At 42.7% G+C, this 144,179-nt stretch overlaps 1 protein-coding gene and 2 pseudogenes across 1 annotated transcript; all 3 read left to right on the top strand.

Moving 5' to 3' along the window:
* Window positions 1-41,946: 41,946 nt before the first annotated feature.
* On the top strand, window positions 41,947-68,148 carry LOC134378214 (programmed cell death protein 7-like; annotated as a pseudogene).
* Window positions 64,452-91,483, top strand: LOC134378213 (TLE family member 5-like). Its single transcript, XM_063097200.1, is given in 3 exon segments — window positions 64,452-64,698; window positions 70,996-71,912; window positions 91,204-91,483. Coding segments are annotated over 2 exon segments (1,161 nt in total). The 3' UTR covers window positions 71,910-71,912; window positions 91,204-91,483.
* On the top strand, window positions 83,792-85,667 carry LOC134378212 (ras association domain-containing protein 3-like; annotated as a pseudogene).
* Window positions 91,484-144,179: the final 52,696 nt, after the last annotated feature.

Genomic DNA, 144,179 nt, shown 5'->3' with positions numbered 1-144,179 from the left:
ATGTGTAATTTCTTTAGTTTTTAGTCAAAGGCGTTTTTTTCCCCTCAGAGACTGCATCTTGCATTTGTGTCTGCTGAAATTTCTGTCATTCTAAATGTGATATGGGACCTTCTGCAAAGAAGTGATTATACAAGTACATGCACACCTGGGACAATAGCTTGCTTGAGTAACATAATGGACAGTGACGTGCAGCGAATCAGCAGTAAGAGGGCGTTCTTTACTGTACCGAGGGAAACAAGGATGTGTACCTTTTACACTGACCCCTTGTTCCTTTATCTTTAAACGTTTACTTTCGTATTATTTGAACTCAGCTGGCTAGTAGTCGAATAAGGCCCTGATACTTGCTTCTTTCTCTTTCCCTCCAAAAAGAAAAATCCCCACAGATTTGCTTTGTGTGTTTTATGCTTCTGGATATTGGCTTCATTTTATAGATCTCAAAATCCATGTGCTGTGGATTGAATTACATCCTCCAAATGTATTAGAAACTTAATCCCCACTGTGCCAGTGTTAAGGGGGTGGGAAATCTTATTATGGCTGTTGAAAGATAGGGCCTTGAAGAGGTGATGAAATTGTGAGGACTATGCCCTAGTAAACAGCTTAATCCATTGATGGTTAAATGGTGGTCATGGGACATGGTTCTGAGGACTTTAGAAGGAGAGTGCATGAAGAGCTCTCTCTCTATCTCTTCTCACAATGTGATACTGTGAGTCGCTGAAGTCCCCACCAAAGAAGGCCCTCACCAGATATGTTCCCTGGACTTTGAGCTTCCCAGTCTCTGAAACAGTAAGCAATAAATATCATTTCTTTACAAATTACCCAGTTTCAGATATTTATGTTATAAGCAAAAAAAAAAAAAATTGACGAATACACCATGTACCTAATTTAATTTCACTTGAAAATCACTAAGTTAAGTCCTTGCTTGAATACTGAAGTGCAACCTAGACAAGTTAATACTCTGAGTCTTGACTGATGAGGTAATCAGACCCTCATAATCAACAGAACTTCATGCCATGTGTTCAAACAATTAAGAAGCTTAGGGCTTGCTGGTTATCTCACTTGGTTAGAGTGTGGTGATAACACCGAGGTCGAGAGTTCAGATCTCCCTACCAGCCAGCCACCAAAAATAAATTAAACATTAAAAATTAAAAGCTTAGCCAACAATGAGATGTTTAACATTGAATCTTCCAGAATAAGTACTGTAATCCCCATAGATCAGAAATGGTGTCTACAAGCACAGCAGGCCCTTAAAGTTGGTTATTAGTTCTCCTTTGAAATGGCTTTTAAAGTTTGGGAACTTAATACTACGAGGTGTCCCTGCCCCTCCCTTGCTGAGGAACCGAGATGAGAGATCACCTGTCCCCATCCTGGGTATCAGGAAGTTCCTCCTCCTTGCTGACCCAAGTCAATTTTTGGAAGAGATCTTACATTGTACTCATAAGAAAAACTTCAGTGGAGGGACATTCTACAAAATAACTGACCAATACTCCTCAAAATGTCAAGGTCGAAATCAAGGGAAGTCTGAGAAATGGCCACAGCCAAGAGGAGCTTAAGACATGATGACTGGTGGAGATTCAATTCCCCCACGCCCCGCAAACACATTGAAGCTTAATCCCCACTGTAACTGTTGAGCATGGGAAATCTTATTACGGCCATTAAAAGGTAAGTTTCTGAAGAGGTGATTCGATTGTGAGGACTGTACCCTCATGAATGGATTCATCCATTCTTGGAATAATGGGAGTGGTTCTAGGCGTTTTAAAAGGAGAGCACATGAGAAGCTATCTCTCTCTCTCTCTCTCTGTTCCACCATTTTCTGCCATCTGAGACCCCCCCATGTTGCTGTAAAGCCACCATAGAAAACTCTCACCAGATGTGTTCCCTGGACTTTGGACTTCCCAGCCTCTAAAACTGTAAGCAATAAATTTTGTTTTCTTATAAATTACCTAGTTCCAGATATTTTGTTATAAGCATCAGAAATGAACTAATACAATGAATAAAGGTAATATGGTATCCTGGATGAGATTCTGGAGCAGAGAAAGGAGATCAGGTAAAAATGAAGGAAATCTTGGGCCGAGCCCGTGGCGCACTTGGTAGAGTGCTGCGCTGGGAGCGCGGCGACGCTCCCGCCGCGGGTTCGGATCCTATATAAGACTGACCGGTGCACTCACTGGCTGAGTGCCGGTCACAAAAAAAAACGACAAAAAAAAAAAAAAAAAAAAATGAAGGAAATCTGAACAAACTACAAGTATATGGACTGCATTTAATAGTAATACATCAATATTGGCTCATTGTGACAAACGTACCATACCAAGGTAGGATGTTTAAAGTAGGGGAAAAGTGTGGGGTATACAGGAACTTTCTATGCTATCTTTGCAACTTTTCTACGAATCTGAAGTTGATCTAAAATAAAAAGTTTATTGAAAAAGAAGAAAGCCTGCCATTCTCATGATTTGAAAAACTGGTTGTTGTCATCTCTGGTGTCTGACTGATAAGATTATCTTTCTTCCTTTGTGCACTGGTCTTTATAAGTGAAAAAGTATTGTTTTTATTTATCATTTGTTTTTTAATACTTTTGATTTTTAATTGAGTTCGTGATCTACTTTTCCTACAACTCAGTTTCTCCATCTATGAAACTGAAGTGATATTAGACGAATATATGGAAAGACCCCCTAGACAACAATGAAAAAGCAATCCTATGTTTGGAGACATTAATTTGTAAGACTGAGTTCCTACCACCACACCCCAAACATCCCCAACAGTGATATGCAAATTGGCTGCCCCTAGTCTTCATATGAAAGTCAAAACTGACCTGTCTCTGAATCCTTCCTTCATGATGCCTCATTAATTTCATTTTTTTCCAAAAAAATAACTTCCCTAACATACTGGCAATTTGAGTCTTCCACACAATGTTGATATTTTATGAGACAGGCTAACAGAAACTTTTACAGAACCCTGTCAGGGTATCATCAGCTCATCTCCAAGCACATAACTTTTCATCTTTGATGTTGTCAGAAAAGGTGAATGGAAAGATCCATCAAGTGATGATGAGAAAAAAAAAAGCAGAAAATGTCACACTCGAACTAGGAATCCTTAAATAGGGTCTATTGTTTTTCTGCCGTGATAAAGCTTTACATGTGGGCTTATCTTCCATAAAAGAGGAGACAAGCATCCAATTAATCAATGACACAAATGAAAAATCATGCTGTTTATCATTTATTTCACTAGGCAACTATTTCTAGCATTGTTTATTTTAGCACTGCCAGCACATGTTGACAAAAATTAGAATAATAAAGGTAAGATCTTTAGGGGACATAAAACCTATTTTTATCCTGAGGAAGTAAAGTGACTACCTGTAACGGTTCCAAGGTAGAGTCATGTGGGGGTGTGTGTGCGTATAATAAAGTAAACAACAGTTATGATACAGTCAGAAATCTATGAATTAACCTGGGATAACACACTAGAAAAATACAGAGAGCTCTGCACTTGCAAGCTTTTGCTTTTAGAGATGTTTATAATAAAGTAGACTGAAACATATACAAATGTCAGGAGGAATTAGCACCTGTTCCATCTAAAAGTTGTCACTATTTTACTCTCCAGCATCTAAACACTTTCCTGCATTTGAGAAATTCCCACCTTACAAGTTTCAGACAGAGGTAAAGCCCACCTTCCACCACCCAAGCTGAAATTACCAGAGACTCACTGTCACGGCCTCATTTGCAGTTAACAACCTAGGCCCTGTGGGACAGACCCAGAAACAAGGGAAGCGGATGAGCAGGGACAGCAGGAATCGCCTCCAGCAGCAGCTGTGTCAGCAACCCCCAGTGGTAAGGGGCTGCAGGGGCACAGTGCCACAATGGCACGTCCTGCTTGGTACACAGCTGTAAAAGTCAACGTATGGGTGCCAGTGGCAGTGTCCTCACCACACCAACACTGTGGTATGCTTCTGGATGTCTAGGATCCAGATGAACTGGGCTATGTAATTTCAGCGGGGATACCAGAATCCAGCCCTCCTGGTATTTCTGTGAGTTACCCAGTGTGCTCTCAATGAATTTCTTTTCTGTTTAAATCAAGGTGGTGGACTGGTTTATTTTTCTTGCAACAGCATCTTAACTGATAGGGAAATGGCTGCAAGTAATAAGCCCTCTGAGAAATAGAGAGGAATTTGAGATTGATTACCCACCTGGCTGGCATAAAAGGCAATGATAATCTAGCTAGCACTGGAAAATTGGGGTGGGGTTTGGGGGCAGGGACTCCAGCCCTCTCAGGACCGGCAGAGGTGAAACAGTTCATTTCATTATTTCTCTGCAGCCATCTGGAATGAAGTGCCCATCGCGTCGTTACTGCCATAGAGCAGGGCTTCATGTTTAGCAATATCCCTGAACTCTGCCCACTGGATGCCAATAGTACCCCTCACACACACACAGTTATGACAACCAATAATGCCCCCAGACATTGCCAAATGTCCCCTGCAGGGCAAAATTATCCCCACTTGAGCACCACTGCCATCAAGAGCATGAAGAAACTGATGAATTGAAGGACTTTGGAATGGGCAGCTTAATAAAAGAGAATGATAGTCCCTAATTCTTAGCCAAAAGGATGAAGAGAAAACCAGGGGCTCCGTATGACTTTACCAAAGGCTCCTTTATCTCTCACAGCTACCAGGCACCGAGAGCCAAAGGCCAATCTCAAACTTGAATCTTTCTCCTAACCAAGCGGGGCCAGTGCTACTCAAAGAGCTGCAAAGAGGACTTACTGCCCCAGCTGCCAGGGCAGCGCCTGCAGACAGTCTTGAGCTGTCCACCCTCTTTGGGATTGCCTCAGCTGAAGAGCGTTGCTCTGCCCAAGGTCATATCCCTTCAAGGGGAAGTCCATATCCAATGACTGATGACACAGGGTATGGATACCTGGTCCCCTCACTGCAACCAGCTTCTGAACTCTTTGTGGGTTCCCCTGAGGCCTGATTGAGACCACATTGCAGCCAGAGGTGAGCTCGTAGGTGGGCTCCCCAGAGGAAAGGGGAAGGCCCTGATTTACAGCATTTGCCAATTTGCATGTGCCCTAGTTCCAGCATACCACATGTCATAGCTCAACTTGTCCCTCAGTTGCTTTCTTCCCTTCTCTTCTACAGGTGGTCATCCCAAGAGCGCCCCCAGATAAGACTTCTGCTCTCTAGTCATTGTCTGTTTCAGAGTCTGATTCCAAGGGAATCCAACCTGCAACACATGGTGCCTGTATTTGTCCGTTTCTGTTGTTTATAACAAAATATCTGAAACTGGGTGATTTATAAAGAAAATTAAATTGATTGCTTATAGTTTTGGAGCCTGGGAAGTCCAAAATCCAGGGAACACATCTGGCGAGGGTCATGGTGGTGGCAACAGTGACCCAGGGGTCTCACATAGCCAAAATGGAGAAGCAGAGAGAGAGACTCTCACATGCTCTACTTTAAAGCCCTCAGAACCATGCCACTGACCACCATTATTAATCCATTCACTATTATTAATCCAATCTAATCACCTCTTCAAGGCCCCGTCTTTCCATTACCATAGTAGTATTTTCCACCCTCAACAGTTACAATGGGGATTTAAGCTTCAATGAGGTTGGGGGGCATCCAGTCCACAGCATTCTACCCCCCAAAACTCATGTCCTTTCACATACAAATACATTCACTTCTTCCCCAAAATCTTTACTTGTTTCAACTCAAAAGTTCAAAGTTCAAAGTCCCATCCATGAAATCAAAGCAAGTTATCTACTTCCAAAACACAATGGTGGGACAAACACAGGGTACATACTCCCATTTGAAAAGGGAGAAATAGGCCAAAAGAAAGGCGTAACAGGTCCTAAGCAAGTCTGAAACCCAGCAGGGTAGGCATTAAATCTCAAAGCTGGCGAATCATGTACCTTGACTCCATGTTTGATGTGCTCTGTATGCTGGTGCGGAGGTGGGTCCCCAAGTCCTCGGACAGCTCCACTCCTATGGCTTTCCTGGTCTCAGGTGATGCTTTAGCTCTCGCAGGCTGGTGTTGCACTCTGGTAGCTCCACAGGTCTGGGGTCTCCATGGCAGTCCCGTTCTCACAGCTCCACTAGGCATGGCACTGATGGGTTTTTTCTGCTGCTACTCCGCCTCCACATTTCCACCTGGAATTTCTCTAGCAAAGGCTGTCTGCAGTGATTCTGCCCCTGTGACAGATCTCCTCCTAGGTCCCCAGCCTCTTCTACACATTATTTGAAACCAGGCTAGAGACTCCCAAGCCTCCACAGCTCCTGCATTCTGCAAGCCTGCAGACCTAACACTACTTGGACACCACCAAGGTTTCCAGCTTGTATCTTTCAAAGCTGCAGGTGCAGCCACACCTGGGAGTCAAGCAGCCAAAGCAGCTGGGATGTTGGTGCTCGAGGCAGCTTCCCAAGGTGGCCCTGGACAGCGATCCCATGGAGGGAACCTCAGGCCTGTTCCCCAAGACCATTCTGTCTCCCTAGGTCTCTGGGCCTGAAATGGAACAGTTGGCCCCTGAGGCTTCTGCAATGCCTTCAGGGCCATTTCCCCTTCTCTTGATAATCCCTTTCCTATGTACTAATCTCCTTAGCACCACTGCATTTTCCTCCTAAAAATGCTCTCTTCCTCTTTACCACATGGCCAGGCTGCAAATTTTCCAAATCTTTACACTCTGCTTCCCTTTTAAATTCTGGCTTTATATCACACCTTTGCTTCCATAACTCAGCATAGGCTGTTGCAAGTAGCCATGTAGCTTCCTGAATGTTTTGCTGCTTAGAAATTTCTTCTGCCAAATGCTCTGGTTCACAACTCTTAAGTTCCACATTCCATAAAGCTTTTGGGAATGAAGAGAATGCAACCAGGTTCCTTGCCAGTTCACAGCAAGGGTGATCTCTGCCCCAGTTTCCAAAAAACTCCTTATTTCTGAGACCTCCTTACAATGGTCTTTACAGTCCATATTTCTATCAGCATTCTGGTTGTCACCATTTAACCAGTCTCTAAAAAATTCCAAACTTTCCCTGGTTTTCTTGTCTTCTAACCTTTCACTAGCATCTAGGCTTTTCTAGCCTGTTCCTCCAAATTCTTCCAGCCTCTCCTCAAAACCCAGTTCCAAAGCCACTTCCATATTTTCAAGTATTTGTTATAAGCAACACCCCAACTCTCAGTACCAATTTTCTGTATTAGTTCGATTCTGTTGCTTATAACCAAATATCTGAAACTGGGCAATTTATACAGAAAATTGCTTACAGTTTTGGAGCCTGGGAAGTCCAAAGTCCAGGGAACACATCTGGTGAGGTTCTCGGTGGTGGGGACAGTGACCCAGGTGTTTCACATGGTGGAAATGGCAGAGCAGAGAGAGAAAGACTCTCACATGCTCTCCTTTTAAAGCCCTCAGAACCACGCCCCTGACCACCATTATTAATCCTTTCACTATAGCATGTTCCTACAATCTAATCACCTGTACAAGGCCCTGCCTTTCAATTACCATAATAGGATTCCCCACCCTCAACAGTTACAGTGGGGATTTAAGCTTTAATGAGTTTGGTGGGGGCATCCAATCTACAGCAATGCCTCAGGAGAGTAGTGGATCCCTGGCAGGGAGGATAAGCTCCCATTACCGAGAGAAAAGAGAGAACACTGTTGAAATCACAAAGAGGGCTGACCGATTAGCTCAATTGGTTAGAGCACAGCATTGTAACAACAAGGTCAAGGGTTTAGATCCCTGTACCATCCAGATGCCAAAAGAAAAACATATCATGAAGAGCCTTGTTCATCAAATTCATAAAGTTTTCTGGAATTTATCTTTTAGGCAATGAGGAGACAGTGAAGGGTTTTAAACAGGGCACTAACAAGAACAAATGTACATTTTAGGAAGGTTGTTCTGGAGGAGAACACAGAATAAACCACAGTGGCAAGAGTGTTGTAATAGTCCAGCTGGGACAGTGACAGTGGAGCTGGTGGGGAAAGCCTGCAATAAATTGGGAGGATTTGATGACTACTTAGATATGAGGTTTGGGGAAGGAGAAAGAAGAGTCAAAAGGTAACATAAGTACTAGTTTGAAAGACTGGTCAGATTAGTTCTTGACAGAGAATTTCGAAGGAGGATAAATTTCTAACATGTTAAATTTAAGAGATACTCATATGGACCATCAAGGTGGAGATATTCAGCAAGAGTATGTGTGTATTTATATACGAATGTGCATATATATATATACACACACACACACATATATACATATACACACACACACACACACACACACACACACATATATATACATATATATACACACACACACATTTACATATATATAAATGTATATATGTCACATCATATTGTATTACTTATATTCATACCCTGGCTGGTTGCAAAGCAAGGCTATATACATACATACATACAACAGAATAAAAAAATGAACAAGTGAAAAATTGAGGTGGAGGAAGTTAAGACAGAGATGAGTTTCCTACACGAGAGGCAGACCTTAAACAACAGCTACAGATGGGCCACCAGAACTGTCCTGGACTTCCTAGTGGCAAAGCAGAGGGAAACTATGTGATTCTTATTGTTATGGGTTTTTTTTTTTTTTTTTTTTTTAAAGATGACCGGTAAGGGGATCTTAACCCTTGACTTGGTGTTGTCAGCACCACGCTCAGCCAGTGAGCGAACCGGCCATCCGTATATGGGATCCGAACCCGGGGCCTTGGTGTTATCAGCACCGCACTCTCCCGAGTGAGCCATGGGCCGGCCCGTCATGGGTTCTTTCTAATTTGGTCTTGAGGTCTCTCTGTCAAGAGAGGCCAGAGTGGCCATAAGTCAAGACCACCACTGTGCAGAAGAGTCCTACAGGAGGTGGGAGGGAGCAGAGTTAGGTTCTAGTGAGTCAGTCAGGTGAGACACTTGAGGAGGTAAAACCAAAATGCATGAAGCTGAGGAAATTATTATGACTTACAGACTCAGGCAGGTTAGGAACGCCGACAAGAGCCAGTGAGAAGTCTGGAGGCAGGAGGGAGCTCAACCAGCACATGGGGAGCAAGAGAGCACTTGTGGGACTGTACCTTTATGAAGAGCCATGGTGTCTCCCTTAGGCTTTTCCGACGGGGGTAATGGATAGGCTGATTTAAAGAAAACACATGCAAAAGTGGGAACTTATTTGCATGACTGGTGTTGACCATTAGGTTTTATCATAGGTATCTGTGGGGTGTGTTGGGTTTTAGGTGAGTGGGAGGAGGAACAAAGGGCTATAATGTAAATAAACTCAGAGGAAGGGGAAGTTTTAACTAGGCTAAAGGTGATGGGTACTGCTGGGTTTCAAGCAACTTATGTCAGGCCTAAAAATGAATGCTTAGGCAGCAACTATATTAAATTTATAACAGAACACAATCAGGCACATGGTTCATTGAGACTTTAAAGGAGAGTTGGACTTCATGGAATCACCCATTCTCAGGTACTGGGATCTGAGGGGAAACATCTTTCAGGGCTAACCAGCAGTTGGATATAGAGAAAAGGATGCTTAGAAGAGAGGCCGAGGGTAGAGATGGAGATGTGGGAGCCATAGGTGTGGGTGGTGGCGATGATCACAGGCACAAGGAGAGTGTGTAACAGGAGAAGAAAAAGGACCAAAGATGAACCCTGGGGAACACTGGCATTTAAGAGGAAAGCTGGAGAACCAAGGAAAGAGAAAGAGCAAGGAAAATTAAGCTGCCCAAGGCATTGCAGCCATCAGAATTGCAGATATACCATTTGGGAGTACTTGCAAGTGTATGGTGTAATTCCATTGCCTACGTCAATGACAGGAGAAACCACAGTCTTGAAATATACCAATAATAGCCTTCAAATGCTTGTGTGGGGGGAAGAAAAACTCAGCAATCTCATCTGTCTTCTCAAAAACACAGATAAGGGCCACTCTCACTAAACATAACCCAAAATGCAAAGGAATATTAGGTTATATTATTTACATCATGGTTATTATGACATGAATAAAGTAATGTAACTGGCAGTCACAGGAAGTCTATACAAGACATTAATAATAGTTTCTATCTTAACTCTAATTTTAAGGTAAAAATTACATTTTAAGTTCACTTCAGGAATGACTGAGTCTTCCGAAAAGATAACATTTTTGAAGAATAAGCTTCTCCTACCATTCTGTCTTAAGAGTATACAAGTTTTGTTCAGTGTTTTTATTTGCCTTGCAAATAAATTCCTCTCTCTATCCTACCACAGCAAAAGAACCACTAGGTTTTTCTATGGATTAACTGATACATGAAATCAGGTCATCTCTGCCCTGAAGAAATGTGAGACCTGCCTGCTGTCTGAGGAAGGCCTGAGAGAAGCAGCTCAAGCCAGAGGTCACTGCAGGCGCTGCTTTCCTTAAGGGGTGGGGATGAGGTGCCCTACCCTGAAACACAGAGAAATCATGTAGGTTGAAAGGAGAGACTCTCCCTAATCCAAATAGTTTCCGACAAACCTTCAACCAATGGAGATGTCATGGGGGAAAATACACTATTTTACATCAGATTTAAAAGGAAATAGAAAATAGGAATAGGCTGTGCATCTTGTATGTGAAAGGGATAAACAGATATAAAGCAGGCAACCACATGAAAAGCCCATGGAAGAGGACTGGGTGATTAATTCACTACAAACAGGCTGGGACAGAATGATTTATCTCCATCTCAGAATGGAAACCTACGATGCAGAAAATGAGGTTAAAATGAAAAATGTAGGGATTCTGACACACAACAGAATAATGGATAACCTATGTTTTTTTAAGAAGGGACATAAATTAAAATGAAGAACCAACATTCTTCTCATAAAGAATCCAAAGATCTACCAATAGGTCTTGGTGAGTAAGCAGAGTTAGTATATAATACTTCCTTAAAGGACTTGGAATTTTTCTCTAGCACAAGACAAGCCATAGATCTAGAATAAAATGACCCATTGAATTTCTTAGTAAGATGATGATGCTTCACTAGGAACAAAGAAAATTTTACAATGAGAGCCAGGGCAGGGAATGGAAACCACCTAGATTTTTCTCTGTGCTAGATGCAGAGGAATACTTTAGGGTTCCAAGGGAAATAGTTGCACTTGGATGATGAGTCACTACAGAGATTAAATAAAAACAAACTGGAACCAAACTTGCTATTTGATAATATTCTAACAACATTATTAATAATCAAAATTTAAAAATCACTTACTAGGTGCCAGACAGGGTGGTAGGTATGTATTTCTTTTCTACAGATGAAGAAACAGGCTGAATAGACAGTAACAAAGACAACTGTCAGAGAACAAGATTAACACCCGGGTCAGACTTCTGATGGCCTAACGAGAAGAGCACATGATCCCACAGTATTAGTCAGGGGAAAGCAGTGTTTTCCTGCACTTACAACGATAAGTAGCTCTGTTTTTCCTATTCCCATTTCTCAAGATCAAGGCCCTGAGCTTTCTGGAAGAAGTCATTAAACAACTGCAATTTCACTATGTTAACACTTTTTGTTAGCACAAACTTTTTTTTTTTTTAACCAATAGCAGCATCAGGTAGGTATTTTATTTCTTCACTTAAATAAATTTTGTGACTTTTTATATTTCATTTCAGAATTTTTTGTAATTAAAATTTTTTTGAAGTATGGGAGTACTTCATAAAGTTCATGGAAAAATAAAATTGAAATATGATGCGAATCCTTCCACGAACTTTTTGAAGTACCCTCGTCCATACACAGAAAGTGCACACATAAAAAGCGTACAGTTTAATGAATTTTCACAAAATGAACACACCTGTGTAATAAGCGTGCAGATACAGAAATAGAACATGACCAGATCTCTGGAAGCTCCCTTGTACCCATTCCCTGTCACTAACCTTCTCGTAAGGGTAACAATCATTTTAACTTCTGACACAATAAATTAGCTGTGTCTGTTTTTGAACTTCATATAAATGGAATTACAAATTTAGGTACATATTATTGTATTGAGCATCTCTCATTCAACATTATATTTATGAGAGTCATTCATATCACTGTTTTTTTTTTAATTTTTGAAGAAAAAATGCTGCTATGAATACTTCTATGTGGCCTTTTGGTGAAATGTAGGGTCATTTTGCAACCACTCAGATTTATTGGCTGTATTTTTGAGGACTTTGAATGGAACGCAAAAATATATCATCTCTCTCTTTTCAGTATGTATTCCTCGTATGTTACGTACCCAGACAATGTATCTTGTGTAGTTCGGAGCGCACATGTGTAAGATTTTATCTAGGGTATCAGTCTAGGAGTGGAATTACGAATATGTTGCACACTCTGATCGACAATGTAGTAGGAAGATTTTAATCATTAATTCAATTTCTTTAGGACTGGTCATGTATTTTGTTTATTTTTTAATGTTTTGTTAAGTTATAGACAAATTCCTCGAAAATTATAACATAACAAGACTGGCCATAATTGATAGAACTGGGTGATAGGTACAGGGTTCATTATGTCATTCTCTTCTCTTCTGTGTACATTTGAAAATTTTCAAAACAGATTTTTCCTTTAGTTTCCAGGGATAAGAACCACAACTTATATTTATTTTATAAATATTCTTTTGATCTACTAAATATTTAATTTAAAAAATTAAAAAGGGAATTCAGAATTGTCAATACAAACTTGATACGACTTTTTAGATAATTTGGTTACTTTCCATTCATGTTTCAGGGGAAACATCAAAGTACTTCAAAGAGTTCATAGATTCAGATTATTTTTTAACTCCATTTTTCCACGAACTTTTTGAAGTACTCTCTTACATGGTAGTTTTATATTTGAAGACACTTCAAGTAGATATGAAGAAAAAAATATTTACACTAATTGCTAAAACATCATATAGTAAAGAATTTTAATTGTATGAAAAACATCAGAATCTTCCATCTTCTTGCCAAGACCAAATCCTTAGGTACATTTGTCCAACCTCAGCCTCTTCCTAAAATAGATACAGCATTAACAGTAATTCCCTAGACAATTTCCTGTCTCAATTCTCCTGCTACACACCCACTAGAATGCATGTCACTCCTTTCAGAACAGGGACCTCACTGTAATTATCTCTGTATTCATGATCCTAGCAGAGTATCTGGCCCATGGTTCACGCTTAAGAAATAGAAGGGTTACAGAGGAATGGAAATCATCAAGTCGAAGTTATACCTGTTCCCCAATGTTCATCGCAGCACTCTTTACAATAGCCAAGAGCTGGAACCAGCCCAAATGTCCATCATCAGATGAGTGGACACGGAAAATGGAATACTACTCAGCTATAAAAACGAATGAAATACTGCCATTTGCAACAACATGGATGGACCTCGAGAGAATTATATTAAGTGAAACAAGTCAGGCACAGAAAGAAAAATACCACATGTTCTCACTTATTGGTGGGAGCTAAAAATTAATATATAAATTCACACACACACACACACACACACACACACACACACACACACACACACACACACAAAACTGGGCGGGGAAGAAGATATAACAACCACAATTACTTGAAGTTGATACCACAAGCAAACAGAAAGGACATTGTTGGGGGGGAGGGGGGGAGGGAAAAGGGAGGGAGGTTTTGGTGATGGGGAGCAATAATCAGCCACAATGTATATCGACAAAATAAAATTAAAAAAAAAAAAAAGAAATAGAAGGGTTATTACATGTTGCAGTTCACCAGCTCATGCCTCCTTCACTGGCTATGGTGAGGCTTAAAAGGAGATGATGAAAGCAAAAGCCTTGTACATTGAATGTCTAATTGTACTTGATTCTCTGCCCTAGGTAGAGAGCAGACAATTCTCATCTTTCGAAAGAAGCTTCTTTGAGTGGAGGAGGAGGCTCCTTCCCTCACCCAGGCCACCACCACGTGCAATGGAGAGTGTAGTGCTCTTTTACCTGCTCATAATCCTGCTGACTGGGCCAATTGCTGAGCTAGGACTGGGTCTGGAGTACACAGACCCCTCAAGCCCATTCACAGACTGGGTCACAAACCCTTCACCTGCCAGGCTGGGTCATTAGACCCCTCACACGCAGGTCTATGAGCTAGGTAACCGGCAAAAAGCTCCTTGGAGCCCTAGGTTCGAGAGCATGGCTGCACACAGGGCAGACGCCTAAGGCAGCCAACGCCAGCCAAGGTAGCAGCGCAGTGCATGTGCACCAACTCCACCCACATACAACTTGTTTACAAAGAATGCACCACACCACCCCCAACCAGACCCAAGGCAAGGGGCCTGATCAAACTATTCTATTTTCCCAACAATCCACCACTTTAGGGTCCCTTGCCATACAATCTAGGTGTTCAGAATCTTCCACAATGTTCCTTTAGCGAGGATAAATGACCCTTACATTTACATAACCTGTTGTCCATTCAGTATGCCTTAAGGCTTATAGTTCTGTCCTTTAGCCGCACATGTCTGGTTAGTAGTCACCACTGGTGTGATCCTCCATGAGAATCCTGCAGTCATGCTGATGGGCAGTTCAATGCATATTCAGTAGGTGATCACACCAGTGTATGTATGTACCCAGTCGACTCTGGTGCAGTGCCTACAACCAGAACACTGTGGGCAAAAAGACAGGGTTATTGGTACCAATAGGGGAAGTTCTCGTCCCTCTGGTAAGATACATGCCAGTTTGCCATCCTGAGAAAAGATGGTTGCAGGAATAGGTATCTTACCTGGCTTATGATACCATACTTTATCTGCTAACACTGTGGGATCTGTAGATTCTACATGTAACAGTATAGGGGAACTCATAATTGGCCATAATGATAATACAAATATGCCCTTTGGAATAGAGCGCTTATCTGTTCCAGGCCAAGTTACCTTTATTCGAGAAGGCCAGGTACTTGTCACCCAAGGTGAAACTTGTAAGCCTTCCTCTAATCCTTTTCCCCAAGGCCCTATTAGACCTACCCAGCATATATGGGGGGCTTCTGTTCTCCAAGACCATTTCCATTGTACTGTTTGTCCCTGTTGCAAACAGGTTGGGGCCAGTAAGAGAATATTTCCATTCTTGCCATATCCTGGCTTCAAAAGTGTATCTTTAGTAGTGACTTGCAGTTGTATAGGTGCTATAGCCCTGTGCAACAGAGCTTCCACTGGACAGGGTCTGCCCTTGTGGGGTCTCTTATTTAGAATTCTGTCAGCCATAACCACCGTGTCCACCCCTTCAGGGGTGGGGGTTGGGCAGATAGCCTTAGTCCCTTTTTTAAAAGGCCATTGTACTGTTCAACCATTCCTGCTGCCTGGGAATGATATGGCACATGTAACTTCCACTGAACAGACAGCTGGGTGGCCCACCTCTGAACCCCATGTCCAGGAAAGTGGGTTCCATTATCACTCTCTATGACTACAGGCCGACCATACATAGCCGTAAGGCTATTCAACGCCTTCACAGTGTTCACCTGGTCTAGGGCCTTACAAGGCCCTACAAACAAAAGACCAGTAGCTGTATCAACAGCTGTGAAGATGTATCTGAAATTCTCTGACCTTGGCAGTGGTCCAACAAAGTCCACTTGCCATCAAGTCAGAGGCACCCTTCCTCGAGTTATTTGCCCATGTGTACGGGGCACCCACTGGAGGTGTGGACTCTCTTGAGCACACACTGGACAAGCATGACAGGCATTCACTACATCTTCCCATTTTACAGACAAGGCCCATCCTTGAGCTGCCATCCACATGGTTTTGCTGCCAGCATGCTGCATTCTTCAGTGTAACCACTGGGCTGCATCAGTAGCTGGGGCTGTCTCCAGCGATCTTACCTTAGCCAAGGCATCGGCTTCATCATTTCCTGTGACATGGAAAAGAGTTATTTCTTTCTCATGTCCCAATTCCCATTCTCTTGCCACATGGCTTGTGCCCACAGGGGTTGGTGGTCTAACACCGCTGATACCTCCAAGTAGAGATCCAAAGGGTTAAACCTTTGTACACAGCCCAGCTGTCAGTACAGATGGTTAATGGCCCAGGCTGATTTTTTATCACCATCCATATTGCTCTCAGTTCAGCCCATTGACTGCTTTGCCCTGTGCCATTTTCATACCACATGGTACCTGTTAAAGGCTGGACAGCAACAGCTGTCCACAATGCTGAAGGACCCATGCTAGAGCCATCTGTATACCAAGCTCGCTCTGTGATAGGTTCCTGTCCCTCATGGAAAGGTGTAGCTTCCACCTCCATGGTTAACAGTTGTGTCAAAGTTTCCTCCACAACCTCTACTGGGCCTAGCACAACTTGCAATTCTTTGGACAGAGGCCTCATTGACACAGTGCTCTTTTCTTCTATATAGGCTCCCCATTTAGACAAAGCAGGAGTCTGAGCAACACCCGTTTTAGGATTGGTTGCCCACGTGCGCAGCCAACCTGTTATGGGGTATGTCATCCTTACTAGGACTTTGGCAGTTCCTGTGAGAGCTTCAGTGGCTATCAAGGCAGAATACACAGCTGCTAGCTGCTTTTCTATTAGGGTATAATGCACTTCGGCGCCCTTCCAGAGCTGAGACCAGAATCCTGCAGGTGTGCGGAATCGGTCCTGTCTCTGCCACAAACCGCATCCTAACCCTCTTGGGTGATATTTACATCTAACTCAAAAGGTTTAGTGGGACCCGCCACTTGTAAAGCCTGTACTTGCTGTATTGCCCTTTTTGTAGCCCGATAAGCTTGTTCTACTTCCTCAGTCCAGTCCCAGAGGGCTCCTTTCTTTGTTAATGCATACAGTGGGTGTGCCATTTGGGCCATATGGGGTACAAAAGTTCTCCAATACCCCAAAAGTCCCAAATATGTCTATAGCTAAGCTACAGTTGTGGGTCAAGGGTATGCCTGTATCTTCTCTATAATAGCTTCTGTGATGACCCTCATCTTACCCGACCAGACCACTCCTAGGAATTTGACTGACAGCCCAGGTCCTTGCACTTTGGCTGTGTTCACGGCCCACCCACATTGTTCCAAATGACTTAACAGCATTGGAGCTGCCTGGGTTAAATCTGCAAGAGAATCAGAGGTTAGTAACACATCATTGGTGTAGCAAAACATTATAACCTTGCTGGGCCTAGTCCACTTGGCTAGGTCCCCAGCCACCAAACCATGACAGATGGTTGGGCTATGCAGATAAGCTTGGGGCAATACTTGAAAGGTCCACTGTCTTCCTTCCCAGGTGAAGGCGAACTGATCTTGGCTATTAGACAAGATTGGAATAGAGAAAAAAGCATTTGCAAGGCCCAATAAATAATGATAATTTCCCAGCTGAGTCATCAGCTGATCCATCAAGTCGTGAACTGAAGGCACAGCTGCATGCAAAGGAGGCACTACTTTGTTCAGTTCTCGATAATCTACAGTCATTCTCCATGTACCATCAGGCTTTTTCACTGGCCATATTGGAGCATTAAATGGGCTATGAGCCGGACGAATAATGCAACTTTCTCTAATTCCAATATGGTGGCACTTATGTCTGCATGTCCTCCTGGTAGGCAATACCACTTTATATTAACTACATGTCTTGGCTTGGGTAACACCGTGGGTTATGTTTAGCATATCCTCATAACACAGGCTTTACTGTACGTATTCGCAGCCAAAACACTCCAACTGTTCTTTGTAGGTGCAAACCATAAAGTACATCCACACCCAAGATATATTCAGCTATGGGGGATATATATACACAGTCTATAAGGCGGCAATCTTCCTATGCCCAATGGCCATGACACAGCTTTGACCTCCGTAGTATGTCCTCCATAGCCATCTACACGAACTGTGGCCCCTGGAAGCTTATCTGGATTGTCATAAATCAGGCTACATTCTGCGCCTGTGTCCACCAATGCCAAAACACACTGCACATTTGTTCTCAACCAATATATCGCCAATTCAACATGAGGCCTCCAGTTCTCACCTGCCCCCCAAAGATGAATACTTTAGCCTGCTCCCTAATCGAAATGGAACAGTTCATCTGCCTCCTCAGGAGCAACCAAAACATCTTTTAAATCTATTGAGCGTAACTTGCTACCTGTTTCTGGACATTTAGTAAAACGCTGTTCAGGGTGCAATTGCTGCCACAAGGCAAACAGGACCGCATTTGGCTGCTGGTTAATTTTCTTGCTATCAACCCCTAGTGTAAGCAAGTCAAGCCACATCTTCTTACGGCTAGTCTTGCTTGCTCCCTTTGGGATAAAATCCTGAGCATTCCTTGGGGGTTTGGTCTTAGCCACCTTCCAGACCCCTTTTGCTTGTCTGCTGTCCTCTACTTAACCCAAGCCGGCTTTCATGGTCATTACCTCCTGGATAGGACGACCAATGTATGGGGCCAGTATGGCCATCAGTGACCCAAAGGATGTTGATGGGGCATTTTGCAGCACTATGTCTCTCACGCTGCCTGTAAAGTTTTCATCGTCCAGGCCACGAGTGTTCACATTAAACATGGACTGCTGCATCCCCAGCTCCTGAATTATTTGGACCAACTCAGCATACGTTCGCCATTTACTAATGATCTTGGGCAGTTCTCCAGCATTTGCCCTCACGGTTCGGGCAGCTGCATTCACCCAGTCCCTCAAGGAGTGATGACCTCGCCCTTGTGCATACCTGTGACTATTCCTCAGCCAATGCCTCAGGGATGGGTGCATAGTAATGGATGCCAACTTCTCCACCTCCTCACCAGGGCACAACACACTATCCACCCCTAGGTCCCACAGCCGCAACAGCCAAGCAGCAGGGTCTCCCATGTTTCTGCTGAACTGTCTTCCCAAGTCAACCAGTTCAGCCTGGGTAGACCAGACACAGGTGGTGAACTGGGTCACCTGCGGATCACCCACCGCTTGTCCGTCTGGTCCCATAGGCTGCTCATGTTTCAATTTCTCATGCACAATAGGTCATGCCTGGAGATGCATGGTTTCCCCAAGTCACTACTGGGTTTGTCGTCTTCCCTGGTGTGAGAGGCGGGAGTGGCCAGTCGCTGCATGGCATCCTCCAGGATAACCACCCTTGCTTCCAACAACTCTGCTTTCTGCCACGAATCTCCATCAGTTTGCAGTATAGTTAGCAGTATCCAGGCTCCGGTCAGCAGAAAAGTGGCCACCGGGCACCACATGCTCAAGGACAGCCACATTTCCTCCCCCTCTCAAGGGGTTTTTCATTGTAGTACCTGGTCTATTCTGCCTTGCAATACAGTGAGCAGCAACCAGATCCTGGTTAACAGGAAGAAGGCTACAGGGCAGAGCATATTCAAAAGTAGCCACATTTCCTCCTTCTTCCAAGGGCTTTCAGGTCCTGTACCTGCTCAGAACCCTGCCGACTATGCCAGCTGTAGTGCTCTTTTACCTGCCCATAATCCTGCCTGCTGGGTCAACTGTCGAGCTAGGGCTGGGTCTAGAGTTCACAGACCCCTCAAGCTCATTCACAGACTGGGTCACAAACCCTTCACACGCCAGGCTGGGTCATTAGACCCCTCTCACACACATTACATATTAATGTGTTTATGAATGACAAAGAATAGGTTTATATTTATCCAGGGAAAAACTAATTTATAAGTAGTATTTTTTTTCTTTCCAAATCCTTAGCAATTAATCAGGCATAAGTGATATACTGAAATGCCTGTACTTATCACAGAAAGCTATCACAATCTTATGGGTTTAATTATAAAGACATAAGTTACACAAAACAAAAAAATCAGTATGTTTCATTAAATTATCAAATAATCAGTAAGAGTCATCCTTTTATTAAATTATTCTATGAAAAAAGATTTTATTAGCACTTCGACCTTTTAATTCCTTACCATATTGACATCATTGCACATATTAATGGTGAATATTTAATATATGTCAATACCACCTGCTATATCTGTAGCTTAAAAAAACTGTTGTAATACCTTAGTTCCACAAACATGTTGATGAATACTAATACTTAATAGTCAAGCATTTCTTTTCTCATTAGATTTCTTTGGTTGCACAGACTCTTTGGTATTGGCTGACAGTACACATTTACATGAAAATTACAAGAACTTTTTTTTTTAATTGTGTCTTGTGTTTGTGATCAAAGAGGAGGGTAGCATAGTGTAGTAAAAGTATAGAACTAGATGCAAAAGAACACAGGCTCAATTCCTGGCTCTGGCATTTAATGTCTCTGGGCCTCAGTTCCCTGAAATCAGGGGTAATGTGTCCTCTCATCACCAGGGGACACATTAATGGTTCCTGCAGCAACCAGACAGCCAACATAAACGAGAAAAGCGTGGTATTAAAAAAGCCACCTGGACTGTGCAGGCCCCATCCAAGGGGGCAGTTTCCTTAGCCCCAGCTGACTGTGGTAGGCCCAGTGTTGTCAGATTGTCTGATTTTTCAAGAGAAGCTGGAAACCCAGATTTTATGGGAACTCCCCTGATTTTAAACACTGGTAGCTCACCAACATTTTTACAAACACTGTTAAGAGCCAATGCTGAGCAGGCAAAACTTCAGAGACCAGATAGCTAAGGGCAATGTTAGATCAAACGAATCTGCATTAAATTTACATCTGCACATTTACATCCTTTTATATTTAGCTTTCTCTTTTTCTGAGCAAAAGTTCTTCATCAGGAATTACTTCCTCCCACAGCACAAGTAGGATCTTTATCTTAAACTTCCTCTCTTATTTGACCAAGTATTGGTCAAGAATGGTCCACTAGTTCTTGAGTTTCTGTAAGTTGCCAAGATTTTACTTAAACTTGAAAATAAGGACAAAGAACAGAAAACAAAGCTAAGATCCCACAACAAACAGAGATTCCAAACAGAGAGTTTGGATATTAAATTTCCTTTTATAACAGAGGAAACAAGGCACTATCTATCATTTATGCACTGTGGCTTCCAAAACAATTATAATGTAATATGTTTTTGTAACTTGAATTTTAACATCACTCCTCCCCCATCCTGAATGGAGGAAGAAATACAATAAGTAATAACAAACACCATCTGTTGGGCAGCACTCAATGTCAGAACCTGCACCAAGGACTCTGTGTCATGTCATAGCTACAAGGATAGTGGGAGCAGGAAGGAGGGGTAGTTATTATCCCACTTTTCAGGCAAGGAAACCTCTTTAAAAAAGACTCAGCCAAGTTAGAATGAAAGAATCTTCATTCCTGACCTATTGTTGCTTAAATCATGCCACATTTTCATTTATAAATCAGTTACATTTTAATCATTTCGAAAATCACCATGAACGCAGAAGAAAACACAGAAATTAAAACACAGAGAAGATAATTGATATGGAAGACAGAGACAGGACAATGGTAGAATAATAGATGTCTCTGAAGTAGAGAATTACAAAATGCAAAAGAAAAATCATTCATAATAATAAAAAGAAATCATCCCAAAATTAAGAACAGATTTTCCAACAGAAAGAATGTACTAAGTTCCATGAAAAATAGGTACAAAACTTAACTATGATATAACCTGGCTGAGTTACTAAACTTCAATAACAGAAAGAATACTTTAGGACTCCAAGCTGAAAAAGCAAGTCAATTGCACAGGGGGAACTTTAGAGGCCTTCTGACTTCTCAATAGCCGCATTAGTTGCCAGAGCTAAGGGGGCAAGGGCTACATAATTCCGAGGCAAGGAAACTGTGGCTCAAAAATGTTACAATCAACCACATGGGAATTTGAGTATAGGAATAAAAGATGGACATTTCAAAAATAAAAAGACACAGGAAATGAGCCCTTTTTGAAAGCAAACAAATACATGGTGACAAAACCTAGCCAATCAAGAGATCAATTGAAATCCAAAAGTTGATACTTGAGATGCCATGGCAAAAGAACCAGTGGTCAGCAGTAATTCTAGAAGACTAAATAATACCTGAAGTGAGGTTTAAAAAATGCAGTGCAAATGTTGTAGATCCTCACAACATGAAAACATAAACATATGAAAAAAATTGGGATATGACTAGAGGTAAAACTTTAGGAAGTATGGCATAAAAGTGCCAGTGCTTCACCTTTTATAACAAGGAGCCACCGTCTAAACCAATATATGTTTTAAAAATCTGATCTTGAGACATATTTAGAATTTTTTCTCTTAATTTGGGAGACTGTTTTGGGACCTGTTATTTCTCAGGATAAAGAAACCCTGATGTCAAGTTCAGCAATCTCTTCACTTTGACTACAGGTTTTTTTTCTTTTCCTGTTAGAATACCATTAAGTTCTTATTTTAAAAAGGAAAAAAAAAAAAAAACAAAAAACAAAAAACCCCCAGTATCTCTGGCATTATCCTGTTAAAAGAAAAACTTTAGACAAATTAAATTTAAAAGAGTTTATGTGAGCAAAGAACAGTTCATGAATGAGGCAGCACGCAAAACCAGAAGAGGTTCGCAGAACTCTGCCCAGCAGTATGAGCAGCAAATTTCATAAGCTGAACACAAAAGCAATGAAGAGCAATCACTTGAGCGGCTACAGCTAGTGGCTGCCTTATCTGGGCATGCTGCCTGTGACTGGCTGAAGCTCAGCGTTTGTGATTGGCTGAAACCTGGCTATTTGTTACAAAAAATATATGCCTAGGCTAAGTTCTGGTTGATGTACAAAGTTAGACTGAAGCTTGTGACGCAGGAACTCAAAATAGGGAGACAGCCTCAGGTTAATGATTTCCTTCTTATTCAATTTAACAACATTATTATTATTTTTGGCAGCTGGCCAGTATGGGTATCTGAACTCTTGACCTTGGTGTCACAACACCATGCTCTACCCAACTGAGCTAACCAGCCAGCCCGAAGCAATCCTATTTTTTATAAAAAGTATTTCTGTCTTTCTGTAAATATATCCTATTTGTGTAAATTCATAGAAAGACACACGGAATAATTTTCATTTAATGTTAAAGATGAGCATTTCTGGATGGTGGGAGACTATTTTTACTTTTTTCGCTTTGTATATCTGCTTCGTTTGCATTCTTTTTAATGATATTAGAAAACTATAATTTTATATTTCAAAATTTTTAAATATAAAACTTTCAAAGAATATATTTAAAATTCATGAATCCAACAACCAGAATTAACAAATATCAACCCTGCCATACTTTCTTTAGATATTTCAAAATAAAGAAAAAGTCCACAAAAGAAATGAAAATCACCATGGATTGTTCTCCAGCATTATTCTCTGCCCACCCACTCCTTATATATAATTTCTGTTTATCCACATAAATATTTGCCTACCAAAAAACACAATTTAATATGAAATGCTGGATTAGAAATGTCTTTTATAATTTTTTTTTTCAGATTCGCACTTAGAATTTTTTTCTGGTGAATAATTTTAAACATAAAAGTAGAGAAAATAGTATACAATAAATCTTCAAATACCCATTACCCAAATTCAACAATTATCAAGATTTTGCCACACAGAATTTTTGAAATTAAAAGCAAAGCCTGTTATCTACTGTTGAGTCTGTAATTTGTTCAGTCAATAGAAAAACACTTTCCTAGGAAGACAGGGAAAGATGAAGTATGCTCTTACTATGTGCAGACACCAGGTCTTACGTACAGTGACCCATTTAGGAGATTTAGCAACTCTGCAACCTAAACACTGTTATCATTACTGTACAGAGTGGAAAATGAGGCTGAGAGAGAGAGAGATTCTTCTGTAAGCTTAGCCAGCTTGTTCTTCTAGTATTACCCCACAACCCCTTCCTTGGATCCCACCCTGGCCGATTTCACAGTGTGTGAGAGCCACTGGAGGTCATTATTCTGTTACAGAACAGAAAATGAGAAGATCTCCTTTAGTTTTCTGTGAATTAATCCCTGAATTCTGAGTTGGAGGAGGACCCAGCATTGCCATAAGTCATTTAAGTCAGCAACTTTTGATTATTTATTTAATTTAAAAAATATCTGCCGTAACTTTCACTTTAAGACATTTTCCTATAACTACATAGATAAAAGGAAGAAACATTTCCCCCTCTTCCTTTAAAAAAACCGAATTAATGATTCAATATACAGTACTCTTCTATTAATTGGAGGTAAATTTGTACTCTCTATTGCTCATAATCCTAGATGAGCAATGACCATAATTACAAAAAACAATCTCAATTGCAATTTGCAGGCATATTTTCCAAAATAATTCTGAGCATTTTCCAAAGCGGTTTTGAAATTTCTTGCCTGCATGTTGCTTATGTGCTGTTATACTCATATATCGTAGCAAATGCTTCATAACATTCTCCATCTTTCCTGGAGACTGTTTCAAGATAAGCAGGCATGAATGTTCTAGTGTCAGTCTTGTGGTAAGAAGTATGGGGATTTTGGTTTCCCATGACACATTTCTATTTAACAGCACAGAATGCAATCATTTAGAAGCACAGGAAGCACAGTGATTCAGCTATTTTGAGAGACTAATATGATTAAAGAAATTCAACTATCAAATGTCTCCCGTTTAAGTGTATAAAATTTTTAGAAAAGATAATATCTTATTCTAGATTTCAATTAATATTTGTATCCCAAACTGCTAAAGACACAGATTTTTCAGGGCAAGAAAGAACCTCAGAGATCATATGGGATCTGAGATCGGCCAGATGTCTTCGTTTTGCAAATGTGGAAACTGAGTTTCAATTTTTGTTTATACTTCTTGTTCCATATAGTTCTTATTTGGTTTTCTAACGCCACAAAGAACAATACCAAGTTACTGTACTCTCACAGGAGGGATATTTTCATGCAACGGTCCCTAGAATTAAATATAAGAGAAAAAATAGCCACTAAACAGTATGACCAGGCAGCAATAATTTTTAAAGGCTGCCATAAAACTCAATTGCAGTTTGCAAGCTTGCAAATTCAAAATACCTCAGTGCCGGAGTTAGAGTGAAGAGTCAGGAATCAAGAAAGTTTTTAGTAAATCCAATTATGTTCAAAAGTGGGCTTCTAATTCTACTTTTCCAGTTATTATTTACAGACAGAAGTGCCCACTTTTTGCAACTGTCAAAACAATTTTTTGCCTTAGTCCTCCTACTATATTTTGATTTTCGCCTTTAATCTTTTCCTAAAACATAGATCCTCAAAACTGTGCCACTGTAACTGACCTTGATAATGAGGTAATTTAGTGGTTTGCAAATTTCTTCGGCGAGGGGGGCAAGGGGATCCCCAGATAATACAGGTCGGAGCGACCTTGGGTAAGGCAGCTTTTTCGTGCCCCCGACTCAGTGTGAAAACCGCGGCCAGGCTCTTTGCTACAGACGGCGGGAAAGGACTTCCCCAAGGTGAAAGCCAAGGCTGTCAGGGCCCCTCGGACCGACTTTTCTCCCTCGCTAGTCTAGCCTGGTCTTCTTTGTACTCCAGGGTACCTGGGGCAAGAGTGGGGCCTGTGGGAGCAGCTCTGCGAGGGAGACCCGCCTGGAAGCCGGGACGGCAGGCGACTCGCGCTCCCCAGGGGCGGGCCCGGGCACAAGCCGCGCCTGCAAAGTTGCCCGAAGCGGCCGCGAGGTGCGAGGCTGCGGACGGCTCCAGAAGGCGGCGGCCGCGGCGCCCCCGTCTCCCCGCCTTACCTTTCCTTCTCGGTCCCGCGCCGAGCTCCGGACTTGCGCCCGCAGAAGTTTCCCAGCCGAGCACGACAGTCCCGGCTGACCGGCGCGAAGCCCCCGGCGCCCGCCCCGCGCCCGGGCGCAGCGTGACCGCAGCCGGCTCCGGAGCGGCGCGGCGGCGCGGGCGGGGGCCGGGCACGGGCGCGCGCAGTGGGGCGGGCGGGGGCGGCGGCCGCGCCTCGGCTGGGGCAACCCTAGCCCCCTGGGCACAGGCGGTGCGGACACCCGCGTGCTGGACTACCGAGAATCCTAGCCCCGCGGCGTGCCAAAGTTTCCAAAGACGTGTGTCACCAAGTGTCCGCTGCGCACGGTTGTAAAATGAACCGAGTATCGCTACGACGCTAGGCAGACAGCGATGGAGCTGAATACTGGACCGGAAAGCAAGTGTAGGGACTGCCCTCTCACCCTGCTCCACACACGCCAGACACACCATGAAAAGACCAAGGGTCGGGGCAGATGAGGGTGTCCGGGTGTACAGGACAGAGAAGGTCACCATCTTTAGTCAAACCAGTGAACATGTCAAAAAGCGCCTGGGTGAAAAGGGCGTAGACAACCATAAAAGGGGAAAAAAGTTCAAACCAGTAATGAGTGAATTTAAAGCAATTAATCAAGAGCGTTTTTTTATTTCTGTGAAATTAGCAAAGTTTTGTTTTCGTGACCAAACCATGTGGTGGTTGGAAAAGTACACAGCTTGTTCAAGGATACCGTCTATTTCCTTCTTGCTCACTTTCATTTTATACAACTATGTTGGTAACAGTGATTCCGGGGACAAATATTTATTGAGTAAACAGTGTCTCTTTTGAGCACCAGAATAACCACTATGCAATTAATATAGATGGTAAAATGAGTTGATCCTGGAACTGCGTCAAAACTGTTTATATTCCTGTATCTCATAAACGACTAGAATCACTTGACTCCCAGGCCTTGGCTCTTACTCTTCATTCTAAGGATTTGCTTAAGTGTTGGAAATCCAGTTTGAACGGGATCTAGTTCATAGTATACATACATACATACGTACATACATACATACATATACATACATACATACATACATACATACATACATACATACGTACATACAGGTGGTAGTAGAAAGTATTCAAATGAGAGCTTTGAAGGCCAAAGTGGAAAAGGGTTCTATGTGAAAACGGTGGAGCAGAGAGAGTGAGAGAAAGACACACTCTCCTCTTCTTTTGAAGCCCTCAGAACCACACCCCTGACCACCATTTTTAATCCATTCACTACTGCGTGGTCCTACAATCCAATCACCTTTTCAAGGCTCCACCTTTCAATTACCATAATAGGACTTCCCATCCTCTTAACAATTACAGTGGGGGCTAAGTTTCTAATACATAAAACTTGAAGGATGCAATTCAAGTTTCATTGAGTTTTGGGGGGACATAATTCAATCCACTACATTCCACCCCTGGCCCCCAAAACTCATGTCTTTTCACATGTAATACTTTCATTTCATCCCCAAAGTCTTAACTTGTTTCAATTGAAAAGTCCAAAGTTCAAATTCCCATCTGTGAAGTCAATACAAGTTATCTACTTCCAAGATACAATACTGGGACAAACAAAGGGTACATATTCCCGTTCCAAAAGCAAGAAATAGGCCTAAAGAAAGGTGTAACAAGTCCCATACAAGTCCGAAACCCAGCAGGGCAGGCATTAAACCTGAAAGCTGGCAAATCAGGTACCTTGATCCATGTTCGACCTCCTCTGCACGCTGGTGTGGGGGTTGGGTCCACAAGTCCTTGGGCAGCTCTGCTCCTATGGCTTTCCTGGTTGCAGGCCACACTTCAGCTCTCCCAGGCCAGTGTTCCACTCTGGTAGCTCCACAGATCTGGGGTCTTCATTTCGGTCCCGCTCTCACGGCTCCACTAGGCATGGCGCTGATGGGGTTTTCTCTGCTGCAACTCTGACCCCATGTTTCTGTTCAGCATTGCTCTAGGGAAGGCTGTCTGCAGTGACTCCGTCCCATTGACAGATCTCTTCCTGGACCCCCGGACTTTTCCATATATCCTTTGAGATCGGGGTGGAGGCTCCCAAGGCTTCAGAGCTGTGGCATTCTGCCAGCCTGAAAACCTAACACCAAATGGACGCCGCAAAGGCTGCAGGCTTGTATCTTCCAAAGCTGCACGTCCAGCCACACTCTGGGCCAGTTTAGCCCCATGACTACATTACATTGGAAACCTCTTGCAAGCAGAGTCTCTAGAGACTGTCTTGTTTGGCTTGATGAAGTAAGTGGCATGCCAGGGAACCCTATGTGGTAAAGAACCGTGGGTGGCTTTAGGAGTTGAAAGTCAGCCTCCAGCCAACAGTCAGCCAGCAAGAAGTCAGAGTCCTTGGTCCCACAAACCCAAGAAAGTAAATTCTGTCAACACTCTAAGTGACCTTGGCAGTAGATTCTTCCCCAGTCAAGCATCCAGATGAGACACAGATCAGACAACACCTTAATTTCAGCTTTGTGAAACCCTAAGCAGAAGACCTGAGTTAATCCATCCCTGGTTTGGGACCCACCCCAAAATTGTGAGAGTGTACATGGAGTGCAAGCCCTTCTTTGACAAATTTTGTGTTTCATATGGCTGCCCTGTTGCATTTCTGTTTTTCTTACTTCTTCACATTCATTTCCCTGCCTTGATTATGGCAGAGTCTCCGTGAGACAAACAAAACAAAACAAAACAAAACAAAACTCTGTTGACATAGAGCCCCACAGATCAGCCACAGCTCTAGGGCTCCCGGGGCCTCCAGTGGCATTTCTGCTTCAAAGACCGTGTGTCTGAGATGCACAGCCCTCCTCCTTTCAGGTCCTTTGGGATAGTCTCTTGACTAAATCTACTGTGGCTGGATGCACAGCAATGTGAGGAGTATTTATGGTGAAGAACTAAGAGCAAGTTAAGTGCTAAACCATGTTTCAATGAATCCATATCTTGTACAGCTTTAATTTGAGGCTTCCAGGGTCAAGGAGGCTTCCTTCCCCTTGACATCAACTTGTTCCTTCTTGAGCCTCAACTTTGGGGTGTATGGACTTGTCTGCTAATTGTTCCCACTTCCAGATATGAATACAGCCGGGCTTGCTCAACCCCTGGCCCCTTCTTCCTTCCTTCCTTCTTTCTGTGCTTCTTTCATTTTTTTAAATTCTTGAATAATTCTCCCTAGTTCTCTTTCTGTATATCCTTCATTTTCTTTTTATTATTATACATTTTTAATTATACAAGTGATACATGAATATAATGTCATATACTAATGTATATTGTGTGGCATCAAAGTACATTTGAACTGTCTTTTTCAAACAACAAAATAGCTTAGAGTTTTTTCTCTTTTTACATATGCAGTATATATAAAATCATTCTTTTAAACAACTGTATAATATTATCATATTATTCATATATCACAATGTATCCATCCCCTTAGATATTTAGGTTGTTTCCAATATTTTGAAATAGCGAACAAATACTGTGTGAATGACTCCTTGGGCACACATGTGATGATTTCCGTAAAATATACACCCAGAAGTAGAGCTCTGAGTATGTCCACTTTCATTTTATTTGCTACTGGCAAATTGTTCTCCAAAGTGGCTGTGGCCGTTTCCACTCTTACCAGCTATGCAGGAGAGCGCTGCTTCCTGTATTCTCTTTTCTGCACATCCCCCACTGATGATATTACCCAACTTTAAAATTTTTGCTTTTGTATTTCTTTTCCCTTCTCTTTTTTTCTCCTTCTCCTCCTCCTCCCTGTCTCTCTCTTCTGCCTTCTCTCATTTCTCTGACTCTAATTCTCTCTCAGTTTCTTTTGCTCTTTTGTCTCTTCATCCTTTTCTGCTTTTTTAATTTATAATTTTTTAAATTAAAATTTTTAATTTATGATTTAATTTGTGACCCAATTTGTTACTTAATGAAGGTCATGAAAATGCCTGTGTCAGCAAATGCACATTTACAAAATAATTGCAATGGCTGCAGAGTGTTCTCTCACTGTCCTGCCATGCTTTTTAAAAATTGAGGTATGCTTTGGATTGAATGTCCCCCCAAAAAACTTAGTCCCCACTATGACAGTGTAAAGAGGGTGGGAAATCCTATTACAGTAATGGAAAGGTGGGGCCTTGAAGAGGTGATTAGATTGTGTGGCCATGCCATAGTGAGTGGACTAATAATGGTGGTCAGGGGCGTGGTTTGGAGGGCTTTAAAAGGAGAGCACACAAAGAGTCTCTCTCTATCTGCTCTGCTATTTTCTGCCATGTAAGACATCTGGGTCACTGTTCCCACTACCAAGACCCTCAGCAGATGTGTTCCCTGGACTTTGGACTTCCCAGCCTCTGAAACTGTAAACAATGAATTTCATTTTTTTGTAAAGTACCCAGTTCCAGACATTTTGTTATAAACAACAGAAATGGACTAATACAAGGTAAAATGCCCATAACATAAAATTAACCATCTTAATATACAATTAATACAATTTAGTGGCATTTAGTACTTCACAGTGTTGTGCAAACAACACACCTATCTATGTCCAAGACATTTTATCCCCCCAAAAGAAAACCCCATATCCATAAAGCCTTCACTTCCCAGTCCTCACTCTCCCAGTCCCTGGCAACCACTAATCTGCTTTCTGTCTTTGGATACTTCATATAAATGGAGTCATAAAATATGTGACATTGTGTGTCTTTTTATTTTACTTAGCATAATGTTTGTGAGGTTAATCCAGCACATAGGAACTTCATTCCTTTTTATAGCTAAATAATATTCCATTGGATGGATATGCCACAATTTATTAAACTTTTGCCCTATTAATGAATATTTGGGTATTTCTGCCTTTTGGCTCTTGTGAATAGTGCTGCCATGAACATTTGTGTATAAGCTTTTGTTTGAATACCAGTTTTCAATTCTTTTGTGTATATACCTAGGAGAGAAATATCTGAGTTGTATGGTAATTCTATGTTTAATTTTTTGAGGAACTGCCAAGCTGTTTTCTGTAACAGCTGTGCCATTTTTAATTCCTACCATCTGTGTATGAGGGTTTCTATTTCTCCACATTCTTGACAACACTTGTTATTTTCCATTTTTAAAAAATCATAGCTATCCTAGAGGGTACAAGGTGGTATCTCATTGTTTCTGTGATGTGCATCTCTGTAATGAATAATGATGTTGAACGTCTTTCCATGCGCTTGTTGTGCATTTGCATATCTTCTTTGAAGAAATGTGCATTTGAGTCTTTTGCCAATTTTTCAATTGAGTTCCTTGTCTTTTTGTTGTTAAGTTATAAGAGTTCTTGATGTATTTTGGATATCAGATGACCTCTATCAGATATATGATTTTCAAATATTTTTTCATTCTGCAAGTTGTCTTTCTGTTTTCTTGATCGTGTCCTTTGATGCACAACAGTTTTTAATTTTGCCAAAGTCTAATGTATCTATTTTTTCTTTTATTGTTTGTGCTTTTGGGGTCCTATCTAAGAATTCATTGCCAAATTCAAGGTCATGAAGATTTACTCCTATGTTTTCTTCTAAGAGTATTAGAAGTTTAGGTTATTGATTTATTTTGAGGGGTTTTTTTGTTGTTGTTGTTGGTTTTTTTTGTATATACTGTGGGGTAGAGATCCAACTTCATTCTTTTGCACGTAGATATCCGGTTGTCCAGAACTATTTGTTGAAGAGTCTAGCTTTTCCCCATTGAATGATCTTGGCATTTATTGAAATCAATTGACCCCAGATGTATGGGTATGTTTCTGGACACTCAATTCTATTCCATATATTGACCTATACATCTATATTTATGCCAGTACCATATTGTTTTGATTCCTAGTGTTTTGTTTTGTTTTTTTCTGGTAAGTTTTGAAATTAGGAATTGTAAGTCTTCCAACTTTGTTTTTCCTTTTTCAATATTGTTTTGGCTATTTGGCATCCACTATGAATTTTATGATCATCTTTTCCATTTCTGCAAAGAAAGGACATTCAGATTTTTTTAAAGAAATGAAATTTATTTCTTACAGTGTTGGAGGCTAGGATCTCCAAGGTCCAGGAGGCACATCTGGTGAGGGACTTCTTCCCAGTGGGGACTCTGCAGAGTTCTGTGGTTACATGAGGTATCACATGGCAAGGAGAGAGAAGAGCACTTTGCCATTGGGATTTTGATAGGGATTACAATGAATCTGTACATCACTTTGGGTAGTATTGCCATCTTAACAGTATTAAGTATTCCAATACATGAACATGGGATGTATTTTGGGATGTATTTCCATTTATTGAAGTTTTCTTTAAGTTCCTTCTGCGATGTTTTATAGTTTTCAGTGTACAAACCTTATACTTCCTTAGTTAAATTTCTTTCTCTCTCTTTTTTTTTTTTTTGCTTTTGCTTTCACTCCCCATTATCCTCTTCCTTCTTTTTTTTGCAGGGGGGGGGGTCTCTGAAGCTGAACAATTCTCCCATTTGAAAATGAAGCCCATTATACAGCTTTAGAGCAAAGTAATTTTAGAGCAGTCAAGACTCTATCTAATTACTCTTCCTGCAGTCTTGCTCATAGAAAGCCTTTGAGTTTCTCTTTTCTATGCACATGTTAGAGTCAAGGCTGTTAGTGTTGCTTCCAGAACTGAAGTTACAATTTTGTTTTTACATAGGTGGGAGCCCAGCAGGCCTTAGGACAGCAGGACCTGAGCTGGGGACTTGGTCAGGGGAATGGGAAACTTGAGATGTAGTCCAGCAGACACACCCACTTGACTAGATCTCCATTAGCACTCAGGAAAAACCTTGGTCGTTTCTATTTGCTTTCCCAAAGCTTTTTGAGTCTTCTCCAATTGAACATACTCCTGGAATCAATCCCTTGAGAGATTTGAGAGCTCCTAGCTTTTAGGTAAAAGTCATATCTTATGAAACTGCACTTTTATCCACCCAGAAACCCTTAGTCTCTGCATTTAACAACAGCAATATTTGATTGGAGAAAACTGGTAGATCTCTAAGGCATTCAAGATTTTTATGAGTTTAGTGTACACGGATATTTTGGGAACCTCTCATTGGTTTAAAATTTCACCGCTTCTGAACATCCCTCTTCTTGAGATATTTCCTGAAAGATGAACCATAAACTTCAGACTGACCCACCAAGGCCCAGGCAATTTTTTAAGTTTCATTCCTCATCCTGAGATATATTCTTATGTAGTACAGGAGACAAAAGATTTAGTTAAAATAGAATATTGAATTTTTTTGAAACAATACCTGAATTTTTACATCATCAGAAGCATAACATCATTTTCTTTACATAAATTTTATTCTAAACAACAGGACCTAAATTCAAGAATTTCAGTATGTAGTTCAACAATAGTTACTTCTCAAAATGGTAAATAAAACTGATTGATACAAAAATCATAGTTAGATCCAGAAAATATTGTTATGGAACTGAGTAAAAAAAATAAACACTGATCTATGAAAAAATAAATAAGAACTGAGTTTAAAATACTCCTGTTTTACCTGATCAAATTAAATTGTAAAGTAAATTGAAGTAGGGAAAATTACAATTCTCAATATATGAAATAGACTACAAATGAAGAATAAACAATTGTGAAGAAATTTGTTTAAATGTTCACTTACCAAATGGTACAATTAAAATATACAAATATTATGCAAGGACACAATTAAACTCTTTTTATATAATATTGTAAACATTCAAAAAGAATATTCTTTTGTGCATCCTGTAAAGAGAGTGTTGTCACATAAGTAACTATAACTTAAACACTCTCCCAGAAAATTAGATAGAAAGCTAATTACTGTCTAACAACTATTTCTCTAACTTATGTCAAAGAGATTCTTGGAAAATATTTGAAGGCCACAGTTTAAAGCCCAAGTCAGCATTTGAGAAGAAGCCTAGCTCTGCTGCATGGCAAAAACCCAACCACAGCCAGTCTCTGAGCCCTCCAAAGCAATGACTGGGGTGAAACTGCCACTTAACGGGACCTGGGAAGAGCTGGGTCTTTCTTGCCTTAGTCCACGGTAGGCGACAGAGACTAGACTGGCCCATTTCTGTCTGTGCTCCTCAAATCTCTGCATCTGATGCAAATTTATTCATTCAATGAGTATCGATAAAGTACCACCATGTGCCATGTGCTGTTCTGGGCATAGCAGCTCAGTACAGCTCTACGGACCATCATCATGGCATGACAATGCTTTGAGCTTGGCAGCTCATTGCCAAACTCCAATTCCAAGGAAAATACCATCAGGAAAGAAAGCAGATTAGCCTCTAAATAGATTCTGCCTATCTCTCAAATTTTAAAACCTGATTTCTGAGTGACTTGATATAGCTGCTTTAACATGTGGAAATAGTGAATGGGACATGTCTCATTTTCTATCTTATAGGTAATAGCTGGAATTGAGACAAGATGCAAAGAGTAATAAATATTAGGCAAAGGTGTCTCCCAATAGTAAGCCCTCTATTAGGACCTGTAGCTAAGATTTTAATTGAGAAAGCACATTTTAAATTTCAGTAGCCTTAATGGATTTTTAAATCAAAAATTATCTGTGAGTTTTAAATGGAAGAATTAATGCTCAGAGTGAGAGAAATGGAAAGTCGTCTATGGCTATACTACCCTGACTGCACTTGATGTCATCTGAGAAATGGAAATTTGCTGAAAAATAGAAATACAAACCAACTGCAGTGAAGACAAAAACAAGATAGGATTCCTCTGTAAAAACTTTCATATTTTTGTTGATTATTTTTCCATATTTTACTACATTCCAAACACAATTCTATTAAGAAATTGTAGTTGAAAACCTTTTTATTTAAACTTGCTGGCCTTTTTTCATTATACCTTTCATAAATGCTGGTAGAATGTCTATATCAGCATCATCTTTAGCAGCTGCAAGACTAAAAATTGCAGAACTAAAAAGAACAGTAGAACTTACAGAAAGTTATCAAAACATAGTGTGGCTGAAGCGCAAACTAAACAGTTATGAGATTAGGCTGCTGATTCTACCACTGGCCTCATGGTTAAGTGGGGTAGGCCGTTGTTGAATTTCCAGATTAGCAGAGCTCAGAGGGGACTTACGAATCTAGAGGCTTATCATTCATGGCAATTTTCATTAGTTCTTCAATATTAACCACACCTTTGAGGCTACAATTAGCATGATAAGATGATTTAGGTGTTAAGTATCATTCAATTTTTAGCTTTTTTTTCCCCCTTAAAAGTGCCACATTGGATTGGACCTGCAGGAAGCATCAAACATTTCTGTCTAGGTTTGCTGTCATTATGTGAGGTGATGCTAATTAGGCCCTTGGCACAGTGTTTGGCACAGAAGCTCTATCATCACTATTGTTGTTACTGTTATCCATACGATGGACTATTACATATGTGAATTTTGTAAGGAAAAAATACATATAGTAAATATACGATCTTCTTTGATGTTAGAAGTGATGTTTATCTTATTTTTATTCCTTTCTGTTATTGCCTTTTTTATATTGAACTATATTGTATGTATAATTAGAAAAAAGCAATTAAAAAGGCAAAGAACTCTTTAGAAAGAACAAGGTCACAAAAAGGATCCTAACTTTATTGTGGACCAGACACAATCTGAATAATTGGTCCCCCTCACAGGCCCATTTATATAGAGGAGATGGGCTGCTCAGGTGGCCGTATGTAGGTAGCGCCAGCCATCAGGAGCATCGGACAGCCTTTCCCTGGATCACACCAACCCACTGACTGGGGTCACTAAGTACTCTCTGTGCACTTTCTCCAGGGAAGGAAGCTACATCTGGACACTTGGCACAAGTGTGATGTAGGACTCTCCGTGATGTCCTTGGAGCCCTGCATGGGAAACTGAGATGTAAAGCGGGCGCCTTTGGAGTTGTCTGGCCAGCAACAGTGTCTGTAGAACGGTCACTATTCCTGTGAACTGCTTCTCTGGTCTCATTACCTCACCATTAGATAGGAGGATGACAGTACTGTCTGCTCTCCTTTTACAGAGGCATTCCAGGAACCAGCTGAGTGGCGTCTGATCCCTCTCTCTTTGTGACATTTGTCAGTGGTGTCCAGGGGTGGATTCCTAGAATTGTAAGATGGAAAGTTGTCTCAGGAGGCCACCCATCCGGCCCCATCTTTAAGGAGGACTGCAACCAAGGAACAAAGACGGTCAGGGCTGATTCCTTCTCAGCTTCCCTGCATAACTCATTATGGCTCTAAAACCCGGCAGTCAGTAATGTCCTTTCTATCCCTCTGTAAATCTTTTTGCTCTTAAATAGAATCCCTCCTGGGACTTCTTTCAAACTGGTTCCTTAGTCTTCTCTGGTGTCTCCAATTTCTTAGTATTCACTTGAAGTTGAGGAGTTCTAAACTCAACATTTCCTCTGACAGATTCTAAGCAGTCTTGAGTAGAGTAAAAGACAATTTGTATCCTTCAGTGCTATATAACAGTAATTCCAGGCAACATTGGGAATTCCAAAAAATTCCCAATGTTGTGAGGGAAAATTGGAACCTCAGTGTAGTGAATTGAATTATGTCCTCCCCAAACTCACTGGAGCTTGAATTGTGTCCCCCAAGTTTTATGTGTTAGAAACTTAGCCCCCACTGTGACTGTTAAGAGGGTGGGAAATCCTATTATGGTAATTGAAAGGTGAAGCCTTGAAGAGGTGATTGGATTGTAGGACCGTGCAGGAGTGAATGGATTATAAATGGTGGGCAGGGGAGTGGTTCTGAGGATTTTAAAAAAGAGGAGAGTCTGTCTTGCTGTCTCTCTGCTGTCTCTGCTTCCACCATCTTGTAATGTGAGACCCCTGGGTCACTGTAGCCACCACCAGGTGGACTCTGGTCTTCCCACCCTTGGAAACAGTAAGCAATAAATTTAGTTTTCTTTTTAAATCACCCAGTTCAGTGTACTTTGTTATAAGCAACAAAAACGGACTAATACACTCAGTGTCCCAGAAAAGTGACATCAGAATCCTACTCCATAGTTCGCCTGCTGGTGACCACTGGCAAGTGGTTTACTTTGCTTTGTCTCAGTCCTTCACAGGTGAAAAAGGAATAATAATAATAATAATAATACTTCATAAGGTCATTGTGAGGAGTAGATGAGATGGTACATATAAAGTACTTGATCTATGTTGTACATATTTTTCATACAAAATGTCCTTAAATACAAGCCAATCACTTCATCAAGTGTTCAATGGAAGAAATGAGATCTGTTCCAAAGCTGGAGAATAAAAGTGGCTAGAGTGGACTTACTGTAAAACAGAACTGTACTCTACTCTAAGGGATTTTCAAGGGTAATTTAACTGTCTTTAGTTTTTGCCTTAAATGCTAACTTTAGAGCCTCGCTCCATGATAAGCTCTGACTTCCCTAGGTAAGAGTTTGTCTTACAATTTTATAGTTCTCAGCAGTTTTCAAAGCAGTTTCTATAACCTATTTTTTAAGTTTAGTGATTTTGGAACCATTGCCCCAAGGATAAATAATATTTATAGACCTCAGGGAGAAAGAACTTGATTTAGAAATATCTTCTTTAATCCCCAGAAATCCCTATGAGATAGAAAAAACAAAACAAAACAAAAACTTATATATGAGCAGTGTGTTTGAAGTGGTCAATGCATGAGATAAAAGGTACATCCTTATATTTTTAGGACAAAGTAAAAAACATGTTGCAAATGAGGCAAGTTTCCTTAGATCTAATAACAAATAAATGAAGGAAAAAACCCAAACCTTAGGAAGTTTCCCTTTTATCCATCAAGGTAAATAAAAGGTTACAACTGCTTGTAACAGGCCAGGCACTATCTAAGTAGGATACATGTATTATGGCATTTAACCCTCGTACAAACTTGAAAGCAGGTGTTGCTTCCTCCTTTTCTACTTAAGGAAGCTCAGGCATAGACAGATTAATCGTCCCAGGGCACATGTGGCAGAGCTGGATCTCAACTCAGGTGGCGGGCTCCAAGAGACCACATCCTTTGCTTCCGTACCACGTTGCTTCTTTAGAGTGTTGCTGGTTGGGAACTTGTAGCGCAGCCCTGTGTTTATCCCTAACTTGGGAAGAAGTACAGCGCAGTAGTTAAATGCACATCTTCTTTTTCTTTTTGGTACCTAAATGATTCATCTTTTAATCCTGGCTTCACCACTTAATAGAGAATCAGTGAGGAGCCATTGATGACCTTCTCTGCCCCCTCCATCTCAAACTCTGTCTTATAAAGAAACTGAGGTCTAAAGGAGTAAGATATTTAAAATAGAAATAATGTTATGTACCCAAACACTGAGTTGTTTTGCCACCTTCTGAGTCAGCTTGCTATCATCAAATTGTAATGCATTCAGAAAGCTTTCTGTGCATCAGCTCTATTAGATGCACCAAGAGGTTTTTTTAGTATTAATATAACCTACTAAGAATACATGAATAAGGCAGTGAATTATGGAGAAAATTAGTTTTTAATACTTTGAATTAGCACTAATTTAAATAAGATAAATTCTCACTATTTCCTCTGATTCAGTGCATAATCTTTATTATTGTCTAAAGTATTACTTTTTATATCCATTTAACAGTTAAGTAGCTAGTAGGAATAGCTACCATCTGCTGAGCACTTACTTTGTGTTAGGAACTTTACTTAAACTATCTCAATTCAGCTTTTCAGTGAGGTTGGCTGATGGGAAATTGGGGAATAAAGCAGTCTCCAGCACCTGGCTTTGGCTCCCACTATAACCTCAAGTGATGGAGGTAGTGTTAAAACTTTGAATCATTCTGATGCCCCCGTGTGTGGATTTACACAGTCCTCTTCTGATTCCAGAAGTGTAACAACAAGCCTATGTTTATAGCTTCTGGCCTGCTACATTGCAACTTTAAAAGTCAGTATTTCTCCAATAGCTATTTTGCTACAAAATTTGCATAATTGTTGATTCCCCTGAGTGCCCTCTATCCCAGGTGAATCTCTAGTCTGGCAGATTCCATATTCTGATCCTCAGTAAAAAAATCTTCAAACTGGAAAAACAAGAGGCTTATTTATGACTCCTTCAAAATCTATTATCCAGAAAGGAAAAAAAAAAAATAAATAAATCAACAGAGTTCTTCAAATGTGGGCAAAACATTAGCCCTGATTTACTCAACCTCTGAGATATTTCATGGTAGCTAGGGTAAAAATTCTTGGCTCTGTTAATCACATTTGGATGAAACATCACGTTTTATAGAAATCATCTCCACATTGTTGTTTTGTTTCTGGCACGTTAATACAACTAATTCATCAGCAGAATGAGCAAGCCATTCTTGCAACAGAGCCAGGATTCCTTTGATGAAACAGAGCCACCACAAGCTGTTCTCCAGAATTCAGAAGGGTGTATCAGCCTGTGCGATGTGCCTTTTGCTTTTGAATTCAATTGGCCACTGATAAGATTGTAACTGATGTTTAACACAATAGGAAACAAAGTTACAGGATGTCAGTTCCAGGTTCTTACTGGTTTATCTTTCAAGTATGCTTTCTCTAAATATATAAACAATACACACATGCACACACACACACCATTTCATCCCATATGAATTTCTTCATTGTATGACCTTCTGTTCACTAACCAAAATGGGTGCTTGATAGAAGAAAACACAAATGAACCAAACTATCATGGAAATGGGAACCAAAGAAACTGATCTTAGTTGAGCAGCTCTGACTTCCTCCCCATCTCAGAGACACAGACACAAATGGGTCGGATCTGGTTGCCATGTGTGTAGACAGCCAGTAGCAATTCTCTGCCAGCACTGAGATGATACAGGAGACCTAGGGAGTAGAACCTGGTGGAAAGGGGTGGTAAGAGAGGTTTTTCCTCCCTCCAAGTTTTCAAGAAACTCCAATTCCCTATTGAGCAAAGAAAACAGAGCTTGTCAAGTGTCTGTAGTGCTATGACACATTCCCTATAAAACATATCCAATGGTTAAGTAAATTTTATGAAGTACATGTGGTGCATGTTTTCCCTGATGAATTGGGATTATTGGCTTAATAAGTATATTGACCTTTGGGACTAAGGGTGTGGGAGGTCCTCTCTGGAAGCTAAATAACATTTCTGAGCTATAAGGACGTATTATTGGCTCCTATGGACTAAGGTTGACTAAATTGTGCACTTGTGTTCTGGGAGGGTTGGAAAAACTTGGCCAGAGTCATAACAAGAGGATTTGAGAAATGGAGCTGTCAGAAAAGAAGTGGACCTAAGGACTTAAATATACTCAAATGTGAAATGGTCCTTTAACTAAGCCTGGGTGTGAAACTCTAGAATTAATCTATTTTATACCACATAGAAAAATAAATATATATCAGACAAAGAAGTCATAAAAATCCATCTGAACAGCTCAAAATAGTGTATGTAAAATAGCTCTTCATTGTGGCTTTTTAAAAAAATCCACCTGGTATGGTGGTTATTGATTTATTCTAAAAACCTCTGTTGTTTCTGCACAGAGAAATCAGTTTAAATGACAAACTGACATGTTGAATGTCAGTCTCAAATTTAACTGAAATAATTCCATACCCCTGTGAAATATAAAAATTCATATTTTGTCTTGCTTATGGAAGGGCAAAAGGAGTAGAAATAGAAACTAATCTCTCAAACTCCTCTTACCTTGTCCAGAGCAGAGGGAGGAGGGAAGTTGAGATTTGTAGTATTTCCAGTTAGTGTTTGAACTGCTTCAGGAGATACCTTAAATTGTGTGAGGCCACAGAGAATAATCCCCATTCTTTTGTGCCTTTTAGTTATGATGCAGTGCCTGCCCACGTGCTCCCACCATGTTCCTCTTGAATTAACTGAAGTGACTGAGTTTATGCGAAAATATCCTCTGAGTAACATGTTGCTGCAGACACAGACATGGCATGAGTGGCAGCTGGCCAGGGCTTTTCATGTGCCCCTTTGACTTTAGCCTCTCCACTCCATCCTGGGTACAACTGACTAGCCTCAAGGGATGAAACAGGAACATAGCAGAGAGCCTCTCTGTTGGGAAAATAGAATAGTTTAATCAGGTCCCCTCACCTTGAGTCTGGTTGGGGGTGGCGCGGCACATTCTTTGCAAACAAATTGTGTGTGGGTGGAGTGGTGTGCATTTGTGGCGCCACTACCTTGGCTAGTGTTGACTGCCTCAGGTGTCCGCCCTGCATGCGGCCGTGCTCTTGAACCTACGGCTCCAAGGACCTTTTTGTCCCCCCAGAACTTAGTCCCCACTGTGACAGTGTAGAGAGGCTGGGAAGTCCTATCATGGTAATTAAAAGGTGGGGCCTTGAAGAGGTGATTAGATTGTAGGACAGTGCTGTACTGAATGGATTAATAATGGTGGTCAGGGGTGTGCTTCTGGGGGCTTTAAGAGAAAAGTCTGTCTCTCTCGGCTCTCTCTGCTTCCACCATCCTGCAGTGTGAGACCCCTGGATCACTGTCACCAGCAGCAAGGCCTTCACCAAATGTGTTTCCTGGCCTTTGGATTCCTCAGCCTCCAAAACTGTAAACAATAAATACCTTTTTCTTATAAATTACCCAGTTTCAGGTATGTTGTTATTAGCAATAGAAATAGACTAACACACCAACTACTAAGATTTTCCCATCTTTAATAAACTATGACTTTTTTAGGACACATTTGCCATTATAACCTAAGCTCTTCTGTCATTTTGAACAGTGGACTTCCGTGTGGCAATTTGGGAATATGGAAAATACTAACTTTGTGGCAGTTAGAAAACAGGGGAAAAAAGCATTAGTACTTGATAACCTTCTTTTAACCTTTTAACTGAGGTATTGTTTACATACTTTAAAATGAATGAATATGAAAAGAAAAGCTCAGTAAACTTTTCCATACGTATACAACCAAGTAACTACCACGTAGATCTAGACCATAACATTTCCAGCACTCTAGAAGTTTCCCTTATTCTTCCTCCCAGTTAATACTCTTTCCATAGAGAATCTCTATTAGTACCTATCACCATAGATTGGATTTTCCTATTCAGTTTTTTGTGAATGTACAGAATGTATTCTTTTGTGCCTGCCTTCTTTTGTTCGACATTACGTCTATGAGATTTATCCATGTTGTTGCATATAGCTGCAGTTTATTCTTAATATTGCTGACTAGTATTCTATTATATGAATATAACTATATTTATATAGCTTCCTGTTGATGGACATTTGGGTTGTTTCCAGGTTTTGGCTCTTGTGTGTAAAGCTGCTATGAACATTCTTGTACATGTCTTTTGGTAAACATGTACACTCATTTCTCTTGGATAGACAGCTACAAGTGGAATTTTTATATTGCAGGGTATTGTGAATATTATACTTTAGAATATACTGCCAACAAATTTTCCCAAGTGTTTGTGCCAAATCACATTCCCACTAAAAATGTATGAAAGTTGTAGTTGTTCTAGATCTTTGTCAACACTTGGTATTATGAATCCTTTTATTTTTTATTTAATTTATTTTTTTAAAATAAAAATGAAATTTATTTAGTTTTCTTGAAATATAAATAACAAAATAATTGGTAAAAACCAAACCGAAACAAAAACTCCTGACATGTTATATGATCAATCCTCCGCCACCGCCGCGGCCCTCCCCGCTTTCCCGCCGCCTCTCCCTCAGCGACCCGGCGCTTTTCCGGGGGCCTCCGCCCCCTTCCTCCAGCCTCCGCTGGCTCTGCAGCCTCGGGCCCCAGCGGATGCCACCCGCCGCCTCCGCCCCCGCTCCAGTGCCGTCCCTTCCCGGGGAACGACGCCGGGGAGCGCCCGCGGCTGCCGCTTCCCGGCCCTGGACCGCCCCGGAGCCCGCGCTGGCCTGAGGCGCCGCCGCCATCCGACGTGCTCGGGGACGCGGCCCTGCAGCGCCTGCGTGACCGGCAGTGGCTGGAGGCGGCGTTCGGGACCCCGCGGCGGTCGGGCCACCCGGTGCCCGCTGGGCCCAGCCTAGGCGGACTGCGCGCGCGGCTGCGCGGCCTGAGCCAGGCTCTGCTTGTGCCTGCCCGGGCCTCACTGCCTGCCCGGGCCTCACCGCCTGCCCCGGCCGCGCCGCTGCGCACCGACCTCAGGCAGCCTATGTGGGCGAGGCGCGCCGGAGGCTGGGGAGGGTCCGGCGCCGCCGGCTGCGGCTTCGCGAGAGGGCCCGGGAACGCGAGGCCGAGCGGGAGGCAGAGGCCGCGCGGGCAGCGGAGCGCGAGCAGGAGACTGACCGCTGGAGGGTCAAGTGCGTGCGGGAGCTGGAGGAGAAGGAGCGGGAGCAGGAGCTCAGAGCCGCCGCTGATGGTGTATTGTCTGGAGTGAGGAAAAAACAAGCAGACACCAAAAGAATGGTGGATATTCTTCGGGCTTTGGAGAAGTTGAGGAAACTGAGGAAAGAGGCTGCGGCAAGGAAAGGGTTTGTCCTCCGGCATCAGCAGGTGAGACTTTCGAGCATCATCTTCAGCCGCTGAGGAAACTCATTAAAAAACGCCCTGAACGCTGTGAAGCTGAAGAGAGAGCCCGCAGAGTTGTGTGGGAAGGAGAACAGGAAGAAGAGAGGAAAAGAGAATTGGAAAAAACACAGAAAAGAGAGAGAGAAAACATTATCTCAGAAACGTGAAATTGAGTCCAAGTTATTCCGGGATCCAGACGAGTTTCCGCTCGCTCCCCTGTTGCAGCCTTTGGCAATATGACCTCCAAGCTGAGCTCCCCCTGCCAGCTCTCATCCAGGTAAAGCATGACTGGGATCAGTACCTGGTGCCATCTGATCGTCCCAAAGGCAGCTCCGTTCCCCAAGGATGGGTCCTCCCCCGCTCTCAAGCAGCGACATCTGGGCTACCGCCATTAAGCTGCATTAGTAAAGATGCTCCAGGATCTATTTCGAGCTCTCAATGTTAGTGACGCTGCCATCTTGTGCTGAGGACTAAATTGCAACTTCTAAACTTCGTGTGGAATTGCCAGACCCTGCAGTTACACTTTCCTTCTGTGCTCTGTCCTGGCTAGAGGGGCCTCTTGAATCAGGAGATTAATATTGTTCTTCAAGAAAGGATCTAGGTGAACTGAGGTTATTACCACAGGCAGTGGCCTTGGTTCACCAAATCTGCCTCTGTTTTGAGGGGCTTGGTCCAGAGTGATTTGTTAATTGACTCTAACTTTATCAATCCTTGTATAATTTTAGTTCCATGGTAGGTGTATTAGAAACTTCTTGGGTTTTAATTTGCATTTCCCTCATGACTAACAATGTTGAGTACTTCTTCATGTGCTTATTAGCCATTTGAACATCTACTTTTTCAAGTTCCTGTTCAAGTTTTTTTTCTGTTTTGTTGGGTTGTTTATTGATTAGTAGGAGATTTTTAAACCTTTTTGATATGACTCATTTGTCAGATATAGATATATATGTCAGATACAGATGTATACATATATATGTAGCCATATACATATTTATGTATATATCAGATATAAATAAGTCACACATAGCTATGTCAGATATCTGTAGGTCTCCAATCTGTACCTTGACTTTTTATCCTCTTAATCATATCTTTTAATGAAAATAAATTCTTGATTTTAAAAAGGTACATATCTTTTTTTCTGTGACCAGTGCCTTTTGTATTTTCTTTAGAAATCATTGTGTATACCAGATCAATAAAGATATTCAATGATGTTTTCTTTTTCTTTCTTTCTTTCTTTTTTTTTTTTTTTGGCAACTGGCCAGTCCAGGGTTCCAAACCCTTGACCTTGGTGTTACAACACTGCATTTTAACCAACTAAGTTAACGGGTCAGCCCAGAATGGTATTCACTAGTAGAAGATTTATTGTTTTATCTTCCAGATTTAAGAATATAACCATCTCAAATTATTTTTATGTATGGTGTGAAGTAGTGGGAAAGTTCATATTCTTCCATGTGGATATCTAATTATTAAAGCAGCATTTATTGGAAAGAGTTTTCTTTTTGGCATCTTTGTCTTAAATCAAGTGACCATGTATACATGTAAGCCTCTTTCTGAGCACAATGTCTTCATAATTGTAACTTTATAATAACTATAACTATATTGTAAATCTTGAAATATGGGGCTATAAGTTTGCTAAATTTGTACCTTGTTTTAAAAGATTGTTTTCACTATTACTATTCTAGGTCGTTTGAATTTCCACTATTTTTAGAAACAGCTTTCTAGTTTCCAAAAAATGTAATCCTTTCTGGAATCTGATTGAGAATTTATTGAATCTATAGATCTATTTTGGGTCAATTGACGTTTTAACAATATTGCATCTCCCAATCAATAAACATAATATATTTCTTCATTTATTTAGGTCTTTTAAAATTTCTCTTCATCATATTTTGTAGTTTTTAGTGTAAATTTCCTTAATATCTTTTGTTAGATTTAGCCTTTAGCATTGATGTTTTTGTTGCTTGTGAGTGACATTTCTTTTTTTTTTGTCTTTTTCATGACGGGCACTCAGCCAGTGAGTGCACAGGCCAGTCCTATATAGGATCCGAACCCACGGCGGGAGCGTCGCCGCGCTCCCAGCGCTGCACTCTCCCGAGTGCGCCACAGGCTCGGCCAGTGAGTGACATTTCAAAAAAATCCCATTATCCAGTCTTTGTTTCTAATATCCAGAAATACATTTGATATTTGTATATTAATCTTGTGTCCAGAAACCTTACTAACTTCACCTGTTAATTCTCATAGATGGTTTGTAGATTGCTTTGAACTTTAAAAATTTGTCATCATTTGTGAATACTGACAGCTTTACTTCTTTCTTTCCAATCTCTGAACTTTTTATTTTATTTCATTTTCTTGTGCCATCACATGGTTAGGATCCCAGATAGAATGTTCAGTAGAAGTGGTGATCTCATAATTAGCTTTAAAAGTTTTCCTTATTTCTAAATGAAATAAGACAGTCAGCTTCTTTATTCTTTTTAAAGGTCTTCTTACTTTAGTCTTTTGGGGTAAAGTTTGTCTCATGGTTTCTCCTTGATGGCTGTGTCTTTCATTCCCTCACCCCCTACCACACTTTTCTTTACTTGTCATATTGGCTTGGACTTCAGGAATTGAAGTCTTCTTTATTGGGATGTTGCTGCATTGGCCGGATTCTACTTCATGGGGCTGTGAGAGTTGAGAAAATGAGGCACACCTCCCTTATCCTTAGGTGTGTTCTTCTCTTCTCTCCAAAATACCACCACGTGAAGTTGTATGTATTAGGACAATGATCTTTAATTACTTCTGCTTGTCTCATAGAAATTTTTTGAAAAATGATATATACCACCTCACAAATTTTTATGTTGACACCTAAACTTTTTTGTCATAAATTGAAATATTCATAAAGATATTATCTGGCATACTGTAACTAATAACATGTTAAAACAAAACTATTTACCTCACTCATAAATGTATCAATTGGAATATAAATATATGATAATTCGATCCCTACTTTCATCTAATTAACAAATATATAAACAAGGTTTTCTTTCACATTTAGAAATTTAACTTCTTTCCTTTTTCTTCTTAAATTTGTATTTACATTTTTATCATAATGTATTTTTATGCTTTAAAGTATTTTATTGAACACCCTACTTTACTTCAGTGCCACAAAAATATGTGTAAATTGATATTTTAAATCTCTAATATTTATTTGATACTGAAATTTTATTTTAACTTCTGCACACATTAGACATGGTGTGAAATTTTTTCTGGACTGAATTATAATTGTCATAAAATTACAATTTGTCATATATTACAAATACTTTTGAGTGGTGATATTTAAAATGGTAGTAGTTTTAATACTTATTTTATTTACTTAAATTTTTGATAAATAATTATGTTATTAAATATAATGAGAAAATTGAAATACAACTCTTAACGAGATTAAAAAGGCTTTAGAGTAGTGTATGTCTCTGTAGATAATGCATATATTATCTGATTCAGTCATTTCACAATGTATATTATTTCAAAACATGATGTTGTACACCATAAATATATACAACTTTTATTTGTCAGTAAACAAAGAACTGGAAGCCACCTATGTGCAAGATGATTTTTTCTAGCTATTAGAGTCACTTTCTCTATTTTGGGGACATACACCAAAAAGGCCTTCCTGAGACATAGATGCATATTAATTGTACTAGTTAACCTTTCACTTAGAGGCACATTGTTTATTTTTATAAACTAAGAAAAGTAGAAATATGTTTAATTTTATTAAACTTTTGCTTTTAAATTTTTTTAATATAAAATGTAGCTTATGACATATTTTTATCAAAACATCACAGCTGCATATTTAGCTCACTTCATTAAAAGAAAATGCTTTTCATATAGCCTAACTGGCAAAGAACTTATTGTCAAATATGTCAGAAAATGGCTAACTGTATTTTTCAAATTAATCTGTAATATAAATTTTGATGCATGTCATTGAAAACACTCAGGAATAAATTGACAAACGTGCTTGAAAAGATATATTCTTAAAATAGCCAAGATTAAAATGTAGATTTAATATAATTTATCAATTTTGTGGATTAAAAAGTAATAAATGAAAATACCCTTTCTAATTACTTAAATTGTAATAATATAACAAAGTATAGCTAAAATTATTTATTAATTTATGAAGAGGGATATAAGATAAAAAGCATGTCATTCCTCCAGTTAATGTTCATGGGTATGCATGTATGTATTATAACAAACTTCAGAGTTTAACTCTTTGTAATAATTAAATAATAATTAGATAAATAAAAATCAGGAATAACTTCCTTATTTTATTTAGCATTAAAATCAGTATTTAATGGAAGAAAAATTAGGGCCAGCCAGTTAGCTCAGTTGGTTAGAGCATGGTGCTGATAATACCAAGATCAGGGGTTTGGATCCCTGTGCCAGCCAGCCACCAAAAAGAAAAAGAAAAAGAAAAAGTAAATACTGTTAAAACTAACTGGTCCAGCATCTAACATATTACTTTATTTTTGTTAAAAAGAGGTAGAAGATGATAAATGTTATATAAGATGAGATGCCAGTCAGGGATGTTTTCTCAAATCTTTTCTTTTCTTCCAGTCTTTCTGCTGATTACTTTTTACTTTATTTTTTGCTATCATTTACCTCCAAGAGCCCTTATTTTCCTTTTTTTTTTTTTAAAAAAAAAAAGATGACCGGTAAGGGGATCTTAACCTTGACTTGGTGTTGTCAGCATCGCGCTCTCCCAAGTGAGTCACCGGCCGGCCCTCAAGAGCGCTTGGTTTCTGAATGTCCTTTAAAAAACAAAGTAACAAACAGTATCTGGTTTTTATTTCAGAGATTTCAATAACTTAACCGACTGTAATTAATTACAGATTATTTCAAGATGTTTTTTCCTTGTTTCTTCTTTGTTCTTTTGTTTATATTGTTTCTGTCTTTTTTTATGTTAGAGACTTTCTTCAAATGTTTGGGTGGTCCTTTGCTGTCCAATCATCATCATCATCATCATGATGTTGAAGAGTGAGACACTAAAAAGCTGCGTAGAAGCTGTGTGTGCTGAGATGGAGCTTGTCCACTGGAAGACTTACTTTACCATCAGCCCATTTCATGGGACTCAAAAGAGTCAGTGTCTGTAGTTCTTTTATCTTGGGCTAGTCATTTTTCTTAGATAAGAGTCTTTCGGCTGGGAGGTTATACACGCTGGCTGCTAATGTTTTGGGGACAGGGAGCCAGAAATTGTAGCATTCAATATGTCAACTTTTATTAACTCTCCTTTTAAGTCTGGGGTGTCTCTCCTTCCTATTCTTTCTCCCACCATATCAGCTATGTTTGATGTATGCGAGCCCCTATGGTATGACTGCTCCAGAGAGGAAATGCATCTTTTGCTAGGAAGTCATATCTTGTTGCATGGGGTCAGGGAGATCAAGACTAATATTCCACTTACTGTAAAAGACTTTCAAATCCTGTTCTTTTCAGTCTTAGTCAAAATCTTTTGTGGAAATTTGTTTGCATCGCTTAGACAGAGATGCTTAGATTTCTGATTTTTTATTTTATTTTTCATACTGCTAAGTCAGTTCCCTTTTCTGTTTCCAAGATTACTTCTTTAGTATGCTAGTGTATATTTTCCTGGGTGTGTGTGTGTGTGTGTGTGTGTGTGTGTGTGTGTGTGTGTGTGTTCAATTATTCCTCTTTAAAATCACCATAGTGGGGTTCGGGAAGGAAATGGAGATATGTTTTTGTTCTGTCTTCTATGTTTAAATGACAGTCTCCCTTATGTTTCTCTTTTCTTTCATTTTAAATGACAGTCTGAGGTAAGAGCGTGAGTAGCAGTGTCATTCTTAAAGCTACATGCACAAGGACTTTATAGAGTACCAATCCATTTAAAAGATATGGACCCTGAAAGTTGGTGATCAGCACGGTGACACAGTATATAATTCAGTGTTAGTTAACTGTCACTCAAGGAGGCCCAGGCACGAGGAAATACAGGAAAGATTGGAGGAAAGCATCATACTTGACATTCTTTGGGTGTTTTGAATAAGTGCGTGGGTCATGAGGATAAAGAAATAGCAAGGGCAAGAAGTAGGAATAACAAGCTGGAGAAACTGAAGAAGCAGAATATGGACAAGCATGCCAGCAAGAAGACTTTTTTCTTTTTCATCGTTTCCCTCATGGACTACCTTTATGCTGGGTGGAACACAGGCTAAAGTTAAATAAGTAAATGACATCTTGCTCCTATTTTAGTATATTTCAGTTTTGAATTTAGGACTGATAACTTGCTTACTTCTAAAGGATATGAGGTATTTTAATATATCAAATAATACAAAATGGACAATGGGCTGATGTAGAGGATTGAATTATATCTCCCCAAAACTCATTGAAGCTTGAATTGTGTCCCCCAAGGTTTATGTATTAGAAAATTAGCCCCCACCATGACTGTTAAGAGGGTGGGAGATTCTGTGATGATCACTGAAAGGTGGAGCCTTGAAGAGGTGACTGGATCATAGGACCATGACTGGTGAATGGATTAAAAATGGTGGTCAGGGAGTGGTTCTGAGGGCTTTAAAAGAAGAGGAGACTCTGTCTGTCTCTCTCTCTCTCTCTCTGCTTTCTCTGCTTCCACCATCCTGAAGTGTGAGACCCCTGGGTCACTGTTGCCACCACCATATGGACTTTGGACTTCCCAGCCTCAGAAACTTGTAAGCAATAAATTTCATTTCTTTATAAATCACCCAGTTCCAAGTGTTTTTTTGTAAGTAACAAAAACAGACTAATACAGCTGAGTGTCTTCTATTTGCTCCTTCAGATCACTTCTCCACCTTTCTTCACTTTGCTTTCTGCCCTGGGAGACTGACTTGGACAGGCTCTTGTGCTGTCTGGTCTCTGTTGGTTCCAACCCAGGGAGGCTGCAACAGGAGATCTGAGATTGAAGGAAGAGAACGTGCTCAGGGCATCCATTCCCCTGACTCCCTCCTGGTAGTATCTTCTCCAGCTGCCTCTCTCTCACCAAAGGTGACTGCGCTTCTCAAGGTGAACGATTTTACTTGACTTTCTTTCTACTGCCCACTCCCATCTTCCCTTCTCTTCATGCAACTGGGATCTGCTCTTGCTCTGTAACTTTGGCGGGGAATACAGCTATGAGCACACATGAACTTTCAAACAGGATGTACAATTTTGAAATCCTGGATGGTTGTAAACAGCTGGAGCTGTGTGCCTCAGGCACTGATGCACTGCAGGGTGGTAAGGGGACTGGAGTTGTTTCCATGGGCTTTTTGTTGCCTCTGGGTCCGTGACTGAGGGATCTAACTTACCAATATGTGAATTTGGTGAGTGTGTTTTAATGATTCTTCCTTGACACCCTTATACCTAACAACTAAAGCAAATGAATATGCTTCTAATTTGCTAGCATTGGCTGAGCATTTATTTTTCAGAGTGTAATACTGATTGATGTGACAGACTAAAAAAAGAAAGAGAAGCCTTTAGAGAAAGTATAGGATTCCAGTAAGGAAGTTTTCCACCTATTTCTACATACTTTACCCTCTTAGTGGCTGAGAGAGGAGGCTGAATCCACATTGGTTCACATAAATTATGTTGTGTATGCTGAGATGTTTTTTTAAGTAATAAAAATGTATTCATTCCGGAGATGGCAGTTATCCCCTTCCAACCTCGAAGGAGGGAACCACAGTACAGGAAATCACTGAGAAATCACACACTGTCCCAACACCCCTACACTACAGGGAGGAGGAAAGTCATTCCCCTGAAAAAGGAGTGGTCTTCAGTCTCCCTTAATCCAAGCGGGCTTGGGAGGATGGGTGCGGAGGGGACCATCACATGATATGGGGACAGGTTGGGGGTATGCTTGACCCCTAGCTGGCTCCTCAAAAACTGGAGGAGAAACAGAACCACCTCTTCTGTGGGGGTGGAGTTCTTGGTTACCAGGCTCATTTCTTACCCTTGATGAGGCTGTCGCTTCCCTGGGTGAAGCTTTCATCCCATAGTTGCAGCACAAGGTTGTCAGCAGTGAGACGGATGTGATTCTGTGGTCTGATGATCTTCTTGGAGATGTCCTGGTCTGCCTGTATCTTACAAAGCTTGATGTAGCCATGCTTCTTGCTCAGGGCTTTTCCAAGGTGAGCAGGGCAGGGTTAAGGGCTCACACAAGGTGAGGTCTCAGCCCCTGGCACAACCTTACTGCTCCCCGCACTCCAGTCCTCCTCTGGGTGTCAGATCCAAGGCTGTGCTCAGGTGGCTCATGCTCAGCCCTGCTTTGGTCCCCACTTGTGGGCCTCCGTGAAGGCTGCTACCACAATTGCGGCAGCAGAGCCTGAGATTCTAATGTGATGATACTAAATTGGTCTTTAGGCAAAGGTGTGGTAGAAATCTGAGACTACAACATGGGGTCATGGGAAGGTAAAGTCCAAGGTAGCTTAAGTGAGATCAATGGTAAAATCTTTATAGAATCATAAATTATTTAAATCAATTTCCAAAATTAGCCCCTGCTTTAAAAATGATTTCATATATCCTTTCTAGTCTATTCAGTATCATACCTGTTTTTTAAAAGTATTACATTTATAAAAATGTTCCACAAAAATATTTGGCAATTATTAAACTGTAACAGCAAACAAATCATTTTAGGAGAAAAAAGGTTAGTATTAAAATTGGTGATTTTCAATCTGGAAATTGTGAGCTCAGTCATGATAGAAATTTTGGTTTTTAGGGGTGGTATTTAAAAAAAAACACTGATGGGAATATGCCAGGTAGCTGATATATTCTTGTTTGTATGGTTAACTTGTCAGATGACGGGCTAGGAGACTATTCACTCCATCAATTTGTGAATATAAAACCGCACAGACTAGTTACATAGAGGTTTTTCAATGAAAGAATACATCCAGCAAGGGTTTGAATGTAGATATCAAGCTCTGTAGGTAACAGGTGTGCTGGAAACGTGTTAATTGGTAGACCTGCTAGTGTAAATGCACGGTGAGAGATCGTGATTACTGTATGCATCATGTGCTGCAGAGGGAATAGAGGCTTAAATGCAACTTCAGAGGGAGCGAGAGATCCAACACAGTGAAATGCTGAAGAAAAAGAAAAATGTTAGTGAGAGAAGAGGTAGTAGTGGGGTTTTTTTGCTACCTAAAGAATAGAGCACTATCCATGACAAGGCAGAAGCTGTTTGGTCAGTCATACTGGTCAAAGTTCTGTTGAGGAATGTATCACTTTACTGAAGTCATAAGCGTCAGAGCTTAGCTACTCTGTCAATAAACTCGTGATCATGAGCGAGTAGCTTCTACAAGTTCAGAAGCCCATGTGACAGGAGACTAAATTTCATTAACAACATCCTGAGAGGAGCCAGCCAGCCAAAGGGAACAGCAGGGGGAACCCCCAGCACTTAACACAGAAAATGCCCATAACAACTCCACCTCTATGCTGGCCATGTCTGCTGCCAACAATTCATCAGGCTGAAAGCCGTAGGTGTGACTAAGGGGCAGCGCCAAGATGATCTACAATTGTGAGAGATTTACAACTCATTGCTCTATGTACATGCAGAAAACATATTTTTCAAACCAAATTTCACCGTTCTCTAAAAATGAATGTTAAATTTATGCAGTTCAGTCATTATGGTCTTTTATACCTAGAAATTAGGAAAATAAGTACTAAAAATATTTGTTGAATAGATGAATGAATGAAATGGTAGGTAGGTCTAGTAAAAGTTTGTGAAAAGAGAAGCAGAGGAGTCTGGAAGGTATAAGACCTTAAATTAGCTAAGGTTAGTTAATCTGATGCCTTTGGGGGAAAATCTCTAAACTTCATTAACTGATATATTCTTATTATTTACTAAGAGGAGCTGCTTTCCTCCCCTCCCTCACATTATTAGGATAACAAAATAATTTATTAAGCACTCATATCCTAAGCCATTTTGATTTTATTGATTTAAACTTTTTTTGCAGAAAAATTATTATCAGTTAATATTCATGTTAGATATATTTTTCATTAAGTCTTTTTGCTTTTTCAATCTTTAAAGCATAATTTTATATATTGAGCCAAATGCCTTTTTTTTTTCAGACTTATGGAAACAATGAAGTTTTACAAATGAACTCATCCTAAAAATCATAAAATCCAGTCTTAAGGGTTTCAGAATTATGACAGACAGTTTATCATTCTTACCTTCTTTGCCTGGTGGTTGTCACAGCATTGTATTCATCCATCAGTAAATATTTACTAAATACTAAATGACTTCCAAATTACATTGGATATTCCAGAGGGGAGACACACACACACACACACACACACACACACACACACACACACACACACACACACACACACACACACAGAGAAGTCATAGTTCCTGCCCTTAAGGTATTTATAGTTGGAAGTGTTTAAATATTAAATGGCTGGAAATAGGCTAAAAGTGCCATGGAACACAAAGGAGACACAGTACTGTGGACCAGAATCAGTGGGAAGAGTTTCTACAGAGGAGGCAGGACCTGAGCCTGATCTTGAAGGACAGGTAGGACAGAGAGGAAAGGACATCCAAATGGGGCAGATCAATAAGAGCACAGGCATGGAAGGGGAAGAAAAATGATGCCGAGGCTTCTTACATGCTGTATGAGAAGCCACAGCGAGGTGGGACTCACAGCAGGTAACAGACTGCAAGTACCAGGCTGTTATTACTTGAGAAATGCTGCCTCGGGACATTGACAGGTGGCATTATTGTTTGGAGATTAATTTGAGTCTTGATGTTTTGTGCCTGCAACAGGTGTGCTGAGGATATTTTAATTGAGTGATTAAAGAAACTCACGGAGAGTAGCTGAGCTGCTGGTGTTCTGTTTAAAAAAATGGTTGAGAAATTAGAGTGTTAGGTTTTGGGAGTTTAGGGCATTTATTTCTTTATTTTTGCTACAACTCGACCTGCCAATTTAGTCTAACTGTGCTACTTCTATTAAAATTGTGTGCTTCGATGGCTTAGGATCCAGAAAGCTTTGGGTTTGAAGCCCATTTGTGTAACATTGGGGAACTTTGGTTTCCAAGTCCAATCTACAAGAAAGGGAGGAAAACCTGGCTTCGCTCAATGTGAGAATGAAATGAAAAATATATGCAAAACATGTAATAAATCTCTTGGCACATACTTGGCTCTCAAAATATTTTTCCTCTTTCCTGCTTTTCCTTTTCTCTGTTCAAGTAATAGGCAACTATACCCAACAAGATCACAAACATGTTATTCAAACCTGTGACACTTTTTGGAGTAAAAGGGAACATTATTAAAAATTACACTGTGGCACAGAAGTAAATTGAAAGTGATCCTTATATTATGTTTCTTATGAAAAGAGAAATGGAAAGAAATTTAGAACAAATTTCTTTTAACTGTAAGCTCTGAATAAAAGCTTGCATCACAGGAGGTATTCTGTGAGATTCTTTACATGTGTCTCGAAGTTGAAATCTCATTGCGGCATGCTTGACAGCTGTCACTAAAAGTAGTAATGCACACAATACTAAATGTAAACTGCCACCCCTGTACTTTCATGATAATCACGTCTTTCTCTATCATATTCTTTTTCCCCACCTCCCCAGGTTTGCTGGGGTATAATTGACAAATAACAACTGTATACATTTAAGGTGTACAACATGATGTACTGATATACATATACATTGTGAAATGATTACCACAACTGAGCTAATTAACATATCCATTACCTCACATGTAGATACCTTTTGTCTTTTGTGTGTGTGTGTCAGTGGTGAGAATATTTAAGATCTACTCTCTCGGCAAATTTCAAATATACACACAGTATTGGTAACTACAGTCACCCTGCTGTACATTAGATCTCCAAAAATTACTTATCCTGCATAACTGAAACTTTTGTACTCTCTGACCAACATGACTTTTTAAATCATGATCAAGTTAAAAATAGCTTGTAGTTTCCCTTTTGATTTCTTCTTTGAAACATGGTCCCCACTCCCCACCCCTCTGGCATCTGCTTATTCTTTGCTTCCACATGTAAGTGAGATCAGGCAGTATTTGTCTTTCTGTGCCTGGCTTACTTCACTTAGCGTCATGTCCTCCAGGTTTCATACATGTTGTTGCAAATGACAGAATTTCCTTCTTCTTAGGGCTGAATAATATTCCTTTATATATACGCATATGTATGTATATATAAAATCACATTTTATCCATTCACCCATTCATGAACACTTAGGTTGATTCCTATCTTGGCTATTGTGAATAATGCTGCAATAAACATGGCAATGCAGATATCTCTTTGACATACTAATTTCATTTCCTTTAGCTATATACATAGTAGTGTGATTGTGGGATCATTATATTTTTAATTTTTTGAGGAACCTCCATATCGTTTTTCCATTATGGCTGTACCAATTTCCATTTCTACCAACAGTATACAAGTGTTCCCTTTTTTCCACATCTTCACAAAAGCTTATCTTTTGTCTTTTTGATGATAGCCATTCTAACAGCTGTGAGGTGATATCTCTTTTTTGTGTTTTGTTTTTGGCCCCTGGCTGTTATGGTGATCTGAACCCTTGACCTTGATGTTATAAGGCTGTGCTCTAACCAACTGGCCATCCTCTATGAGGTGATATATCATTGTGGCTTTGATTTGTATTTCCCTAATGATTAGTGATGTTGAGCATTTTTTCATATACCTGTTGACCATTCCTATGTCTTCTTTTGAGAAATGTTTATTCAGGTCCTTTGCCCATTTCTAAATCAGATTATTTGCTTTCTTGTTATTGAGTTGTTTGAATTCCTCACATATTTTAGATATTAATCACTTAGATGTATGAATTGCAAATATTTTCTCCCATTCTGTTGATTGGGTCTTCACCCTGTTGAGTGTTTGCTGTGTAGAGGCTTTTAGTTTGATGCAATCTCACATGTTTTTTTGCTTTCATTGCCTTGCTTTTGGAGACATATCCAAAAAAAATCATTACCCAGACCAATGTCAAGAAGCTTTTTCCCTAAGTTTTTTTTTTTTTTTGGGGGGGAGCTTTAAGTTTTCAGGTCTTATGTTTTAAGTCTTAATCCATTTTGAGTTGATTTTTGTATATGATGTGAAATAAGTACCGAATTTCATTTTTCTGCTTGTGAATATCTAGTTTTTTCAACATCATTTATTAAAAAGACTATGCTTTTCCCATTGTGTTCTTGGTATCTTTATCGAAGATCAATTAAATGTAAGTGCATGAATTTATTTATTCTCTCTCTGTTTTGTTCCTTTGGTCTGTATGTCTGGTTTTATGCCAGAATCATACTAGTTTGATTACTATAGCTTTGTAAAATTAGGTAGTGTAATGCCTTCAGCTTTGTTCTTTTTGCTCAAGATTACTTTGGTTATTTGGGGTCTATCATGATTCCATATAAATTTTAGGATTGTTTTTTCTATTTGTGAAAAATGCCATTGGGATTTTGACAGGAATTGCATTGAATCTGTAGGTTGCTCTGGGTAGTATGGATATTTAAATGATATGAATTATTCCAATTCATCAACATGGGATATCTTTCTATTTGTGTCTTTTTCAATTCCTTTCATCAATGTTTTGAAGTATTCAATGTACAGATGTTTCACCTCCTTGCTTAAACTTATTTGTAAGTTTCTTTTTTTATGCTATTGTATCTGGGATTGTTTTTTAAATTTCTTTTTTAAGATAATTTGTTAGTGTACAGATATGCTACTAATTTTTGTATGCTGATTTTATATCATGCAATTTGCTGAATTTGTTTATTCATTCTACACGTTCTTTGGTGGATGCTATGGTCTGAATGTGTCCCCCTAAACTCATATGTTGAAACTTAATCACTAATATGATAGTATTAAGAAGTGTGCCTTTAGGAGATGATTAATGACCTAGGTATGGGATTAGTAACCTTATTACAAAGGTCAAAAGTAGCACCCTAGTCCCTTTTGCCCTTCCGTCTTCTGCCACGTGAGGACACAGCAACAAAGTGCCATCCTGGATGCAGAGAGCAAAGCTTCACTAGACACTGAATCTGCTGATATTATAATCATAAACTTCCCAGCCTCCAGAACGATGAGATACAAATTTCTATTATTTATAAATTACCCAGTCTTTGGTATTTTGTTACAGCCATAGGAATGGAGTGAGACAATGGAGTTTTTAGGGTTTTCCATATATAATGTCATGTCATTGCAAACAATGTCAATTATACTTCTTGCATTTTGATTTGGGTGCCTTTACTTCTTTTTCTTGCCTAATTGCTCTGGCGAGGACTACCAGTACTATTTTGAATAGAAGTGGTGAGAATGGGCACCTATGCCTTGTTCCTGATCTTAGAGGAAAAGCTTTAAGATTTTCACCACTGGGTATGATGTTAGCTATGAGCTTGTCACATATGGTGTTTATTATGTTGAGGTACATTCCTTCTATACATAATTTGTTGAGAGTTTTTTATCATAAAAAAGCATTGAATTTATTTATTTATTTATTTATTTATTTATTTATTTATTTATTTATTTATTTATTTATTTATTTATTTAGGCAGTACAGGGATTAAAACCTGGAGCTTGGTGTTATCAGCACTATGCTCTAACCAAGTGAGCTAACCAGCTAGCCCTAGGGTGCTGAATTTTGTCAAATGCTTTTTCTCCGTATATTGAGATGATCATATAATTTTTATCTTTCATCATTGATATGGTTTGAATGTTTGTCCCCACCAAAGCTCATGTGGAAGACTGATCCCCAGTGTGACAGTGTTGAAAGGTGGGGCTTTTAGGAGGTGATTGGATTGTGAGGTCTCTGCCCTCATGAATGGATTAATGGATTATCATTATCATGGGTGTGGAGTGGTGGTTTTATAAAAAGAGCACATAAAAATGCTCTTGCCCTTCTTGCCATGTGATTGCCTGCACTGCCACTGGACTCTGTAGAGAGTTCCTGCCAAGAAGAAGGCCTTCACCAAATGCCCCCTGGACTTGGGCTTCCCAGCCTCCAAAACTGTAAGAAATAAATTTCATTTTCTTATAAATTACCCTGTTACAGTTATTCTGTTAAAAGCAACAGAAAAAGGACTAATACAATTGTTTTAATGTAGTGTATCACATATATTGATTTGTATAAAACTACCCTTGCATCCCAGGCGTAAATCCCATTTTATCACGGTGTATAATCCTTTAAATTTTTTGTTGAATTTGATTTACTAGTATTTTGTTGAGGTTTTTTGCATCTATGTTCATCAAGATATTAGCCTATAATTTCCTTTTCTTGTAGTGTCCTTGTCTGGCTTTAGTATCAGAGTAAGTGCTGGTCTGGTAAGTGCTGGACTGAGTATGAAAGAGTTTGAGAAGGATTGACATTAATTCTTGAATATTTGGTAGAATTCACAGGGAAACCATCAAGTACTGGGCTTTTCTTTGATTTCTCATTACTAATTCAATCTTCTTACTCATTATTGGTCTTTTTAGATTTTCTGTTTCTTTATGACTCAGTCCTGGTAGGTTGTATGTTATCCATTTCTTCTAGGCTATACAATTTGTTGGCATATAATTTTTCCTATTGGTCTCCTATGATCCTTTACATTTCTATAGTATCAGTTATAATATGTCCTTTTTTATCTATAATATTATTTATTTGTCATTTTTTTAAGTTAGTCCAGCTAAAGTTTTGTTAATTTCAAAAAACAACTCAATTTAATTGATCTTTTCTATTACTTTTCTAGTCTCTATTTTATTTATTTATGCTCTGATCTTTATTAATTTCTTCCTTCTGCTAGCTTTGGGATTAATTTGTTCTTCTTTTTCTAGCTCCCTGAGGTGTAAATTAAGTTGTTTATTTGAGATCTTTTTTTTTTTTCATAATATAGGCATTTATAGTTGTAAACTTTACTTTTAGAACTGCTTTTGCTGCATCACATAAGTTTTGATATGTGGAGAAGGGGACCAGACCATCCTCCCACAACCAGTCACACCACGCCAGCACCTTGGGGCCTGCCTAGGGACCTGGGACATGGTGATGGTGACCGAACTGCCTCCCACAAACAGGCACACTGTGGCTGTAACTCGGGGCCCACCCAGGGACCCCGGACATGGAGAAGGGAACTGGACCCCTCTCCCACAACCAGGCACATGGCAGCAGTGCCTTAGGCTCCGCCCAGGGACCAGAGGCATGGAGAAGGGGACCAAACACACCCCACAGCCAGGTGTACTGCCAGTGCCAAGGAGCATACCAAAAACAGCACCCCCATGTGGGTGGCCCACCACAGCCACCACAATAACCAGAGCTGCTGCAAAAGCGGATAGACGCCACAGCTGCCACGCAGATGGTCCGCCAACCACTGGAGTGCATTCGCACAAGAAGAGTCACCAGCAGAGACAAACGAAGAGGATGTCTCTTTCCATAAAACCCATTTCAGAGTGACAGAAGAAGCATCTGCTCTATTATAATATTGGGGACCTGATCACATCTCTCAGCATTGGACAGATCTTCTAGACAACAAGTTAACAGAGTAACCATGATTCTTTCAGAAGGAGAAAAGAAATCTAGGGCAATTGGGGGGGAGGGAATAGGGGAAGGGGAGAGGTTGGAGAAGGGGCATAAAGAATAATTAAGATTTGTAACAATATATATGCTAGTAATACTGATTTAATCAACATATCTCAATGTTAAACCCAAAAAATATGTATAATCAATTTTGATTCAATAAATAAAATAAATTATTTTAAAAAATAAGTTTTGATATGTTGTGTTTCCATTTCCATTTGTTTCAAGATATTTTTTGATTCCCTTTTGACCTTCTCTTTTATTCATTGCATGTTCAGGACTGTGTTGTTTAATTTCCACATATTTGTGAATTTTCCAATTTTCCTCCTGTTATTGATTTCTAGTTTCATTGCGGTCAGAAAGGATACTTGATATAATTTAATATTCATAAATTTGCCAAGAATTGTTTTGTAACCTAACATATGATCTATCCTGGAGAATATTGCATGTGCCCTCAAAAAGAATGCGTTTTCTATTATTGTTGGATGGAATGCTCTATATATGTCAGTTAGGTCTGTTTAGTCTAAAGTGTTGTTCAGGTCTGTTTCTTTACTGACTTTCTGTCTGGATGATCTATCCATTGTTGAAAGTGGGGATACTGAGGTCCTCTACCACTACTGTTGTTCTCTGTTTCTCCCTTCAATTCTGTTAATGTTTACTTTATATACTTAGGTGCTCCAATGTTGGGTGCACATATATTTACAATTATTATATCCGCTTGATAAATTGATCCCTTTATCATTATATAATGACCTTCTTGGTCTCTTATTACATTTTTTTATTTAAAGTCTGTGTTGTCTGATATATATATAGCCACTCATGCTCTCTTTTGGTTATCCTTTTCATGAAATATCTTTTTCCATTCCGTCACTTTTAGCCTGTGTGTCCATAAAGCTAAACTGTGTCTTTTTTAGGCATAAGATGGTTAGACCTAGTTTTTTTTCTATTCATTCAGCCATTCTGCGACTTTTAATTGGAGAATTTGATCATTTATTTTTAAAGTAATTATTGATAGGTAAGGATTTACTATTTCCATTCTTGTTTATTGTTTTTGGACTGTTTTGTTGTTTCTTTCTCTTGCTATCTTCCTTCATGATTTGATGATTTTCTGTAGTGGCATGCTTTGATTCCTTTCTCTCTGTGTTTTGCGTGATTACTATTTTTTTTTCTTTGTGGTTACCATAAGGCTTACATAAATATCTTATAGTTATAAAAGTCTATTTTAAACTAATAATAGCTTAATTTCTACTGCATATAAACACTATTTTTTAAATGGTCATCGAGTATATGAAAAAGTGCCTGGAGACTGGGTCTCTAGGGATGGTCCTGGAGTCTCAGTCCAGGGGTGCTAGCCTCGCACCAGGGCCTTCCAGGTTGGGCCTGTACCCTGGGTCCACTAGTTCTAGGTGCCATGGGGACCAACCTGGAGCCTGGATCTGCAGGGCTAGCCTGGAGTCTGGGTGTGTGGGTGCTGGTCTGGAGGCTATGTCTGCGAGGGATGGCCTGGAACTTTGGTCCATTGGGGTGATCCTGGAGCCTGGATCCATGGGAGCTGGTCTAGTACTAGAGTCTACTGGGAGAGCCTGAACCCTGTGTCTGGTAGTGTGGGGTTGTAAGGCCTATCCTGGAGGATGAGGCTGCAGGGACCAGCCTGACACTGAGTAAGTCTGGAACCTATGTCTGTAGGTGATGGCCTAGTGTCATAAGTTGGGGATGTCAACTTGATGCTTGGGTGGGCCTGAAGGCTGGGGCTATGTGGGCCAACCTAGCTCTCTAGGCTGGTCTGGAACTTGGGACAGGCCTGGAGCCTGGGGCCACAGGGGCTGGCCTGTTGCAGAGCTGGCATGGAGCTTCTATCTCAGGGGCTGAACTGCAGGCTGCAGGCAGTATGAAACTGAGGCCATGGGGTCAGGCCTAGAGATTGAGTCTACTGGGTGGGCCTGGTGTTGGGGTGTGCCTGAAGCCCAGGGTCTGGGGCAGTGGGAGCTTGTCTCTTGCTGGGGCTGTCCTGCAACCTGAAGCAGTGGAGGCCAGCCTGGTGACTGGATCCTGGGCATCTAGCATGACACCAGGTACAGTGGGGGGGGCCTGTACTGAGGTGTGCAGCAAAGTTGAGTGCTCATTTTACTCCTTCACTCACGTGGAGGGTGTCTCTATCTGAGTTGCTCTCTGCAGGCTTGGTGGTGGGAGTGACACAGGTAATGTGAAACTGTCCTTTCTATACTCTTCAAGGTATCTTTTCTTATTTCTATGCTCCATAATCTCTCACTTAGCTCTTGTGAAGGTGTTTTTGTGTATGGATGGTTGTTCAAATTGATAGTTCTGAGAAGAAATGAGCCCTGGAAAGTCCTATTGTGCCATATTGCTGACATCACTCTCTTGCTTTACACACTTTATGCGTGACGCATTCTGGCTGCTTTGGGAAATTAGGGAGAACAGTAATTGGGGCCTAAAAGGGCCAGGTTTCTTATATTTAGATTCCAGAGTGATTAAGTTTGGGGATACAATTCAAGTAAACTCATGAGAGTCTTTGCTGAGAGGGGTTTGTGGGGGCATTGTAGTACATGGTGGTGCAGTGATGCCTAGGAGTAGTTTAACTTGTCATTAGAGACTTCTTGACATTTTGTCATTACTTTATTTTTTTTTGTGCTTTGAATTCTTTTATTGAAAGGTGAGAAGAGAAACATAGTGAAGGTGCTGTGAAATATTACTGCCCTCTTTTATGATGGCTTGAGTTTCATCTATGCATGCCTTAGTATTTGGTAGCATGTAATGCTGTTTATACACTTACCACTTGAACTTGATTCTGTGCTTGCCAAACAAACTAAATGCAGGGTCTCAGCCTTGGAAGCTTCTGTCCTACCACCTTAATTAGCTGCATGCCTGAATCTGACTGAATAGCCTAGGGCAAAGTGTGTCAACAAAGGCTCTGCTATAGTCCACTCTGGGCTTCTTGGCAGGAAGATTGTAACCAGTGAAGCCCATTACAGTGGGAGGATTTCTGCTCTTCTGTTCATGGACTTAAGTCTGATTCCAGGTTATGCTGAGGTGCTCTTACAAGTCATTTCAGTGATTCTGTAGAATCTGTCCCAGCCTCAATAAGCTGCCAGGCTCCCCTGTATTACCCCTGAATCAGTGTCACAGAATGTGAAGCAATCAGAGATCATCTTCATGCCTTCAAGGTGAGTGCAAGGATACTGCTTTCCTCTTGTTTTGGTTGAATTTATGCATGCTCTTCTTGCTATGCATTTTAGGTTTTTTGATACATATTACCAAAATAATAGGACTCTATCTTTTACTTTTGTATAAGGTCTGCTGTGGCAATGAATCATTAGAGAAAACTAGGGGGGGATGATGAAGTCTTCATGATAACCTGACTCTGAAAAGCTTTACTAATCAATGGACTCCTAGTGCACCAGTGGGCTGAAATCATGCCTCGTAAATTTTAGTTGTCTGCCTACAATGCCTGGATATTATGATGGTAATAATTATACCATCTATAATTCATAGGATAGACTATGTAGTTTATACTATGCAAGTTTGCCAGTCTGGTTTCCTTGGTAGACAACTGCCTAGGTCACATCTTCACTTGGGTGTCTAAGGTATCTCAACATTTTAACATTTAAAGAAGTACTTTTGGTTCCTTCCTCACCCCATACCCACACATATATCCTTACCTCTGTCCCTTATCAAATGGCCAAAAAGCTGGTAGTCATTTTCTCCTATTCACGTCCAATCCATTGGTAATTCTAAACAGTGAATTTGAAACATGTATTTGAAACATGACAACTTCCTATCATTTTTCACTGGAGCTGTAATCCAGAGCATTATCATTTCTGCTGGATTATGAAAGCAGCCTCATAAAGGTCTTCCTTAACCCCCTACTGTGCCCCTATGTTTATTTTCCTTTAATAGCTTTCTATAAGCAAGTAGAATAAAATAGAGTCTTTACCATGTGTACTTGTCCATTTCTGTTGCATATAACAGACTACCTGAAACTGGGTAATTTATAAACAAATAACATTTATTTCTTACAGTTTTAGAGGCCGGCAAGTCCATGGTCCTGAGAGTGCATCTGGTGAGGGCCTTCTTTTTTTCTTTTTACTGTAACACAGTTGATTGTCCATATCTGTGGGGTACAGAGTTGAATATCATTACCTGTGTGCAATATGTAGTGCTCAAATCAGGATAATTAGTATATTTAATATTATACAATGGAACCATTTTTTGTGGGAGGGCCTTCTTTTGAGTGGGAACTCTATACAGGCTCCTGTGGCAACTCAGGGTATCACATGGCGGGAGGATAGAAGGAGCTCTCTCGTATTCTCCTCGTAAAGTCATCGGCCCACGGCCATGATAACTCATTATTCCTTGAATGGATCCATCCACTCACAAGGGCACAGTCCTCATGATCCAATCACCTCTTAAACGTCCCACCTTTCAAATACCGTAATTGGATTTCCCACCCTCTTAATACTGTTACAGCTGGGATCAAATTTCCAACACAGGAACTTTTGGGGGACACAATTGACCCATAACACCACGGCTTGTAGAAGCCCTTCACAATCTGGCCTGGGCCTGCCCCTCTGACCTTATCTCCTACTACTGCTACTAGTCGCCCTGGCTTTTCTTGAATGTGCTGAGCTTGTTGCAGCCTCAGAGACTGTGTATGACCTGTTCTCGGCCAGGAAGTCTCATTGCCTATATTTTCACACAGCTGCTGACTTCTCATCATTGCAGTTGCAGTTCAAATATTTTCACCTTTGAGAGGCTGCCCTGTCTGTCCTAGCTGAAGTAGCCGTCCACTCACCACTCTGCATCAGTATTCTGTTTATTTTCCTCTTACCACTCATTACTGTCAGAAATTATGTTGTGTATGTTTATTGTCCGTCTCCATCAACTAGACTATGAGCTCCAAGAGTGCAGGAACTATGGGGTCGCTAATGATAAAAATTGTATTCGCTTAGTCAAAGGAGCTGAACTTTGCTCAAGAGCACTGGTAACCTTTATGACCAGCTAGAGCATATGGATCAGGTACTCCAACGAAGTCCGGGAGCACAGACACATAGGACAGGCGGCTGCTGCTGTCACAGAAAGGCCCTGGGGGGTGGGGTGGGAGGCGGGCAAGCTCCGGGGGCGCTGCGGACATGGGCCGCCGCCGCCGCCGCCGCCGTGAGCAGCTCCTGCCTAGTGGGCGGGGGCGGCGCGACCCTCCAGCCGCTGGCGACGGGACGGGCGGCCCCACCCCGACATGTGACCGTGGACTGCAGGACCAAGTGAGTGGGGTCCGGAGGGTGGGGGGTACGGCCCGACCCCCCAAACCCCGGGCCGGCGGCGGGACAGCGCTAGGCCGCAAAGCCTGGCCGGCCCCACGTCCCCGGCCCCGCGGGGTCTGTGCGGCTCCTCCCGGAGAGAGGCGGAGGCCGAGCTGCCCCTGACGCCGCCCGCCGCGGGTTCGTCGTTGTCCCCGAGTGTCAGCTGTGACTCGTCCGGTTGTCTGTACGTGTGCGTGGTGTCCGGGAGCGAGTCAGCGCTGAGGTTACGCGGGTCTTATTTGAAACGCTTTCGTAGCGTTGAGACAACCGCTTTTTCGGTGTAGTTGTCAGTTTTGTCGCGGATGTTTTATTCTGCTGCTTGTTCTTAAATTAAATTGGCCTCCGCGCTGCTTGTACAGGCGCCGTGTGTGCCACGGTGCTGGCAAGACGGCGTCCAGCGACATGGTGTCTTCATGTGCGTCCACGTGTAGACATCGCGAGCTGTTTACTGCAGGAGATGAGGGAAAAGCAGTTTGAATGTTGGTGGTGGTTTTGGGTCTAGGTATCTTAGAGGCGTGAGTTTTATATTTTTCTCCTGAAACTGACTTTGGAAAGAATTCTTTCTTCCATTGCCTCCCCTTCCTCCTCCTCCACCCCCAGGTTTAAATTCATGACTGTAACGTATGTTTGTACCACTGTGAACGGCCTTTTAAATTGTACAGAAGTAAAACCGAATCGATATTTAACTTTTACACCTAAGGGAGATTCTAAAGAATATTAGGAACATAGGAAAATTATGTGATTTAGAATTATCTTCTTTACTATTTGACATCATGGTCGGCAGGGTGAGTGAGTAAAAAAGTATACTTTTTGACATTAATTGTACTATGAGGGAGGAGGTCACCTGGGACCAGATTATTTCCACTGAAGCAAGTTAATAGTGGGAGGGCTGAAGAAATGTGTATTTGCAAACTAACTTACATGGTTTGTCATTTCATATGTTCCAGATCGGTTTTGTAATAAAATTTTAAAAAACAATGTTTACTTAGAAGTCAGAGCTAGCATTAATTTCTTGAAGGAAGTATGTATTAAAAACAGCCAATATAAAAAGACACTGTGGTCTTGTTTTCAGGAATAACTGAAATATATTAACACTTTGAACAGTGTGGTATCAGACTTTGCTTTTCTTATATCTTCTGATGGAAAGAGAGATTAAAACAGAACTATGTTTTGAAAAACGTGTCTGAATAGATTTCAATTCACTTTTAAAAATTTAACCCGTGAATAGGTTCAACATGTGGAAAGTTAGTAAAAAAGTCAATAACTTCTGAATGAAGAACGCAACCTTATGGTTCCTACTGCAGAAATCTAATATGGAGGCCGATGTCCAATTTCCCCAAAGTAATTGACGAGTCTTTTTTTGTTAGCCTGGGAGTCTACCAATAATATGCTACATTAAACACGCTTAAGTAGAGTAGATACATCTTAAGAAAAGTATATGCAAAGTATCACATTCATGGCACGTTATAAATGTTCCACGGTGATCTAGAACATGGCAGATGGAACAAGTCCTCATCATTTACACTTATATTGCAAGTCCTTTGAAAAAAGCCCGGACAGTCTGTGCAAAGCTTTGTAGGCCGGTTATAAAGACACTTAGGGACACACTGACTTTCCAATTTTGATTCAATAAGGTGAAAGCAATGTTTTGCATTTATACAGCACTTAATATACTTTATAAAGTACTTGCACATCTATTATTTGATTTATAATTCTCACAGTTTTCTGTGAAGTGGACAAGGCACTTCATAGGTGAGAAAACAGTCTCAGAGGTTAAATGCTTTGCTCTGTCTTAGAACTCTCAGCTCTCTTAAGTTGCTAAACTGAAAAGATGCTTGCACTGTTATTTCTGCTGTACTGTAGTCATATAATTACATGGAATATATTGAGATAAGAACAAGATTAGTTTTAGGATAAAGAAAATATAAACTTTAAATAGATGTTTATTTGTTATAGGAAATAAATATAACAAAGTGTTTTTTTTTTTTTTTTCTTTTAGGGAAAATCCAGAAAGAACCTTTGACTTGGTATTGAAAGTGAAATGTCATGCCTCTGAAGCTGAAGGTGTGTGTTCTGTTAATTCTTAAAATAATTAATCGAGTGTCAAAACAAGTGTTAATATTGTGGACTGTTGGAACATGATAGTATCAGGAAATAATAGTACTAAATATGTATGCTTCATAGAGTGTCTCTAGTTGCTGGTAATAAAATAGATGCTAGGTCTTTGCCTGGGGTTTTAGAAATCATGAATGTTATCTGTGCAGCTTGAATTTCAGGTATGTGGTAAGCCTGTATAACTTACAAGTCAAGTTTACCATCATTGGTAAACTTATCGCTAGTTTTGGTGAAAGGGCATGTCTTTTCATTTTCTTTCATTTGTGTTTGAAAATTTAGCTCTTTTTAAAAAACATTATATATCCCCCTGCCAGTACCAACGGCAGCTACACCAGTTCCCTTCCAGTGTTTCCAAGAATGCAGAATGTAGACTGAGTAGCACCTTCTGTTGGATCTACTCCAGTAGCACGGCACTTTCAGAGGGAGATAAACAATAGTGGGACATTACTTAGAAGGGTTTCAGAGTCAGTGCAGTACAATTTCCTGAAAAGATGGGAGAGTACTTTAGTATTGTGATTTTTGTCAGTTTTTTTCTCCCATTTTTGTTTTATTGTATATGTGCATCAGTATGTGGGGGGAGGGGTAGCAGAAAAGAATAAGTAATCTCTCTTCTTGCTTATTTCCTTTTAACATGTCCTTCTGTGGCACCTCTTCATGGATATCTCCTGTGTATGACTTTGCTTGCAGTGTACTTAGGCGACAGCATGATGATTAAGTGTGGGGTTTTGCGGAGACTAGTTGACCATCCTTAAGCCTTGGTGGAAAGTCTGCTGACAATCTTAGCTCCAGAAACTAGGGAGCAATTACATACTCTTGAAAAATTTAGAGCTGCACACCTTAAAATAGAGGGGCCCAACCCAGTTGTGGTGAAATGGGCATGGCTAATTTTAGGTAGGAAGTCACATGCATTCCTGGCTCCACCAGCCCCGCCTGCTGTACTTATGCCCTATTTGAACTACAGCTGTGGTCAGCTTTGTCCACTGGCAAGGAGTGATTGTAGGTTATAGGGAGCCTCTTCGTCACAAAAGAGGTTATCTTTTGTTGTCCTATATGTAGTAAATTTTGCCCGTTTGCATTCTTTCCAGGCCCAACCAAGTCCTCTTTCCAGAATGGATACATTATGCAGAATGGATACTCAAATGGATATATTATTTTTTCAGCTGCGATTTAAATTTATTCTGTAGTGTATTTATGGTATGAGTTAATCTTGAAAATACCTACCATAACATTACCAAAGGTGTGTGAAGTAATGCTCACCTGATATGTTTGTAAAACAGGCTAAATTCATTTGGAAAACATGGCTTCTCTATAATTTTAAATGCACCCTAAAGTGGTCTTGAGAAAAAGATTGATCTGCCTTATATAGTACCTGATCTACAAATGTGTCAGAGATTTTGAATTTTTTATAAAGACATTTGAGTGGTTTTCTGTTTTCCTTCATTCTTTTCCACTTTTCACAAACTAGTTATTCCAGTTTGTATTTTCTACTTTTTCTGTTCTTTTATTACCTTCTTGTCTCTTTGCTGTTGTCATTGTTTATTTCAATCACTGCTTTTTAGAAACATGGTCATTTGTATTTAGCAGTGTATCCTGCCTGGTAAGGTTGGAAATATACTAAATGGTTTAAGTCAATAGTTTTGGCTTATCTATAGGTTGCAATTAATCTTTTCTATATGGCTAATTGACAGCAAATTCTAAAAATTTTTGAAAAAGCGAAACTCAACCATGTAAAAAGCATTTGCCTTTCTTCTTTTGATTGTGACTTAAATGGTATGAATATGACTAATATTTTAGGGTCTAACAAGTCGTAATTTTTTGTGCCCTAAAATGTAATGCTGTCTATAACTAAGAAGACTATAAAAGTAAGATTTTATGTCAGATTGAGAGTTTGATGTTTCTATAATGTTTTATCAGTTTTCTTCTTTATTACGAAATATTAAAGGGAATGATATATGGAACTTGTTTAAAAATTATCAGAATATTCCTACTCTTTAACTGTCAGTAAATTGTTTGTTTTAGTAAGATTCTGACATGTGAAACAGCTTGTTTAAACTAGGATAAATTTTTTTACTAACATTTAAATGAGCATGAGTGAAATTCTTATGTATGTAGTAATAGACTTGGAAAACAAAATATATAAAGTAGGATACTTTGAGGTACAAATATAAAACTGGCTTAAATAATATGGAAACTTGAGAGACTTGAGAGTTCACATAAGAGGAAGTCAAAAATCCAGTTTGTTTCTGCATCTCAGCTCTGCCGCCCACAGTAATGGTGTTATTGGAAGGCTTAGATTCCTTGTAGTTATAAGACGGCTGCCAGTAGAAGGTGGAATTCTGCTTTCTTGTTTATGACTATGGGGGTGGCAGACACTGGCTCTAAATGGCTCTGTCCCTAGAGCCAGAAAGTTCTTTCCCCAAATCCCCAAGAAAACTTTTCCTTGGATTCCAGTGGCCCAAGTTGGCATGGACCTGACCGTTCCTGAAATAATCATGGGTGGGGTAGAGGTAGAGAGGTGGTTGGCAGGACTGTCATGATTGATTGATCTGCTAAACAATTGGCAAGGAATAGAGATGTTGGGAAATCAATTAAAATGCTTTTTTTTTTTTTTTTTTGTAAAATAATTCTCAGAAATTGGTTTATGTTTTGATGACTGATCAAATAGAAAGTATGCTCAGGGTAAACTTGGTTTATACTAAGATTGCTGGTATTTCATTAAGGAATTCTGCATGCTTCATTTCTTGATAGAGAAGTTTTAAATTCTTTCATTTATCCTGAAAAACTTAGATCATATGATCTTCAAAGACAAATTATTATTAACTTTTGTTTTAATTAGTGGTTTTAAATGGCATTAGTTGTTGAAAATATAACTTGATATAGTTAGCTCTGGTAAGATTATGACCTTTAGCTGATCTATTGCTATTTTGACTTGTTTCAAAAGCATTCTGTTGACTTTTTTTGAAAACAATACATTTTAGAACACTCTGAAAAGTAGTTTAGTTTCATAAAGATGGCCCCACAAATTTAAAAATTGCTATGAGAAGTGTTGGTTGTGTTTCTCTGTAGTGTCCCTTGTGTGTTAGGAGAGTCAGTTCTGATGGTGTCTGACAGACTGGTTGTGGCATCTTTTAATGCAGGTTACCACCTCCCAGTGACTGCTGCTCTAACTGTCCGAGAGTGAAGTGCCAAAGTTTAGATCTTCATGTTCTTCCTGGTGATATCCAAGCTAATTGCTGGTGTCACTGTTCTCTTTTCCTGTGTTTCTTGCTTCCCAGCAGGCAGGGAAATGCAGCCAGCAGTGATGGCTTCTCTTTAATTCAACAGTAATTCAAGAGAATTATTACTGCTATTCTGCCCCCACTTTCCCCGAGGTGATTCAAGACTTCAGGGAAATGGAAAGTAACCCTTCCTCGATAAAAGATTGGAGATGCCTCCTCTAAGAGTTTCTCTTCTAGACAAGAGGCCTTGGCACTAGCTTTTCCTTTTCTATTTTATTCATAGCTTACCCCAAGTAGTAGCAGCAGTAGCAGCGTCAGCAGCAGCAGCTGATACTATTACTCCACGTCGGGCACAATTCTGGGTATTTTTCGTGTATTAACTATTTAAGCCTCACAAAAATCTTCTGAGATAGAAAATGTTTATATTCATTTTGCACATGACAAAACTGAAGTACAGAGAACTTAAGAAACTTGTCCAAGGTAGTCTGACTCCAGAGTCTGAATTTTAATCGTAGCTGTTGCCTCTCCTTGTACAGCGGCCTCATGTAAGCTCGGTGTAGGCTGTTTCATCATGTGAGGAATTGTTCGAGTGTAAACTGTATGTGGTGCACGTAATTTTTTTAAAAACAGGAATACAGTGTGTTTCCTAAAGTTAATGAATCTAGTATAATTCCAGCTGAAACAACTGCTGAGTTTTTCCCTTGTGGTTATGGACCCTAACTCAACCTGTCTCCCTCCCCACGACACCTCATTTTTAGGATGTAAATCTCCGTACTTAGTGAATCTTTGATCTAACAGTTCTAGCTATTTATTAGTTTTAAACATATCTTTAGAAAGTCTCGTTTTCCTTATTCCTTTCTCTTTACCTAGAACAATTTCTGTTAGGAACAAATCGCCTTTGCTTCCCTCTTTCCATTTGATCGGCCTGTCCAGCCCAGTATCAAACTATCTGCCTTCCTTATCTCTAGCTCATGTTAACAGTTTAACTGCCTTTTATTCTTTTTAAAATTGGAATTTTGGTGGAGCCGGAGCCTCCGCAGCAGCAATAGCAGCAGCCCGGCCGCGGCCACCGCCGGCGTCGCCGCCATTAGACAAGAGCCGCGGCGGCCGAGCGCGCGGGGAGGGGGCGCGGGGAGGGGGCGGGGCCGGGCGCGGGGAGGGGCGCGGGGAGGGGCGCGGGGAGCGGGCGAGGCCGGGCGCGGGGAGGGGCGCGGGGAGCGGGCGAGGCCGGGCGCGGGAGGCGGCGGCGGCCCCGGGAGCTGCCGATCGGCGCCGGGACGAAGGCGCGGCCGCCCGGCGCCCGGAGCAGCCCGAGCCGGGGCGCACAGCCGGGGCACAGCCCGCGCCCCCCGCCGCGACTGACGTGCTGTTTCCACAAAGCAGGCATTCGGGCTCGTCGCACCTACCTCCGCAACTGAAATTCACCACCTCCGACTCCTGCGACCGCATCAAAGATGAATTTCATCTGCTGCAGGCTCAGCATCACAGCCTGAAGCTCCAATGCGACAAGCTGGCCAGCCAGAAGTCGGAGATGCAGCGTCACTATGTGATGTACTGTGAGATGTCCTACGGCCTAAACATGGTGATGCACAAGCAGGCTGAAATCGTCAAGAGGCTGAATGGGATTTGTGCCCAGGTCCCGCCCTTCCTCTCCCAAGAGCACCAGCAGCAGGTCTTGGGAGCCGTCGAGAGAACTAAGCAGGTCACTGCTCCTGAGCTGAACTCCATCATCCGATAGCAGCTCCGAGCCCACCAGTTGTCCCAGCTTCAGGCTCTGGCCCTGCCACTGACCCCCCTGCCCGTGGGGCTGCAGCCCCCTTCGCTGCCGGCGGTCAGTGCGGGCACCGGCCTCCTCTCGCTGTCAGTGCTGGGCTCCCAGGCCCACCTCTCCAAGGAAGACAAGAACAGACACGACGGTGATGCCCACCAGGAGGATGACAGCAAGAAGTCGGATTAGCAGGTGGCCAGGGCGGGGAGGGTGGGGGGACAAAGGGGAGACAGAGGCACGGAGAGAAGGGAATGTTGAGCGCAAGACAGTGTAGCTGGGGATGGCTAAACTCAGGTAGTATTTATGGAAGCCGCCTGCTGGGGCCCTACAACTGCTTGTGGGCCACCCCCTAGCTTTGCTCCAAACCCACCCAGTCCCAGCCTCCCCCCCCCCCCCCCCCGCCCCGTGCAGCCTGAATAGGTGAATACCTGCTCATCCCACAGAGGAGGCAAGCTGAGGCCTGGAGGGGCAAATGAGAGACCAGGTCAGATGGGAGCAAAACCTCGAGAAATCCAACACTCCTGGCACTTTCCCGTTTCGCACACGTGTAACTGACACTCTGCTCGCTGGGCCCTTCGGGGCACACACCACAGCCTCCCACCCTGGCACTGCATGCAAACACGATGCTAGCCATCCTTTCCCACCCTGGGCACCCTGCCTCTACCCCCCTGGGACCCACCACCCACCCTGCTCACCACCTCCACTAGTCCCTGACGCCCCCGTGCCCACCTGGTCCTCCCCCCCTCGCCCACTAAAGGAGGCAAAGGGAAGCTAGGTTAGCTGGAACAAACAGGGAAGGGGGGTGGGTGACCCAAGCTTTCCCTTCTCCCCTTCCCAAATAAAGATGAGGGTACTAAAAAAATTTTTAAAAAAAGATTGGAATTTTAAGCCCAAAATCCTGATACGACTCAGACACAGGTGTGATGATTCAACATCTCTCTTATTCCTGGGTTACAGTTCTGTTCTCCTATCTTTTGCATGCGTGTCCCAGTTCTTAGATCTAGGATTATGTTTGTGTTGGTACTCAGTGCCTTCCTTAAATAAATTGTAAATTTTTTAAAAGCAACTAATAATGTCACATATATCTTTGAATTCCTATTATGCCTAGTATGGTGCTTTGTTTAGTAGGCATTTAAACATATGGTAATAAATGATGATAATGCTTATTTATGTTTTATAGAATAGCTGTAAGTTCCTTTGATGGCAGGTGCCAAGTACCACATTCATCTTATTCATAGAAAAGTGTGAAAGGTAGTTTTCTAGGAAACTTATATTTTAAGTACTTTAGGTCTCATTCATGTGGTGCATATTGGTCAAATTTTTTATTCTCTATTTGGCCAAGTCATAACTATTTCTTCTTCATTTGTTTATTCAGTTTTTTAAAAATGGAAATTCTTATTAGTTTAAGGTCATTTTCTTTCCTGTCTTTATATATTTCTTCACACATTCCCCCTTTACTCATTTTCTTCTCATTTTTAAAAGTCTGATTTTTTTCTCTTTTCATTGTTTTGGCATCCTGTACCATTATATATATATTTTTTGTTTTGCAATATATTGTTCATAAGGGTGTAGTACTACTACTAGCAATATTTTGGAATGTATGTTTAGAAAGTATTTTTCACGTGAATTATTTATTTGTTCCTCACCAATCTTGTGATATGATGGACACTAATGTTCCTGTTTTACACTTAAGGAAATTGAAGTACAGAAAAATGAAGTTGCCATACTTCAACCAAGGTTTTAACTCTAAAACCTACTCTTTTTCCAGCACACCTTGGTTTTATATCAGATAAGTAAATTGAGAAACTTGCCCCAAATTACAGAATCAAGTCAATGTTTTCTTTAGGTAGAAAGAACTTTTTCCTTGCTCGGATAAACTGGAAGTTAAATTAGAGTAGCCACATATTGTCAGTATGTATGTCTGTGTATGTCTATGTACATGCATGAGTGTAAATGCCTTTATGTTTTAGAGGAAAAGGTCTAGGTCCACTGTAAAAATTAAAATGAAAGAAGAAAACATGAAGAGACTAAAAATCATTCCTGAATTTCATCACCCAGAGAATATCAGGGTTAATATTTTGCTGAACAATCCATTATAGATCTCTGTATGAATATATGTCCATTGATATTATGCAGTTTTTCGTAAACAGGTTTATTTTCCATGGTATCCTATAATCTGCCTTCCTGTGTCTGAAAATAGAGATCTGCTTTATCGAATTTAATAGCTACGTAGAACTTCATCATATGAACCTACTGTACATACGTCTCACTGCACTTGTATTATTATCTGCTTTGATTAAATTCTTAGTGTCAGTTTTGGGCTTTTGATACATATTGACAGATTGTCTTCTAAAAAGGATACTCATATTTAAGCTTGCATAGTAATTTATAGATCAAAAGGGCTTGTACACACATCATCTTAAGTTAATTTTGAGTTTCTCAGCAGCAATGTTAGATTCAAGAGATGAAAATAAAGCTCACCTAAGGTTCCAGAGCTGTGAAGTGGAAGAGCTGGGACCAAAAATTGGGTTTCTAAGTGAAGTTTAGTGGGTTACCAAGTTGTTTTAGTTGTTTTTTGTTTGTTTGTTTTTTCCTAGAAGGTGTATAGTTTATGCCCATTTAATTTACTCTGTTCTCCATAGAGGATCATGGGACTGAAAATTTAAATTCTTAATATAGTGAGATTATATAGATATTATTATTTTTTGTGGCTGACTGGTATGGGGATCTGAACCCTTGACCTTGGTGCTACAATGTGGTGCTCTAACCAACTGAGCCAACTGTCCAGACTGTATATAGATATTAATGTTGTGAACTTTCTAGCTTTTAAATATTTGAAACTGAAAAGTTTTTGTGAGTAGTAAATCTTTGGTAAAGATATAAATATGTTTTTGTGTTACTGTTACTTGTCTATAATTATTTATCTTAAATTGTCAATTTGATAATTATGTTCAAATGATTATGTAAAAATCTGGTCAAAGATTATATATTGACACTCTCACATTGGGCTTGTTCTATAGATATTAATACTCTAACATTAGAATCTACTTTAATTCATGTTAATAGTTTAAATCTTTTAAGATGATTATTTTCCCTATTAATATATATGAGGGTACTTCAAAAAAAAAGTTCATGGAAAGATTTCTATTATCTTTCAATTCCATTTTTCCACAAACTTTTTGAAGTACTCTTGTACAAATAATGATGGCATTATTGTAATCACCTTGTATACTTATTTGGGTACTATGTCCTTGGTCGGGTTGAGTTGGAAGTGTTGATCATTTGGAGTATGTGCTTGAATTATATTGGTTTTTCTATCTTGGGGTATGTCAGATGTAGTACTTCAGTGAAAAGACTTTTTCGCAGGGGATATTATTTGTTACCAGCCAGTGGTGTTTGATTTTGATTTGAAAGAGGCTAGCTTTATCAACACATATGCTAATGATTTCCTTCCCTTATCCTTTTTGTTTGTAGCCTTGAGAAATTCCAGGAGAGTCTTTTTGTTAGAGAGAAAATACAGTCTTTATATGGAAAACTATGAGTGCTTTTCTTCTTAAAACACAGAAGCTCTTTATCTTTCGATCTGCTAGGTTTACTAATCAACATAGGTATCAGCTTTGCTTTTCATTCCTTCTCTCCAAAATTATGGGGCAGATCTTTGGAAATCATAAAGGCAAGTGAATGGGACAAACACTTATCTATTTTGCAGAAGTGCTTTATAAATGTGGTTTTTTCTTCAACTGCTCCTCCATGCTATTGCTATACTGGACTTTGAATCTAAGAGAACTTATTTCTAGTGCTACCTGAACTAATAACTAGTTATATAACCTCGTGTAAATCATTTTCCCTGTCTTGGCTCAAGTTCCTTTGGTTAAAGAAAAGCTATAGACTATCCTAAAGCTCTTCGCAGTTTAAACATTCTATCATATTCTTTAGTTCTTCAACTAGACTGTCAGCTCATCAAAGCAAGGATTTCATCTTACTTTTGTAGTTCTCACAGTATATTGCATAGCACATTGTATATGATAATCAAAATTTGTCAACAACCATAATTCTCAAATCTCAACTTTCCAAGAATCAGTCTTCCCATACAGGAATGTCCTGGTCATAGTTCCCTATTTCCAATCATCTGTCTTTGAAGTCAATCAAATAAAAACTAAAGACTTCCAGGGACCTGTATGGCCCTATATGATCTGACTTGAATCCTCTTTATACATTTCTAACCTCACCCTCTACCACTCTTTCTCCTTGCTCCTTCAACTACAGCCACACTGACTTTGCTGTCCCTGGAACACGTTAAGTATGTTCCTCCAAGTGTTTGCACTTTTTGTTTACTCTTCCTCAAATGCTCTTCCCCAAGACATCTGTACTACCAATTTCTTTACCTTCTTAAAGTTTTTGGTCATTCTCAATGAGAGCCACTTTAACCAACTTGTTAGAATTAAAACTGCATGCCCCTTTCTCTGGCACTCATAATTAGGTTATATTCCCAGTCCTGAGCTAAACACAAGTTCAGGGCTATAGTTGTTGCTTTGCCTCACATGGATTTGTCACCTCTCTTCCTCTGGGTGACGGAGATGCAAAGGATTACTCAAAGCCCATTTCCTCTGAGCAGTGAGACACCCTGAAGGGGTTAACTTCCCGGAACCCTCAAGAGAGAGGCATTCCTCCTTTGGGAAATTAACACTGAGCTGGGGTTCTGTCTCCATATTTATTCTCCAAGCCAGAAAGTTACAGACAAAGAACATAGGTGGAGTTATGTTTAAGTATAGTTTAACAGCAGAAGCTGGTAACATCAATGAAATAAGAAGTGACATTCCATAATGCAATGTGCAAAAGGTTAAGTCAATCCAGCAACAAAAGTTTGTTCTTAGCAAACATTTTCTTCCCCTACAGCAATTTCCTCAGTATTTTTACATAACAATAAAGCAACTTTCTTAACATATCAATCAGTAGGTTAACATGTCCTTGAGAGCCAGCAACTTTGCTGTGTTACAATTCTATATCCACAACAGAGACTTTAGCCAAGGGAAAGTTTCCTGTCTTTTGCAAACTTGACATTTCTGTATGTAATTTTAAAAAGTTAGGTTATACCTGAAACAACAGGGCTTTGGAAACTAGGCCCTGTGAAATACATTTGCTTTTATACATGTTAGTATACTCCACATATAGTGACTGGCTTTGATGATATAAAATTAAATTTTATACTACAAAATTTCCCTAAGGTAATTAAATGGAACTATTACTAATATTTTAGCACAAAACATATTCTATTTTAGAAGTAAACATTCTCTTTCTCAGAAATTGATAGAAGCATTTTTGAGACTCAATTGTGTTATATTAGAATGAATTCATGTGCGTTTTCTTTTTCTTTTTTTTTTGATTCTGCATATCTTTTTTTGGTGAGGTATCTGGATCTTTTCCTATGTTTTCTTTTTTGGGTAGTTTTCTTCCTGAGTTTTGAGAGTTCTTTAATATATCTAGAATATAATAACTTCGTTGGATTTGCAAATTTTTCTCTACAGTCTATTTCTTGTCTTTTCATTCTCTTAATTAACAGTGTCTTTCAGAAGAGTTCTTAGTTTTAATCAGTTTCTCAGTTTTGTTTTCATTTTCATCTAGTTTGCCTTTTGATTTCTTCTTTGATCAATGGGTTATTTAGAAGTGTGCTATTTAGTTTCCAAAAATTGGGGGATTTTCTAATGATCTTTGTTTTATATTTTGATAATATAATTCCAGAGAATATTTGTTGTATGATTTAAATCCTTTTAATCTATTGGGACTTACTTTATTGCCCAGATTTATTTATGTCCTCCTAAATGCCTCAGATACACTTGTTTTTGTTGTAGGACATAGTTAAATTATTTGGAAACAGTTGAAAATTTGAAGCTGCTTTTAAGCTTTATTAGTTGAGACCAGAGCCACCTTCAGTCTAATGCTGATTTTGCTCAGCTGCACTGGAATTACCTTCTGAGTACTGTACCTGATACCCTGGTTATTATGAGGTTTTTCCACCCTAGGTGGTGTGAACATCAGCTATTCTTGGTCCTGGGATGTTTCCCTTTTTCTTTTGGGAGGCTGATTCTCCAGCCTCCGGTGGTTCCCTCACATGCATGCACTGAACATCACCCCACTGAAGACTTGGGGGGCTGGGAGTGGGATGGTGGGGAACCCTCTCTGCAACGCTCCAGAGCTCTATTTCTGTGCAGCTTCTTCTTCTGGAGTAATCTTCTCTGTCGACTCTAGTTCCAACCTCCCAACCTCCACAATCCATCTTCTCATCCCGGGTAGACCACCCAGTTCTTTCGGGTTTTTTCCTCCTTGTGCAACATCCTGAAAACTTCAGACGATAAGTTCGAGCAATTGTAAGTCTTACCTTATTTGTTTTCTTCTCTGCCAGGGATCACTGTCCTGTACTAACTGATGTCTGAAAATTGTTTCATGTATTTTTTTTTATTTTTAGTTGTTAAAGAAGGAGGGTAAATCCAGTCTGTTACTTTCTTTTGTCTGGAAACAGATGTCCTGTTTATAGATTGTGAAAGTGCTGCTGTAACATTTTATACCTGTGGTTAGAGGAAAAGATATGGTAATCACGTGGATGGAGTAAATAATTTTTGGAAATATAGTTACCATAGTACTTCTGAGGATCTTCTGTCATCTTTCTGCCAAAAAAGTGATTCTGTATCAGCATCTCCCATTTTGTATGTTTTGCAGTTAAAAATCCAAGTCTTCTATGAGAAACTGATCCAGATTAGATCATGTGTTTGGCTTATTCAGCTCTGGCCTGGAGTCAGACTCACCAAGTATAGATGTAGCAATTTAAACCCCACCCTGAGTATAGGCTGCAGCTTCCAGGAAAGAAGAAATTGTGACCTGGGCTGCCACTCCCCATGTGGATTTTATGTTGATATTTTGGGGGTTGAAAGTAAAAAAATTATATGTCGAAATGTGAGAAATAGCACCTTAAACTCAAAATTCAGCATTGTGTCAGAATAATTTGTCATGAAATCTTCTTCAATTGTTATTAGTTACTCCTCTTTGTCCTGTTATATAACAATGGGTACTCGTGCATGCTAATTGATAGTAGATCAGCAACAGAGAGGAGATGAATTGTAATAAACAGGCATCAGAGAAATTAGTGTAAAATCAGTTGAAAGGGTACGTAAATAGAGAACATAAATTACAGGAAGTTAGGAGGTAGTGGAATCTTGCTTGAAGAAAATGAACTAGGTTATCTGCTTTCCAAGGAAGATCCATACAGTATCCCTTTCCTTTCTAATGCAATTTCAGCATAATAATGGGAATTTAACCTTTAGACCTGAACAATGCATTATTTTCTCACAGACTAGGTGATTGGAAACACAGTTCCCTAAACTAAAGGGAGATGTGTAACTGAACTAAGGCAGAAAGCCAGACCTTTTTTTTTGGTTGAAGCAGAATTCTAAATACTAATTTTTTAATTTACCAATTTTTACCTAATTTGAATCTTGAAGCTTTCCAGCCTTCAATGAATTAGATTCTTGCTATTTCTGGGAATGTCTTTCTTGTGTAGCTAAGGAAAGGCCTGAGAATTAGTAAGAATCATTGCTGCATTCTCATTGTAATGATTAAGTAGGAGAACCTCTCGGTCATACTTACTAGATAGAGGCAAACAAGTTTAATAGAGAATGCAAAAATCTCCTTTTTTTGAGGGAGTTTCATCATGTCTCTCAGGAGGAATGTTTCTAGATGGTTGTTCACAGGTTTATAAAAAGAGCTGCTATTCAGTGTTTGTTAGTATGTGTTTGGAGCTGTCTATCGATAGATTGAAAAATCGGGTTCCTGGGGCATACTTTAGATTGCATTAAGAGGTCGGAGTGAAATCTACATTTTTGGAGAAGTTTCCCAGATGATTGTTATGCATCTGAAAGTTTGAAGCCATTGTCTAAAGGAATAGGGCTATGATGGTGTGTAGATCCAACAAACCACTTGGACATGGGGCAGATGGCTGTCCCAATGTTGTATGGGAGACGTTGCTGGTATATTTATATGCTGCCTTATGTAAATGGTTGTAGTAGAGGAACAGTGTCTCTAAAAGGTCCTGTGTATGCAGTTGGAACCACTGGGATAGGGTAGGGCATGGGCAAGTGCTGGTGGTGGCTGAAAGGATGAAAGACAATTTGGACTGAGAATAGAGATTTGTATGTACAATTAGACAGTACTGGGGGGTTTTCAAGAGTGGCGGCAACAGATTTTTAATGTTTCACATGAATGCTAATATTGAGAAATCTCATTTATGAAATAGTTTCAAAGAGACATTCCAAGGAATAGAGGCTTGGGTGTGTACTCAGCAGTCTCAAAAAAGAGGAAGCTGTTTTGAGAAAGAGTGGTATAAATGTGGATAGCAGTCAGAAAAGAAAGGCTACCAGATCAGTGGAGTCTGGAATTTAAAACAGCCATGCTAGTGTAACAGGAATGTAGTATGGACATTTGTAGAGAAAGGTTACAGTAACAAATTTATTAATAATCATATCAGGGATGTTTTCTATGACATGTATAAAATTTATCATTTCAACTGAAAATATAAGAATTGGGAAAATCATTTCATCTCTTTGAGTCTCAAAATGAATAGATTGGATTAGATGTCTTTAGTTCCCACTAACTCAAAATTTTTGCTATTCAAATCCAATAAATGTTTTAATCTGCAGCTTATGAACTCTAGAGAGAGGGTTGTTTTACAGTTATTTCAACCTATATTTTCTAGTAAGTAATATCTTTTTAAATTATAAAGTCTAAATACACATTGAAAATTGAATGTCACATAGCTCACACTAAAGTGAGCATGAACTGCTGAGCAGAACTGTAGATCACTAGTTCCAACAAAGGAAATGTGCTCAAAAACTCATGAGAAGTAGCCTTAGAGTAATGAATTTTTTTTCTTAGTGTAATGGTAAAGACTCTGAGGTGTAATGCTCAACTTGAATTTTTAAATGTTATTTAGTCTTCCTGCCAAAACCCAGGGTATTTTATAAAACTCTTCCTATGCAACTATGTAGCATTCGCAAGCAATAAAAAACACTTGAAGCACATGTATTTTGCAGAGAACATAGTGAACTAGAGCCACTCTACCTCCAATATTTGGGTTGTATTTGGTACTATAATCAAGGAGAAACTAATCAGGATCTAGACATTTAGAAATAATTCAAGATTCTGTACCTTGAATTCTGAACTTTGAGCAAATACTAATAAGAATGGAGAATTTTCCTTATCTAATACGTCAACTTTGATATAAAGAGGTGATTTGTCCTTTTTGTGTTAATGTGGATTTTTATGCTGTTCATCTACAACTATCTTGTGTGTTTTCTCTCCTGTGTCCCTTTTGTTATTGAGGCCAGTCCACTCATTCATTCTTTCATTCATTTACTTGTCAGACATTAATTGAGAGACTACTTTGTTCTAAACACAGTACAAGGTGCTAGAGATATAAGTTTTTTTCTGGTCCTTTTTTTCTTCCTATTTGTTTAAAAATAATCCGTAAAGCTGTTCTTCTAAATCAGTTGTTTTTCTTTCAGGATCGTACATTCCATTATTTAGTGCTCTGTTCTAAAGAATAAGGGCCAATCTGCTGTTATAAAAACAAAAAACAAACATCCTCCAAATACAGAAGCTTAAATGATTTAGTTTAGAAGCAGGTGGTCTGGCTACAGGGCACTATTCTGTGAAGTTATTCAGGGATCCATGTTTCTTACCTCTTGTTCTGCTATTCTCTAGACTGTTATTCTTATCGGCAGAGTCAAAGCTGGGCTACTTTGTTGGAGTTCAAGCCACAGTACATGCAAGAAAAATACTTCAGGCAAGAAATTTCTTCTAAGGCAAGGCAGGGAAAAATTTGATACATCGCTTTCCTTGCTAAGAACTTAGTCACATGGCGGTACTTAGCAATAAGGGAGGTTGGAAAAGTAATCTCTAGTTTTATGATCAAGTGCTGAGGAAGAAGGGGAAAAGAATTTAAGGAGGTCAACAAGCAGTTGGCCACTCATTCCTGTAATAAATTGGCAGCTTGTATGATTTCAGGAGCTTATCCCAGTCCAAGGAGCTTGACCTCTCACACATGCATAGCACTTGATTTTCAGTTTGTTGGAAGAAGTGACTGTGATATAGAAATACTTTCAAATGAAAATTTTTTGTTGTAAAGCGTTCTTTTTGAAGTTAAGGTACTCTAAAAAATAGCTAACTTTTCTTCTATATTAATTTAACAATAGTTCAATACTGATATATAAATATATGATACGTATATGTAAGTATAAATATGCATACTTATTGATAGAAATTTGGAAAATAAATACATATATAAGAAAATATAAGTCATAATGCCATATTTTAGAAACTATCATTGTTAACATTTTTTGGTGTTTCCCTTATGTCTTTCCTATGTCAACGGGTGGTCTTTTTTCCCTTCATCTTACTTGTGGCATAATTCATGGATAGAAAATATATTTAATGGTAGACATGATAGACCCAATCAGTTTTGGGTTTTGTACCATTCTGTTAAAGTTTATATTATTTATTTATTTATTATTATTATTATTTTTTTAAAGATGACCGGTAAGGGGATCTTAACCCTTGACTTGGTGTTGTGAGCACCACGCTCAGCCAGTGAGCAAACCGGCCATCCGTATATGGGATCCGAACCCGGGGCCTTGGTGTTCTCAGCACCACACTCTCCCGAGTGAGCCACGGGCCGGCCCAAAGTTTATATTATTTATATATCATATAGATTTACCCCAAATTAATTTTCTTACAATTGTACTTTTCTATTGTATCAAATGTTTTTAGTTTTGTTAAATTTTTCACACTTTTTTCTACTGAAGTAGGACTGCAGTATTTAACATATCCTGCCAGTCATTGCGTATCCCCTTTGTTCCAGAGTCTTCAATTTAAATGCTTTTCTTTGCCAGATGTAGATTTTTGCCAGACTTAGATGTGACTTTTAAAAGAGTAGGAATATACTCCTCTAAGCCAGACATCTGCTATGTATAAGCATTGATTTTTTTCCCTATAAGAATAAATTTATTTCTTTTGTTGTTTTTTTGTCATGACCTCTTGAAGTTCTCAGGCTAATCTTCATTATAGATTAAAAAAAAGCAGGTTCCTATTTCTCCTAAAATGTTGTGAATCAATTTATATTACTGTTTGGAGTATGTACTAAGTGATTTATTCTTTAATTTTGAATTCTGTATACAGTGGTTGCACATTCACTAATTGCGATCCATTGGTGGTCTTTGAACTACTTCAGTTATTCTGCAAAGTTTTCCTCATTTTTAAAATTATTAACATAATGTGTTATGGACAATTTTGGAAAAAGGAAAAAGATTATTCTTTTCATACCAATAACACAAAAACATTATTTTTGTGCATTACCTTTCATACTTCAATATGAACTTATTTAATGTGATTGTAATCATATGTAATATAGTTTTCACTTAGTATTTTTCAATATGGGTTGTTGCCATGGATGTGAATTATAAGATTGTATTTTAAAAAATGCAGTCCTCTCCACAATCATTGTAAATATTCATGAACTCCCCCATAACATACTTGAGAGAATTCTTCTTTTACTGCCATCATATAACCAAATTAAAATTTTTCCATGTTTAACATTTTACAGGGTGAAAAAAATTTACAAATAGTTTTTTAAAGTATTGTTTGATTTATATACTACTTTACTTCCATTTGTGAATTTTAATCAAATACCTGTTCTTGGTTTACTATTTCTCCTTTGTTCAACATTAAATAGCTTGTAAAATAAATAAATATTAAGCCATGTGAAGACATGTGACAGTTTTCTTTTGACCTCTGCATTTTGACCAGTTTCTTCAGTCGTAAATCTAATAGTAAAGTTTCTAATGAGAAATATTTTATGCAAAACTGCAAATAAAAAAATAATCTATTGTACTTTTTTTTGAATGTATCCTTTAGTTAGGCAGATTTTTAAATGCAAGAGATTAGAATGTCATAAATAAGCCTTGTATTATTTTAAGAGAACGTATGGAGGAAAGGGTTGTATGTTAGTAAAATACAATTACTGACCCATGTGCGAATTGCTGACCAAGATTGGTAAAGCATTGAGTTCTAAAAGTTTTCTCCTATCTTCATGTTAACCAATGGAAAGTTTTACCATATGGTCAAATAACATCTTCATCAGGTTCTCAACAGGATACCTTAGTTAATTTCCAGCTGAGTGCTTGACAGGATTTTCTCTTTGGCTGACTGGTTGGAGGAGAGTCTAGACACTGAGAGGCCAGGCTTTCGTGGGGCCTCAGGATATCATTATTGTGCATGTTGGGCAGGAGCAGCTTCCTCTGATGTAGGGGCTCCATGCCCAAACAACGAAGACAAAGGCATAGCTTTTGTTCTCAAAGAGGAGCCAATCCAGCTGCTGCACGCTGTGAAAAACCTTTTATGAAAGAGGAAAAAAAGACTTTCCTGGAAGGTGAAGGGTTAGCAGTTTAACCTCTGACCATAAAATAGGCCAGTAAGTAGGAAAAAGTGTTGGGTAGGGTAAGAGAATAAGAGGAGAAACCTCCATCGAGGTGTCTGTGCTGTGTTTATAAAAACAGGTGAAGCAAGTGACTGTCAGAGATGGATACTTAAGTTCAAATACATGCATATTTCCAAATGTGTCTTCTGATTCAATATTCTTAAACATAAGTGTTTAACTTCCTAATTCGAAGATTGTATATTGCTGACCAATCACACTGTAAATTGAAGAAACAACAGAAGTGTAATGTTTTTCTTTTGCTTTTTCACGAACTTAAGAAACTCCATTATGGACTTCTGGCAAGCTCTGAATATTTACTTTCTGCGAGGATAAAAGCCTCTTGATCCTTTTTCTTCATTGTTTCCCCAAATTTCCGTATTTACTGTGATTATGTATCTTTACAGAAATAGAGAGATAGGCTAGTGCACGTCTCTGGTACATATTAAGACTTTCTCCCATTTGGTCTGCGGCATTTGGGTGCCTGTTCTGTTAATACATGGTCTTTGAGTGGTCAGGGAGGAGCTAGCTGCAATCCCAGTGTAAAAAGAAGCTGGAGACGTCCGTCTGATCCTGTATTATCAGCGCTGGGAACTTAGGGGCCGGGACTGCCGGGGTGAGCGGCGGCTGCAGCTGCGGCAGGACTGCCCGCCGGGGCTCGGGGCTGCGCCGGGAACCTCGCGGGGCGGGCGGGCGCTTCACCCCCGGCCTCGCCGCCTGCGCCCCGGGGAGGCCGTCCGCGCGCGCCGGGACCAGCAGCACGAGCAGCGGCCACGGCAGCCTGGAGGGGGACGCCGACGACTTCTTCACCGCCAGGACCTCCTTCTTCAGGAGGGCGCCACAGGGCAAGCCCCGCGCGGGCCAGCAAGATGTGGAGAAAGAGCAGGAAACCCACAGTTACCTCAGCCAAGAGGGAATCGAAGAGAAAGTTCATACATACGATTTAGCAGTCGCCGACAAGTCAAAGATGACCTTGAATTCCAATGGGGTGGACACCGGCTTCATCACAGTCCAGGTGGAGCTCTGCAAACCTCCACAGACTTCCAGCACCGCTGGAAACTCGCTCCTGGTCGCAGCGGCGGTGAGAACAGCTTCACGTCAGCAGCGCACACTGTCGGGGAAGTGACTGAGGCCCTGCTCAGAAAGTTTCTTGTGACCGAGAGCCCTGCCAAGCGTTGTCACCGGGAAGACCAAGTCTGTGCCTGCGAGCTCTCAGACCGAGAGCATCCGCTCTACCTGCGGTTGGTAGCGGGGCCCAGAACACACACACGTGGTTCTGTTCTTCGTGAACGTGAAATTGGAGCGTGGGAAGCCCTGAGCCTTCCAGAACCACAGAACTGCGTGCGCATCTGGACAAGGAAGAAGCCGAGCAGCTGCAGAACCTGAAGAAGCGCCACAGCCTGCAGACAAGCTGGAAGAAGCCCGATTAAAGCGCAGGGCTCCCTGCCAGGAACATTCTGTCCATGTGAATCAGAAGGCACAGAAATCTGGGAACTGCGAGGAATTCGTGAAGGATTTTGTGGGGGTTTGACAAAGAAAGTGAAGAGCACGTTGGAAGAAGGCACGTGCAGAGGTGGCGAGCTCCTGAGGCTGGGGAAGGTAGAGGAGAAGGGCGTGTTTGCTTGTGAGTGAGTTTAAAGCTTGCAGTGTTGAGATGTTAAACCCATTTTAGGGTTGCTTGACTTCCTGGTGGGTAAAATGTGGGAACAGAGCCAAAGAGGTGGAGCCGAACCAAAAGGAGGGGACCCATGAGGTCCGCACCTGACCGGAGAATCAGGCAGGGGATCTTACAAACGGAGACGGAGGTGGGCCTCAGGCAGCTGCATCTGACCTCCTGTTTTCCTCTTGCAGTGGAAGCTACAGAGTGGTGCAGCTTCTCAGTACAGGCAGGGGAATGGCCATTGGCTGACTCCTGTTAAGTGATATATGTAGTTTTTCCCCAGAGGTGGTTTTCAAAGTTGAAAAGGATTTTGGGCGGGGGCAGCTGTTTTTCCTTTGACTGTCAGCTAGAAGGTTTACCAAGTAAAGGGCTCACAGCACACTTTCGTGACAGTCACTCCCTGTTATTCCTCCCTTTCTTTCCCTTGTCTTCCCTTGCCCTCCCTACTCCCTTCCTTCCCTCTCCTCACTTCTTTTCTTTCTCCTTTTCTTTTATAAGGTGAAGTCTGTTCTTACACAGTGTAGAACATGGATAGTGATTAAAGACCCCATGCTACCAGATCCTCAGTTCTAAAGGATGACTAGGCTGTGAGTACAAGGCCCCAAGAAAGAAAGTCCACACATCCAGCTGACCACAACAGGGTTTCATTATGAAAATATTATTACAAAACTGCATGTTTAACCAAAGAAATGAGTGTGCAATCGAAGCCTTCCATGAAACTGGTGAACCAACCTCATTTTTTGCAGCAACTTATCTGAGAACAGAGGGAAAGGTGTGCTTTGGTTCCAGAGGGGCCTTACAGTCTATTTTTAGTCTAGATATTTTTTGTTTATAAATTCCCACGGAATTGTTAACACTTTGGTGACACCTAATGGATTCTTTTTGAAATTCCAAGGTGCTTCAGTTCTTTGCCTCTTAAGGGATCTGTGCCTTTTATTGTATTTCTGTTCCTCTCTTGGTGGCTCTTCTGAGTTTTCGGTGGAGGCAGATTTAAGTGCTGCTTATGCTGTGCCACGTAAGTTACTGAGACAATCATATCTTCCTAAGCTTTTTTTTTTTTTTTTATTTTCAAGTTCTTCTTTTTTTTTTTTTTTAATTTTATTTTGTCGATATACATTGTAGCTGATTAATGCTCCCCATCACCAAAACCTCCCTCCCTTCTCCCTCCCCCCCTCCCCCCCAACAATGTCCTTTCTGTTTGCTTGTTGTATCAACTTCAAATAATTGTGGTTGTTATATCTTCTTCCCTCCCCCCCCCGATTTGTGTGTGTGTGTGTGTATGTGTGTGTGTGAATTTATATATTAATGTTTAGCTCCCTCCAATAAGTGAGAACATGTGGTATTTCTCTTTCTGTGCCTGACTTGTTTCACTTAATATAATTCTCTCAAGGTCCATCCATGTTGTTGCAAATGGCAGTATTTCATTCGTTTTTATAGCTGAGTAGTATTCCATTGTGTAGATGTACCACATTTTCCGTATCCACTCATCTGATGATGGGCATTTGGGCTGGTTCCAACTCTTGGCTATTGTAAAGAGTGCTGCGATGAACATTGGGGAACAGGTATACCTTCGACTTGATGATTTCCATTCCTCTGGGTATATTCCCAACAGTGGGATGGCTGGGTCGTATGGTAGATCTATTTGCAATTGTTTAAGGAACCTCCATACCATTTTCCATAGAGGCTGCACCATTTTGCAGTCCCACCAACAATGTATGAGAGTTCCTTTTTCTCCGCAGCCTCGCCAGCATTTATCGTTCATAGTCTTTTGGATTTTAGCCATCCTAACTGGGGTTAGATGGTATCTCAATGTGGTTTTGATTTGCATTTCCCGGATGCTGAGTGATGTTGAGCATTTTTTCATATGTCTGTTGGCCATTTGGATATGTTCCTTAGAGAAATGCCTACTTAGCTCTTTTGCCCATTTTTTAATTGGGTTGCTTGTTTTCTTCTTGTAAAGTTGTTTGAGTTCCTTATATATTCTGGATATTAATCCTTTGTCAGATGTATATTTTGCAAATATTTTCTCCCACTCTGTTGGTTGTCTTTTAACTCTTTTAATTGTTTCTTTTGCTGTGCAGAAGCTTTTTAGTTTGATATAATCCCATTTGTTTATTTTTCCTTTGGTTGCCCGTGCTTTTGGGGTCGTATTCATGAAGTCTGTGCCCAGTCCTATTTCCTGAAGTGTTTCCCCTATGTTTTCTTTAAGAAGTTTTATTGTCTCAGGGTGTATATTTAAATCCTTAATCCATTTTGAGTTGATTTTAGTATACGGTGAGAGGTATGGATCTAGTTTCATTCTCCTGCATATCGATATCCAGTTATCCCAACACCACTTGCTGAAGAGGCAGTCCCTTCCCCAGTGAATAGGCTTGGTGCCTTTGTCAAAGATCAGATGGCAGTAAGTGTGTGGGTTGATTTCTGGATTCTCTATTCTATTCCATTGGTCAGTGTGTCTGTTTTTATGCCAGTACCATACTGTTTTGGTTATTATAGCTTTGTAGTATAGCTTAAAGTCAGGTAGTGTTATGCCTCCAGCTTTATTTTTTTTGCTGAGCATTGCTTTGGCTATTCGTGGTCTTTTATTGTTCCATATAAATGTCTGAATAGTTTTTTCCATTTCTGAGAAAAATGTCTTTGGAATTTTGATGGGGATTGCATTGAATTTGTATATCACTTTGGGTAGTATGGACATTTTCACTATGTTGATTCTTCCAATCCAAGAGCATGGAATATCTTTCCATCTTCTTGTATCCTCTCTAATTTCTCTCAGCAGTGGTTTGTAGCTAAGCTTTTAAGAAAAGAAAAAAAAAGTAGAATTAGCTATAAAATATGTATGGCACATCTTGTTTAATTTTGCAGGTAACTTCTTTTTAGTGCATTGGTAAGGTTTTATTGACATTGTCATCCAACACTTTACCTTTATTGTTCAGGGAATGCCTTCACGATTTTTATACTGGTTTTACTATTCAGACTGTGGCTTGGGTTTGAATAGACTGCTATCAACCACCTGGTCTTGTAGTTACTCATGCCAGTAAACTTATATTTTGTGAAACATTTGTTTCTCAGACTAAGACACTGTTAGAACCTAAAGTAGTAGCTGATGGGTATCTGTGAATTTTTTTTTTTTGTTTTTTTACTTGAAGTAGACTGTCTAAAATAGCCATCCTCATCTATTTTTGTCCAGAACTTCGCTGTCATGTGCACTACAAACTTCGATTTGGAAAACTTACTGTATTGAAATTCTGTCAGTTCATGGTTCTTGAAGACTGATGTTCTCTCCCAAATATCGGTTACTGCAGTATCATTTTTAGTGTGTAAGAGAAGAAAAAAGGCCACTAAGGACAAAGATTTTAAAAATCATTGTACCAATCATTATGTTAAATGAAACTGTCTAAGCTTTGCTGTAATACTGTTTTCTCTTCAGTATGTGATGGTACAGGAAAGCTGTTAAATGAAGGGTAGTATTGCAGGGGAGCATTTTAAACTGCATAAGTAAAAAGTTATAATATTTATAATTATGATGTGTTTGTTTATTTTTGTAGGGAAGATTTTTTCTCCCCTGAAATTGCTTCTGGAATGGCAACATTTTTCCCATTATTAAAAATTGATGTTGTTCATTGAAAAAAAAATACTGGGATTTTAGTTACAATCTAATTAGAACTGATGGAAGTTAAGTTGTTAATCACTATGTCACCTGCCTGCTTGGATCTACCAGTCTGGAGTAAATGCTTTTCCTTCTTCTGTCCATCAGATATCAGCCTTAAAAAATAATTAAGGTCTCACACATTTCCTCTCCTTTCTAGGCTGCAATAACGTATGTGAATTATTCCTGAGAATAACCATGTATAAATATGGGTTAGCAGCTGCTTGTATTCTGTTATTTGAGGCATATTCTCAGGTTCATTGTGCTATGGTATCATCTTTTTAACCAACTTAATGTTTCTTCTGTTATTATGATTCCCTTTGGTAACAACAGACACTTACTTCTTCCTGTGGCTGCCCAGTATCACTTTTTCCTGGACAGAAAATCAGAAAATGAGAAACGGAGCTAGGTGAGATAAAGGGAGGAGGAGACAGATTGTTCTGGCTGTTGAGTGATGAGGTAAAAGAGAAGAGATAAGATAAGAAGTAGAAACTGAGAGTGAGTTGAAGGAAAGAGAAAGGAGGTGAAACACGTAAAATGGACAAGTTAGGCAGGAGTGGTGGTGAGCTACAGTGCAGTGTTTTAAGTTTTGAACTAATAAATAGTTGAAGACCATAAATATAAAAAGCTTTTTTCTTTTTTCTTTTTTATTGAAACATAATTGTACATATCTGTGGGGTACAGAGTTGAATATTAATACTTGTGTGCAGTATGTGATGCTCAAATCAGGATAATTAGTATATTCAGCATTATTCAATGTAATCATTTTCTAGCTAGGAATTATTTCTCAAGACAGAAGTATAGAAGGGGATGGGATTATAAAACATGTGACCTGATTTGGGAATGTCCTGGATGAGGGGAGGTAGTTTATGTGAGGAGAAAGAAAGAGTCAGAAATAACCTCTCATTGTGGCTAATGCATTATCTCCATTCACATGGCCTAATTTCTGCAACTATTTCTCAGCATTTTTTTGTCTATTGCCTTACAATAATGAATACTAATGACAGCTAATACTAATAGAAGGTTTCTGATGTGGTGGGCCCTGTTCTCACCAATGCATATATGTATGTGTGTGTATAATCTCCACTCATCCTACCAACATCCCGCAAGGTGGCTGCTATTGTTATCATTACTTTACGGAGGAAAAAAACTGAGGCACTGAGTGTTAAGTAAACTGAGAGAGATGATGGGAAGCTAGTGAGTGGCAGCGCGTGACATGTCTATGTGAAGTCTGGCTGCACAACCCAGCCTCTTAACTACCATACCATGAATTTTCTAAGAATTCACTGATGATATAGTTATATGCTGCCTAAGGTTTTAAAGTTTAAATCACGATCTTCCAGCTCTTCTATTGTTTTAATTTTGTAGGACTTGTAGAACAACCTTAAACCGGAATTAATTGCTCACTTTCTTAGAGGATAACCTGGTGTTAGAATACACAACTAAATATAAGGATATTTTTTGTCTGTATCTCATGAATATAAAATTTATTCTTTTTTTCAGTCTGTTTTATTTTTCTAATATAGTTTCTGATCATTACAGTTATTTTCTATATGTGTGATTCTGTTTGTTGTTCCAAATGACATAATTCTCTTTTTGATTCCTTTTCTTATCTGTTTTTGTCCTTTTGGCCATCTGGCTTTGTCATTTTTTCTTCCAGGTTGTGATGTGAATACTCTCAAGAAGTTACCAGAATAAAGTAGTGTCCACTATTCCTCAAAACTCTCTGGTGGCTAATACCTTTGAGATTTCAGTTGTCTTTTATGTTGAATCATAGAGTTTTCATATGGCAATATTAACATTTATGAGCTCTGGTAAGTTACTTCTTTGAGTGGTAAACTGTATTCTATTTCGAGGCTGTATTTTTTTTTGATAGTGTGCTTTATTCAGACATCTCAAAAATGTTAAATTTCTGTGATGTACATATGTATCAATTATGATTAAACAACCTGTGTCTGACTTATTTTTTTAACGTGCCGTTCTTAATTTCAGGGAACCTGGTTTGTGAATAATATCAATATTCATTTTTATTATAAAATGTTACCTTAGAGTCAAAATAATTAGAATGGATTCTCGGCACCCTTAAATGAACTTAGTTGAACAAAAAACATCTTGAGTCTAAAAGCCATCAGAAGAGATAAAAAATATTTCAAGTAGTTGTTTACTTTAAACATGTGATCAACCTTAAAGAATTTTTCCCTTTTCTAATTTAATACAGAGGTTAAAAATAATGGCCCCCAGACACACCTTATTTGGCTCTACAATATTTATGAAATGTTTAATTATTTTTCCCAACTTAAAAATTAGGTGATTCTTAAAATTAAAGTTCTGGCTTCTCTTGAAAAATCAGAAGTATCTGTCAACACTGGGCCCACATTCCATATGGCTGGAGCTGAATAATGGCTGCCTTCTTGAGTAGGGGCATGGGATTTACATTTTACTACATTTCCTTTTCAGTTCTCTCCTATAGGCACATTCCACTCATTTATTTTACCTATATGTGTAGGTATACCTGTGTACCCTAAAGGCATTTAATCTTGAAATCTCCTTTTCTCCTTTTGTACTTATAAAAAGGGAATATATTTGTGTCATAAATATTAATATACCTTGACTCTTTCCTCAGGTTTTAAAGAAAATCATAAATTTTTTTTTTTTTTCGCTTAATGCCACATTTTTTTTTTCCTTTGGTGACTGGCTGGTATGGGGATCCAGATCCTTGAAACTTGGTGTTTTTATACCACATCTAAACATTGTTTTACTCTGTTTTATAAATTCTTTGTGCTATACATGTGGTTCTCAAACGGGACATATGGGGGTTTCCTGGAGTACTTTCAGGGGTTCTGTGAGATGAAAACTATTTTCATAATAATGCTGAGATGTTATTAGCCTTTTTTTTTGCTCTCATTTTTCACAAGTTTATTGTGGACTTTTCCTGGAGGCTTCAGGATGTGATGAAGTTATCACTCTGGTGACTAATGAAATGTGTACATGTAGATGTTTGTGTTCTACTAATTTCTAAGCTTTAACTTTTGATAATAGTAAACATCATTTGCTAGAACTCACATAAAAGTTCTTTGACAACCACAATGATATTTAAGACTATGAATCAGTCCTGAAACCAAACAGATTGAGAACTACTGTGCTATACACTATGGAGGCTAACTAAAAACACATCAGTGGCAAATATCCAAGGACATTTTCTGTATAATTACTATTTATTCTACATGATAACTATTTAATTGCCCACTCTTTCTTGAAGTATGGTGCTTTCTTAATTGATAATGACTTTACCTTGCTGATTTTCTTGTTATCTTTAGTGAGAATATATAGTGAAAACATATAAGGGTAGAGTGCTTGACTCTCTTTGATATAAACAAATACTAGATTCATTATATCACCTTTAAATCAGAATTGATCAGACTTATGGTAGAGTAGCCTGGCTACTTCTCAAAATAAGCAAATTAATTTCATGAAATTTACTTAGAAGGAATTGTTATGATAGGGTAGAATTTTATATGCACTATATATGTTGTTCATTTAATGGAGAGAATGAAAAATAAATTCAATAAAATATATATCAGGAATTGGAGCTTTATTTAAATGAGGAGAAACAAATGAAATAGTTGAGTAGCAGTATAAGGCAGTATAGTATATTTCAAAATAATTGGCTGAGATGATATGTATTGCCTGGTAATGGGACGGTCTGTGTGGTGCTGTATTTTGGGAAGGCCTCATAGCATAGGTCCAGAACAGTGCATGGGGTTTGGAAAAATGGAGAAAAGAGAACATAGGATTTCAGGAAAGGGGCATAGCATGTGTTGGAGTATGAATTCATCCTTGGAATTGGGAATAAACTTAACTTACATGAAAGACAGGATACCTGGGTTGCGTAGAAATTTTGTATTAGAGTGTAGTGGGATATACACTTAAGTAGGATGATTCTGGTAGAAAGTACAGAATTTTGCTACACTGACTGGTCTTAATATATGGAGTTATATATTGTGTTAAAATTTGAGTATTTTATTTGAGGCATTAAATATGTAGATTGAGGAGTTGGGTTTTGTTAGGGTAAGCAGTAGAGAATCACTAAACATTTTTCTGTGGAGGGAGGAGTAATAAAAACACTTATTTCAGAAGATCAATTTAGTGGCAGTGGGTTGAGGAGCTGAGTGGCAGGAACTAGTTAGGCAATAAGGATTTAGAGCAGCATGAATATGGAAGAGAATGGATGAGAGCTACATTTCAAAGGAAGAACTATACATGATTAGGCAGCTGATTACATATAGAGGATGAAGAAGGCATGTTAAGGCCTGAGTCTGAGATGTTTAGCTTTGGTGCCTGGCTTCCGTTAGTAGAGTGAGATGGATATGATTCAGTTTTAGACACAAGTTAGGGGACTGGGGTGATGAAGTCATTGGGAAAATTGAGCTTGAGATACAGAATTTTGAATTATCTATGCTTATGAACATCTATAAAAAGTACTTATCTTTTACATATGGCATTATATATCATGTTCTAGTTTTGAGACCAGTTTGAAACAATATTTGAAACTTGAGAAAAGGCAGAAAGATTTTAAAAAGCTTGAGAATTCTTCTTCTTATTATTTTAACGGAAAAGTTGAAGCAGTGGTTCTCAGCCCAAGCTGCACATTAGAACCACCTGGTGAGTTTTGAAAAAATTGCAGATGTCTCATATGGTATGGGGTGGAGTGAAGGGGTCACTTTTTTTTAAATGATGATTCTTTGGTAATTCTAATGAGCATAAAGGGTGGAAAACCATTGCATTTATATAGAGGAAATAATTTGTGAGGAATAGGAAATAGAGTTTCAGTAACAGTGTTTGAGTTTGTTTTAAATTACATGTGGGGATGATCCATTTTCCTTTCAGCTTTTCCACAGGAGAGAAAAGAGTTAAATTCTCTTATGAGAGATTCAGTTGGATATTGGGAAGCACTTTCAATCATTAGGTTCATTGGACACTTTAGGATGGAAGCTAGGAGATTTAGAGCAGTCCCTGTTTTAGTGGAATGTGAAGAAGCCTGCTGTGCAGGGAGAGGAGACCCCTCTAGCCTATAATCTAAAATACGTGGTTATTTTCATCTATAATCTCACGTAATTATTCTTGTGAAACTGTTTGTTTTTGCGGTCTACTTAGAAGTAGAATCTATCCCAGCTGGTCCCCAAACCAGATTGTTTTCTATTTGAAATACACAACAGTCTTTTTAATATAATCCCCAATAACATGATAATTGTATATTTTTAGGAAAATGGGTGAAAATTACTCCAGGACTTAATTATTAGTAAGCATGTTCAAATTAATAGTTTTCTTCCCCTTTGAGAAAATGATTCTTGTTGCCAGAGTCAGTGTTATATTTACTAAGCATAATTTTGACCTGAAAGGTTGATGAAATATTCCCATTATGAGTTCAAGGAGATTCTGAATACCATCAGGAAAGAGTTCAGAAATAAAACAAATATCTAATCAGAAACATAATGAAATATCTATTCACACCTCTACTTCTTTCATTTGTTCTTTTACAGTATGTCAAGAGAGACCCAAGAACTGAAATGTAATACCCAGGTTATGCTCATTTTGCTTATTGTTACACCTTTTCATTAACAAGTTTCTTTATATTTATTGTTGACATTTTAAAGGTGTTACCTAGAAATCCTTAGGCTTCTCTAACTTGAGGATATACATGATATCACATTGATATTTAGACTCAATTGTTGCCAGCTTGATAGCCTCAGAGTACCTTCTGGGTCTCTGTCCCATTCTGAGATATTCATTATCCTTTAATATTTCTGTGGTTCCCCAGGGGTATCCCGTAGGTGCTGAGGAATTGCTTGTCTACCTCAACTGCTATGCATTATGCCTTTCTTTTTGATGTCTCACTGAATCATTTCCACATCAACATGTAATTATTTCTCTAGACTTTGTTTAGTGCTCCACATAGGATGATGTTTGTGACGCTGGCTGGTGCTGACAGTGACACTTGACCCCATCTCAGGTCACTACTTGAAGCGCACCGTGTTTCACTGTTGCTGTTCTTGGCTCCTGGACTGCCATTCATGTTGCAGTTCTGCAAAGTGGATAAGGACATGGTTCCTCATTATCTGTGTTAAGGGAGTTCTGCAGAACTAGAGCTCATTTAGTGGAAAAGAGCTGAATAGATATTTTTCAAAGGAAGACTTACAAATGGCCAACAGACACATGAAAAAATGCTCAGCATCACTAATCATCAGGGAAATGCAAATCAAAACCACACTGAGATATCTCACCCCAGTTAGACTGGCCAGTATTAAAAAGACTGAGAATAAGAAATGCTGGCAAGGTTGTGGAGAAAGGGGAACTCTCCTACACTGTTGGCGGGATTGTAAAATACTGTGACCACTTTGGAGTATAGTATAGTATGGTATGGTGGTTTCTCAAACAACTACAGATTGAAGTACCATATGATCCAGCAATCCCAAACAAATTACCCAAACAAAGGGAAATTGTCATGTTGAAGGGGTAGCAGCACTCCCATGCTCATTGCAGCTCTATTTACAATAGCTAAGATATGGAACCAACCTGAATGTCCACTGATGGATGACTAGGTAAGGAAAATGTGGTGTGTATGCATAATGGAATGCTACTCAGCCATAAAAACAGAATGAAATTCTTCTTTTTGTACCAAACATGGATGAGCTTGGAGAAAATTATCTTAAGTGAAATAAGCCAGGCACAGAAAGAGAAATACTTTATGTCCTCACTCATTAGTGGGTGCTAAGAAAGAAGGAAAAGGAAGGAAGGAAAGAAGGAAGGAAGGAAGGAAGGAAGGAAGGAAGGAAGGAAGGAAGGAAGGAAGGAAGGAAGGAAGGAAGGAAGGAAGGAAGGAAGGACCGACCACAGGAAGCACCACAATAATATGTTGAACTTTCAGAGCGAGAGAACAAATCTATGGTTACTAAAGGGGGAGTGGAGGGGGGGAGCTAGGGATAAACTGGGTAAGGGATACAAAGAATAATTATGATTTGTAGTAATGCATATGCTGATATTGATTTGATCATCACATATTGTACACAAATAATGATAGTCAACAGTATACCCCCAAAATATGTATAATCAATTATGCTTCAATAAAAAAATAGAATACACATAAGATGTTTTAAAAATTGATAGTGCATTTCTCTGAGAATACAAAATCTAGGGATTAGAGTACAATGTTTGTAAGAGCTTCATTTCCAAAATTACTTATGCTAGTCTGACCCCCATTCCTCTTTAGCATGGCTGTGTTCATTTAAATTGAGTTTATAAGGCATCTCTTTTTATGGTGTCTCAAAAAATTTATCAAATTCTCTCTGCAGAAATAAACAACTAACAACAATATAAGTATAAAGGTTAAAAAAACAAACAAACAAAAAACCCAAACTGGAGCTCATTTAGTTTTACAAAACATTGTCCTTTCCTTTCCAGAGTACCCACTTGCTAGTAAGATCATTGGATACTCAGGTTCATAAAACACCCACTGTAATCTACTGGGAGAGTTTCCCATTTTTTTTACTTCAGTGCAGGTGGTGGCATGGAGCAGCCACACCTGGAGGCGGCAGCAACTGGACTGGAACCGTGCTGTGTCAATGCAGCCCTGTCACTGTTGAGAAGTCTCTTCCTCAGTGTGATCTTAGGGCTCCTTGTTTATAATGCTGGGAATACTCATTGATGGCCACCTCCTCCCAGGCTGGTCTGAGTGTGATCACACGGTGCAGAGCAGGCTGGGAGCTACCAAGGACTGTGCAGAGGAGGTGGTGCTTTGACTGAAGAAGTTGGCCTGTCAAGAGGTGCAAAGGGTCCTGGCCTTGGATACAGGACACCAGGGTGGTGAAACTGCTGATGGCACATGCATGTCCCCTCAGCATGCCTGAGTTCACCTGACACTGGGGCAGCAGGTCCTCTGCAGGCCTACAGCACCCTCTCCCCAGACAAGTGCACACACACACATACACACATGCACACACATCTCTGCACACCCACACCTATGTGCAAACACACACCTACATACACACGACTGCACATACACACCTACAAACACACAACCCTGCACACACACACATACCTGCACACACACCTGCACGTACACACACCTACCCACACACATCTGCACACACGCACCTGCACACACACACACATGCCTGCACACAGGGCAAGAACAGGGAAGAGGAACACCACAGTGGACACCCACTGGGCTTCTGGGTGGAAAGACTGTGTTTTTAATGTTATTCTTCATTCATATTGAACTACTGATTTATGTATAATAATTATCTTTTGTCTTTGTAATAAGTGCCTACAAAAATTGAAACCGGGTAATGTACTTTACTTAGTAGGTGAGTGTTTAGTGGATATTATTTAATGTGCTGTTAATGTTTATATAAATATAAAATAATGTGCATATTAAAAATATGCACATGTCACGTAAAGGAGAATAAAAGGTTTTGAAAGTCCCCCCCAGCAGAGCTGGACCTCATTCATGGCTTGGTCACGTCTCCCAGGCTGTCTCTCCCATTTGACTTCCTCTGTCCTGTGTCTGTCTGTCTCACTCTCTCACCTAAACAGTCGTTTACATGCAGGTGTGTATGCATGTTGACAACACATAGATGTTTTTCAACCTGAGACCCTCAATACAGACTGGCCTTCATGACATGTTTACATGACAGTTTCTGTGTGCAGCTCAGCAGCCGCTCAATGTTCCCTGGTCAATGTGGACCAGGTTTGAACACCCAGCCCCTCTTCAGGATGTTAGAGATGTGGCCAGCCCCTTGCTACCTCCACCAGTGTGGTGATGAAAACACTTCAACAGAAATCTTGAAAACCTGGGCAGCTGTGGTTGTGGAATAACCTCCCCGGATTACCACTGCTTGGCAGATGGACACAGGTGTTCACTTTGATAGAAGTTGCTGAGTGGTTCCTGAGATGGGGTATCTACGAACATGTCTCCCAGGACATCCGCTGGCACCTCTTCTCCCACATTGTCACCAGAGCTGGTCATCACCAGACATACAGACCTGCCCATCTGATGGGGCAAATGACATCTCAATAGTGTGTAAATTTTTGTGTGTCATCATAAGGGAGGTCGCGGATGTCTGACATTTACTGGCCATGTGAATTGCTTCCCTTTGGAACTGCACGAACATATCCTTTCTCCCCTTAAAAACATGGATAAATGAAAACTCTTTGTACCACTAGGATGCACATTACCCTTTCTCTGCCCATGAAGAATTTTCCAATCTGGGGTTTGTCTTTTAAGCTTTGGACATTATTCTTGGTTTGTTTTGACCAGCAAAAGTCAGTCTTTTCCTCTGTGGCATCTGGCTCTCCAGTCATTCAAAAGTACTTCCTATTTCAAGATATGGCAATAATAAATATCGGGGCTTTGTGTTTCTACATATAGTCTTTGATTTTTCTGTAATTTTCCTCTTACTAAAAACATAAAATAAAAATTAATGAGTTCCTTCTCATATTGTGTGGCCAGACACAAAAGGCCACATAACATAACTGTACTGATAGGAACAATCCACGATAGGTGAATTCACACACACAGAAAATGGAGTGGTTGTCAGGGACTAGGAGAGGTGGGATGGGGAGTGACAGCTTAATGGCTACAGAATTGATGAAGCTGTTCGCTCACTAGGCAGAGGTGAGGGCAGCACCACATGAGAAATGTACTTCATGCCACTGAATTGTAATTTTGAAAATATTAAAACACTTTATTTTATACAAGGGATATAAGTGAAGAGAAAAGATGATAAAATTTGGGAGATGCAGGAGAAAGACAAAAATGAGGACAGGCACAGTGGCAGGGAAGGGGAAGGACAGCTCTGGAGTGGGGACTAGTGAGGGTGTTTGTGGGAGTTCTGGATCCAGGGCTCCCCTGGATGCTGGTGTTTCTTCTACTTCTTTTGATGTTTCAGGGGTGGTTAGGTGAGCTTGCTCTGGCTCTTCCTCTGGCTCTGGTTCTGGCTCTTCCCTTGGCCCTGGCCCTGGCCATGGCTCGTGCTCTGGCTCTCTCTAGTGTTTGCTCTTGCTCAGGCTCTGGATCTTGATCCTGCTCTTGTTTTTGCTGTTGCTCTTGCTCTTCCTCTGGCTCAGGATCTAGCTCTTGCTCTGGATCTTGCTCCTGATCTTTCTTTTGCTCTGGCTTGGGCTCTGGATCTTGCTCCTGATCTTTCTCATGCTCTCGCTTGGGCTCTGGATATTGCTTTCGCTCTGGCTTTGGCAGTGGAGGTGGAGCTCGAGCTGGAGCTAAAGATGGCTTTACCTCTTGGGACACTTGTTCAGCCTGGGCAGAAGCTGGAACTGGAGGGACAACGATTGAAAATATCAACATGAGTTTCTATGTCTCTTCCAATGACAGTCTTTCTGAGAAGCCCAAGTCCAGCAACCCAGCCTCAGGAAGTCACCCCACACTGCAGATCACTGCATGATTGTTCTGAGTACTCATTGCCCCTGTCCCCAGCCTGCTTCTGGAAACTCTGCTCTGTGTGGCCCAGCCCAGCCCCCTCCCCAAACCCTCACAGGCACCCACCCTCTTCCTCCTCACCCTCAGTCTCTGCCTCACTGGGCTCCAGGTGCTCCAGCTTCTCCAGCTGGGCAAGAAGAAGATCTGCCTTGCGCTCCACCTCTGAGCCTGGCAGATTGATGTGTACATATGCCAACAGAAACTTCAAAGAAGGAAATTCAGGAGGCTCGTGGAAGTCAATGGAATAGAATTCCAGCCAGATCTTTAGGATGGAGGACATGGCACTGGGGGAGACAGGTGGGCAGCAGCATCAGAGGCCTGGCCTATCCCTCTATGCTGCCCTCCCAGGGCTCCCCTGCGTGAGCTGCAGTCTTCTACCCTCTGCCCCTGCCTCTCCATAGACCAGCCCCTCCAATGTCCACCCCCAGTATGGCAGTCCTGGAAGAGATGGGCCTGGCAACCAAGGAGGGGCTGGCAAAAGCCTCCCTGGGAGGAGCCTTCAATCACTGGTGTGACCACCTTTCCCTTCTTCAGGGAAATCTGACACCTTCCTCTGTCTGGGTCCCTGACCCATCCCTGTTGGAAAGACCTGTCCATCAGGGCAGGAGGGTGCTGTCTGCTCTGGGCATTACTCACTGGCACACAGGAGGTGTCCAGGAATATCTGATGAATGAGGAAACAGAGGGAGGCTCTGCTCCCCTGGCCTTCCCAGGGCCCTTGGAAAACCCCAAACTTGAGCTGACACATGGATGTGCTGCCCAAGTGTCCGCATCAAAATCTGCATCTCCTCTTTCCACTGACACTGATCTCTTGACCCTGACCACACTCTGCACCACCAGCACCAGCTGAGCATCCGCATGGGTGAGCATCCCCGAGTGTAAGCGGGATGCTCTGCACACCTGCTCTGGCTCAGCACGGGCTCTGGGGGTGTGGGCAGGGCTGGATGGGAGGGGTGGGGGCAGGTTCTCTCTGGGCTCACTCTGCTCTCCAGCCTCTCGCACACCCTACAGTGCCTGTGGCCCAATCCCCAGCTCATCTTGACTCCTTTTCCTGCAGGGAAAGGCCTGAGCCCTCAGCCCTGTAGCAGGAATCATAAGATGTGTGGCAGCCAGATTTCTGCCAGCCCCCCATCCACAGGCCCCCACAGACCACACACAGTTCTGTGGAGATGGGAGCCCCTCCATCTGCACCCAAACCCCACTCACCATTTTAGCTGCTCCAGGGCTCCGCCATCCCCATGAAAATTGGAAGCAATGCTTCTGTACCTAGAGGAGGCCAAGAAGATGTCACATCTACCATATGGTGGCACTACCTGTTTCTCATGTATATTGTGGTTGTCTGACCTCTGACTAGAATGGAAGCCCAGGAGGGCAGGGAATGTAGTCTCCTCGGTTCATTGGAATATGGTCAGTGCCCAGAAAGTCACTGCACATAGTGTGACTTCAGATATGTTTGTTGAAGGAATGAACGCCAACCAACTCCTCCCAAGATATCTGGGTGCACCTGAAGCCCCTCTGCCAGCCTCCAGTCTCCCTGCTTTGAATACACCCAGAAGCCTACGGATAGAATCTCAAATGTGAAAAGAGTGAAGCCCAAGTCAACGAGGTCAGTGAGGGTGTGACAGAGACTTCCCCGTGGGGGGGGCAGGAGTCCTGAATGAGGATGACCGTGGCCCCTCCAGCAGAACTTTCCACAGGGCTGGACTCAGGAGCAGCACTTTCCATGGGGGACCCACTGGAGCTTGTTCCTGTTACCACCCACTGAACACAGGTGGAAAGTGAGGCTCAGAGGGGTGTGGTGACAGTCCCAAGACTCACAGCTGGGAGGCAGCCGAGTGACAATGTGTGATCGAGGGGCAGAGTGCTCACCTGAGGAAAAGCAGGTGCAGCACCTGCTGGGGACTGGCAAAGTTCCTGTAGCTCAGGAGAAAGGTATGCACATAGGAGCGGTTGCCATCCAGGACAGCGAGCAGCAGGTGCGCCACCCGCTTCTGCAGGGTGCCTGCCGGTACTGGCCACACCATGTGGGTGGCATCCAGGCTCAGGGAGGACTTGTTTATAGTCTAGAACAGGAAAGGGGAGAGATACACAGTGACAGCACCATGAACCCCCAGGTGGGAAGGGGCCGGAGGCCAGTCTTAACCACAGGGAGGACATGAGAAGACAGCCTGAGGGCCCAGGGTTCATGTACAGTGTGGTGGTTGCCACCCCCGCAGTCCCCTTTCACCCTCCAGCCCTGACCTGAGGTGTGAACACTCCAGGAACCAGCAGGTTTATAAATCCCCCATCCTCTGCCCCTGCCCAGGGAGGGTGTCCAATGTCCCCATGACCCCCCCCACACAGGAGGAGGGTGTGCGGTCACCCAGGGAGGCTCACAGTGCTGGCCTGGCCCGCCCTCCCCTGGGACACCTGACATTACCTTTGGGGACCTCCTGCCAGATGGCCACAGGAGTCCAGGGCGATGGCTGACCCAGTGCCAGAAGCATCGGACAAACCTCTCAGCCCAGGGCTGCCTGGGGCTACTGCCCCGGGACCTCGGGATACAGCACGACATCTCACTCTGCCTGTGGCCAAGTGAGCTGGGGAAGGGGCTGTGTATAGAATGTGGGTGCCAGGTTCCCGAGTTCCAAGTTCAGTTGGGGTCTGTCGTCAAGGAAGTGAGGTCATTTCCTGGTACCTCATTTCCTGAACCCCTCCTCTGTGTACAAGAGTGCAATTTCCCCTCTGTGTACCTGACTGGTGACCCTCCTGCCCCATGAACTCTCTCTATTGCCCACACTTCCACCAACACTGCCTGACCACACCCCTGTGCAAGGCCTGGGTGCAGCCAGGTTCACAGCTCGGAGGACATACATGTAGGTTCAGCCCCAGCTCCTCCTTCTTATCACTTATGTGACCCTGGACAAGACACTGTGACTCTCAGGACCTCCCCAATCTCTCCTTCAGCACAGTGGTGATCATTCTAGCATCTCCTCCCTAAGGATGTCATCAGGCATGTGTGAGCAAACATCTCTGAAACCCATCCCTTGACCAGTGTCACATGGAGCTAATGGACCAAACTAGAGATAGAAACCCATGACGATGTGGAAGGTAGCATGGACTACGACTAATGACAGGTCTGGTTTCTGCCCTATAACCTTGAAAATGTTGCTTTTGCTCTTGGCCTGTTTTCCCTGTCTGCACCATAATTATTACAATACACCAAATTTTACACATAAGCAAAGATGTACAGAGTCTGAGTGAAAACAGCCGGCTGCAGAGTGGCAGTCTTGTCAGTAAGCAGTGACATCTTCTTGCATGGTCTTTCTCTCTGGACTTTCTTCTTTCCAGATCCTGCTTGGGTGGATTAATCTGGTACAGGTGACTAATCGTACCCATTTGCATGAGGATCTTTCAAAGTTGCACGATCAGGTTTTACAGTTGAGGACACTGACACAGAGATTTAACTTCCTGGGCTGCGGGGGGCAGGCCCATCTTTTGAAACTAGATGTGTTCGATTGAGACAGAGATGAGGGGGAGTGGGTTAGGGGGCACTCAGCTCCTGGCTGAGGCTTGCCAAATATTATCACCAAACCCAAGCCTGGTTGCTGTGTCCACATGGAAACCCAACAGGCTCTTTGACTTGTGGAGTGGAGCCGGGGTGGGAAGAGAAGGGGAGATCGTGTGCGGGCTGTGGTCCTCACAGTATGGCCCAGCCTGAAACTTCAGGGTGTCTAAAAATTCTAAACTTGAAACTGACTTTCCAGGTAATTAGGAAGGTAAGTTGTTGGAGTGAGCAGGACTGAAGCCATGTTGGGAACTAAAACTCCATGGGTTCTCAAAGATTTGAAAAGGACACAGATCCTTTTTCCCTTGGACTTCATTTCTCTGAGTTCCCTCTTTCCCCATGGTTATTTGATATTTTGAACCTCGGTTATGGGGCAAGATGACGTTCTATACATGGACGTGAAGCTGTTCTCCGGTCAGCCTGGAGCTGCAGAATTGCATGTGCTATCCAAGGAAGACTCACTAAAGCTATGCTGATTCCATCCCTCCAGCAGGACCCTGAGATAACAGCAAGGACGGGAGCAGAAACCAGACGGAGGCTTGCTGAGACTGCACCTGGTTCCTTGCACGGGCCCCTCCCTCCTGCTTTTCATTTCCCGTGCTCCATTCCCTCCGCTCCCCCTTAAACTCCCCTGAAACCCTAAAGTGGTAGACAGTTCTAGTCTGTCTCCTTAGACATCTGATAGTGAACTTCCTGCCTCACACCAACATTTGGGACTCACCAGTCTTTTGTTTCTGATTGGTGAGCAAGCAGTGGGACCTGGATGCCAGGAACATACTTGTAAAGGTAGGAGGAGAGGACATATTTGATTGAACTCTTTGCAACTCAAGCTGGGGCTTATAGGACTTCAGCTTGTGTTAGTTGATTGGGGGAGGGTTCAAGGAAGGGGTGGTTTTGTTCTAGACTGGGTGCTGTCAAAAAGCAAGAGCAATTCTATGATTATCTTAACTTTTACTTAGAAGCAGGCAAACTAGTGCAGGAAAGGGAGAGAGACATCTGGCCCTTTTGTGGTTTGGACAAAGCTCTTGTTTGTGTCTGTTCTTAGACAATTACAGAACGGTCTTGGTTTTTGTCTTGCTCCAGAAAGGTAACAGAGAGAGTGTTCTGGGACATGGTTTATGTTCAGTAGGAGAACTCCATGGCCTGGCTCAGCTATGGTGGTCAGGGGCTGCTTTTTTCCTTTCTCAAAGTTCACATTATAATCGGTTGTTTTTTTCCTTTTTTTAAAAAAGATGACCGGTAAGGGGATCTTAACCCCTGACTTGGTGTTGTCAGCACCACGCTCACCCAGTGAGCTAACCAGCCATCCCTCTGTGGGATCTGAACCCGGGGCCTTGGTGTTATCAGCACCACACTCTCCCGACTGAGCCACAGGCCGGCCCTTGTTTTGTTGCTTTTCATCAAATACATTCTGTGTTAGTTCATTCCTGTTGCTTATAACAAAATACTTGAAAGTGGGTGATTTGTAAAGAAAACAAAATCTATTGCTTACAGTTTCTGAGGCTGGGAAGTCCAAAGTCCATCTGGTGGTGGTGACAGTGACCCCGGGGTCTCACATTTCAAGATGGTGGAAGCTGAGAGAACAAGACAGAGAAAGACAGACTCTCCTCTTCTTTTAAACTCCTCAGAACCACACCCCTGACCATCATTTTTAATCCATTTGCTCCTGCATGGTCCTACAATCCAATCAGCTCTTCAAGGCTCCAACTTTCAACTACCATAATAGGATTTCCCACCCTCTTAACAGTCACAGTGGGGGCTAAGTTTCTTTCTTTTCTCTTTTTCTTTTTCTTTCTTTCTTTTCTTTTCTTTTTTTTTTTTTTTACAGCAACCAGGGATTTAATATAAATACAAGCAGCATAGAGAAACTCAAAACTATACATAAGCCCAACCCAGAAGCCAAGAAGTGTGGATGAAGGCAGGATTTCTGACCCTTTGGTTCAGCCAGTCCCGCAAATAAAATCCAACCAAAAGAAATCAAGGAAATAACCATGATTCCTACTGAGCTGTGGGAGAAAGAGGGGTGAGGGGACAAAGGTAGGTGTGGGTGTCACCATGGGGTCAGGTCTGACCCTGGGCTGGGAGGGGGAGGGCAAGGTCCTTCACCACCACATAAGCCAAACCCGAGCCACCCAGGTGCTATGAGGCCCTGCCCGAGCAGGGAGGCTGTGTCACACATGCGGTAGGACCCCGCCCCTCCCCCAATGGGATCAGACAGTGGCCACCCAGGCCTGCTGGGCTGGAGACTGACACAGGCTCTGCTCTCCTTGTTTAGGCTGCCTGTGGAGGACGGGGTCACTGCTTCATGATGGCACCTGGCTCAGCCCCAGCAGACCACAAGAAGCCGGCCCCAGACTCACTCAGTGCCTCCAGTAGCTGTGCGGACGCCGCATCCTTGGCTACGTCATGCCCGTCCTGCCCATCTGCGGCCAGCGCAACCCACATAAGGCCGCTGAATGGCACTGGATGACCAGGGATCACCGCCTGGTACCAGAAGTGGTGCCAGCCAGCAGGTCCTATGCCCAGACAGTTGGTGAGGAACACTGGGCTGCCCAGCCTCATTTGTTAGCACAGCAGCTGGAGGGCAGCCCGAGCCCCTTGGGACCCTAGCCTGTCCCTAGCCAAGGCCAATCGGCTGCCCTGTGGCTGTAGGCACCGCAGTGAGGGACCCGGAAGCTGCTGGCGGAGTCGCTGCTTCGGGCCTGGCTTGAGCCACTCCACGGCCACCTGCCCTCCACAGAGGCGTGACAGCCCTCCCACCAGATGAACAGTAATTAAAAAAATAGAATAAGTAAGAAAGTTATAAATTTAATCTAGTTCATTTTTTTCAAACTTGTTCAGGTATTGTTTTATTTATGTATAGAATCACAACTGCAAATGTATTTATTTTGACTCACAAACAATCTTTGATATCTACTCTTCTGATAAATATCTTCTTTCCTGCAGGAGCGACGAGGACCAAACCTTCACTCAACAATGGCTCTCCATTTGATTTTTAAGCACACCCTTAAATATTCAGGCCTGGCACTTACTACTTACTTTCAAGGTTTTTATCATGTTAAGAAAAACTCTGTAGTATATTTAAGACTGTTAATTAACTTTTTAAATCCTTGCCTTGCAATGTTTTCTTCAGAAATTATATAGATTAAGCTATAAGTGATTTATAGGTTAATATCTCCAAAGAGTAGAGTGGTTTTCCAACAAAACAATTGTAAAAGATCTGGAAAGGTTTACAAGAGACCCTCCAGTCCCTTGCTATTCAAAGTGTGGGCAACACAGCAACAACCACCAAGCTACTGCAGGAAGCTCCCAGGGTCTCCTGCGCCAGGGCAGCGGGGGCCACGGGCCTTGACCATGCTCCCCCAACACCCGCAACCAGCCTAGCAATGACCAAGACACCACTGGGAGCCCCCTGGTCTCCCCTGCAGGAATGAGGGGGCACCACAGGCCTCAACCCCACTCCTACTCCTTCCTCTTGCTCCCACCCTATTTCATTCCCTCTTCCTCTCTCCCCCTCCCCACCAACTGCTCTGCAAAAACATCATAGAATGTAAAAAAATAATAACAAACAAATAAATTTTTTTTAAAAATCATCCACCCCTTTTAGGCAAACAACATGTTGGAATCCAAATTTTTTTAAAAAGTATGGGCCACAGAGCAGCAGAATTGGCATCACCTAAAGAAGAGTCCTGGGCCCCACCCAAGGCCTAGTCAAGCAGATCTGTGTTTTCGTGAGATCCCCAGCTGATATTTATGCACTGATTGCTGCCTTGGCCTCCCTACAAATCAAGACTTTTAGCACTGGCCAGGCAAACAACATTTGTCAACTTAGTTTCTATAGAGCTTCTCCCCAAACTAGAAAATGGCAGAGGAGAAAATAGTAAGGACATATTTCATCTTGTCTGACACTTGGAGAGACCCACATACATAAACACACACACACACATCGACTCATTTATCATATGTGACTATTGCGTATGTTTTCCCAACACTTAGTGTGAATGTATGAGAACGACAGAAGTGGCCTGAAGCCAGCCTTCAGCGTCAGGTCAGCATGGTTATGTGTGTGCTCATCCTCCGGTCACCTTGCTCACTACTCAGCCTCTCACCTTCTTGCCCACCTGCTCTAACTCAGCTTCACTCCCACTTGCTCTCCCTTCATCTTCTTTCTGCTGTGTTCTCTCTCGACCCAAGCACAACGTTAACCTCTTGCCCATTCTGCTATGAGGAGAGCGCATCTAAGTGTGTTTACGCATGTGAATGTATCCTTATTGGTTTGTATCTATGGGAGATTTAGAAAAATTTATGGGATATAATGAAATGTATACTGAAATCTCACTTTAAACTGCAATAATTGAGTTTAAGGCAATAATCTAGGAAATTTGGGGGGGTGGGTGGAGGTTCTAAAGCTGAAGAGGAAATTGTCCCTGTTACATTTTTTACAATCTCACAGCAGAGAGAAGAATGAAATGTCTTCTGTAGAAATGCAGATTCTGTCTTTCAAAAATGTAGAAGAGGCCGAAGCAGAATTCATTTTGAGTGGGGAGTCATAGAAAGCTTTCCAAAGGAGGTGCTTTTGCATTGGTCTTTTAACGATGAATGGCATTTCCATAGATGGAGAAAGGAGAGGGGAGAAACAAAAAGAGCATTTCAAGTGAGCATGGTGTGTGTCCTCAGGCAACAGTCATCATAGACAGAGCACGTAGAAATTAGAAAAATAGACAGAGCCTAGTTAGAGAGCCCTAAATGTCATGCTTGGGCACTAGGTTCAATTCTAGAGTCAAAGGGAACCCAGTCTTGTTAAATCCAATCAGTCATTCTTTCTCCAAAACACAGCAAAAGTGATTTTGTTTTGAAACACAGAGCTGATGGTGTCCTACCTTACCCCCCTACACCCCCTTTGTACCAGCTTCAATCATTCTTAAGCCAAAGTGCAGACCTCCCTACCATGCCCTACAAGCCCCCTTGACCTGGCTCTGCCTCACCTCCCTCCTCTTTCTCCCTGGGTCTCTTTACTTTGAAAACTTTTTTGGCATCATGTGAACTGAGATTTGGCAAATAAATCAGAAGACATTGCAGAGAGACTGGAGGCTGATAAGCGTGTACGTGTGCTTGCGTGTACAGCAGAGGGGTCTTATGAGAGAGAGCATAGTATTACAAATTTCTCATTTTCACTAAGTATATTTTTACCTTTTGAATGTGGAAATTATAGATACTTTAAATGACTATGCATGCATCTGTATTTCTTTTGCTATGGGATCTGCAGAAGACAAATATGGTTGGTACAAACAGTTTGTCAGAAGGTTGTCTGTGTAAAGGAGAAACTTCTTTTAGTACAGATTCTAAATAGTATCAGAGCCTAAACTTAAAAGGCAGAAGTTGGGGGCTGTCTAGTTAGAGTGTGATGCTGATAACACCAAGGTCCAGCGTTTGATCCCTGTACTCATCAGCCACCCAAACAAACAAACAAACAAACAAACAAACAAACAAAAAAGGCAAATGTTGAAAAGATCACATTGGCAGGAATCACCTATTTAACAGAGGTGTACATAATTTCTCCAGCAGAGGGTGGTAAAATATAAATTTGGCACAGTGCATCTTAGTACAAGTTTGAGTAATAGATTTGCCAGTTCAATCTTGATGGTCAGGTTCTTGCAGCAAATATATCCACGAGGAAATGGACCAGGAGTCCAGCCAAGTAGTTGGAGGCCCAGGGGACCCTGCAGTGACAGCAGGCAAGTGGTTTACAAGGACAAAAGAGCAGGCAGAGGGACTAGAGTCCAGTAGCAGTTGAGAGACGAGTCCAGGTGATGCTGCCTAATTGCACCCCACGGTCAGTCCCCAAGTGTTGATTGTGGACAGAGGGAGATGTGCCCAGAGCAGCAGGTGAGTTCTACTCCTGATTGCTGCAGGTTCCCAGGTGCTATGATTACCTCTCTTTGTGGAGTGGTGGCCTAAGTAAATGCAATGCAAATGGATGTGGGGAGCTGAGCATTCTCCAAGAGCAGAGACTGCCTGATTCTCCCTGTAAACCTGCTGCTGCAAGTGCCTCTCCCTGGATTCTTTAATTAAAATGGAGCCCATGAACCTTGTGCAGGGTGAGACCTAGTAGCTGCTGGGCAGAGATGCTTAGAGAAACTAGAAGGTCTCTCCTGGGTTCTCTGAATGAAAGACAGATTCCTAAGGGGTAGGGATGAAGCAAAGTTTGGAATGAGGGGAGGTTGCTTGATGGATGGAGAGAACAAGAAAAAAATCTATTAGCAGTGCTTTGAGCTCCTTAGAGAGCAGTTCCTGAGGAAGCCAAGTAAACAGCTTCCTGCTACTCAAGATTTGTTAATTAAGCACTTTGAACAGGCTCTGTAGGGAGGGGGCAGACAACTGTAGAATCTGACTTCTGAAAGTCTTCAGCCTCAAGAGAGGGCAGCGGATCTCAGGGCCAGTGGCCCAAGGTGTCTCCCAGCCTTGTGTGAAGGGTGGGGTTGCTATCACTATAGGAGGTTATATCCACAGTGGGACCCCATATAGGGAATAGAGGAGAGGGGCTGAGCTGAGCACAGAGAGACCCGTACCCTGTGCCGTCCATCCTGATGCCTGTGAGCTGTATGGCATGCGTGCCCAGCAGGACCTGACCTGTCTGGGGGACACTGGGAAGGAATTCTGCCTACTGATGCCTGCATTTCTGTGCACCCGAGCATCATGAGTTTTGTTCAAGCATAGGACACCCCTGGGCTTCTCTTCTGATTGCACACACTCCTGGGAAAAGCAGTGTGTCACATCTCTATGTAAAGGAAGTTGCTGGATAAGATAGCTCTCTGATTGGAGAGAAGGGACCACAGAGGAGTGAGCAGGAGGAAGATCAGGGAGAATTAGGAGGGGGCAGTGAGCTGGAGGCACCTCCCCACCCAGCCTGAGGGGAGAGGGCGCCAAACCCCAGCTCAGACCCCTGTCATCCTGCCCAGGGCCTGAAAATGCTCAAGAACGAGAAGCCCAAGTGAGACAGGGGAAAGAGAAGAAGGACCAGGGGCCAGGGAAGAGAATTCCTGTGAACTAATAGAAGGGACTTGCTTTCTCCAAGGGGATTCAGGGCCAGTCAAATGTGGGCTGTGGTCCTGGGCAGTGTACCTGGATGAGACATTTGTTTTCTTCCTCCCCATCTTCACCAGGTGGCAGCCCTGTGTGCCCACCTTGCTCAGTGTCCTTATTCATGCCACTATGAAATGGTGGCTATGAAAACAAACAGTTGGTAAATTCGATCACCCTTTGGAGGAGTCACGTAGGCAGGAATCCGAGGAGCACCTCGTGCATGGAAAGGAGAATCCTTGACTTAAGTGGGGGCGTCCAGCCTGGCCCCCACCCCAAATTACCCGAGTCTAACTCCGGCAGCCCTTCCCTAGACAGAAGTCTTGCCCTCAAACAAAACTCATGAGTCAGGTTGTCTTTAGGCTTCTGGGAAATGCCCTTCTCAGCCAGGTAGAAACCCAGCAGTTCCATCTTGCGCCCGACACCACATCCCGTAGTTTCAGGGTGGTGCAAAGCCAGAGAGGATTGGAGAGGAGGAGGAGAAGCTCTCCTTTCTCTATGTGGAAGACATACGTGCACATACGAGCACGCTGAGCTGTGGACGTGATGAGGGGGCAGCTCCCAGAAAGACTCATTCACACTCCAGGCGGGCTCACTAGTGTCCGGCTGTGTCACCCTGAGTCCCTGGGCACAGAGGAGCACAGTTGGTGGGAGAGGAGGATGGCAGCTGGGGTGTGCTCAGCTAAGTCTGGGGTGGCTGCAGACTGCACAGAGGCCCTGTCTGCCCACCCTCCGGTGGAGTCCCCAAGAGTGGCAGGCAAAGGAGTCGAGGAAGGAGGGAGGACAGGGAGCCCGGGAGTGAGACACTAGGGTGTGAGCAGAGATTTCCCCACCAGAACGCCAACCCAGTGGTTCTTTCACCACATAAATGGCACCTGGAGTACACGCTGGGATGTCCTATTCTTGCACCTCGTCCATGTTTGACCTTCCAGACTGCTGCTGTGGTCTCAGACCTGTCGCTCCATTTCATACTGATAACATATTGCTAAGAGGCAAGGCCAGTCTTGAGAGTGATCCATCAGCCCTTCCAGAGTGAGAAGCAGAGGCGTCTGGATCAGCAAGCTCCACCGAGCAATGAATGAGTGTGGGAGAGCTGCAGGGAGAGCAGGAAGCCTTCCTGTTTGCCCAATACCTATTTACCTGACTTGTCTGTTTCCCAAGCATTAGACATGACACAACGCAGGTGAGGAGGGACCTTTTCTGGGTGTGGTGTCCAGGAGTGTTGCAGAATCACAAACCATGGATTTCTTTAAATCTCAAAGACATGAGCTGTTCCAGTTGTTTCAGGTACCCTGGGTGATAGGGATGGGTGGAAGGGCAACCTGTCTACAACTATCCAGCAAAACTATGTATCATCTAAGACTGAAAAACCAATATTGTGAGGATGCAAACTCACTTAAACTGATCTATAGATTCAACACAATCAGAATCAAAATTCAAGCAGGCTTCTTAAAAAATAGAATTTGGCAAGCTGGTACTAAAATATGTGTAGAAATGCAGAATATCTAAAATAGCCAAATGATTTTGAGAAAGAACCAAATTGGAGAACCTATATTACCTGATTTTGAAACTTGCTATAATCTACACTACTCTGGTGTGTTAGTCAGGGTTCTCCAGAGAGACAGAATCAATAGGATATGTTATAATTATATGAGAGGGATTTATTAGGGGAATTAGCTCACATGGCTATAAAGAAATGTCCCCCATGATAGGCCGTCTGTAAACTGGATGCCGGTAGCATGGCTCAGTCCAAGTCCAAAGGCCTCGGAACCAGGGAAGCTGATGGTGTCCTTGGTGTAAGTTCTGGAACCCAAAAGCTGAAGAGTCTCAAGCTTGGATGTCCACGGACAGGAGGGAAGAGTGTATCCCAGCTCCAACGGATCGAGAGAGAGAGAACTTCACCTTTTTCCTCTGTCTTTTGTTCTCTCCAGACCCGCAGTGGATTGGATGGTTCCCACCCACACTGAGGGTGGGTCTTTCCCTCCCAGGCCACTCAGACTCTCATACTAATCTCTGCTGGAAACACCCTCATGGACACATCTGAAAAGATAGTTTTACCAGGTTTCTCAGCATTCCTTCATCCAACCAAGTTGACATCTAGAATTAACCTTCCCATCTGGCGTAGGATAGAGTTACATATCCATGAAGCAGACTAGAGAGGCAAGAAATAGACTCATACACATATGTCCAATTTATTCTCAATAGAGGTGGTGAGGTAGTGTGATGAATGAAAGGAAAGTCTTCAACAAACTGTCCTGGAAGAACTGGAACTCCACACAGAAGAGAAAAAAACCTTCATTGCTATCTTATACTATACCAAAAAATTAACTTAAAATGGATCATAAACCTAACTATAAAAACTACAACTATAAAAACCTTCACAAGCTTGGGTTAGGCAAGTATTCTTTATCTAGAATACAAAAAGCATAAAATGTTGAAGAAAAATATGTGATAAATTGGACTTTACCAAAATTTGAAACTTCTGCTCTATGAAAACTACCATTAAGAAAAGACAAGACATGGAACCGAAGAAAAATGTTCACAATACCTAAATCTGACAAAGAACTTATATCCAAATATATATAAAGAACTCTTACAAATTAATCATAAGACAACTCAATAAAATAATTGGCAAAAAATTTCACAGACACTTCACTAAAGAGGATATAGGAATGCCCAATAAGCCCATCAAAAGATGCTCGACACCATTAGTTTGTAAGGAAAATGTAACATAAAAACACCATGAGATATTATTACACACTCACCAGAATGGCTTAAATTAAAAAGACTGATAATACCAAGTATTGGTGAGGATCTAGATCAACAGTCTCTCATACAGTGCTGGTAGGAATGTGAAATGGTACAGCAACTTTGGAAAACAGTTTGGTAGTTTCTTAAAAAGATAAACATGTACTTACCATATGAGATACCAACTGACTACTTATGTATTTACCAAAGTAAAATGGAAACATGTGTCCACACGAAGACTTGTACATGGATGTTCCTAGCAGCCTTCTTCATCATAGCACCAAAAGGAAGCCAAGTATATCAATCAACAGGGGAATACAGAAACAAGTTGTGACATACCTCTGCAACGGAACTCTACTCAGCAATAAAAAGAAACGAGGTAATTGTCTTAGTCCTTTCAGGCTGCCATAACAAAATACCTTAGACTGGGTAATTTATAAACAATAGAAATTTATTGCTCACAATTCTGGAGGCTGGGAAGTCCAACATCAAGGTGCAAGCAGACTTGGTTGTGGGGAGGGCTTTCTCTCTGCTTCAACGATAGCACCTTCCCACTGTGTCCTTACATGGCAGAAGGCATGAACAAGCTTCCTGGGACTTCCTTTATAAGAGACTTAATCCCATTCATGAAGACAGAGTCCATATGACCTAACTGCCTCCCAAAAGCCTCACCTGTTAATACCACCACCTTGAGGGTTGGGTTTCAACCTATGAATTTTGGGGAACACAAACATGCAGATCATAGCAGTAGTGATGCATTCAACAACGTGGATGACTCTCACTCCATTCTGCTGTGTGAAATAAGCCAGACATAAGAGAATGCATGTGGTAAAATGTTGTTTATACCAAATTGTAGGAAAGACTGATCAATGGTAACAGCAAGTGGATTAGGGTTGCCTGAATAGAGGCATAAGAGAAGCTTCTGGGGTGTTAGAAAGACTCTGCATCCAGACTGTAGTGGTAGATACAAAGATACGTGTGTATGTGTGTATGTACATGTATATGACTATGTATTTCTATTATATGCTCCTCAAATTGAATATTTAAAATAAGAGCATTTTACTGTTATAACTCAATAAAGACAACATACATCAAATCTTCTCTCACCCTTTTGCTTATAACCATGATCACCCCCATTGCACTTAGAATAAAGTCCAAATTCCTTACCATGTTCTACAAGGCCCTGCTTGGTCTGGTGCCATCTCCCACAACTGTCCCCAAGTTCACTGTCTTCCAGGCACACTGGCCTGCTGGCATTTCCCACCTTGGCCCTCCTCACAGGTAGCCCCTTCTGCCCAGAATGCTCTGTACTCAGTCCTGTGCCCTCCCTGCCTTTTGCATCTTACCCCCAACAGTTCTCCAGTTAGCCTTCACTCCCTCTGAGTAACTCTCCTTCACTCATTTTATTGTGGCCTCCTTGTTGTGTTTGCTCATGACACTCTTTTTCCTACTTAACCCTTATCACAGCTAGTACTTGTGAATTAATGTGGTGTCTACATTTTAATTGTTTTTCCTACCTTAGACTGTGAGATCAGGGAAGTCCGCTTTGTCCACTACTGAATCCCTAGCATCTAGCCAAGTCCCCGGCACATAGTCAAGGCTCAATAAACACTTGTTGGTAAAAGGATGGGTGAATGCATAAATCAATAAATCAATAACCTTTCTTTAGGGAGGAAGTCGTTTGGGACAGTGCAGGCAGCAAGCTGTGGGATAAAGGACTCAGCCTCGGGTATTAAGTCCTGGCTCTCTCACTAATGCACAGACCCGATCTGACTCAGTAGGCTGGCTTGGGGCCCAGGAAGCCTAACATTTAACAAGGGCCCCAGGGTAATTACGATGCCTAGAAACTTATGAGAATAACGAGGTGAGCATGTATACACATATTCCTATAAGCACATGCAAATCCATATGCAGAGCTTTTCGAGCCACTGTTTGTTTTTTAAAAATGCAATTCTAGTTTACTTATTTATTTGCATTGTGTTTTTCTTACTCAACAATTCCTTGTAGAAATCCCTCCAAGTTGCTTAGTATAGCATTACTTCTTTCTTCTTTGTTAATAGATGCATAATGGGGGATGTGGGGTGTGTGGCAGTCACAGCTATCCAGCTGAACTTTTCATTTTCTTCCCTTCCATGCACATGGTAGGATTGCATTTCTTAGCTCACCCTCAGCTGAATGGGACCATGGGACTAGCCATGGGACTTAGCCAACGAGTCGTGACTTCTAGGCTGAAGCATTTGATTGTTTGGTGCAAGTCCCTCCAGAACTCCTGTTTCCCTCTGGCATGGCAACTGGGAGTATTCAAGGGTGTGGTTGCTTTGTCAGCTTTGATCCCTGAATACCCGTGAGGAGCAGACCACCTTACTGGCTTGAATCAGACACAGAGTATGAGGAAGCAATCCGTTTTTATTGCTGTAAGCTTCTGTGATTTTGGAGTTGTTTATTTCATATCAACACACAGCCTAACCTAACTGAAATACGTGGTTGTTGCAGGATTTCTTCAACCATTCCCTACTGACAGATGCTCACTTTGTTTATGGTTTTTTTGTTGCTAACAACAATACTCCAATAAACATCCTTTTATATATATCTTTACTCACTAGTATGACTAGAGACAAAGAGAGAAAACTGGAAGGAAGCAAAAAAGGGCAAAATGGGGCACATGGTTTTGTGGAAGATTTGTAGCTGAGGATTATTAGTATGAAAGAGGTTGGAGAGGTGAAAGAGTAACAAAGCAAAAAAAAGAAAAAAGAAAACCAATTCATATGAAAAGCTATGCACTTTTATATGAAAAGTATGACCACATTTATGCAATTCTGTAAAAGTATAAATCTATATCTCCAGTTCTACATAAGCATATCTATATCTATCTATATTTGAGATTTTAAATAATTAAATTACTCGGTGGTTAAAAAAAAAACTTGCCAGACCATTTAAGAACCTAATGAAAATGCAAATGTCATTTGAGATGCTCAAATACTAAAGGATTATCAAGCAGTTACTTATACTTCTCTGTTCACATTAAAAGATTAGTAACCGCATGTGGATGGAAGGAACGAAGACACATCAGTCAGGGCAGCCCAGTGTTAATGTGGTATGGGGGAGAGGGGGGAGAGGAAAAATCTGAACAGCCCTTTGATGATAGGCTAAAGTGGGGACTTTAGAGGGACAAGGAACAGCAGGATGGCACTAGGAAGGCAGGAGAGGACCCCAGATAATAGGACAGAACTAGTGCAATATATACACCTCTGAGATCATCTGGTCTAACATCGTATTATAAGAAGCAACTATCTTCTTTTCAGATTATCGCCAATAACTAACACAATGCCTGATCTGTCAAAGAAAGAACTCCAAAGCATTTGATGATTAAGAGAAAGAGGGGGAATGAGAAAGAAAGGAAGGAACGAGGACCTGACTTGATTATGTAGCTTATCACTTGCAGTGCCAGGAGTAAAATCCAGATGCAGGCTCATTTTAGCTCCAGTTTTCTTTTAGGAATACTTGAAGGACAGAGGCAGAGAAGGAGGGAGAGAGGGAAGGAGGGGAAAGGAGGGAAGGGGAAAGGAGGGAAGGGGAAAGGAGGGAAGGGGAAAGGGAGGGAGATAAATATCTCTTTCTTCCTCTTCTTCCCACCTCCCCTCCCAGGAGTGGAGGTGAATTGTGTGCAGGAGAGACATGTGCAGGCCCTTCTGCAGTGTGCCAGGCTGCATAGCAGGAAGGATTATTTACCTGCTTCTGGATGGACTCCAGACAGGTCCCCTGGCAGCAGGAGCCTTCTGACTCACTGCTCATGAGCACTAGCGTCTGTCACTCATACTTACCCACCAGCCACCTCTGTCTTAGCTTGGCGCTCCCACCAGGCCCTGGAACCTATCGTGTTGGGCACCCAATCCTCTCTGGGCTCAGCTGTCTGGAAGGGGTTAGCCTGTAATTATGAACATGTTAGTGAGAAAACAATTTAATTTTCTGTATAGTCTTTGCTTTCCCTTTCCACGAGTGTTTTCTCTGGAAAGAGATCCTCCGTCTTTTATGGGTCCAGAGCTCACTTTTTTCCCACATCTGACCACACCCTGAAGATCATGTCTCCTGGACTGGTTATGCTAACCCCTTATGAAATGTAGAGAACTGGCCAAGGGTTCCGAAGGTGGTTAAATAGAGGATCTGATAAACTCATCTATACCCAGGTGTTGAAGTCTGATAACCCCTTAATGTGTTATCTTTCCAGACAGACTGGTATTATTATAGAGAACAGAGACAGTAAGTTGTTAGGCATAAGGCTGTGGACTCCGGCTCGATTTTCCAAACACAAATATGTTTGATGTAAGTGGATCATAGACACCAGGAAGTTAAGTATTAGATGATTTGGGATGTGGTAAGTATAGGATAGATACAGGTTATTAGAAATTGAGCTTGGATTCTGTATCAAATGGGATGCTTTTAACCAGAAATAATGGATTACACAATGAAATGTGGCCAAAAGATTGAGGAAATTTTATTATATTATATAACAAAAAAATCCAGAGTTTGATTAATTCAATAGCTGGAAACATTTCCCCTTTGATGCTCCCCCTGTGACTGCAAGCTGTGTGTGGCTGTTCAGTGTAAAGTGCAAATACAACAGTCATTAAATAAATTACAGTAAGGGCCATTTCTCATGCATCTTTTTTTCAGTAGGGAGAAAAGCCTTTACAGAAGTACTTTGTATTAATCAGCATGAGTTTATAGCTGCCATAACAATATCACCAAAATTTCAATGACCAAATACAATAAAGGTTTATTTCTTGATCATGTCATGGTCTGGTTCAAATTGAACCAGGTGTTGGGGGGTACTCTGCTCCATGAAGACATTCAGGGATCCAGGCTTTATCCACTTACTGGCTCCAGCATCCTCTAGGACCACAGAATAATCTGCTGCATGCTCTGTATCTGCCCTCTGGTTTGAAGGAGACATGGTATGGAGAAGGCCCAGAAAGGAGCATACCTCACTCCTATTCATATTACTTTGCTGAAAACTAGTCCCATGACCTCACCCATATGCAAAGGGCCGGGGGGTACCATCTCATTCTGTAGCCCAGAAGAAGAAGAGAACGTAGATATTGATGCAAACCATCAGTCTCTGCCTCACACCCCACCCAGCATCCTCTCAGTTCCCATCGGTGAGGAATGGGTCACATCCTAATGAATAAATAAGTCACTGTCAAGGGGGATGAAAATCATCAGATTGGCTTATGTGGTTCAGAGTACCTAAGGTGACCCCAGTGATTCACAACTTCTGTTATAACCCCCTCCCCTGAGCGTGGTGGGATGTGTGACTTTTTGCTAACTAGTAGAACATGGCAATGGTGTGTGATGTCACATGCATGGCTGTGTTGTTATATAGTAAAGGTGATGGAGTGTCACTCTTGTGATTACATTGCCATGTTATGTAAGAGTCTGTCTCTGTAGACATTCTCTGTGCTGGCTTGATGAGTTGAGCCACCATTCTGAGGCAGCATGTGGCAAGATTCTGTGGCACCTGCTAGGAGCTGACAGTGACCTGGAGCAATAACCAGCAAGGAACCACAACCCTATGTTCTACAGATGCAAGTTCTGCCAACAACCTGAGTAAGCTTGGAAGTAGACTCTTCTCCTGTCCAGCTTCCAGAGGAGAATGCAGCCAGGCTGACTTCTTGAGGATAGCCTTGGGAGACCCAGAGTGGGGGACCCACCATGTCATGCCTGGACTCCCGACTCACAAAAACTGTGACATAATAAATATGTGTTATTTAAGCCACTAAGTTTTTAGTAACTTGTTATGCAACAATAGAACATGAATATAGCTTAGATAAATCATGATTAATCACTGGAAGTGGAAGGAAGCCGATGTATCCAGAGAATGAACACCCAATCAAAATTAAGCTCTTCAAGAAGGACTGTGGGATTCCTAGCTATCAGTAGACCACGGACTGTGTTTGCCATAGACTGTATTCTTAAAAAAAGAGAAAAGAAAAAAAAAAAAAGGAAAAAAGGGTCAGCCTATTTGGTGGCAAAGCCCTATGTTACAGTAGTGTCTGGAGCAAATATATAAATGCAGGATCTTCCAGACACCGTTTTAAGTCTTAAAAGAGGAAGAGACAAGTTGTCTGTAAAATGGAGATGAGTATGACAGAGTTTTAAGTGGATAGTGTAAGACGGCAGACATCAGCATCCATCAGGCCTAAGACCTCTCTGAGAATCTGAGGAAATTCTGGACACCCTCTCCTCAGAAGAAGATGCCCTTGAACACCTACACGTAAAATTTTACATGCAGTTTTACGAAGTTAAGAGATCCCTTGATGCCCATCTAGAGGCCTCTAGGTTAGGAACATGCTATATGGGGCTTGGCAACCTGAACTGCTGGGTCATACAGGTATGAGAGGGTGACATCAGCTGACAGAGTGGTCCTTAGTAAAAGTATATTCTGGGGGAACCTCAGTTTGTCTTTATATGAAGAGACTTGTTCAGAGTACCACCCAGGGCTCATTTAAAAGAGTTGGGGCTGAAAAAAGTGGAGAGAATATCAAAGATGGCAGCACTGATGGGCAGGGATGGAAACAGAGCCTCCTGGATTAGCTAAGTCCCAAAGCAGCTGGAGAGACAGAAGAGCCAGGACTCTTGGGTGAAGGAAGGCATTCGACAGCACCAGAAAAAGGAGAAAAAGGTAGGAGCTGTAAGTGTCTAAAGCCTACGAAAACATATTAGCAAGGAAACAAAGCATTTGACTCCTGACCTGACACACATGTGCACACACGTGCATGTGAGTTTGCATGCATGTGCATGCCTGTGTGTGCCCGTGTGTAATCATGTGTTTGTGTGTGTGTGTGCCTGTGTATATTTGTGTGTATGCATGCATGAACCCGTGTGTTTGTGGGCATGCACGTGTGTATGTATGTATGTGTTTGCATGTGTATTTGTGTGCATGCATATGTTTGTATGTGTGCTTGTGTGTATGCATCCGCATGTGTGTGTGGGTGCATGTGTGTATGTGTATGTGTATGTGTATGTGTATGTGTATGTGTATGTGCATGTGTGTGTGTGTATGTGTATGTGTATGTGTATGTGTATGTGTATATGTGTATGTGTATGTGTATATGTGTATGTGTATGTGTATGTGTACGTGTACAAGCAGAGACATTGAGGACTGGCTGAAATGCTCTCTTGGAAATCCAGGCTCCATGGAAAATGTAAATTGCAAAGAATCCAGGGCTGAGAATGGTTTCATTGTCTCATATCACAACAAGGGCCTCCAAAAGCTCCTGGGCACTGTGCCACCCATCCTCTGGCCAGGGGACAAGCAACCCTGGCATGGTTTACCCACCTTCTGGTGAAGGTGCCAGGAACCATTTCTTCACTGACCATCTTCCCAGTTTCTGTCTGAGAGCGAGGCCAGATGGAGGTGGCCAGCAGGGAGATGGTCATTCCCTTGGCTCTACTCAGGCTGTCAGCCCTTGGTGATCTGCACGTAGGGAGCAGTTTAGTGAAGGTGATGTCACATGCTGGAATGGGACTGTGACCATGACAGCAACTGTAGCGGGCAGGCCAGGGGTGGGGCTTCCATGTGAAGCTGGGGGTCAGGGCTGGGAGGGGCATCTCTGAGAGCTGAGCTGGAGAAAACGACACCTGCTCCTGAACCATGCTGGAGTCCGACATCCTCTCCCACGCGATTCCTCGGATGTGGTGGAACCTTCTGGCGCCACATTGTTGAGCTTCAGGACAAGCAGTGAACATGCAAAAAGCAAGACATGGTGTGAGTGACCAGAGAAGGAAAGCAGGGGAAAGATAAAGAGAAGCAAGGGGTCCAAGAACGTCCCAGACCTGCCTCACTCCCTGGAATTTATTAGCACTTAATGAGGGTGGGGACGGAAGCAGTGAGTCTGGACATCAGGTAAGCGGGAGGAGGTAGGAAGGGAAGGTGGAGAAAGGACAGCAGAGGGGCGATGTTGGAGAAATCGAGGGACAAGCAAGGAAGGAGCAGAGAACAGGGAGTAAGGACATCACAGAACAGTATGCAGACGGCAGAGGCGAGCTGATCTAGCTTGAACCTCAGAGAAGAGGGAACCACAGGCCGGAACAGCGGGTGAACGAAGACAGAAGTCCGCGTGGCGCAGAGGCGGCAGGGTCGCAATCCCCGCCTGGGCCCTTGGCAGCTGTGGGACGACCGTGGCCCACTAACCCCCCGAGCCCCATATTCTTTGGCCAGAAAATGGAAACCAAAGAGTCCAGTTTTCAGAGTGGCTGTGAGGATCGTGAGAGATGACGGCTGTCCGTGCAGCAGCGCAGGGCAACAGTAAAGCGTGGGTTCAAAGCTCATGTCAGCCAGTGTGTTAGGTTTCTAGTGCCGCAGAGCAATCACACACTTAGTGGATTAAAACAAGCCACATTTATTATCTCTTGGTTTCTGTGGCTCAGAAGTCCAGCCACTATTTAGCTGGGCCCTCTGCTCAGTGTGTCACTGGGCAGCAATCAAGGTGTCTGTCAGCTGGGGCCACGATCTCATCTGAGGCTCAGGGTCCTTTTTCCCAGCCTGGTGCTGGCAGAATTTAGCTCTCGATGGTTGCAGGACCAAAACTCCCATCTCTGAGAGGCCACTCACAGTCCCCCCCTACTCACGGCAGGGCCGCAAAGGAGAGTTTGCTCAGACAGCCTCTTCAATAATGTGACATCATTGAGTGACACCCCCTCACCTCTGCTATATTGTATTGTTAGAAGCGGTCCCAGACTTCCCCTGGAGTGCAGGGGATTATGCAAGACTCGTTAGCTGTTACCAAAGGTGTGTCCAGAGCAAGTCCATCTCCTTGTTCCTCAGATTCCTTCTCCATGAGTTGACTATTAACAGTACCCACCTCATGATGGTGGTTACAGTGATTAAATAAATTAATATCTGTAAAGTATTTGGAATAATGCCTGCTCCATAGTACTTATGGTATGTGTTTATTAAATGTTTAAAAATAAATTAATGCATTTTAAAAATACCATTCATGCAGCACTCAACAGAGGAACAACTATCCATGATCAGCCGGTTGGTGCCAAAGGCAGGTCCAGAAGCAAGCCACTCTTACGCCGGGTGACACTCTCTCTCTGTGTGCTGCCCCCTCCCCCAGGAGCAGAAAGATACAGGTTCATGCCCAGGGTGGAAGTGTCCAGAATTCTGGGGAGAGCAGGGGCAGGGTCTTTTTCCTCTGGGCAGGCCTCAGAGCAAATTTCCATTTCCTTGTGGTCCTGAGCTCCACCTCCTGCTCAAGGCCTCTCCTGACCCTGGGACACTGCAGCAGCCTCCCCGACCACCTCCTGCTCCCTAAGTTCCTTTTCTTTCTGAGGAAGATGGGGTGTCTTGTGGGGGCCCTGGAGCCAGGGCCTGGCTCTCAGCCCCCGCCATCCCGCCAGCAGAAACCTGAGACAGCCACCCTGTCAGTCTTCCTTTCCTAACCTAAGGTGTGCACAGATTTTCTCATATTTGCAAAACATAAGAAACCCTTAAGACTAAGAGGCTGCTTTCCATTTCTGAGGTGGGCGCCGCTCGCTGCCAACGCACTCACACGCATGTATTTGAACACGTTTGATTCAGTGTAGCTGACACAAAAACCACTTCTTCGTTTCTCCTACCTCATCCTAAGTTAATACTCCTGACAGGCGGCAGGAGGCTTTTCAGCAATTTTTCTGTTTCAGCTACTGTCTCCCTGCCTCCCGCCACCTCCCCACCTCCCTTCCCCCGCTGTAATATTTGCTTTCGCTCAAAAGCTGACCAAACCTTTGCAGTTTGTATCCATCGCATCTTAAGACCAGATTGAAAGATGAGCCACGGCTTTAAATGGGAATGGGGCGGCCCAGGCTCGCATGGATGATTTTATTTGTGCTTGATGTGGGGGAATTTAACTGTGCTGGAAAGATAAGGGAGCCGCTTGCTCCAGCGCCTGCGTCAGGAAGCGCCATGGCAGAGGGCGCTGCGGCCCGGGCAGTCTCTATCGTTCACCTGCTTCAGCTTCCTGCCCAGAGGGCTCTGGCCTCTGTGTCCTGCGGTGGGCATCGGTGTGACTGCCAAAGCCGCAGGCTGGCATCTCAGATGGAGATCTCTGTGCCTAAAGGGGAGGGCTGGATGGTGCTAGACAAGTACAGAGATTCTCTCTCTCTCTCTCTCTCTCTCCCACACACACAATCTCTGTCTCTGTGTCTGCTTCTGTCTCTCTGCCTTGCTCTGTCCCTGTCTCTCTGTCTCTGTCTCTCTCCATCTCTCTGCCTCTTTTACACACACACACACACACACACACACACACACACGTACCCCCCAAACCTGTGAATCTAATGCCCTTGTGTAAATTTTGCCTTTTGCCATCCCTCCCCGTTTCCCAGTGCACGATGCTGCACTTGAGATTCATTTTCAGCTGGATAGTGTGTGTGTTGACGGGGAAAGGTCGCAACTCTAAAGCATTGTCTGGAAAGTGGTCTGCAACCTGCCCCTGCCACGTCCTAGGTCTGCCCCCACCTCAGCCCTGGTTGAAGGCCCACCTCTGACTCTCCAGCCCCTCAGCCTGGGCCTGGGAGGCTGCCTGGCCATGGCACACAGCTTTCCAAGGCTGTCGGCCAGCAGGGGGCAAGCTGACCTTGCAGCTGGCAGCCCGAGCCTGTGACAGGCAGCAGGGGAGGGGCAGGGAGGGACTGCAGCTAACCTTGTATGGGGAGGCAGTTATTTAAGGCCCAAACTTCTCTGCTGCTGGCATTGTATTTCCTGAGAAGGAGCCTGAAGACTCAGGGCCGGCCAGGAAGAAGGCTGAGCTGGTTGAGAGCCATTAAAGGAAAGTACAAAATTAGCACCACCTGTCTCTGGCATGGAGCGTCAGGCTGCAGGTGCAGGCCCAGACCACGAGGGATGGCCAGCACCGTGTGACACTTCTCCTGCGCATCAGCCCCACTCCAGCCACAGATGTCGGAGTAACTGTCACCATCTCCGTTTTGAAGAAATGGTTTGATCTAGCGCTGGCTAACTGCTGGCTCCCTGCTCAGCCGCACACAGTGCCGCCACCCCTGCTGGCTTAGGGGATGCAGTGAAAGCTCTTACCCGTCCAGGGCTTTCCTCATTTTCAGAAGGAACCCAGGGGGTTGGTAAAAGGTTCAAGACCCAAGCATTTAATGAGGAATAGGAGACAGGGTGGAATGAGAAGAAGAAATGTTAGACTGGCCCTGGCTCGGTCAGTACTCAGCTGTGCAACCCTGATCAAGTTGCTTGTCATCTCTGTGCCTTTTTTGCCTTGTCTAAGAAATGTAGAGATAGAGCTACATCAAGGATTGTGAACCTGGGCTCCATGAACTGGTTTGAGGGATCCACAAATTCCCTACAATTTGTACATGAATACTCATGTATGTGGGTATCATGTACATGTAAATTCACCTGGAAAATGGTTTGTAATTTCCATCAGATTCTTGAAGGAGTCTGTGAGAAGAGAAAGTTTGAGAACAGCTGTACTAGGTGACCTCCAAGTCACCTCCAGCTCTGACATTCAGAGACAGATGGTGACTCTCTAAGTAATTTCGGGGCCACAGCAGACCCACTTTTGGGTCCAGCTATGAACAGAGCCTCAGCCTCAGGTAGTCGTCAGCACCTCTGAGCCTCCTTGCTCCTCACCTAGTGACAGGTATCCCATGTATTTTTCCAGACCACAAAGGATTAAAATTAGAAATCAGTAACAAACGAAATTCTGGAAACTATACAAACACATGGAAATTAAACAGCATTCTACTTAATGACATATGGGTCCAAGAAGAAATCAAACAGGAAATCAAAACACTTATTGAAACTAAGGAAAACAATGGTACATCATACCAAAACCTGTGGGATATGGCAAAAGCAGTACTAAGGGGGAAATTTATTGCATTAAATGCTCACCTCAGAAGAATGGAAAGATGGCAAGTGAACAACCTAACACTTCACCTTAAAGATCTAGAAAAACAAGAACAATCCAAACCTAAAGTTAGCAGATGGAAAGAAATCATTAGGATCAGAGCAGAACTTAATGAAATTGAAACCCAAAAAACGATACAAAAGAGCAACGAATCAAAAAGTTGGTTTTTTCAAAAGATAAATAAAATTGACAAACCATTAGCATGGCTAACTAAAAAAAAGAGAGAGAAGACCCAAATAACAAAAATTAGAAACAAAAAAGGTGATATTAGAACTGATACCTCTGAAATACAAGGAATCATTCGAGACTACTATAAACAACTATATGCCAACAAATTTGAAAATCTGGAGGAAATGGATAAATTTCTGGACACACACACAAACTACCAAAACTGAGACAAGAAGACATAGAAAATCTGAACAGACCAACAGCAACAAAAGAGATTGAAGCTGTTATCAGAAGGCTCCCAACAAAGAAAAGCCCAGGACCAGATGGATTCACAGCAGAATTCTACCAAACAGTCAAAGAAGAATTGACACCAATTCTCTGCAAACTATTCCAAAAGTTTGAAACAGAGGCAATTCTCCCAAACTCATTCTATGAAGCAAACATCACTCCGATACCAAAACCAAGTAAAGATACAACTAAAAAAGAAAACTACAGGCCAATATCCTTGATGAATATAGATGCAAAAATCTTCAATAAAATACTAGCTAACAGAATACAGCAACACATATCCAAAATTATACACCAAGATCAAATGGAATTCATCCCAGGGATGCAAGGTTGGTTCAGCATATGCAATTCAATAAATGTGAATATACCATATCTATAAAATCAAACACAAGGACCATATGATCATCTCTACAGATGCTGAAAAGCATTTGACAAAATTCAACACTCATTCATGATAAAGACTCTCTACAAATTAGGTATAGATGGAAAGTATCTCAACATAATTAAAGCCATATATGATAAACCCACTGCCAATATCATCCTGAATGGGGAAAGGCTGAAAGCTTTTCTTTTAAGAACAGGAACTAGACAAGGATGCCCACTATCACCACTCCTATTCAACATAGTGTTGGAAGTACTAGCCAGAGCAATCAGAGAAGAGAAGGAAATAAAGGGCATCCACATTGGAAAAGATGAAGTCGAACTGTCCCTGTTTGCAGATGACATGATCCTATATATTGAACAGCCTAAAGCCTCCACAAAAAAAAGAAAAACTCTTAAAGTTGATAAATGATTTCAGCAAAGTTGCAGGATACAAAATCAATGCACAAAAATCACTAGCATTTCTATTCTCCAACAGTGAACATTCAGAAAAAGAAATCAAGGAAGCTAGCCTGTAACAATAGCCACCAATTAAATAAAATACTTAGGAATAGAGTTAACCAAAGATGTTAAAAATCTCTATAATGAGAACTACAAACCACTGCTGAGAGAAATTAGAGAGGATACAAGAAGATGGAAAGATATCCCATGCTCTTGGATTGGAAGAATCAACATTGTGAAAATGTCCATACTACCCAAAGTGATATAAAAATTCAGTGCAATCCCCATCAAAATTCTAATGTCATTTTTTTCAGAAATGGAAAAAACGATCCAGACATTTGTATGGAATAACAAAAGACCATACATAGCCAAAGAAATTCTGAGCAAAAAAAAAATAATAATAATAAAGCTGGAGGCATAACACTACCTGACTTTAAACTATACTACAAAGCTATAATAACCAAAGCAGCAGCATGGTACTGGCATAAAAACAGACACACTGATCAATGGAATAGAATAGAGAATCCAGAAATCAACCCACACATCTACAGCCATCTGATCTTTGACAAAAGCACCAAGCATATACACTGGGGAAGAGACTGCCTCTTCAGCAAATGGTGCTGGGATAACTAGATATCCATATGCAGGAGAATGAAACTAGACCCATACCTCTCACCATCTACTAAAATCAACTCAAAATGGATTAAAGAATTAGATATACACCCTGAAACAATAAAACTTCTTAAAGAAAACATAGGAGAAACACTTCAGGAAGTAGGACTGGGCACAGACTTCATGAATATGACCCCAAAAGCACGGGCAACCAAAGGAAAAATAAACAAATGGGATTATATCAAACTAAAAAGCTTCTGCACAGCAAAAGAAACAATAACAGAGTTAAAAGACAATCAACAGAGTAGGAGAAACTATTTGCAAAATATAAAGCTGACAAAGGATTAATATCCAGAATATACAAGGAACTCAAACAACTTTACAACAAAAAAACAAGTAACCCAATTAAAAAATGGGCAAAAGAGCTAAATAGGCATTTCTCAAAGGAAGATATATGAATGGCCAACAGACACATGAAAAAATGCTCAACATCACTCAGCATTTGGGAAATGCAAATCAAAACCACACTGAGACACCATCTCACCCCAGTTAGGACGGCTAAAATCCAAAAGACCCTGAACGATAAATGCTGGCGAGGTTGCGGAGAAAAAGGAACTCTCATACATTGTTGGTGGGACTGCAAAATGGTGCAGCCTCTATGGAAAATGGTATGGAGGTTCTTCAAACAATTGCAGATAGATCTGCCATATGACCCAGCTATCCCACTGCTGGGAATATACCCAGAGGAATGGAAATCATCAAGTCGAAGGTATACCTGTTCCCCAATGTTCACTGCAGCACTCTTTACAATAGCTAAGAGTTGGAACCAGCCCAAATGTCCATCGTCAGATGAGTGGATATGGAAAATGTGGTACATCTACACAATGGAATACGACTCTGCTATAAAAAAGAATGAAATGGTGCCATTTGCAATAACATGGATGGACCTAGAGAGAATTATATTAAGTGAAACAAGTCAGGCACAGAAAGAGAAATATCAGTTCTCACTTATTTGTGGGAGCTAAAAATAAATAAATAAATACACAAATAAACTGTTGCAGGGGGGAAGAAGACACAACAATTACAATTCCTTGAAGTTGATACGACAAGTGAACAGATAGGAGGTTGTTGGGAGGGAGGGGGGAAAGTGAGGAGGGAGGGAGGTTTCGGTGATGGGCCACAATAATCAACCATGTTGCATATTGACAAAATAAAATAAAATTTGTAAAAAAGATATAGACTGGCTGAATGGATTAAAAAACTAGACCCAACTACATGCTGCCTGCAAGGAACTCACTTCCCTGATAAAGGCCCACATAGGTGAATAGTAAAGGGTTGGAAAAAGACGTCCCACGGAAATGGAAACCAAAAGCGAGCAGGAGTTGCCATATTTGTATCAGATAAAATAGACTTCAAACCAAGAGCTATAAAAAGAGATGGAGGGCTGGCCAGTTAGCTCACTTGTTTAGAGCATGGTGCTGATAACACCAAGGTCGAACGTTCAGATATCCATACCGGCCAGGTGCCAAAAAAAAGAGACAGAGAAGAACACTGTATGATTATAACAGGGAGTAGGATAGAAGGTCTTTACTTTTCCTTCCACATCCGACTCACTTTTGTTGGTGCTGTTATTCTAAGCTATTCCAACAACTTGCAGTCAAGAGGCAAATGCAAAAATTCCCAGACAGAGGTAGAATATGTCCATCTCTGCGTTCACCTTTCCAAAATAATGATGGCTACCAAGCACTGAGTGCTGCCGCGTGCCAGGCACTGGGCTCTGTGTTCTGTGTTCACGATCCCCTTTAATCTTCATGATATCCCTGGGATATAGGCATTACTGTCACAATTTCATTTATGTACAAGAAAACAGAAGCTCAGAGAGTTCAGCACTGGTCCTGTATAACACAGCTAGTGAACAAAAACTAGAATGCAGTCCCCAGGCTGCCAATTTCTAAAGCCCCTGGGTTTAACCGCTGTGTTAAACCAACTCGCATCTAATTACTCTGTGCTTTCATGTCAACACTTGTAAAATGATGCTCTCTCCCCTACCTGCCTTACACCTGTCCCAAGAAAAGTTTCTTTCATATGTATAATCTCACCTGATAATTACCTGACAGGGTTGTCATGAGATCAAGTAAGATTCTTTAAAAATTAAAAATTTTTTCTAAACAGAGGGATTGTTTTTTATAATGCCTGGAGAAAGACAAGTAAGAAGTGGCAGATCTGAGCAAATACTTCCTCTCTGAAATAAGCTTTCCAAAACCTGATCTTCCATGTGTCTAAAGAGACCGAATGGTCAACTAGAAGGAGAAAAAAGACATGGAAACAGAAGAGAAAGCAAGGGTCAGGGAACCTAACAACCAATTTCCGAGAGTCTACTTCCATAAGCATGAGGATTTACTGGAAATGTAAAGATCTGGACAATTAAACTGTGTTTCCCAAGTTGTTCTCACAGTTCAGACGGGATAAAGATCCATATCAGACCCTGAAAATCTAGACAGGCATTGGTCCGGATAGCGAGAAAAGGAAATCAGAACAACAAAAGTCAAGGTTGAAATAGAACTGAAAGAGGTGGGTGACAAGCCGAGCAGAGGAGAATGAATATCATCTCAGATGGGTCTGTGCCTGAGCTGTGGACTCGACGAGGATTTTTAGATGTCAAAGAGAGTAGAGAAATGCCTGCTCCCAAGACTTCCTCTTGAGATCCTGATAAAAGCCATAAACTTTTACTCAGAAAAATGTACAAACCTACGATCACACACAGAGTGCTACATCCATCTTAAGGGGGTTCACAGAACCGAAGCCCATGCCCAGGACCTTTAATCATCCCCAAATCATCATTTTTAAGAAAAGGGAAACTGAAGACCCATAAAGGCATGGTGGCTTCCCCAACATGAGCACGCTGGTAGACCACAGACTCAAGAGGGCCTCCCAGTTTTCCTGTTTCTAGACCAGAACTATCCCCACGGAGGGAAGCTGGAAGAAATTCCCATCTTCAAAGTCAGAGTCTGCATCTGTTGGACTCTGTATAAACACCTTAAAACCATCTTATTCTGGCTGTCCATACTGGAAAGTCCACCATAACCATGATGTGCATGTATTTCTGGTGCGATGCCTCACTATGAAGATACATTAGGATTCAAGGCAAGCCGAGCTACCTGCCCTGAAGCTAACAGAGATTCCCCCAAGCCCTTGAATGGAGACAGAAAAGGTAGGAAGAAGTGGTCAAAAAAAATTCCAGAAATGGCACTGGTTATGATTTGAAACTCACTTCTACAGAAGGCAAAAACACCCCATCATTTGTCCTGGCTCTAAGCATGGATGGTTTCCATAACCCTCCAGCTTGTCAGGGAAGGAGGGTGCAGCTTTCCTTTTGCCCAGAGGATGTCTAAGAGCCCCCACTTATGTGAATTGCTGTGCTAACAGCACTCCTAGGGGACCGAGCAGGGCAAATGTCAGGTGGTGTCATCTAAGATGAGTTCACAGGGCCCGGGAGGCTGGGGGGGGGGGGTCATTAGGAAATTCTCCATCTTCATTCCATGTTCCCTGGCTTAGAAGGAGCTTCCAACAGCCCCTCAACAGCTGGCTGATGCCCAGATGGTGATGAACGGATACAGCCAAGGTCCTGGGGTGCTTGTTAATTTCATTATTTCCATGAGTCTTCCTACCTGCTCATCCTGGGAAGCCAGCAATTAATTTGGGAATCGTGTGGCATGCCAGACCGACATGGAGTTACTTGTGTCTGTGGGAACTTGTGGGTGGGTCGGTGCACACCTGGGAGGCAGGCCCTAGGGGCTTCTGTAGAGGACTGTCCTGTTATACCTTTGCCGTCCCCTCTGGGTCCCCACAGAGCTGCCCCAGGCCACCACTTGAGCAGCCCCTGCCTCCACAAGGGGCTTGTGGTCCATAGAGGCCTAGACCGAGGCTGGGTAGAGGATGGGGTGGGTGGCAAGGAGGAGGCAGGAGAGGTAGGGCTGGGGGTGCTGCTGGAACTGAGCACCAGCACGGCACAGGCAGGGGCTGTGGCCTCCAGTCCTTTGGGCGGCGTTGGCACGTTAGTATCAGTGGGGAACAAGTGGGCCCCTGTGGAGGAGGCCCGGTCTGTGGAATTCCGATCAGTGTCGTGGTGGTGGCGGTGGGGCAGTTGCAGGGGCTTTGTCCACCCATCAGCCTTGTGTTTGATGTCCCACTAGGGCTCGGTGGCTGTGCTCACGCTGGATCGAGGTCTCATCATCCTGAGCTGGGCGTCAGGGTGAAGAGGCCTGTCCAGCTGGTCTGTGTGTGTTCTTACTACCGACATTTGTTAAGTATCTGCTGGTGCTGGCACACATCTAGGCATGAGGCACCCAGCAGTGAAACGAACAGACGGAGTCACCATGCTTGCCTGAGCAGAGGCGTCTGAGCAGAGGCCCGGCTGGTCTGGGAGGTCCCCCCTAAATTGGGTCGCTCAGTGTCTGATTCCTTCCTCATTCCAGAGCTTCTTTGGGACCTCTGCTGGGTGACCTCCAGTGAAGTGAGTGGAGTAGCCCCACTTTACAGATGAGGAAGTCGAGGCCTAAGTGACCTGCTTGAGGAGAGGAGGAACTGGGTTGATGGAGGGCGAGCCCCATGCTGTGCACTTCATGACCCACAGAGCCAGCCAGGAGGGGCAGTGACATGGGAAGCCCAGCTGTGGCCAACTGGACCTGCCCTGCTGCGAGGACGCATCTGCCTCAGCTCCTGTGCTCCTGGTCCAGGGGCCCATGCCCGTGCCACCTTATCCACGTTCAGGTGCAGCTGTCTGCATAGGTGGACTTGTCCAGAAAGTGGATCCTACTCTCTGCCCTGGCTGGGGCTCAGACACGTTAGGCCTGAGGCCGGGCTGGACCTCAAGGTGAGGTGTCAGTAGGTCTCCACTGGCTCCTGAAATGCAGAGAAGCGTACCTGGAGCGTTTCAGTGACTTCCTCAGACCCGCTTCCGTGAGCAGAGGCTGCCAGCTGATACTGGTTTGCCTGGCCCTGTCATCTGACAAAATCCTCTCTGGGACCTGACACTCAGGTGGGGGCGGGACCCTGAACAGGGCCCCAGGGTGGCTCCCACCTGTCTCTCCTCCTGCCCTGACCCTCCTGGAAAGGGGCACCCACCTGCTCCTTCTCCGCTTCTGCGTCTCCCCCCACCCACTGCACTTTGTCACCAGTTGGGAGACACCATCCTGGACAGAGCAAGGGCATGGATGTCACAGGCATGGCCTCTGGGGTGGAGTAAGAGAGCCCTGCCTGAGAGCCACACAGTAAGATCTTCCCGTGCTGCCCCCAGTGGCCTGTCTTTGGCAGACTGCCCTGGATTCTAAGTGTCTCAGGCTCAACCTGGTGCCTTCTCCTCTTGTCCAGTGCCCCCTCACCACTACTTCTTCTCAGAGGTCTTGCATGTACCTGTGCTTGTCTCTGAGTAGCTGGGACCCTGTTGTAGGTGGGACCAGCCGAGGGCAGGGCCGCCGGTCTGAGCTGCATTAGTGGGCGCCAGGGCAGTGTGGAGCTTCAGCTTTCTGCTCAAGCAAAGCCCCTGGGGTGGTCAGGTATCTGGCGTGGGGTCCCTCTCAGGGCTTCTGAGGGGCCCTCAGAGAAGGTGTAAACAGTGGCACATCTCCTTGCTCAGAAGTCCCGAGTGGCTCCCTGTGCTCGGGAACAAGCCGTGCTCTGGGCCCTGACAAGGCAGCCCCCTGCTTGGGTCCCCTCCCCTGGTGCATCCCCTGCTGACCCTCAGAGGGCAGCCCAGGGCCGCTCCTCGAAGCCCCCTCCTGCCCATTTGGGCCTGCGCTCCTTGGGAAGGTTCAGTAACCTCCCCGCAGGCTGAGATGGTTTTAGATTCCAGCTGGCCAGCACGCCAGACCTGGGATGCTAAGTCTCCTCTTAAAATTTCTCTACTTAAATTCCAAAAGTGTGTTGGAGGAGAAAAGTAAGGCCCCCCAGGGCACGGTGCAGGAGCAGAGGGTTGGCTGCAGCAGGACGGGATAGGGCTGGGTGGGTGGCCTAGGGGCCTCCACTAGTGGATGCCAGTCTGGCTGGCCTGACCCCCGGGGCGCAGCGTCAGTCACCACCCAGTGCTCTCATCCAGAGCTGGCTGCTTCCACCTCCAGAACCAAGGACCAGAAGAGTGGCCACGGCCCAGCCTGCAGGAGGAGGGTGGGCTGGGGAACCCGGGGACAGGGCCCGATGGCCCCCACGGTGGTCCTGGGCTACCTGGGTTACTGGGGATCAGCAGCGGCCCTGGGGCTGTCAATGGATTACTGTCTAAAGGCAGAAATAGATGCAGTGGATTACTTCCTTTGGCCCAGAATTTTACACTGATGCTTAACTCACCTCGGAGTCTTAAAAAATTGTGCTTGAAGATGACCCTCGGTGACTGGGAGTCCCACTCTCCAGAGCAAGGTGACCCTGCGGCCTGGTCTGGGTCCCTGGAAGGCCATCTCTGACATCTCCCTCTTCGGACATGGTGCTGGAGGCAGCATCCCCGCAGGTCATGCCTTCCTCAGGACTGAGGTGACCCCAGGACACTTGTGCAACCTGCAGTGACCTCTGTCCTTTCCCATCTGGGGCTGCAGGGCATGGCCAGTTCACACAGATGACCAGTGCCTGCTGGGGGGACTAAGGCGTGATGTGAGCACAGTGTGGGTGTGTGGTGGGCCACATGCCACCCCAGGGTCTGGGGATGCCACCGACTGGGCTGCACCTGTGCTTGTTATGCTGAGGTGAGTTTGGAGTTCCTGTGCCGATGGCGGGTGCTACAGGTGACTGACTGCAGGGCAAGGGACACCTGTGGCTGCAAGGGTCTTAGGTGGCTGTCAGGGGCGTGGCAAGAGCCCCTAGAGCTTTCCCTGCAGGGGTGCCGTAGGCATCTTGATGTTTTGTTTAGTTTTTGCAAGTTACCCCGGTTTAGGAAGCCTTGGCCAAGAATTCCAGAATTATTCATGGTGAGGGGCTCCTGGGAGCAGACACAGCAAGGGGCACCCTTCCCCAGTGCTTTTAGCAATGGCCTTGGGACCTGAGGGGTCCTCACGTGCTGGCAGGATGGTGGCCTCTAAGAGCATTTATCACATGTCTGTGCTCAGGTGTGCGTGAGCATCCTCACTATGTCCTGCAGATCAGGTGTATAGACTGCCCAGGCACGTGCTGTGTGAGGCTTAGCGCCGCCCTTGGTCGGTGGCTGGGGGCCTGGGCAGCCGGGACAGGGCTGAGGCTCGTGGGTGGGTTCCACCTGAGTCCTCATGCAGCAGTAGTGAATCAGCCCTTCTTTGGCTCCTCATGGTCTCTCCTGTGTCTGCGTCCTTTACTTCCTGTGGGCACACACCCCTGGGTTCCTCTGAAAGATTTATAGGTGGTCTCTCTCGAACAAGCCAGCTACACACTGGTCCCACCGAGCAGGAGGTGTGGCTTTGGCCTGTGGCCTGGACTTTGGTCCTGCAGGGGAATGAGCCATGTTCTCGGTGGCCACCTGGTCGGTTCTCATCCACGGGCACTGGTCACTCTCCCTTGTAAACAGCTGTATTTAGATATAGTCCTTATATCACACGTTTCAGGATTTTTAGTTGAGATATAATTCACATACCGTAGAATTCACTGTAATGTGTGCCTAAGTGTTTTTTACTACATTCTCAAAGATGTGCAACTACCATCTCTATCTAGTTCCAGAACATTCCATCACCCCCAAAGAAACCCTGTCCCCATCAGCAGTCACTCCCATCCTTCCCCCAGCCCCCTGGCAACCACAAATCCACTTTCTGTCTCTGTGGACTGGCCTGTTCCGGACATTTCATGTAAATGGAATCGCACACTGTGTGGCCTTTTGTGTCTGGCGTCTGTCACTGAGTGTGATGCGTTCAAGGTTCATCCACATGGTAGCGTGTGTCAGAGCCTCGTTTCTTTTCATGGCTGAGTGATGTTCCAGTGTGTGGGTGGACCACGCTGTGTGTGTCCATTCATCCTCAGTGGACACCTGGACTGTTTGCACTGTTGGCTATTGCGATGGCCCAGTCCCAGGGGACCTGTCCACAGCTCTGCCCAGCTTCAGCCCAGTCTGCATCTCTTTGCTCCCACCTCAGGAGCACAAGGCCCTCTGCCCCATGCACTTTATCTTACCATTGTGAAGAGTTTGTTACCTGGCCACACCTGTGGGTGATAATCAGTCCCCTGCTTGGCCCAGCTCCATGAAGGTTTTTACAGACAAACTTCATTAAGTATACTGTGTATACTTGAAAGGTTGAGATCGCCAGAATGCCCTCCAAAGGCGTTTCTGTTCCTACCCATAGTAGTTAAAGTCGCTGCTTCCCGTGCTCTCGCCAGTACTGAACCTGAGTTTTTCCAGCTCAGACAATCTGAGAAGTCAGGACAGTCTCTGTTATTTTAATTTGCATGTCTTTGTTAGAGAGGTGGAGTGATGTCCATCTGTGTGGTCACCATGTTTCCTTTGTGGCTTTTGTCCATTTTTCTGCTTGATCTGTGGGTCTGTTTCTTATTGATCTGGAGGAAGACTTTGTATGTCATTCGTTCAACAACTATTATTGAGTTCCTGCTTGGTGCGCAGCACAAAAGGAAGTGTGTGTGCTCACGGAGCTCCTGTTAACAGGGGGCACACAGGAAACTGCACGTGCCAGACAGCAGTGAGGTGAGAGGTCGAGGGGGAGGGCTGGGACAGTGGCTGCAGCATGTAGGACGGGCAGGGACAGCCTCACTGGTGGCATTTGAGTGGGGACCCCAAGCTGGTGTTGAGTGAGCTGCACATACAGGTGACCGAGGGAGGTCCATCCTGGCAGCAGGAAGAGCTGGTGCAAAGATCCTGGGGCAGGAACACACCTGGTGTGTTCTGGTGTGTTCTGGGAGCCCCTAGGGGGCCAATGTGTATAGCAGAGGAGAGGGGCAGGGGTGAAGCCAGAGGCCGGGGCAGGGCCGGTCTGGTAGCAGAGCAGGGAGGCCACCAGATGAGGCGGTTGGTGCTTCTGTTTTAACAGACTTGGTTAGAACAGTTGTTCATGTGCAGAATTATTGTGAAGAGTTGAGCAGAGGGTTCCCACATACTCACACCTGGTGTCCCCACTGTCACACCTTACTCAGGTTTCCTCAGTTTCCCCCTAATGTCTGCCCCTGCAGGAAACCAGAGTGGAAACTGCCAAGGGGTGGGGTGGGGCTGCAGATCTTGGGGGCCCTTGGTGGGGTCCCTCTAGTAAGGGTCCCCTCTGTAGAGCTGGACATCATTTCCGGAATTCCGGGGCTTGGCTCATCCTGGGAAAGTGGGTGGAGCAGCTCCTGTCTTGAGTTGGGCTGGGAAGAGACCCCCGACCCCTGACTTTACTGCCCCTTTCCCTGTGGGCCACCTGAGGCCAGCTGCAGAGGTGACCCAGGGGGGTGTTTCCCAACCACCAGCATTGGCTGCAGAAGCTGCTGTGCATGGCCTTCCCAGCAGCCCGTGCTGTGCAGATTGTTCTGTCTGTGCTGTGAAAGTAGCTCGTGTTCTTTGTGTGTGTTGTGGAAAATACAGAAAAGCACAAAGAAGGAAATGCAAACCACCCCATCCATGCATAACATTCAACATTTTGGTATACTTATTTACGGACTCTTCGTTACCTACATTTGCGTGTGTTTCTGTATATAATGCGTCTTTGTGTAGATCAGCAGGATGTCGGGAGCTACTTACTTGAGTTTGTGACTATGTCTCCTTAGACCAGGGTCTCCACACCGGGGCTGGATCCTTCTATGTGGTGGGCCATCCTGGGCACTGCAGGTGCCGAGCAGTGTCCCTGGCATCCACCCACTCTGTGTCAGGAGCACCCCCAGTTGTGACAACCACACATGTCCCCAGACATGGCCGAGTGTCCCCTGAGGGGCAGAATTGCCCCCCGCTGAGATCCCCTGGGTTAGGGGATTCCACAGACCCCCCTAAAGACTCTGCATCCCATAATCATATCCCCGACTGAGGTCCCAGGAGGCTGCACACGTTTAAATCCACACACTGAGTGGGGAGGGAGAGAGAAGGTCAGTCCCAGAAGCTGGGGTCACCTGGTTTGTACCCTCTGCCCCGTCAGGGTTTATTCTGGCATCTGCTGTGAGCAGGAATTGGACTTGATTTTTTCCTGTCCCTGGTACCAGCCTCCTCCCATCACCATCGTTCCCGTGGCCCCTTCTCCACCCAGGCTCTGCGCCTTACTTTCTTTTTAGATTTTTATTAACGACATCTTCAAACGCACCCAAACTTGGAATAGCACGGTGAGCTCCCGTGACCCCTGAGCCAGATGCAGCAGCTGCCTGCACTTTGCCTACTGAGCCCCCTTTTCCCACCCCAGTTCTTTTTTTTTTTTTTTTTGTGACCGGTAAGGGGATCATAACCCGAGGCTTGGTGTCGTCCGGGTGAACCACCCCAGTTCTTTACACGGTGCTTTAAAGCAGGCCCCAGAAGTGCTGTAGGAGGCTCCTCTGAAGGGGCTGCTTTTAGCAGGGGCGCGATACCCCTCGGTGCCGTAGGGCGCGATGACCCTACGGTGGGCTTGTCTGGCCGGCTTGGCTAGCATAGCCCGAGGCTCCGGCGGCTCTAGCCTGCTCACACTCCTTCCAGGGCCTCCTGCACACGAAACAATTGCCCCTGCGCCGGCTCTTGCGAGGGAAGCCTCAGAGCGCCCCTGAGCCCTGCTGGGCGCCCTGTGACCTCTGCCTCAGTCATGCTGCCCGGTCTGCATTGGCTTCTGTTAGAGTAAACGTGGGCTCATGACCCTTCCGCTGTGCGTGTGCTGCTGTCCCCGGAGTGAGGCCGCCTCGTGTGTGACAGGGTCCCCACGCTGCCCTTGGTCTTCCCTTCCACCTCCTTTAAACTGCATCCTCCTTGGGCCAGGGTCCTCCACGCCCCTGGGGACTGTCCTCACCTCATGACGCAGCTGTGTGTTTTCTCTTCTGTCCCCTGTTTATTGGGTGTTGGATTTTTTTTTGTTCTCAAGTCAACGAATTAAAGTCCATCACTGGCTGAGTTCTCTGATGTCGTCCTAGTCCCAGGCTGGCCCCGACTGGCTGTGCCTCAGACTGGATCCTCAGCGGGAGGGTGCGCTGCCTATCCTGTCTCCATGGGGCGTGTGTGAGTCGCGGAGGCTGCTGAGCCCACGGTGTGCTGGCCCGGCCTGCACAGGGTTGTTCAGCCCCTGGTGCAGACGGGTGTCTGGGTGGGGACTGACATGTCCAGAGCTGCCTCAAGGGGCCACACCTGTGTCCAGGCGCTTCCGGGATGAGCATCGAGTCTGTGCAGCAGGTGGTCTGTGCTTGCCCGGCCCTGGGCCAGGGGCCATGCTGGTGATGTCATCCCAGGAACTGTGACATCACGGAGTGGAGATACCCAGAGAAGGGGGTTCCTGGGGCCTCCACAGGGGAGCTGGCCGGGGGCTCTGACAGGATGGAGGACCCCAAAAAGAACAGGGCAGGTAACTTACCAGAGGGGAACTCCTGTGGAGGACGAGTGTGGCCACGATCCCAGGGCCTATGAGGCCAGTGCAGCGTGGGGGCTGGGCTGGCTGTGGGCCCGTCCTCTGCTCACCCTTCCAAGGCCTACGGATGGCCACAGGGGCAACTTCTCAGTCGCTGCAAGGAGAAGTCCCCTTGTCCATGGAGTGCAGTGAGGCCCAGGGTCACAGTTGGCCTTGGCGGCCAGGCACAGATGACGGCCCCGGGCAGTGGGAAGACTCCACATGTCCCCTGAGCCCGGGGCATGCCCCTTGCTGTGCACAGGGTCACAGCGATCAGGAGGTCAGGAAGGCCAGAGCTCCAAGAGCCCCTGGGACGGAGTTGTGGACCCGTGGGTGGGTCAGGCTGAAACTGGGTTAATTTTAGGGCCGGCGTGGGATTGGCTTCCCTCCTCCCTGCCCAGGATCATTATTTTTAGCTCTGGCAGTGCCTTGGCCTGGGCCAGGACTGACGTGGGCGTTTCCACTCCCCTGGGTCCCAGGGTCCCCTCCTTCAACTCAGGTGTGGCCAGGGTGGAGACCATGGCTCCAGTCTCCTGTGACTCTCCTCCTGTTTTCCTCAGCTTCCCAGGTCTGCTGTGGCTTCCCTTGGGCAGCTCCACTGGAACAGAGCGTCACAGGAGAGGCCTGGCTATGCCCTTGCATCGGTGGTGGGTGTTTGGCGACAGGCTCTGTGTGACTGACTATCCCTCCAGGAAGCCGGCTGTGCCAGGGTCTGCCACCCTCAGAAGCCTCTGCATCTTGGAGTGGCAGCTACTGTTCGTGGGTGGGGGGTGGTGCAGGGGTCCAGACCCAGGTCTGGGAGTGCGGGGGCTTTCCTTCTGACTGCATACCTACCTGCCGTAAGAGGCTGCAGGGCAGCCCATACCAGCCCATCTGCTGTCCTCCCAGCCAGGTGCCACCCCGGCAGCCATGGCAGGGGCATATGGGCAGGGATGTGTGGGTGGAGGGGATCATGGCAGGGGCAGCAGGGTCACTAGCCTCTCTCCAATTTTGCACCTGGCTGTCCACTTCACCCTGGCTAGAGACCCAGGCAAGGGCCTGGCATGAGGAGCAGGACAGCAAGGTGAGCCGACTGGCTTAGGGTGACTGGCTCCTCTTCCACGTGTGTCTCAGGTGTGCGGCAGGTCCCTCCCTGTGACCCTCAGCAGAGGGGCCTCCTCAGACCCTCCCTGCCCCACATCCCCCTTAGCTAGTTGGCTCTCTGGTTTTTTCTTGCTCAGTTCCCAGTTCCTTTCTTACCCTTTACACAGGGCTATTCAATTAATTTACTTCCAGAAAAAGAAATCTAGTGTTGGGAGTGTTTGCTTTGGAAGGCCAGTTCCCTGCTGTCTGACAATGACTCCTAACAGCAGCGCATCAAGAGAAAGTCATTAGGGAAGAGGGACAGCTCTCCCCCAGCTCCCTCCTCCCTCAGGCCTGCTCCTGTGTTCCTTGCTGGTGCTGCAGAGCAGCTTCAAGCAGGGGAGGCGGAGGCAGAGGAGCTGGGGAGAGAGAAGGAGGGAAACAGTATGTGCCTGGGGAAGCAGACGCTCCAAGGTTTGGATCCAAGATTCCAGAGAGAACAGCTGTGGCCACTGGGGAAAACTTCATGTACAAGTTCACCCAAACCTGCATGTCCAGGTGCCTGCTGTTAAAATAGATGGTTGACTGGTTGGGTCGTTGGTTGGGTGGTTGATTGGTTTTAGGCCAAGATTTATCTGTGAATCTACAAGGTCACAAAGAGGCCTCTTGCCTCCATGGCCTCAGCCCTTTTGTCCTCTCCTTTCTGCTCAAAATTTGGCACAAACGAAAGAAACAACTTTAAAAAGTAGCAGCTTACTCACTGCATCAGGGATGTTGGTGTGGTGTCTGGTGGTGTTCCATTGCCCTGCCTGGGATGCAGTAGTTTGCATGACAGCTCTTCTGGGACATCCCACTGCCTCCTCCAATTCCTCAGGTGCCACACCACCTCCCACATTGTCACTGTCCTCCAGAGAAGGCTTTTCCCAGTGTCCACAGCAATTCCCCATCCTTGCAGTCATCCCAGCACCAGGGGCTTCCCGGCTGGGAATTTCCCCACAAACCACATTTGGTGAATTGGCGACTCCCTTGCCCAACCTTTTCCATGCACAGTGTCTAGGACTCTATTCACGCTCTCATTCCCTCTGTGCCATCTTACAGGGGACGACAGGGCTCTTTGTGTTTTCTTTTAAAATTACATTATTATCTTTTACTTAACAAACCTTTATGTGAGCTTTGACGATGTACTAGACAGTATCCTAAGAATTTTGTAAACATTGACCCTTTTAATTCTCATGCCAAGCCTCATTTTACAGATAGGGAAACTGGGACAGGGACAGTTTAAGTGACTGGCCCAAGGTCACACAGCCACCAGTGTCAGTTCCAGGATGCTAACCCAGGCCAGCTGCATCCCAGTCCACGCTCTCAGCTGTGTTGCTACAATTGTCCTCTTCTGCTGTGGCCAGAGCCCTCCCCATCCCAGGACTCAAGGCCTTCTCACTAGCCTCCCTGCCTCCTGTTTCTCCACCTCCATCCAGGCTACATTTGGTGCAAGAATGTTCTGTGTCAAGCTCTGTTTCCCCTGCTTTCTCCAGCCAATTTTCCCTAGACTTCCTGGCTCTAAAACGAACAACATAAACCATGAGCTTGCACACATCCCAGCTTTACCTGGTCATTGCTCATCTCCCTGTATGGCAAACCACAACAGTAATACCACATGGGCTCAAGGGCAGAGGCCTTTACACCTGCAAGGGCATCATCAGCCATGCCTAGGGTTAAAGCTCGAGACCTTCTGAAAAGCCCACCCTTCAAACCCCCTGCCAGCAGAGCCCGGCCCTGTGAACCTGTTCAAACTCAACATGTACACATTTCTCAGTTTGCTCAGCTTGCATTTGCATAGATTTGAAGTTAGGCCAGAGCCCTAACTTCAAATCTCCCCATCCCACCATCTCAGCTACTGGCAGCTCCTCAGCTCGGCAGCTAGAGTTAGAGGTCATCAGTGTCTGACCTGGGACCCTCTCCTTTCTCGAGGCTCAGGGGGCTCAGTGGACCCTGCTAGGGTCTGACTTTGGCCCATCTGCATGTGTCACTCTAGCTCTGGTGCTACGAGCTTGCACGGCACCTCTGATGCCTGTATTCAGCCTGGGCTGGCCTTCCAGTTTAAGCCTAATTGAAAACCACCCCATCTTCTACCTTTTGCTAGGAATAGCTACTGTCTGCTTCTTTTCCAGAATCTGCATCTCATTTGTTTCTAGTATTTTCTCCCTTTGGGTCCCTTCAGTTTTCCAAAGTCTATTAAAATAGCTACATCTGCTTTATTTGTATAAGACTAGGTTATGATATATGCAATTTCCTTCCTTTCATGTCGAGGGCAATTTATTCTTCCTCTTCTGCTGCGTGTCACACGCTTTTGTCCTTCTCCAGCACTCTTTCTTTTCCCAGGCTGGGATTTAAGTTTGATATGGATATCGCCATCAGTCATCCTTGATTACTCAGGTTGGGCAGGATGGGAAGAAAAGGGCTTCCTGTGTTTCTGACTTGGAAACTGGGTGCATTACTGAATTTGGCCCTCCACGGAGGAAAAGGAGCACACGTGGCAGGCACCGGATTCCCAGTACCTGGTGCGGGAATGGTTTTAGCAACAATGCCCCAGTCTTTGCATCCACTCTGCAATGCCGATCTTAGAAACTGGCACCTCCAGATTAATAAGTTCTGTTGAATAAAAAAAGTAACAGAAAGGAATGGAGAAAGGGAGGAGGGAAGGAAAAAAGGAAGGTAGGAAGGAATAAAGACAAGTTTTTTTTTTTTTTTTTTTAAAGATGACCAGTAAGGGGATCTTAACCCTTGTCTTGGTGTTGTCAGCACCACACTCAGCCACTGAGCGAACTGGCCATCCCTATATGGGATCCGAACCCGTGACCTTGGTGTTACCAGCACCGCACTCTCCCGAGTGAGCCACGGGCCGGCCCCTAAAGACAAGTTTTATGGGATGTTTAGAACAAGCTCTACCCAGGTCATCAACCTGAGTCCAGTCTGGGTTAGAGTGACATCTCCGTCTTCAAGTGATGAAACTTAGCAACCATAATTCTAATAATGAGTATCTATATCCTTTCATGGTTGACAACCTGCCTTCACTAGCACTCATTAACATTAATCTGACTCTCTTGAGACTAAATAGCCATGGTGGCCTGGACTTGGCACACAGCTCTTTGGACTCAGATGTCCCTTCTCCTGCACCACGCAGCCCTAGACAGAGAAGGACATGCTCACATTCTGTCCTGTGCTTTCAGAGTGGCCCAAAGAGCCCAGTGGCCAGAAAACATTCATGGGCAGGACTGTAGTAACCTGAAAAGTGCCCTTGGCCTTGGCCTCTAAAGCATCATTTCAGGAGTACGGAGAAGTGCCCATGCCACCCACATGCTCCACCTTGTGCAGTAATTCTTGGTGTGCCCTTAACAAGAGGAAGCCCTCCTAGAGCTCAGGGCTGAAAGGCAAACTCTTCCAAACATGACACAGGTGCTACCTGAGAGTCATGCTGAGGGACAAGATTGAGCTCACATTTTCTCTGAATCCCTGATAAGAAAAAGCAAGAAGAGCAGTTAGTGGCAGCCAAGAATAGGGGCTCTGGAGCCAGACTGCCTGGCTTCTCATTCTTGCTGCACAATGTCCTAGCTGTGTGCACTCAAGCAAGTTACTTAACCTCTCTGGGCCTCTGTTTCCTCTTCTGTAAGATAGGGATGGTAATAATACGTGGCTCACAGGGTTTGCTGTGAAGATGGAATTGAACAACACATGTAAGTACCTGTAACGGGATGTGGTGCACACAAGTGTTTCACAAATGGTGCTGCTGTTAATCCAATTGTGTTATCATTTCAGAAAAGGTACATTCTTACCCAAGGAGAAAGGGGAACTTGGAAAAAGTACCTTAGACAGTGGGAACGACACACTTTACCCATTTCAATCTTACACTGAGACATTGTATCAGTTAGTCACAACTGCATAAGAAACCACCCCAAAACTCAACACAACAGTCATTTTTGTCTGGAACATCTGTGGATTGACTGATGTGAACCAGGCATTTCTGCTTTAAGCTGTGGGTCTGGCTGGGTGGGGCTCTTTGCTGTGGTTTAGACTCAGGTCTGCTCCACTTGTGTTTATTCTGGGCCTCAGGCCGACAGAGTGCAACTAACCGAAGGGAGCCATCCTTGTGGTGATAAACAGCAAGCAGAGACATATGCTTCTCTTAAGGGCTATCCTCAGAATAAGCACACCATCACTTCCACCCATGTACCACCTCCCAAAGCAAATCATGAGGCTAGCCCAAAGTCAGGGGGTGGGGAATTTCACCACACATTTAGTGGGAGTGGGGGGCATCAAAGTCATATGGCCAAGAGTGTGGAAACAGCAAAGGGAAGAATCAGGACGAGTGATTCAGTCTACTGCAGATGTGTTTACCTGTCTCTTTCCTCTCTCCTCCTGGTATTTGATCTTT

This window comes from Cynocephalus volans, chromosome 5 (assembly GCF_027409185.1).
Source record: "Cynocephalus volans isolate mCynVol1 chromosome 5, mCynVol1.pri, whole genome shotgun sequence".
Lineage (NCBI taxonomy): Eukaryota > Metazoa > Chordata > Mammalia > Dermoptera > Cynocephalidae > Cynocephalus > Cynocephalus volans.
The sequence above is the reverse complement of the archived record's forward strand: the minus strand, read 5'-3'. Positions and strand labels throughout refer to the sequence as shown.